General features: G+C 41.5%; 3 protein-coding genes across 10 annotated transcripts in view; 2 read left to right on the forward strand and 1 right to left on the reverse strand.

Moving 5' to 3' along the window:
* The first annotated feature begins 14,684 nt into the window (after positions 1–14,684).
* Positions 14,685–31,632, forward strand: Plac8 (placenta associated 8). The gene is made up of 5 exons (XM_051198343.1): positions 14,685–14,884; positions 24,347–24,469; positions 26,772–26,896; positions 29,722–29,837; positions 31,403–31,632. Exons 2-4 carry the CDS (start codon positions 24,361–24,363, stop codon positions 29,824–29,826), a joined length of 339 nt encoding a protein of 112 aa, XP_051054300.1. The 5' UTR covers positions 14,685–14,884; positions 24,347–24,360; the 3' UTR covers positions 29,827–29,837; positions 31,403–31,632.
* Positions 31,633–37,744: 6,112 nt separating this feature from the next.
* Cops4 (COP9 signalosome subunit 4) lies at positions 37,745–72,835 on the reverse strand. The gene is made up of 10 exons (XM_051198078.1): positions 72,700–72,835; positions 60,024–60,103; positions 59,443–59,594; positions 57,923–58,026; positions 54,826–54,979; positions 54,146–54,296; positions 47,819–47,989; positions 45,545–45,660; positions 42,667–42,751; positions 37,745–38,269 (listed from the first exon to the last, which is right to left on the reverse strand). The coding sequence occupies exons 1-10, from the start codon at positions 72,771–72,773 to the stop codon at positions 38,136–38,138; spliced, it is 1,221 nt and encodes a 406-aa protein (XP_051054035.1). The 5' UTR covers positions 72,774–72,835; the 3' UTR covers positions 37,745–38,135.
* Positions 72,836–81,612: 8,777 nt separating this feature from the next.
* Positions 81,613–144,179, forward strand: part of Lin54 (lin-54 DREAM MuvB core complex component) — a 63,523-nt gene continuing 956 nt past the window's right edge. Inside the window, exons 1-13 of one of the 8 annotated variants that reach the window (XM_051198630.1) lie at positions 81,613–81,758; positions 100,340–101,049; positions 105,595–105,718; positions 115,615–115,757; positions 124,344–124,560; positions 130,522–130,595; positions 130,709–130,906; positions 134,784–134,875; positions 135,478–135,549; positions 136,820–136,922; positions 137,063–137,200; positions 140,693–140,895; positions 142,866–144,179. The exon at positions 142,866–144,179 is cut by the window's right edge and continues 956 nt beyond it. In XM_051198630.1, the coding sequence (XP_051054587.1) occupies positions 100,372–101,049; positions 105,595–105,718; positions 115,615–115,757; positions 124,344–124,560; positions 130,522–130,595; positions 130,709–130,906; positions 134,784–134,875; positions 135,478–135,549; positions 136,820–136,922; positions 137,063–137,200; positions 140,693–140,895; positions 142,866–143,067 (2,244 nt within the window). In that variant the 5' untranslated portion in view covers positions 81,613–81,758; positions 100,340–100,371 and the 3' untranslated portion in view covers positions 143,068–144,179. Of the gene's footprint in view, positions 81,759–82,015; positions 82,133–82,190; positions 82,434–83,538; positions 83,867–100,339; positions 101,050–105,594; positions 105,719–115,614; positions 115,758–124,343; positions 124,561–130,521; positions 130,596–130,708; positions 130,907–134,783; positions 134,876–135,477; positions 135,550–136,819; positions 136,923–137,062; positions 137,201–140,692; positions 140,896–142,865 lie in introns of those variants that run through there. The other 7 variants (XM_051198634.1, XM_051198632.1, XM_051198629.1 and 4 more) reach the window with 7 other exon arrangements.

Consider the following 144,179-nt stretch of genomic DNA (forward strand, 5'->3'; position numbering starts at 1 on the left):
TAAGAGTCTATTAATACAGTGCCCTCTTACCAAATAGATACCAAACCCAGAGTATGAAAAGGTGAAGGGCTAGAGAGATGATTCCTCTTCCAAAGGACTAGGGTCGACTCCCAGCACCTACATGGTGCCTCGAAACCATCTGTAACTACAATTCCAGGGTATTAAGTTTCTTCTAGCCTCCACAGGCACCAGGCATACACATGGCACACAGGCATACAGGCAGCCTGTAGTGGCTGTTTTTGTGTCAATTAGTGATCAGTGGGGGAGGACCCAGCCCATGGTAGCTAATGCCATCCCTGGGCTGTGATCCTGGGTTCTATAAGAAAGCAGGTTGAGCAAGCCAAGGGAAGCAAGCCAGTAAGCAGCTCCCTCCTTGGCCTCTGCATCAGCTCCTGCCTCTAGGTTCCTGCCTTGAGTTCCTGGATGATGGACTTTTAAGTTGTAAGATGAAATAAACTTCTTCTCCAAGTTACTTTTGGTCATTGTATTTTGATGCAGCAATAGAAATCCTAATAAGACATAACCAAAACACAAATATACATGAAAGAAAGTCAGGAAGCAAGGAAGAAAGGGAAAGAAAGGAAGGAAGGAAGGAGGAAGAAAGAAGAAACGAAGGAAGTTAAAAAAAAAAGAAGGAAGGGGGAAGGGGAAAAGATGAACTATAATAATGACAATGTAAAAATGTTTTCTGTGAATATAAATTGTAGATTAAGGATGATGGGAAAAAATGTATCACTGCTTCTTCAGAAGTGAGTGGATTATTCGAAAAGGCACCTTTCCCTTAACAAATTTCATGTCATTTCTTAAGACTGTTATTCAGAAACACTGTGCAGAGGCATACACACAATACTCAGAAGGCATTTGGTTCTACGTGAGTTTGAGGCTAGCAAGGTCTACATAGAAAATTCCAGGCCAGCCAAAGCTACAGGTGAGACTCTGTTTCAAATAATAAAAGACACCCCCCATGAATTTGAGTCAGAAAGACATTCAAATTCAAATGTCAGGTTCCTCTCTTACAATGAAAATTTAAAAACTATGTCCACTTTATATTGTTTTCCCTTATCTCATACAAATCACTCCAAGATTTAATGGCTAAGCATAGAAACCATTTATTTTACCCACAGAGTTGTAACTTATACAGAGGTCAGAGGAGACTGGTCTGATTTGCCTTTGTTCTGTTTACCATATGGTTTCTGTGTAAAATGCTTTCAATATGACTGACAAGTTGGTTCATAATGTTGCCTGGTCTGGTTTATGGTCATGATCTGTGTTTCCACTCCTATCCACATGGGTCTTTCAATGAGCTATTGGGTTCCAAAAACAAGCATTTCAAGTAAAGGGACCGGTTTCATAAAACCTGGCCTGGAAAGTGACACAGAATCATTGTTGCCATACACTATGGTCAAGAAGTCACTGAGTCTAAATTCAATAGATGGGATTTAGATATTCCTTTACACAAAAAAGGAAGGCATGTTTTCAAGCCAAAATACCAGTCCCTTCTCTGTCTGTCTATCTATCTATCTGCCCCTCTCTCTCTCTCTCTCTCTCACACACACACACACACACACACATACACACACACACACACACACACACACTTTGCATATACACTGAAGTCATGTAGTCTGTTCAGAAAATCTAATACAAAGTACACACACACATTCATGATGTATCCAATTTCAATCTGATTTTAGATTTAAGAGTCAAAATGAGCAGTTAGCAGGAAGAATGCTAATGGGGCAAAAGAAAGAAATAAGGAGTAGAAAATAAAAAATAAAAGAGAAGTTAAGCCTTACTGTTGGGAGATGTCATTCTGTAAATATGTTTCTCTTATTGGTTAATGAATAAAGCACTGTTGCCAAATAGGAAGGCAAGATAGACGGGGACTGGGAGACAAGGAGGATTCTGGGAGATGTAGTCGAGGGGAATCAAGATGTAGGATGTGAGAGAAGAGGTCTGGATCCTCTCTCCACTTAGATTGATAGAAATGGGCTAATATTTAAGACAGAGCTAGCCAATAAGAAGCTCTAGCCATTGGCCAACAGCTTTATAATTAATAGAGTCTCTGTGTGTTATTTGGGGAATGATGAGACTCTGGGACCAGGCAGGCAGGAAAGTGCTTGTAACATCTTACTCTTAAACATTGGGTTCAAAATAAAAAAGCTGATAAAAAAAAAATGTTATCAGGACTGAGCAGAGGTAGCACATACCTATAACCCCAGCACTCAGGGATCTCTGAGTTCGAGGCCAACCTTGACTACAGAGAAAGTTTCATTCAGGACAGCCAGGGCCACACAGAGAAACCTTGTTTTGAAGAAAAAAAAAAAAAAGGAAGAAAGAAAGAAAGAAGAAATCACCATCAGGACTTATTTAGCTTGTACTATTCCAGTATGTTCTTATCAAATTTAGGCACTTGGCATATATAGAAATTTAATACATTCCATAAAAGCATAGTATAGTATATGCCAATCTTAAATCCTCCATCAAAACTAGACTTTTCAAAAACATTGCCAAAATAGTCAAATCTGATAATCAATTTAAAAAAAAAAAAATCTGTACTAAAGACTTGTCTTTTTGCTACAACAAAACATCCCACAAAAACAACTTGAGGAAGTTATTTGTCTTCCATCTCTGAGGGATACAGAGATACAGAGATAGCAGGGAAGGTATTGGGGTAGGAGATAATGGCTGACCACACTGGGTTTATAGGACCCAGAGGAATGGATACTTATGTTCAGCTGGCTGTCTCCTTTCTATTTGGTCCCATAGTTTGTGTTGGCTTTGGAGGTGCTGGCATGAAGACATGACCTGAGAAGATAGGTAGATATATGTGTATCCATGAAAATACCTATGTAAGTATGCATGTGTTCATATATATATGGGACCATGTTTCCTAGCTATACTAAAGGGGCCTAAAAGTAATGCTAACCCAACAGTAATGAGTGGTCCCTAGAAACCTTATCTTGGTTTCTAAATATCCTTCTTCTAAAAAGATGTGCTGGTGTCTCAGAGAAGAGCCCATTCTGGGGTGAGAACAGGAAAACACAGAATGAACTTGGGATATCATGTAACACTAGAAAACAAACAAACAAACAAAATGTTTGCAAATAGTTTGTGTATAAAGGAGCCAGCTTGAAGGTCCCAGCCTCTCTAAGGCCAAAGCTGGACAAACTGGGACAAGAAAGTAAATGATTTCAATAAATGATAAGTTGATAGGGGACAAGAGAATTCTAAATAATGAATGAACAAAGATCAAAGAAATGAAAAATCACCATCAGAGGTAAGATCTACCAATGGATGCTAATTTAATTGGAGAGGAGAGCCAGTATACTTTCCTGGTCTGAAGTGTCTCCTGTCAGATCCCTAGTGACTATAGGGGAACAATCATTCATGGAGGCAGCACACACCACTTCATCAAGGGGTCAAGATCAACATTAGCAATGATAAGACATTCTCACATCATCACCTCTCTGATAGGATCTCCGAGAAGAAGTCAAAGGAAACCAAACTGAAAGATGTTCTGCAGAATAACAGGTCAACATTTTCCAAACATGTCAGCCACAAGATAGAAGTGAAAACCACACATCTCTCAGTCGGGAGAGGTTGGAGAAGGCAATGAAATGCAGGGCGCATCCAAGGTCAGCTACTCAAATACAGAAAAGGTCAACTCTTGAGAATCAACTAATGTTTGTACTCTAGTTTATGTTATTGACCAATGCTAATTTCTGAGATTCTTTTGTTGGAAACTCAGTAGAGTTGTCTGGGGAAAGAAAAAATAACCAAAAACTACAAAGAACATGTAACACCTGAGCTTATTTCCTGGGCCATAAAAACTTAAATGTCAAAACTTTAGTCTGGCTAGGCCATAGTGGCGCACGCCTTTGATCTCAACACTCAGGAGGCAGAGGCAGGCAGATCTCTGTGAGTTCGAGGCCAGCCTGGTCTAAACAAAAGATAGTTCCAGGACAGCTTCCAAAGCCATAAAGAAACCCTGTCTTGAAAAAAAAAAAAAAAACTTTGGTCTGGATGGAGTTCTCATGATATCAACTGTTAATAGACAATTTTTGGAAACTGCTTATCTTCACAACTGTTTATAAATAATCACTGAACACAAATAATTTCTTTCCTTGGGGGGAAAAAATCTGTCTACCATTCTGCATGTTTCTGGTGGATTAGTGAGTGAGCTGTGGTATTGCAGAAGGCTGTAGTCCCACGATTGTTCTCAGGGAAAGACAGTGAGATCAAGCTGAGCTGGTGAACATTCATTGGTGGGTACTACCTGTAAGAAGAAAAGAATGAAGGGTTGGCAGGAGCCACGGGAACACCAGCACTAAAACCCAGCTGTGGGCTGCAGAGATGACTCAGTGGTAAAAAGTACTGCTTGAGATTCCCAGCACCCACATGGCAGCTACAATGCCAAACTGTCTATACCTCTAGCTCCATGGAGTCCAATGTCCTATTCTGTTCTTCTTGGACATTAGGCTCCCAAGGGGGTACACAGTCATACATACAGGCAAACTATCCAAACACATAAAATAAAAATAAAACTATTTTTTTTTTTTTTTTGAGACAGGGCTTCTTGGTAGCTTTGGAGCCTGTCCTGCAACTCACTCAGTAGACCAGGCTGGCCTCAAACTCACAGGGATCTGCCTGTGAGATTGCAAGTGCTGGGATTAAAGGTGTAAGCCACCATTGCCTGGCAAAAATGAATAATTTTTAAAACAACAAAAATTAGCTGTTAACCACAGCCATCACATGGTCAGCTAGTCATTTCTTGAGGAGGGAAAGGCCTTGCAGTGCTATCAACATTATATGACCAAGGTTTAGCCAGAGTTCTCCCTCTCTGAAGCCTGACTGAGATGGGCTGGAGCATGTGACCTGAATCAAGCCAATGCAAATGATTTCTGATAGTTATGGTGGCTGAAAGGAACAGCCCTTCTCTATGGTATCTTTCATCTGGAGCAAGAACCTGGTAGTGCTGGGGTGTCCTCTATGAAGACTTCTGGGATAAAGTCTTGACTGTCAACAGGCAGCAAATGAGAGGGGAGGGAGAGGAGGGGAGGGGAGGGGAGGAGAGGATAGGAGGGGAGGAGAGGAGGGGAGAGGAGAGGAAATAAGGGGAGTGGAGGGGAGAGGAGAGGGGAGGGGAGAAGGGGAGGGAAGGTGAGGGGAGGGGAGAGGAGAGGAGAGGGGAGGGGAGAAGGGGAGGGAAGGGGAGAGGAGAGGAGAGACCCTGGTCAGGGCGGTAAGGTTCCACTGCTTACCCCAAGACCCTGGCTCTCCTTGGGCAGCGCTCCTGTGAGTAGAAGTCTGTGAGCAACCTGCAAGTGCACACAGCTGGCTATGTCAACAGTTACTCACCCAGAAAACTCTTTCTCCTTTGTTTAGAGAAGCTTAAATCAAATGGAACTCCTGTCGTTTGGCAGCTTACATTCATTTGTAAGCAACAGTATACTCAAGATTATACTGTCCTGGCAGCAGAAAACTACTCCTTGAGAGAAGATTGGTTTGTTATCTGATTTTGAACTTTCAAGTAAACAATACAAAGCTGCTATTTTCCACATCCTGCATTCAAGATCATTATGACCAAAGAACATATTGGAGGGTTCAAATGTTTAAATAGGTGGTGGGGGTTTACTGAGGGTTTAACTGAAAGACTTGGTCTCAGTAGGCAAGAGTTCCATCCCCAAGGTACACTTCTGGCCCTTCAATATTTCTTCATTTATTTCTTTTTATATTTTGATTTTTTTTAATGCGTGTGTGACTGTTTTGCTTGTGTGTATGACTGTGTCCGTGTGCATGCCTTCAGAAGCCAAAAGACACTGTCAAACCCCCTGAAAGTGGTGTTAGGGACAATTGAGAGCCACCATGTGGCTGCTGGGAATTGAACCTGTGTCTTTGCAAGAAGAACAAGTGCTCTTAACTGCTGAGCCTCGATCCCTTAAATGCTTCTTAAAACTTGGAACAGCTGTAGATACAATAGAAAAGCTGCAAAGTTTCTGGGTGTCCTTCAACAAGTTTCCTCTGAAGTTAACTTCACATGTGGCCATAGAGATGATTAAAAACAGAAGTCTATAATAAGAGAGGTACCATGCATCAACCAGGAAAAAATAAACTGTTGATATGTGGTGTTGATGTAACTGTAATGTCTTGGGATAAACATAGGATTGTCTCTCTTCTTCTTACTGCACAAAAAAAAAATAAATAAATTCCAATCCAGGAGATGGTGGCGCACACCTTGAATCCCAGCATGAGGGAGGCAGAGTTCCAGTCCAGCCCGGTCTACAGAGTGAGTTCCAGGACAGCTGAAGTTACACAGAGAAATCTTGTCTCAAAAAGACAAAGAATAGATTCCAAATAGAATTTAAATATAAACAATAAATATAAGCACCGGTCATTGAGAGTGCTGGTAGACCACATAGTCCATAATGGAAAAGTAACAGAAGTTTCCTGTGATTCAAATTTTTGATGAATAAGAGGAAAAACTAATAAAACGGTTACAAAGAACTTGAATTTCCAAATACATGCCTGAGGTAGTTTGATCTTAAGCACCTCCCAAAGGCCCATGATGAGTCTTGGTCCCTAGCTGAATACCGTTGGGAGCTGGTGGGAAGTTTTAGTGGAGAGTGTGCCCTGGAAGGACATGGAAGACAGTCTCTTCTCTCCCTCTCTGGGCCTCGAGGTGAGCTATGATAGATAGCTTGCTGCATCGTGGGCTCAAGAGCATCACGGCCAGCCACTCGTGGGCGGATACTGAGCTGGAACAAACTATTCTCATTTGTTTATTTACTTATTATTTCACTATTTTTTTCAGACGAAGTCTCGTGTAGCTAAGGCTGGCTTTGGACTCCCTGTAGCTGAGGATGACCTCAAAGTCCTGGTCTTCCCCCCTCCCTCCTTTAGAGTGCTGGCAGGTGCAAGCACTCTGACTTCTTTTAAGCTGGCCCTCTCAGGTGCAGTGCAGGTGCTGTGTTTAAACAATTGAGCTAGGTGTCACCTTAAATATATATATGTATATGTATACATATATATAATTTATTTATTTTTATTTTATGTGCATTGGTGTTTTGCCTGCATGTATATCTGTGTGAAGGTGTCAAATCACTTGGCACTAGATCACAGATCACAGTTAGTTGTGAGCTGGCATGTGGGTGTTGAGAATTGAACCCTGGTCCTCTATAAGAGCAGACACTGCTCTTAGCTGCTGAGCCATCTCGTGTGTGTGTGTGTGTGTGTGTGTGTGTGTGTGTGTGTGTGTGTATTTTTGACGGGCCTTCTCTGTGTAACAGCTCTGGCTGTCCTGGAACTCACTGTATAAACCAGGCTGGCTTTGAACTCACAGAGTTCCGCCTGCCTATGCCTCCCCAGTGCTGAGATTAAAGTGCACACCACCACCACCCAGCCATCTCATATATTTTTAAACACCATCTCTACTATACATCTTATGCTAGCCTTTCTTTTGCCTCAGCCTCCTAAATTGGAGGCCTAACAATTGTGCATCAACATACCAGTTGAATTTTATTTTAAAATACATATTTATTTGTTAACTTACTCCTACCCCTCAAAACCCCCATAGCAATAAGTACCCCGGTAACAAACAGTGGTCTCTAAATGACGCTTCCCACTCACAGAAACCTGGCGTCCTTCAGGGAATGACCAACTTCAGGAAAGAGGCTGAAATATATAAAAGACCTGGAAGAATGAAATGGCTCTGCTAGTAAAGGCTGAGTTTAATCCCAACACTCACACAATGGAAGGAGTGACTGTTGCTCCTCTGACCTCCACACATGTGCATGTACACACACACGTGTGTGTGTGTGTGTGTGTGTGTGGGTGTCACATACACACACAATGAACAAATGAAGGAGTGTGAAAAAGATGTGGGAACACAAGAAAGCAAATAATATATTAAAAACACACAGCTGTAGCACCAATAACAATAAGAGAGATGGGAGTCTTTCCTTCCAAATTTGTGAGGATGACTACTAAACAGACTAGAAACAAACAAAAAACATCCAGATGAGAATAAGTCCTTTCCCACACCCATCAAAATACACCACGGCTAAGTGGGGAGCTCCTTCGAGCTGGGTTGTAATAGCTCTGTGTGAGCTGGAACATGAACTTGAGGGAAGAACACTGAGGAGATGCTAGTGCAAAGCCCTGAGGATGAGTGAGTCTTGCCTCAACCGCAGAAAGCCTGCATAAATGAGTAGCAAGCATGACAGAATTTGAATTGTATTCCAAGGGCCTTGAAAAGCAGCGAGAGTGGTTTTGCCAGGAAATAATGGAATAGGATTTGCATTTCTGGCTGCTCTGAAGAGATATTGACTTAGAAAATGTGAAGGCAAATAAGGAGGTGTTGGTATCAGTCCCCAGAGTAACAGTACAGCAGTGGCGGTGGGCGAGACAGCCACGTCCGAGATAAAAGCAGCAACCCTTGCAATGGAGGAGATGACCCGTAAGGGATAGCCTGGGCTTTTCCTGAAGCAGTGGGGTTATTTGGGGCCAGGCACACGGTGAGAAGGAATCCGTGAGAGAGGAAGCAAATCAAAGGTTGAAACAGGAACCTTGGTGAGCTCATTTGAATATTTTGCATATTGAAAGATATGCAAAGGAGGAAGGTTTCAGATATCTCAGGACCCTCATAAGTCAAGGTTTTGTGGGTCGTCGATGTGGTCACCTCAGCTTCTGTTGACCTTTATCCCGTCTTCTCAGCTGCTTATAGTCGCAGCTCTGCATTGTCCCCAGTCAAATCCGAGCTCCCAAGGGTAACCTCAGGCGGAAAAATCCATCTACCTCCCCGACCTTAGGTAATCTTACCAAAAATGGTTATTTCCCATTGCAGCATACTCTGTCCACACTTTCCAGCAGTGTGCAACTCATGATCCTGTGCTGTTCTCCAGTTGCTCCTGGTATCCCTCGAGAGGGCAGGGCAGACTAGATAGCGAAGCACTTTTGTGCCTCACTCTGGGTAGCAAGATGCTATACACAAGTTAGAGCTTGGCATGGTCAAGTCTTTCCTCCAGGATTCAGTCATTCCAGGTCAGGGCCAAAGAGTGGCAAAGAAGGAACATACAGGCACAACATGTAACATGTTACTCACCATGAAATCACAGGGTCAAAAAATAAGTATCTTTTTTATTCTTCTATGTTCTCTATAGCCAATATTGCCTTTTTAAAAGACAGGAATAACTTATAATGCTGCCACAAATAAACCAGTCTACACCATGTGAAATTTTGTCAAAATTTGGTATGTATTTTCATGTTTCCTTGTGTGTGTGTGAGAGAGAGAGAGAGAGATCATTATTGTTTCAGGTTACAGTTGAGATTTAAAGCATTCTTTAATGATATTGCTTTACACATTTAGCATTAAAAACAGGCCAATCACATCAGTGTGACATGGGACCTGTAGGACATGCTAAGAACCAATTTAGGCAGGGCATGATGGTGCATACCTTTAGTCCCAGTACCCAGGAGGCAGAGACAGGCAGATCTCTGTGAAATAAAAGCCAGTCTGGTCTACAGATCGAGTTTCAGGACCACATCATGAGACCTGCTTCAGAAGAAAAAAGTCTATCACAGGGGTCAGTCACTTATCCTTAGGCCTTCTAAAACTGGAAAAAAAGCATATTAGGTCTATACAGAACTAAAGAAGCCATTTTTTAAAAGGTGTTTATATGTGTATGGTGTAGGTGTGTGTATATGTGTGTGTGGGGGGGGGGGTGTGCCCATGTAGGATGTGGTGTACAGATGTTCACATCAGATGTCTTATTTAGTCACTCTCCACCTTATTTTCTGAGACAGAGTGTCCCTCCTGAATCTGGAGCTCACTGAGGAGTTAGATTGTTTGCCTGCGAGTCCCTGGGAAACCCCTGTCTCCTCTCAGCACTGGCACAAGTGTGTGTCACCATACCTGGAGATCTGAACTTGGGTCCTCGTGATGTACAGTACCCATTTACCCACTCAGCTACCTCCCTCCCCCACCCCACCCCACACACACACACCAGCCCTAAATCTTCTGAAGATTTAAGTCCTGGCTGTTTGGGCCATGAAAGATTTTTCCGTGAGTAAATACTGAAAGATGTTCACCTTTATTGAGGAATGTAACTATAACTATTCCCCCCCCCTCTCTCTCTCTCTCTCTCTATCTATCATCTATCTATCTATCTATCTATCATCTACCTATTTATATCTATCTATCCATCTACCTATCTATCTTACTGGCCAAAGAACTCAATAAACACACATTCACTCATATCAGAGATGCAACAGAAGATGGCTTCAGGGCTGTCAGAAATGCTTTTGGTGGTGGCTCCATAATTACAGGCATTACAGTCAAAGTGGTCCTGGTAGAAACCCTCTTTGAGTAAGAGCCAGTGCAAAGGGCAGGGTCCAACTTGGAGGTGGCTCCATAGATTTGCTGACATATACTCACTGTCTCCAGAGCTCTTGGTTTGACCATCAGGAGCCATTGGTTAAATTTTAAACAAGAGGCTCTGAAAGGTAGCCGCGGCCAAATGTGAAGGCTGAGTTCCATTCCTGAGACGCACACGGTAGAGGACACTGTAGTGAGTGTAAACTGAGGCAAAGGTGAAGTGTGGCTGAAGAAGGTGTGCATGGGTTAGGATACTGTCAGACTGGACTCTTCAGAACTCTGAACTTCCCAGGCATGCGAAATATCCACCCCCTACCAACTTGGATCTTTTTTTTTTTTTTTTTTCCTAGCCCAAATTATTGTGGTTCCTATGAAATTGCTTTTCCAAATGAGTGGATCCCTGGAATCCATGTTCTAAAGTAGAGAGAGAATGGACTCCAGAAAATTGCCTCTGACCCCCACTCTAGCTCTATGACTTGCACACACACAGACACACAGACACACACACACACACACACAGACACACACACACACACACACCTCATGCACAACACATTAAATAAATAAAAATAAAATTTAAAAAGTAGGTCAGTCAATTCAAAATTACTTTCCCAGTAGGGTCGAACCAAATGTGTGTTAGTTAACTTCTCCATCGTGCTGACTGTCAGGTCTAAGCATTATGAAATAGGGCAGGATTCAAACCTGCCAGAAGGAACCAACCACTTCCCTTGTATACATGAGGTTACATATCAAAGCCCATGCTGGGCTCCAGGCTCCTTTGGTCCTTAATCACAGGTACCTGTTAGGCATTTCAAAGCCCATGCTAGCACCCTGGCCCTTCCCACCTTCCCTTCTACCATAAACACCTTGAGTTCACAGCTATGTGCCCCACCCCCACCCCAGCTACTTATTCTCCTTGTCACCCACTTGATTTCCCATGAGCCCTTCCTTGGACCTGGCCTGCTTCTTTCTCTCTCTGTTCTGGACTCTTGTAGATGCCTCTGGCTGTTCTCTTTGTCTTATCTACAATAAAAACTGTCAATGGACCAGTTTTTTATTTACTGCACTCTCCCTTACAGTGGCAACTGCCAGAGCGAAGCAACTCGGAGGAGGAAGGATTTCTTTCCCCCATTGTTTCAGAAGTCTGAGTCCATGGTTGGCTGGCTCTGCTAAACCATCTGTGGTGACGGAGGACATTTCAGCAGTAGAAGTACTGATGGATGGGAATGGTGAGACCTTGAAAAACGGATGCAAACAGACTGTGATGACCCAGGGATGAACAGCTTTCCAAGGAAAGCTTGCTTCAAGTGGGTGTTACCGCCTCCTTCCCACCACCTTTTAATAATCAAATTATGAATCCATCAGTGAATCAATCCACTGATTAAGTCACAGCTTCAGGAGCCAATCACTCTCCAACAACCCAACTTCTGAACCTTGCTTTGGAGACCAGGCCTTCAGTATGGTGAGCGCTGGAGGCTGGAGGGTGAGAGACACCCCTCACCTTAACAACAGAAGGGTTTTCCTCATGCTGTTGCCTCAGGTTGACTAGAATCTCCCTTGCTGGGGAAACTGGTCTCCTTCAAAGTTCACTTTGGTTATGTGGTGTTTGGCATAGATGGCTGCATTCTGGTTTGGTCTGGTCTACTGGGGAGTCTCCTTGTATAAGAGGCTAGTCAAAAAGAGAGAGAGAGAGAGAGAGAGAGAGAGAGAAGAAGAAAAGATGGTGTCCTATCAATCTTTGAAGTAGATAAGTGGTGTACAGCACAAGATTCGTGGGACTGGCTCAAATATTGATTAATATAATTTTATTTGGGGAGAAGTCACTTACAGGCCATGCAGATGACTGCCTCAAGTCCCTGCTCAGAGGATCCACGGCTGCCCTTCATGACCCAATCGGGAGTCAGAGAACGAGCTGGGGTCCTGGACCCCAGACTTAGCCTCTCCCCACCCTGTCACATCCACACCTGTGCCCATGCCCCAGGGGGCAGGGGTCAATGCAACAGGTGGGCGGGGTGGATATCTCATTACAAATTACTACTTAGTAAAACTTCTCAGAAATGGAAAGTGTCCAACCTACCTGTCACTCACTCCCAGGTTATCTGAAACAAGAATCCATGCTAGGACAAGGCTGTTGCATTTGATTGTATGGTAAGAGTGTGTGCCATATTTGACATGGAGTCCCATTTCAGCCAATTTCTAGCTGCTACCTGCTAGCCACTTAATATTTCTCTGCCCCAGTTTCTTTATCAGTCAGGTAGAGGCAATAGTGAATCAGGATCATAAGGAGAATTTTTAAAAAGTAGATATTGTCAAGGATAAGACCACACCACAATTTTAAGACAAATTTGAATCAAGCTTTCATTTAACACTGGCCAGGATGATGGACTCTGGATTCTGGCCATGTCTATCTGTGGGTTCCCAGAAAATGGCCACGAGTCGTGTTTTCTAGAGGCTAAAAAAGGCAACCTCATTCCAGGATAGTGGTGGGGCACGACTTCACCTCTGAGTTCAAGACCAGCCTGGTCTACAGAGTGAGTTCCAGGACAGTCAAAACTACACAGAGAAACCCTGTCTTGAAAAACCACACACATACACAAAGGCAGTCCCATTGGGTCTGCAACCCCCATGGCAGCATCCATGCCTCACAAAAGAGCTGGTCCTGCCCTGCACGGCCCCCCAGCACCGTGTAGTATGGGCATGGGAGCACTAGCTTCACCCTGCTGTGGCCACAAGCCGTCCTAAACTTGTGCCTAGCACACATGCAGGCAGAGAAAGACTCATCCTCCCTTGGGGGGACTGTTCAATAGGATTTGACTATGCTCCAGTAAGTATATGAACCACAAAAAATGGACTTGGTTCTTGTTGGGTTTTGGTGGGGGGGCAGGGTATGGCTGTAATGGGGGCGTTGGGGAAAGGGTGGGCATGGGAAGACTGGGAGGTAAGCATGATCCAGGGGCATGATGCAATCAATAAATAATCCCAAATAATCAATAAAAAATAATTTTAAAAAGGGCAACCCCACAAGGCCCTTGTATTTCCCATCGGGTCTAATCAGGGACAGGCATATAACTTCCTGCCTTCATACCTCCCATCTACATCTGATCAGAGGCAAGTGTACATCCCGATGTATTTCCTGCCAGAACCTCCAGCCTACATGTAATCAAGCACAACGGTGAAGATGAGGTATACATGACTCAAAAAAACTGTTGAGGGAGTGAGAACACGTGGCTCGTTATCTCCCACGAACAGCAGCCTCCAGCATTTCAGGAAGTATCTGTCCTTGGGCAAGGGGCTTGCAGGTTAGAGGGCTTTTTATTTCATGGATCTCATAGGCACTGCAATTAAAACCTAAAACATAGCTTTGGCTCTCACAATATGCCCTCCCCTCTGCCCCAGCATTAAGAATCATGCCCAGAGGTCCAGTGGGATAGCCCAGCAGTTACGAGCACTGGTTTGGTTCCCAGCACCCACCTAGTGGTCCATAACCATCTGTAGCTTCAGTTCCAAGGGACCCAAGCGAAACACACACACAAATAAATTTACATTTTTTTTAAAGAGTGGGGGGAGCCCTGACAATCTCAGTTTGATCTCTGAAATCCACAAAAACAAAACAAGCAAACAAACCCGAGAAACTTGGCATGGTGGTTCATCACTGTAAGCCCAGCACTCCACAAGGGATGAGAGATAGAAGAATTGCTCGGAATCCCTCGGCTGTGCAGTGCAGCTGGAAGGAGAGGATAGCCTTCCAAAGGCTATCTCCTGACCTCATTTAAAATAAAAAGTAAGAACCCTGCCTAATACATAGCAAGTGCCCAGTCTGTTATGGAAAACAGAGCAACCTAGGCCTAGGCATGGGGGTAGCAGTAGGGCTCTCACCTAGCATGCCCTGGCCCTGGGTTCAGTCCTCCCTAGCACTTCAGGGAGGAAGAGAGGGAAGGAGGGAAGAAGACAGAAAAAGGCAAAGAGAAATGTCTGATCAGAAGCCTGGCGCACATCTTTAATCCCAGCACTCAGGAGGCAGAAGCAATCAGATCCCTGTGAGTTCCAGGCCATCCTACAGTGTGAGTTCCAGGACACAGAGAGACCCCTGTCTCAAGAAACAAACAAATGAAAAACAGTCTGATTGGTGCAATCCCAGGCCACCCAATGCTTCTTTACTCAGTATATTAAAAGAGGAAAATGAGGTGTAGAAACCAGTAACTTTACCAGGCAGGTAACACCAGTCAACCCCTGAGTGACTCAGACCTCTTCCTCCCCTGAAAGGTATGGATTGTTCCGTTTAGTCCATTGTAAGAAAAGCAGCAGGCCCTATTTGGTAAGAGATAGCTTTGGGCAACTTCTGCCTGGATTAACACAGCCAATCAGAATCCAGGACTCTGCTCTTTGGACTAGAGACTGTCCCTAAAGCTGATCACCACCTCTCCCCTCTTCAGAGCTTCTCAGAGCTTCCACTCCAGTAAGATTCAACTCCACACCACAAGACACTTCCTGCTCCAGACCTTTTAAACTGTAAGTACAGTACTTATTAAGAATTTCTTTAAATATGGGGGGGGGGGGAAGAGCTTTAAAAGTTATTTCATTGTTTTGTTTTATTCCTACCATAGCTTGAGATGCTGTTGAAAGATTTGATTTTTCTTCCCTGATTTTAAATTTAGTGAATTTAGAGGAACTTGGCAATTATGAGGCAAGTATTTTGCTAAGTGTCAGGCTTTGGAACATCTCAGCTGGAGTCCTCTGGAAACAGTGGGGAACGCATTCTATGTGTTTTATTTACCAACTCGATCCTTCCTTCCTCTCTTTATTCACTGGAGCTGGTTTAGTTGCTGCCGGCACACACAAAACAACAACAACAACAACAAAATGTTCATCCGTTTAAACTATCTGACAAAACTAGATGGGGTGTTTGAAGGTTTAGTTTATGGAGTTTGAGAATCCTTAGGAATTCTCATGAAAGCAAAAAAAATATAACTACTGTGGAGATTTAGTTCTGGTACTCACTGATGTGCAAAAAGACAAAAGCTACCACTCACATCTCATATTAGATAGCTCATGAGATGAGAGGTCATTGTGTGTTGGGACTGTTCCAGTCAACAAAACAATAGAAAAAAGAAAATCTAAGCATATATTTTTCTGATCCTGGGCTAATCAATATTAAACAGATTTATTAATATAACCAGTGCCACATAACATAATTTTATTAAGCCAGGTAACTGTCCTTCTAAAGAGTGGGGTGTTCTGAGGCAGAATAGAATGTAGGTATAAGAATGAGTCTAACCCTAATTGATAAAATTAAGATGTTCAACATGTGAGCCAAATACTACAAGATTTCCTGGCAGAGACCATTTCCTGCAAAAAAACTTCCTAAGGAAGGTATTGGTCATATCACTTTTCAAGGCTTGTCCTGTTAGATTCGCATTTCAATCTCCTCGTCTCCATTTCTTCTCTTCCTGAGCTTTATCAGTCTTTTTTCTGCTGTCCATTCAAAGACACTGTACACCAAAGCAGAGCTCTGAGCAGGGCTGTCTGCATGGACAGGGAACTACAGATGTCTCCTTGATTCAAGGCAGGCCTATCACAAGACTTTTACACACGCAGCAGGGTCAATGCATGTTCATTAAACGGATGTGTAAGTGTTAGTAATGAGGGAAATGGGCAAACCAAGAGACAAAGGTTATAAGGTCTGAGAGGTAATGGGGTAAGAATCTCCACTCTAGTCAAGGGTCCAGGTCAGGTCACACCCTGAGCTGATTTTGCATGTGCTAGGCATGGGGGTGATGGGAGAGCTCTGCCTGGGGATAGAAATATCTTTTAAAATAATTGTCATCAAAGCAGCCACATGCCCTATGACATAGGGGCTGCAGCCCAGAAGATGCGAATTACAAACTCCCAGACCCTAGACTAGTAAGTTTCTGGGAGTAGTGATCATTGCCAGCAAGCTTCCCAAGGGCTTTGAGACTGAAGAAACTCTCTAAGAGACACCTGCTTTCTCCAGGAATCTCATGCTGGGAGAAGGAAAAGGCTTCCGGCCAGAGGAATGTGTCTCTTAGAAAGGCACACACACACACACACACACACACACACACACACACACACACAGAGTCAGGCCACCTTCCAGGTTGCTGCTTAAGCCCACATGGTACTTAACCTTAATCCATATCCAGAGGACAGATTTGTGGGTGGGGGACAGGTGTTGCTGGATTTCTCTGCCCCCCCCCTTTTTTTCCTGCTTTCCATTATTAATTTGACTCCTAATTGGCTTACTGAAGATGGGTGGTCAAACATGGTTTGAGTGCAGCCTCTAAGGGCTATGGAAAAGGCACAAACATAAGGTCACAGAACACTCAGAAACATGTCATAGATAGCATTAGGGCGTGGATACCTTTAGGGTGTGGATAGCATTAGGGCGATATAATATTAAAGCAGATATTTTTCCCTTACTTCCTGGTGACCTTTCATTAGAGTTGACTAAGGTTAAAGGCAGCCAAATCTTGATTGTTGAAGCCACAGGGCGGGGTGAGGAGGGGCAGGGAGGGGCGATGTCAGGTCTTTGAGATGGTCTGCATTGGATTTTACATTTTGTTGTAACTTCCAAGGGAAGCAGAATTGCGACAGGCTCACAGGACTTCATAAGACTGCACTGAGCGAGTCTGTTTGCTGACTCCTCTTAGCACTTTGTGGTTAGTTCTGCTATTGGGGGGTTTTAGTGGGCAGCACGCTGAGAATCCGGAGCTGGGCAAGGTCGACCCACACATGCATCTTCACTTCCTCTACCTCTGCCTCTTAAAGAACTGTGGACAAGCTGCACAATATAAGCCCCTCTTCAGAGTAAGCCAAAGGTGGCAAACGGCAATCTTGGACTGCCAGTTTCCTCTAGAACTGCTCTTCTAGGCAGTACTGGATAGAACATCCTACCCAACAGCCGTAGGCAACCTTCAAGGGTAGGAAGGTATCTTGGTATTCAAACCCTCTTGCTCCACCGGCAACGCCCTCACACTTGCTTGGCTTCTGTTCCCCACCCCAGTTTCCCACCTTCAAAAGAGGAACTTAGCTGGGCACCAAGTGCACCTGCCTAACACGTAGGAGGCCTTCGGTTCAATCCCCAGTACCACAGGAAGAAAGAGAGAGAAAGAAAAATAAATCCATGAAAGAAACATGCAACATTTTAATTTATTATTTTATTTGTTATTTGATTTTTGTCTGTATTAGAAATAGAAAAAAAGTCACAATACAAAAAAGACTGAAAATAATTTCCATGTTTGTAGGGCACATTACATGTGTTTTCAAATTTCTTCTGGGTTTAAAAAAAAAAAACATGAAAAAGAGGGGCTGGAGAGATGTTTCAGAGATTACGAGCACTGCCTGCTCTTCCAGAGGTCCTGAGTACAATTCCCAGCAACCACATGGTGGCTCACAACCACCTGTAATGGCATCCCATGCCCTCGTATGGTGTGCAGGCAGACATGCAGACAGAACACCCATGCATTAAGAAAATAAATACACAAATACTTTTTTAAAAATAAAAAAGACATGAGGTTTTGTTATGGATATTATCATGTTTATTTATTTAAAATATTACATTCTTTCTCCTGCCTCCACCTCCCAGGTGCTAGGATTAGAGGCACCACCACCTCGGCTGGTAACACACAACTTAGACCCACTGAGGGATGTTTCGGCCACTAGTAGAGAAAAGAACATAGTTTTACCAACGATCTGGCAATGAGCAGATAGACATCTTTGCCTCAGATGCCAATTGCTGTGGACTTTAGAGGCCTGCGTTCAGGTCTCAAGTGGTTGTAAAGTCTATTCAACCCAATGTAAATACACCAATGTCTGCAATCTGCTGGGTGAGAGTTGCCAGGAAACGTACGCTTATAGAGCTAAGGGGCAGCAGTTTTCTCCCGACCCTCCAGATGCCCACTGCTATTTATAATCACAATGCAGGTTTCCTGGAAAAGGAGTGAGTTAAAGGACTATAATTTTCCTCTGAAAAGGAGGGCAGTCAGATGCTCCTTCGCTCACTCTGCTGTCGCTTTCCCAATGCCAGCGGTGTGGTGGACACTGACGAGCCCAGGAGTAAAACTACAGCTGTAGACGATGCCTTACTCCCCTTAAAGATGTTAGTTGCCAATCTGATTTTCCCTGAAGGGTAAAAAAAAGCTATCTCAAGATTTCATTATAAAAGAAATAAATGGAGCTGGGCGGTAGTGGTGCACCCCTTTAATCCCAGCACTCGGGAGGCAGAGACAGATGGATCTCTGTGAGTTTGAGGCCAGCCTGATTTACAGAGCAAGTTCCAGGACAGCCAGGACTGTTACAAGAGAAACCCTTTCTCGAAGAACAAAAATAAATAAATACTGAAGATAAAAGTGAAAAAACATTGTCAGCAGCTCACCCTGAAGTAACCACCCAGCATTATTGGCTAATTCTTTTGTATTCTTTCTGGCACTTGAATACTCAAAGACAATGCAAAATAAATCTGAATATACATGCTTTTCTATTTTCTAAAATGCTTTGCTGTCTAATACATGTGGTAAGTAATCTCTCAGACTATGATTTCTGATGTTATAGTGTTGGAGTTTGGGATGGAGGGAAGCTCTGAAGGACTTTTGTGGGGAGGTCTGGACAGTCCTGGGAAGCTGGGCCTCACCCATTGTGAGGGGCTTAGGGCCTGCCCATTCACCAGCCAGTGAAATGCGCCCTATGAGGACATCGAGCATTTCCCCAGCAGATGGGGAAAGAGACAACTTCATAGCTGGAGTCAGTGAAAACCCTTCCAGGCACCTGCTGCATTTTCCAAGTCTTCCATTAGTAGGCACTGCTCACAAAACATGGGTTCATTAGTTGTGAAAAGGGTCAGCAACAAAATTGAATTATTGTAATATCTTTACTTTCTTTTCCTGAAATAGATGAAATAAATTTAGGGAACAGTTGTGCATTCTGTAAAGACACTTCAGAAAGTTGGAAGATGGACACTCCAGTCAAAAATAAAAACAAAAAGGCTGGTTGTGGTGCTCAGTTGCTATAGACCTTGCCTAGCAAAGCAGGAGACCCTGCATTCAATCCCTGGCATTGGGTGAGGCAAAAGGTCCCGAGTTCAAGATCATCCTTGGCTACAGTTTGAGGGAAGGTTAAACTACATGAGACCCTACTCCAAAAAAGAAAAGAAAAGAGAAAAGCTTTGCTGCATAGGGCTACAGAGGCAAGTCGCATGTAGAGATCGATGGGGCGGTACACTAGGTGTGGCCCATGGTAGTTATTCAGTTATTTCAGATGGGTGTTTTTTTCTGGTCAACCATCTGCTGATAGTTATAGGTCATCAGACCTTCTGAGTTCCACAAATCCAAAGGATGTTTAGATTAGCATGTCTTATGACATGGTATTAGCCCCTTTCCTGGAATAGGTAGTTTTGCAGTTAATCATTAGGTACAAGGGGCATTGTTCAGTTGCTGGGAGACAGAGACATTTTTCTTCACTGGTGTGGTCACTGGCTAGTTGCCCATGCTCCTGTGAGTAGCCCTAATGAAACTCATACACACACACACACACACACACACACACACACACACACACACACACACACGGGATGCAGACAAACATGTGCTAAAGAAATCACACAAGGAAAGAAGGAAGGAAGGAAGGGAAGGGAAGGGAAAGGGAAGGAAAGGAAGTAAAGGAAGAAAACGAAGGAAATCCTTTTAGAAGAAGGTACCCGAAGGCAAAAGTCCCAGGACAAGATAGTAAACCGCAGCCTTTCACCTTCTTGAACCTGTTGGGTGGTTTCAGTCATTCAGAGCTGTCATCAACAGCAAAACTAGTGAGGGACCCACAATACACAGGCCAGCTGTGTGCCCTCCACAATTAGCGAATTTCTAAAATGAACTGAAAGCAAAAGGAAGTTTATTTAACTTTCCTATCAGTAAAGCTGCTGCTCCCCAGTGAACCCTTCTTAACAAATGAGTATGCGTCACCATAAATTGCCCCTCACCTTCTGGTGACATCTCTATTTCCTGGTTCTCTTCCAAACCATTCCATTACAGCCTGTATTCTCTAAGAAGGCTTTCCAATGACTTCCTGACAGGCCACAGTTCCCTACTGTGTGCCTTCTCCCTTGGACAAGCAAATCTACTTATTTCACTGCCAGTAGACTTTTGTGGAGTTACTTATTCTTGTCACTTAGTTGCATTTGCTTTGGATTTGCCTGGCTTCAAAGTCACAATCCTCCTGGCCCAGCCTGGATTTCATGTGTGCACCACCTGTTGAGCTACATTCCAGCCCTCTTCAAAGCCTCTGGGCGATTGTAGGGTTGTCACTGCATGGCCACCAGTGCCTCAGAGACTAGGTGGGGAAGCATCATGCCCGCCTGGCTTCGTCATGGGCCAGATCATCCAATGGGCATGTGTGATTGGATGTCTAATAGAGGAGATAGGAAACCATCTATACAGCCAACTTCAAGACAGAAAGACGGGAAACAGTTTCTTTGACTTTGGGGAGTTGAAATTCCAGTTTCTATGGCTTTCTTTGGAGAAGGAATAGTAAGCTAGGGACCCAGGGTAAAAATGAAAACTAACGTTGGTGATATCACAGACTCCGACCATCAGTCTCAACTTGAGCAATTAGTCCTACGGAGCATGCCAAGTGACTATCTTATATTTCTGTTAACTCCTTCTATACTCACTAATAGGAATTTTTCAAGGAAGAAAGTCCCATCCTTTCGCTTCATTAAAAATCTTGTGTATTTATTTATACTAACATTATGTGGATATGATACAGATAACAGAGAGAGAGAATTATAATTTAACCATAACATTACATTTTGCTCAAATTCTCCTGAATCTGGCCACCAAATTGCTTCAGAAGTCTCCTATACTTGGCAGTGGTTCATTTGATTAGATCTACTCTTGAGGCCTTTTTTCTTGCTGACGTCACACTTCCCAGGATCCTCTTAGGCCTTCCCTTCCCCAGCCCTGGAGTCACCCACTAGTGAGCCCTGTTCTTTTTATTGAACAATGGCATTTGATAATCAAGATTTGGGCACGAGGTGTACCTCTCGATGGAATCATCAGAGCAGTATCTTTATATACCTGTGTGTCTATGTGCTGATAAACCTGCTTACCTAATGGCTTCCTGAGACCTGGCACATGTCCCTATGATTTGTAAATTTGTTTTGTTTTGTTTTGTTTTGTTTTAGACAGGGTCTTGCTACATTGCTCAGGCTGGTCTAGAACTGGGTGCTAGTGATCTTCCTGTTTTGGCTCCCCAGGTGCCTAGGACTACAGGCATGTGCTGCCTGGTTTGAAGTGTTGTTCATCTTTCGGTCTTCCACCATTGTGTTCACAAGCCTCATGGGGATCTCACCATTTGCACTTTCCAAGTTAACCCAGTCACATGCATATTATTTAACAGAGTGCTTCCTGGATGCCACAAGCTATTCTAATCTGAAGCACTTGTCCTCCAGCAAATTTATACAACTGTCCCCCACCCCACTCCAGATTGTCCTGACCAAGCTTGAGTGCTAAAGGTCGGATCTCCTCACTGCCAAACAATACTCAGGTCCCTCAAGTTTTCAGTTTTGCCTAACATAGCATTTTTTCCCCTCACTGTTGGGAGAGTTTGAGCATCTTTTTATATATGTAACTTTTTCTTTTTCTTTTTTTTTTTTTTTTTTTTTTTCATTTCTTTTGTAAACTATTTGATCCTGTCTTTCCGTCATTTTCCTAACCTTGGGACTTTTGAATCTCTCTTGCTTTGGATTATATATATATATATATATATATTTTTTTTTTTTTAACATTCTCAATGTCAAATTTTGCACCCCTTCTAGCTACACTTGCTTTACTAAGTCTTTATGAACTACACAGTATGTAGATACCTCACTCAGTAACGGGAAGAGAAATATTTAGTTATTTACTGATCATGACAATGGTCAACAGATGTAAGCATTTAAAAGATCACTATAAACCTCTCTCTCTCCCTCCCTCCCTCTCCCTCTGCCCCTCCCTCCTTCTCCCTCTCTCTCCCCCTCCCTCCCTCCCTCCCTTTCTTCTCTCTCTCTCTCTCTCTCTCTCTCTCTCTCTCTCTCTCTCTCTCTCTTCTCTGCTTCCCACCCCTTCCTTATAGATAGGATCTCACAATGTAGCCCTCCCAGGTGCCTGGATAGAAGGAATGCTAGGATTAAAGGTGTGCATCACCACACCCAGCCTGCCTCTTTTAAAAATTAAACCAATTTTGTCCTCCTCTGTAATAACTAAATATGTTTGCATACTGTTTGCTAGGATTGAAGGGACCAGGGGTTGCTGACTGGTTTATAATTAACTGTACTGAAGTGTATGAAGATTTAGACATATGTAAAGCATCCTTGAATTTGTAAACATCTGAACAAAGCCATCATTTAAGGCTATTCTTGGCTTCATGTGCTACTTTATTTTTTCATTCAAGGAAAATACTAAACTAGCACATACTGCAAGTGATGAAATCTAGAGAAAACAAAGGTGATTGAAGAAGAAAAAAATTACTAACTGATACTAAAAGACAGAGCCACATGGCCCGTTTTTAAAAGTGTTATTTCTATTTAGGAGATGATATCTCCATGTAACCCTGCCTGTTATGGACTTCATTATATAGACCAGGCTAGCCTTGAACTTACAGAAATCCATCTGCCTGCCTCTGCCTACCAAGTATACACTGTATGTATAACACACACACACACACACACACACACACACTTCTAGATAAGAAATGGGCTTCCTGATTCCCAAGAGACCTTCATAGACCAGTGGCAGTCCTGTGTACAAACAGTCCTATGTGAGGGCATGGCTCCTAGTCAGAGACCAAAAAGGGATTTGAATTCAGTTTACTTAACCCCTCCTTCACATTCCCTATTTTCTTATCAACTCAGTAGAGACACCCATTTCCAGTGTCAGAGCTGAGTAAATGGAAAACAAAGGTCTAATACCATACCTGATGCAGTCGGAATCTTGACAAACTAGAGGGCAGTATTGCCAACAAGTTGTGTGTGGATATCATCAAAAGAAACATCTTTGCCAAATCTGTTTGTGTTATAGTCACTCTCCAACGCATTTGTATTCATTTTTAAAAACTGTCCATTAAGCTTGTCTGTAAACTATATTCAGTGCTCTCAATGCATGTGTGAGGTGGGCAGGCCAGCAGTCACTTAGATTTCACAGATGAATGAATAGAAAATTAAGTGACTCATTAAAAGGCTCATCTGAGGTCATGTGGCTTTAGAGATGAGGGCTTTAGCAAAGACATTATCATTCCAAATCTAAGTCACATCCCTGGACCTCAACCCTCTCTTGTAATGAAGAGAAATTAGGAGTAGCCTAACAAAATATGCTTTATAAAGACTTTGCTGGGCTGGGATGCTGACACACGCCTGTAATTCTAGCATTTGGAAGGCTTGAAGCTAGCCTGGGCTACAAGATGAGAGCCTGGCTCTTATAAACAAAACACAATAGAAAACCAGTTGGGGCAATTATCAGGGCTTGCTGTCCCTGCCAGTGTCAGGGGCTAAGCAGCAGTTCTGGGAACTTTGAAGTGATGGAGCAGCTTGGATTCAGGAGACGCTATCAAAACTGGAAGAGGCAGAGCAAATGGGGGGGGATGGGGAGGGGGCACCGGAAGGGGGGTGATTCAGCTTGAGAAAAGGTTGCTTTCCGTGGTTCCCTGATTGTTTCCCACCTTCTGGACAGCAGGTACCTGTCTAAAAATAGATCTGCCCTCTTTCATTGTGTTTGTCCAATGAGAAGCATCTGTTCACTGTATCAGTTCAGTGAACTCTTTCCCCTGGGGCATCTGTCCCCTCAGAGGAGGAAACTGCAATTCTCTTAGAGATCAACAAGCTGATTCTCCAAGCTAGAGGAGCACAGCAGTTAGTTCCAGCCTAGGAGCAGAGCACAGCGCCTTCCCACAGCAGCTCCAAGCTGCACGCGCCAACATTTTCTTCTTTTTCAGACCTCAAATTGATAATGGCTCAGGGATCAACAGTCATCATGACTCAACCTGGATTTGTTCGTGCTCCCCAGAATTCCAACTGGCACACCAGCCTGTGTGATTGCTTCAGTGACTGCGGAGTCTGTAAGTGCAGGGAAGATACCCCCCATGATTGATACAGTGTCCCCTTCCTCCCTTACTGTGTTGAAAGTTGCTAACTATTTATAGATGCCTGGGCATCCTGGAGTGGTACAGTCAACACCTAGCTGATTCTTCTGTCCACTAAATAAATCCTAGAGTTAAGGTAATATTGGAAGTCTTAAATTTGTCTAAAACTTAATGGGCTTGGCCTAATAATTATGAACAGATTATACATAAATGAAAGGTTTTTACTTAAACCTGATTTTGTTGTTATATTTGAAACAGGGTTTCTCTATGTCTTTGGAGGTTGGTCTGGAACTCACTATGTAGACCAGGCTGGCCTCAAACTCACAGAGATGCCTCTGCCTCAGGAGTGATGGGATTAAAAAAAAAAAAAAAAGCAACATCAAAAAAAATCTCTTCATGGTTACACACATAGGATTAGAATCTTATTTTATAGTTACATTGTGTCCCATCACAGACTACTTTTTAGCCAGTTTCAGCACACCCTCAGAGAACTGTTTTAATATGTGCAGTTAAGTTCTCCTGCATGCAGTAACCTACACACACACACTCTCTCTCCCCCTCCCTTCCTCTCTCTCTCTCTCTCTCTCTCTCTCTCTCTCTCTCTCTCTCTCTCTCTCTCAGTTAACTTGGAAGAAAGAAAGTGAGGTGGGGTGGCAAAGGGGCCAGAGGCTTTTTTCTCAGCAAATCGGGAACAAAGATTTGCTTTGAAGCCTGTTCCTAAGAATGGTAAGGAAACACGCACCCTTTAACTTGCAATGGAATGGAACTTGAAAGTGAATGATGCTGATAACTACACGGATAGCACAGATAGAAGGAATTACATACAAGCCTCTTCACCAGCTCTCCTTGACTTACTAGGTAACATGGCTGCCTGACGAGTCTCATGACGTTGTTCTGACACCTGCAAATCAAAGCAAAAATACTTACAATAGGCAAATTCGTTAAACATTAATGTCTTTTTTTAAAACAGATCTTGCCTCAAGTTTATTTTTTTATGTTTTTTTTTCATTTTTTATTTATATTTTATAACAAAGTCCAATTAAATGAAAACAAACATTTATAGACAATATTTGGGAATTTGGGTGTTGTTCTTTCCAAACTACTTCCTGCTGGTAAGGGGCGCTGCCGTGGGGGATTCGAAGAAGATTCAGAAATCCTGGCTGTAGTCTGTAAGGCTGCTTTGTCCAGCTGTTTTGAATGTAGGATCACCTTGTACTCTGTTTCAGGTGGTCTGGCTTGATCAAACCACATTAGTCTGGAAGGAATCCACAGCTTTTCATTTTCTGTGGGAACAAAAATAGAAATCCTTTTCCCCAGTAACTTGTCCTTGAACTTAAATTTTTGAGTCAGAGCATTTTTTTAAAATTTATTATTTTACATGTTGATCCCAGTTCCCTCTCCCTTGCTCCCTCCCTCCCTTAAACATTAATGTTTAATCCTCCAGCCCCAAGCTACTACTTACTCAATTATTTGAATGTACAATTACCTGGATATTGGAATCTTAATGTAGGACTGTCACGATGACTCAGTGGGAAAGTAACAGCCTGAGTTCCATCCCCAGGCCCCATGTTTTGGAAGGGGAACTCAGAGATCCTCTGACCTCTACTCTACCCCTCCAGTACTGGAATTAAGAGCATGCACCATCACCACCACTGGGTTTATGGGAGGATTTTTCTTAAATGCAGATTTGACCAAATTATTTTTCCCTTACAAAATACTTGGTAGTTCTTCCCGGACTTGATGGCATACATAAACACATCTTAATTTGTACGTACACATACACATACACACACACACACACACGCCTGTCACCTCCTAAGGTCATACCTACCTTGGCCATAGTGAATGAATGAATATGACAAATTATCTCAAAGAGGCTTTGTTCCCTTTGGTTCATTTTAAAATCTTCTAACCATGTATCACCATCCACCTCAGGTGGTACTTCCTACTCAGGACCTTAGCAGCTCCCGTGTGAAGGGAGCCGGGTTCTCCACCAGACCTTCTTTCCAGTCATATCCCTATTAGATCCAGCTGGGAGCATTTTTAGTACCCAGGGTTTTACCTAGAACATGGGTTCCTTTCAGTAATTAACATGAGTGTAAAAAGAGCTAGGTCTTTTCCATGGGCAGTCACTCTTGAAGTGGGGGTGGGCAACGGGGATGTAAACGATGAAGACAGACTTGGCAGCAGAGATGGGAAAGGCCTCATGATGTGACTGCTCTTGGTGGAGCTGATGGGGCAGACTGGAGTAACGTGTACTCGACTTTCATGTTTCCAGGCCTCTGCGGGACGTTTTGCTTTACGTGTCTTGGGTGTCAAGTGGCAGCCGACATGAATGAATGCTGTCTGTGTGGTACAACAGTGGCAATGAGGACTCTCTATCGAACCCGATACGGCATCCCCGTGAGTCACCTTTTATCACTCCAGTCTGTAACCAAATTTGCTGTAGCTGTTGTAGGAGTGGCTGCCAGGCTCTGAATTTGATTGGCCAGAGTTTTGTAGCATGTACAACTTAAATTCAGTTGACACAGTAGTCAACTTATTGTACCCTCTGAATATCCTAGAAAGCAGGTAATTCATATTTACAATATGTATAATATAATAGAGGATTATCTAGAACCTAGTGCACTTTAGGTGCCTAAATGGTCAACCATCCTTGTGATGCCTATGTGTGTTATGGGAAGACTTCAAAGTTTGTAAGAAGCAGAGTCTTTGACGCAGAAGTGTACCCCAGAATCAGCGAGAGACCATATCCAATCCAACTGCTTGTGCATGCACTTCCCATTACTTACTCCTACATCACTGTATGAAATGGGGTAGCATTTTAACCAAAGTTACACGGAGAAACGGTCAATACAGTGATTAGATGTGTGTACATACGTGTATGTACACTTATTTCCGTACATCATATAAGGAATGTGCATTATATACATTTGCCTCCCTCTGTGTGTGTAGAGAGACAGAGACAGAGGTAAAGAAAAAGCAGGATGATGGTGGCTCACGCCTTTAATCCCAGGACTCAGGATGCAGAGGCAGGAGGATCTCTGAGTTCAAGAACAGCCTAATTCAAAGAGCAAGTTCCTGGACAACCAGGGCTACACAGAGAAGCCCTGTCTTAAAACAAAACAAAACAAAAGCAAAAACAAGAAAAGAAAGAAAGACAGAAAGAGAAAGAGAGGCATTTATTTTAAAGTCATTCAATAGTGGAAGCCAGTTAAGTCCAAAACTTGAACAGTAGGCTGTCAAGCTAGATACGTGTGGATGAATTGAAGATCAAGTCTACAGGCAGTTTATGAGGAGGATTCTTCCTTATTCAAGGGAAATCCATCTCTTCTACTTCCTCCAAGGTCTTCAACCAGCAAAGCATGGTAGCACACACACCTGTAATCTTAGGATGTGGGAAGTTGAGGTAGGAAGGTTGGGAGTTTGACACCAACCTGAGCAACACAGTGTGACCCTGTCAGAAGGAAGAGAAGGAAGGAGGAACAGACGGAGCTGAGGAGAGCTAGGTCAGTAGAATGCTTGCCCTGCCAGCCGGAGTCACAGTGGCTCTGTGGTCTAATCAGTTAGTCTCAGGCCCCGATTATAAAAAGGTCTTCACAAATTGTAAGTGAGGTCCAGCTGCATTATGGAAAATGATCCACTGTATTCCAAGACATGTAAAATACTGGTGTAAATGCTGGCATGTGAACTGACAGTCTTGGAGGAATATCTGGCAATGTATATACCCTGTGAGCTGGCAATCATATCTAGGACACTGCCTACTGGGCCTCTCCTGGAGGCCCACATGCGAAGGCCCTGGGATGGTCGCCCCAGGAATGCTTGGATCTGCTTCCCTGCCCCCCTTGCTGCTCAGCTTGGGGTTCTAGTGTCTTGTCCCTACTCTTTCCCCAATGGCTGCCAGATTGCCTGTTCTGCCACTCTGCTCAACTTTCTCCTCCACTGGCCTGCATTCAAATTGCTCAGGATTTCTAGCCTTACTGAAGACCACCAGCCCATTTCCTAGGGTGGCTTTCTTTTTTAATGGATGAAAATCCTGAAGCAAACTGTTCTTGAAATGATCTTGTTTTATAGATCATCAAGAAAGCCATTCCCTAACTTCCTACCCCTATTTGGCCCTTTGTAAACAGTTGTTTTTTCTTCTTTTCATTTGAATATTCGCTTCTCAATGTGGGCTTTACCACATCTCAGAGACCCCGGCTTTAGTCCTGTGTCCCTTCAGGGACACACTCCCTCGTCTCTTCTACAAGGTTCTCTGTACCTTTGGCTAATTTCCTGTCTGGGTTTTATATCTGACCCAAGTTCTTCTTCATTTACAGTCCTTGTCCTATAGTGAATGTGGTTGTGTTTCCCGTCAAACGTTTACTTTTCTATTAGTACTTAGAAGTGCTAATTGTCTGCCACGTCCCTAATTCTCTTACCAAACTGTCACAGTATCAGTGTCCCACATGTTTCATGTGCTCTAACAGCTTTGAGCCATAGCTTCCCGGTTGTGAGATCTGACTTTCTAAGTCTCCTTTTTGTACTCTTGGACTTGGTAGTTTGATTGAATTTTATATTCTCAGAATCATAAAGTACTGGGATGGAGAGGCAAGTGTCCTGTGGAAAAGTCAGCTAGGGTTTTCCTGGAGGTATCAGTCTAAACCAAGTCCAGAGCCAATGAGATGCAGGACCCACATGACGGGAGGAGAGAAATGACTCCTGAAGATTTCCTTCTGATCTCTGTGTGCAAGCACACGCACACCTATACACGCACACACACGTAGACATAAGTACAGACACATGTGTGTGCACACACAGACATACACACAGAGAGACATACATATACAGACATGCTCAGAGACACATGCACACACACACAGACATACACACACAGCTACAGACACATGCACACAGATACATGTGCAAATACACACAGACATACACACGCAGAAACACATGTACACACACATACATACATACATAGAGAGACAGATATACATAGGCACAGGCATGCACACAAACACAGACATACACACAGACATATATATATATATATACACACACACACACACAGGCACAGACACACAGAAACACAAATCATAAAAAGAAATGAAATAAACCTGAATCCAAAGAGTTAGAGCTTTTGGTTTGGTTTTCTTTAAAATGCCTAATTAAAAAAAAAAAAAAAAAAAAAAAAAACAACCAGCAGCAGGCCATACATTCATGTGTCTTGGTTTCTTCCACAGGGATCTATTTGCAATGACTACATAACCACCATCTTCTGTCCTGTTTGCTCTCTGTGCCAAATCAAGAGAGACATTAACCAGAGGAAAGCCATGAATGCTTTCTAAGGAGCTGAATGGTAAGTCTCTGTGGGCTTGGGAAACAGAATTAGGGGCTGGGGAAGTTATTAACTCAAAATGGCAATTCCTTAAGTCTCCCAAAGTGCTATCTCATTATAATAATATAATTGGTTTTGATTTCTTTTTACTTTGAGGCATATTTTAGTAATGTTGAATTTTTATAAACTCACCGGGATTATTTTGTTCTATTAATGAAGCAACTTACTACTTATTAGCTACCAGAGTACAGTAAACAAAAAAAGAAGTTGAAGTTGGTGGTATATACCACATGGTGGTATATCCTGTAACCCCAAAACTCAGGGGGCACCAGAAGGGTTGCCCTCAAACCCAACCTGGTCTCTGTAAGTTCTGGGCTAGTCAGGGCTATGAATGCTATAATGGAATAAGAAGGGTCTCAAAAAATAAAATGAGGGGTGGGGTTATAGTTCACTCTGCCAAGTGCTTGCTGTGTAAGCAAGGGCCAGAGTTTGGATGCCCAAAACTAGTGTTTGTGTGTGTGTGTGTACACGCAAGCATGTGTGTGCTTAGTTCTGTGTGTGTGAGCATGTGTGAAAGCTGGGCATAGCAGTCTATAACCCCAACGTGGCTGTGTAGGGGACAGAAACAGTGGACCTCTGGGGCCCACTGGCTAGCGAGTGTAGCCAAAAGGGCAAGCTTCAGGTTAGCAAGCTCTTCTCTGGAAAACAAGAGTGGAGAAGTGATGGCGGAGAGGTATTTCAGTGTCAACCTGGCCTCTCGCATAGGTGAACTTGCTTGCATGTGTATACATACACAGAGAGAGAGAGAGAGAGAGAGAGAGACAGTGTGTGTGCTTTTAAAACTAAAAAGACAAATAAAAAAGAAGCCAAAGATACATTTCGTACTAAAACAATGTGGTGAAACAGGTAAACAATTATAAGATTAGAATTATATGTGTATATATTTAAATATTTATATAGTTATATATTTAAATATATATAAATATAGTTAAAAATCAAGACTGGCAGACTCTGCAATATTTGGGTTATTTGTGATATAAAAATCCACTTGCTAGTCAGGAGGTTGTGGCTCATGCCTTTGATCCCAGCACTCGGGAGGCAGAGGCAGGCACATCTCTGTGAGTTTGAAGGAATTTGATGCTTTCTCCTGGCCTAGGGCACTAGTCACACATGTACACAGACAGTCACACATGTAAAATAGTCATACACATAGGATAATTTAAAAAACAAATAAGGGAATGCTGATACACTATTGGGTGAGAGGAACCTATGAGATACAAGGACCCAGGGCAGTTCAGTGCTTGGACAGGGTCCCAGAACAGAAAGGGCAGCTTGGAGAAAATGTGAGGGATCTGAATCAAGTCCACTCTGGCTAACAAGGTACCGATGTTGGCTGTCAGCTGTGATAATCCTCTATGTTAACGCCTGATTTAACTCACAGGGAATTGGGGCACTAAGTGTCTGGGAACTCGGCACTATCTGTGTAGCTTCTCAGTGTCTCCAAGATGATTGTGCAAATTAATGTTTATTAAAAAACAAAAACGTGGATTGAGAAATCCCCAAACAATTCTGTGCTTCCCTCACAGGTGAGAGCTCTTGCTGAAGCAGCTGAACTCAGAACACACCTCTCCAGCTCTACAAATCTTTTGCAACTGAGATATTTGATGGATGACATTTTAGAAATTTGACTCTTTGCTTTATTTTAAATGGATGTTGCTCTTTGACTTGGTTGCTCCTTGGTCCTATACCAGCAAATACTCCAACTTATACATTGTTTACACTTTAAACACAAACCAAATAAAAGATTTTACTAAGAGGACTGTTTTGTCTTGTGTGCAGGCGGAAATGGGTTTTAATGTTATGGCCTCATAGGTGCTAAGTAACTGCTACACCCCCAAGCCAGACCTTTAGCCCCTACCTACATCCTTTATGCATATTTGCCTTCACACATATACTCCTGACACCAATTAAGGGTTCAATCTCTTCATACCACCACCACCGTGCCCCCTCTCACCCTCTCAATTGTTAAGTGTCTGGGCTTTCATCAATAGCATTTAGATCCATGAAGCTTGAGGTGGGCTGTGGAAGCCATAGGCTACAGCTAATGAACTATTCTGAGACACTTTCTTTCCCTGTTACTTATCCGCGTGTCAGACTCTCCTTTGGGCCGCCAGTGCACAGAAAATGACAGAGACTTATTAGTTGTGAAAGCTTGGCCTATAGCTTAGGCTGGTCCCACTAGCTCTTATAACTTAAATTAACCCATTTATATTAATCTATGTTTTGCCTCTTGGCTTTTTACCTCTCTTCCATCTTGCACCTCCTGTTTCCTCTCCGTGTCCTCTGGTGTCTCCCACACCTAGATTCATCTCCACTTCCTCTCTCTCTGATCCGAAGTACTCCATATCGTCCCTGTCTATTAGCTATTCAGATCTTCATTAAACCAATCAGAAGGTGCCTTTGCAAAGACATATCCTTAGTGTACGGAAAGATTATTCCGCAACACCCAGGTCTGGCTTCTAGCTGAATGTTTAAGAGGTTTGTAGTATTTTTATATTATATATTTTTAAATATGAGGTAGTGATGTCAGAGAAATTCAAAGTAATAAAATTTATATTATAAAGGATTTACCAATAGGTTTGCTTAGGAGACATTAAATTACACAAAGTAGACTTTAACTAAAAGAGAGGTGTCCCCAAAATACCTCAGAGATAACCAGTATGTTAACCAGGCCTGTTACAGATAAGCAAAATTTGATGCAAGGACATATTTGTTCACCAGGATTTACCTATCAGCGATTAGGCCCAACCCCAATGAACTTGCCTCTAACTCACAGTTCAAGGGGCAAAACAGGGTTCCCCAACCACCATTAAATCCTGATAGCCATTAAGTTCCCTGTACTCTTATCAGGAAAAGATAATTCTGCCAGGTGGCCAACCTGAACCTGGGTGACTTAACTATTCAGAAAGGACCACACTGGTGCATTTAAGCAATAAATAATTCAGGCAACGCCTATGCTATGAAAATCTCCCATCTGCCTAAGCTACCTGATTCACATTCTCCTGTCCCTATTTAAATTATTCAAAGCATAACCCAGGGTGAAGACAAAAAAAAAAAAAAAAAAAAAAAAAAAAAAGACTGAAGGACAAAAGTGCACAAGCCTAAGGTATGTAGCAGTTCAGTGTTCTATTGAGATCAGCTCTTATTAGTGTGTTAGCTGCAGGCAGCCACACACACTTTAACAAAGGGTTTTCTCTTCACTTTCTTGAGAGCATGGAGTGACAGCTAGGGAAAACATACAATTTCTGTAACAATAGCAATAAAATTGTCATTGTTAAATGCAATGATTCAGTTTTGGTTAAATATTGATGGACAAATATATAAAACATTTTTAAAACCATTTTTTATCCTACTTAATTCTGTCCTGAATCTTATTTGTGATTTCCCACAAGTCATTCAAGGCTTAAGTCCATTTCATCTGTCAAGGTCAAGAAGAACGATAAAGCCATCTACCGAAGTAGGTTTATTGTGAAATTTCAGTAAGATAAAAATCAAGGCACTGGCATTCCTTTCTTTCTTTCTTTTTTTAACTAATTTTTTTTTTATGTGAATTTGCCTGCATTTGTATTTGTGTGAGAAAATCAAAACCTTTTGACAGGAGTTACAGACAGTTATGGACTGTCATGTGGTTGCTGGGAACTGAACCTGGGTCCTCTGGAAGAACAGCCAGTGCTCTTAACTGCTGAGCCATCTCTCCAGCTCCCGGCACTGACATTTCATAGACAACAATCATGAGTACTTAGGCCCTTCCTTCCCCACTCTCGGAGCAGAGTGCTTTGTGGGACTCTACTCTCCCCTTTCACATAAAATGTGAAATGTCTCTCCCTGCATAGTCCTCACCCAGCTTTCACTGCCTCCCGTAGTCACAGGGACTCCACCACCACATTTCCTAAAACCCAGGCCCGAGGAGGAAGAACTGCCTCTCTTGAGTTTTCACGACTTCAGCTATTATTGCTGGTGGACTTTCCTTGAATGTCATTGACAGCCACTTGTTTGTGTAAACGAACCTAATTCTGACCAACTGCATCCACAGGCATGACTGACACACAAGGTTTGGTTCATTTCTCTTAAACGGCAGTGAAGAGTGAGCCGATGTGAACAATAAAGTCTGCAGTACTGAACTGGAATGTTCTATGAGTGTGCACTGTTTTGGTAATCCTTTGGAGTTTCTGACCAAATAATCATGTCAACTCCAAAAACATTTTTTTCTTCCTTTACAATCTCTCTGTTTATTTTATATAGCTAAAGATTATGAAATGAATGTTAAACAGGGGTGTTGAGAGTAGGCACAGGACTTCTTTAATCTCAGCATTCTGGAAGCAGAGAAAAGTGGATCTCTGAGTTTAAGGCCAGAACTTTGGTCTACAGAGTGAGTTCCCAAATAGCCAGGGTTACACAGAGAAACCCTGTCTCAAAAAACAACAAAAAGAGTAGACACCTTTGTCTAGTTTCCAGTCATGTGTAAGATGGATAGACTCTTGCTATTAACTGTACAATTAGCTATACACTCTTTTCTGCATCCTTTACCATGTTGATGTGGTCCTCTCTTGCTAACTTCCTGACTTTAAATCATGAATGAGTTCGATTGTATCAGGTGCTTTTTCTGTACCCACTGATGGTGTGGGCCACATTAGTCAGCTTTGAATGCTGGCCTAGCCGTGCATGCCTGGATTAATGTCACTTGTTGTAGTGGCGGTTATTTATCTGGTGTTGGGTTTGACTTAATACTTGGTCTGATAGGTATCGCTGTCCTAAATTAAAATTTTAAGGAAAAACCTTTTTGATACCGGTTTTCATGTAGCCTAACAGGCCTCCTCCTCACTAAGCAGCTGAGGATGATCTTGAACTCTGGTCTTAGGGCTTCAGACGGTAGGAGTTACAGGAGTGTGTCACCATAGGCAGTTTTTCTGTGGTGCTGAGAACCGAACCCAGGGCTTTGAATGAGCTAAGCAAGCATTCCGCTGAGCTCCATCTCCAGTAATATTTGTTTTTGCGTAAGTTTTGATGTACGGTCTACCAAGCTGACCCCAGACTTTTGATCCTCCTGCCTCAGCTCTCCTAGTGCTGCGATTTCAGGCATGTGCCAGCACAACCATTTCAGCAAATGCTTGACTGGTCCTGATCTTATTCCTTACTGTATATAGGGTTTGCTCTTTTTAACCCACATCATTTCTTTCTCATAGAAGAATTTCTTTTGGTATTTCTGGTGTGACAGATCCTCTGCTCACCCCCTCCCTACACCCACCCTCACAAAAGAAAAAAAAATCTGTTTTCATTGCAATAGTCTTTGCTTTCACTCTTAAAGTATAATTTTGTTGTGTAGTCTGTGCTGGGTTTTTATTCAGTACCTTAAATATTTCTTCTCTGTTCTTGAGTGATTTCTGAAGAGAAAGCCAATGTGATTCTTACTCATGTTTCCTCTCTGGGAGAGGTGTTTTGTCTTTTTCAATGTTCCCTGTCTTTGGTTGCTGCAGTTCAAATGTGGTAATATCCCAGTGTTCAAAACAATGAATACTTTCCCCGGTTTGTAATCAGAGCTCTTGCTTTGTTTGATACAGGGTCTTTTTATATATTCTCAATTGTCCTGAAACTCACACAGAAGCCCTGTCTCCAGAGTTCTGGGTTAGAGGTGTCAGCCACCACACAAGGCCATTTTCTGATGTTGTTTTTTCCTACATTTGTTTTGGGAACTGGAGAGTGAACTCAGGCCAAATGCTTATTTTTTGAGGCAAGGTCTTGCTGTGTAACCTGGGCTAGCCTCAAACTTGAGATCCTCCCATGTCAGTCTTCCAAGTGCTGAGGCAGGCATGTGTTTCTGTACCTGATACTACTCAGGTTTCTGAACTTCCTGCATCTGTAACTTGGTAACTGTGGAACACAGATTCTCTTCTGGTATTGTCATTATATGTGAACTTTCATAATTTCCCCACAGTTCTTAGATACCCTTCTATTTCCCTTTGCCGCTTTACACTTGAGTTTGGGAAGTTTTTTTTACTATGGACAGCTTCAGTTTCTGTGGCTTTGGGCTATTTCTCCTCTTGGCCATCTCCAGTGTAAAAACCAACTCAATAGTAGGTATTCATGTCTTTTTCTGTGTTTATTTCTTGCAATTCAATCCTTAGTTTCAACTTTTCCTTACTATGTTAATCACTGTTGCTTTCAATACCTGGTCTGATAATTCCAACACCCCCTCATTATATATTAGTCTTGTTCTGATGCCTGCCATATCTCCTACAATGGCTCTCATCTGTTAGCGAGTTTGGTAATGTTTGGCTAGAAGTTGGACATGATACATGAGGCACCAGGCTATAGGTAATTAGGCTTTTGTTGGGAGGTTTTGTGGTAGTCTGAGCAGGAACTGGACCGACTGTTCCCTATAGCTATAACTGAAAGAGGCTGCAGTTTCCTTGTTTTCCTGTTTGATCTGAGGGGTAGTCCCTCAGAATTCCTTCTTTGGGTGTTTTGCACTCTGATAGTCATAATTCAATGGATCCCTGATCTCAGATAATATCTGAGAAGTACTCAATATTATAGTCAAGTTTGTTTATGTATGATGTATATGTGAACAGGGTCAGAAATGTGCCATGATTCCCATGTGGAGGATAATCTTTAAATTTAGAATTTTTTTTTTTTTTTTTTTTTTTTTTTTTTTTGTGTGTGTGTGTGTATGGGTGTTTGACATTATGTCTAGGTCTCACTTGCACACCTGGTACCTTCAGAAGACAGAAAGGGGGATAGATCCCTATAACTGGAGTTACGATGGTTATGAACCATCAGCAAGGGACTGGGAATTGAACCTAGGTCCTCTGGAAAAGCAGCCAGTAAGTACTCCTAATCATTGAGCCGTCTCTCCATCCCCAGAGACAAATTTTTCAAGTTGGTTCTTGACTTCCACCGTGTTTTTCCACAGGGTCCCCCTTGGGTCTGTCATACTGCATACTCCGGGCTGGATGGCTTTCAGAATTATCTCCTGTCTGGTCTCACAGCTCAGCAAGGTAGTGTTAGACTACAGAAGCACAGCATCATCTCTTCATGTGGGCTTTAAGAGTTGAACTCACATCCCCAGGCTTGCAATGGCAACTGCTTTTACTGGCTGAGCCATCTTTCTGGCCTAATTCTTATTTAGCCTGAGTCCCTGAGCTTGACTGTCAGAAGTATCTATTGTTCCTACAATTGCAGGAAACAAAAGATTTAAAGGAGGGTAGAATTGTGCATCAGTTCTCTAAGGCAGACAAAGCCCTGGCAAAGTAATTTTCCTTACAGGTCAAGTGTGTCTTATGGAAAATAATTTGAGTATTATTTAAAAATGATGAGAGAACTTCAAAAGTCACCGTCCCCCCCCCCCCGTGCACCCCCCCACCCCAGCACACTCCCTCTGGCTGCTGAAAGGCAATGAATTCTGATGGTAATCTGAGAATCCGCCCTGCAGGAAGGTCAGTTCTGTTTAGTTCCTAAGCAAGGACTGACTGCCTCCAGTGGTTTCATCTACAGAATTCCCCACCCCGCCCATAGTTCATGTGACTTCAGTGTTCTGATGGATCTAAGACACTGATTTTCAACAGCCTGGAATTCTTCTGTTCTTAAATGTTATACGGTGGTGGGTTGCTTTCACGCTCTGTAATTGTTGGGGTTAAGTAAATCATCTACACCCTTGTTAAAGAGTCCTTTTTGCATAGTCTACACTCACTCCAGTTGAATGACCCCAGCTCCTCCTGGTGTACAACTCCAAGCACTTAGATTACTCCCTTGGCTTCATATTCGGGAAGCTTGAGGACAGGCACTGTAACTTATTCTTGTATTCGTAGCTTAAGAGATAAGCTAAAATTTTCTAAATTCCAAGGAAAAGGAACAAAACGCCTTTCAACTAATTAAAAACAAAGCGTTCTCTTTATTTGGCTCATTGTCCCATTTATTAGAATAACCACATTTGGAGAGGCACAAAACACTTAAGTTTACATAACTACAAAGTTATCACAAATCCCAAACTTCATCACAGAGCTCTCACTTCTGCCTAAAGAATAAGTTTTCAAATATCTGAGTTGGTTTAATACATGGGAACTACTATGTTTAAACCCTGAACTCCCTGCTCTAGCAGCATCTTCTTTAAATGGGATTCGGCATGAAGGACTGAGTGTATAAGGTCGTGTTGCAATGAAGGACTGAGTGTATAAGGTCATGTTGCAATGCTTTGGAGGGGCAGTGAACCAACCCGCACAATGGGCAACGATGCAGCCAGCGTGCATGGGGCTCTGCCAGGACTCACTGGGCCATCTGGGCCTCCATGGCCTGTGCTGTCCACTCTGGGGCTGTCTGACTAATCTTCTCCAGAAGGTTGTTTACTTGGAAACAAAGTGATTGGATCTGCTTGTCCCATGTTGGCAGGGCTTCTCGGGCTAAAGACAGAGTAACAATGGAGAAAATAGTCATTAATTACAAATAAGTTAAAAGATACATTATAACAGTTCTAATAAAAAAAAGTTTATTCTGAAAATATTGGCTGAAGATACTAATTACGCAATAGTTAAGAACTCAAATCAGGCTGAACACATTGCCCATGCTTTTAATCTGTTGAGTTTTCAGCTAACCTGGTCTACAAAGTGACACTGTCTCAAAACACAAAACAAAATGAAAACAAAGCAAGACAAACAAAAAGCAACAAAACTGAAATCACTAGCAACAAATATAAAACATAATAAAAACAAATATATGTTATTGTTATCAATGCCCTTGAAAATAAAACCCACTACTAAACATGTACAAGACAAAGAGCCACTAACAGTCACAGAACATCACTCAAGGGCTCGGGCCACACCAGTGTTTACTGTGGGGAACACTGCCCTCCACTGGGAAAGTACTGGATTTCCATACAAGAATGTGCCTACCTCACCTAAAAATACAACAGAAAAAGAACATAAAAGTAAAATCTACTCAAAACACTACTACCTTGAATCTACAACTTTTTAAAAATGAGCAATATATAAAATAGCATTTTAAAAGGGTTCAGACCGGGGGCTGAAGAGATGGCTCAGCTGTTAAGAGCACTGGCTGCTCTTCCAGAAACCCTGGGTTCAACTTCCAGCACCCACATGGTGTTTCATAATCATCTATAATTCCAATTCTAGGGGACCCATCACCATCTTCAGGCATGTATACATTCAGGTAAAAGATCCAAACACATAAAAATAATTTTAAAAAGCTGGCATGAGGGGCTGCAGAGATGGTTCAGTGGTTAAGAACACTGGCTGCTCTTCCAGAGGTCCTGAGTTCAATTCCCAGCACCCACATGGTGACTCACAACCACCTATAACAAGATCTGATGCCCTCTTCTGGTGTGCAGGCATACATGCAGGCAGACTGCTGTATACATGATAAATAAATCTTTAAAAAAAAAAAGCTGGCATGAGCCCTTTAAGTTTAAGGCCAGCCTGATCGACATAGTGAGTTCCAAGACAGCTACATAGGAAGACCCTATCTCAAAATAATAACAAAAACAACAATAACTTAAGATGGGTATTAATGGCATACACTTTAATCCCAGCACTCAGAGGCCGGCAGATTTCTGAGAGTTCAAGGCCAGCTTGGTGTACAGAGTAAGTTCCAGGGCAGCCAGGGCCATACAGAGAAACCCTGCCTCAAAAAAGAAAGAAAGCTATGTTCTCTAACTTTGTTGAAATCCTCAACTCTTCTGGAAAACAAACAAACAAACAAACAACAACAAAAAAAAAAACTTTGAAATAAATTACACAGACAGACACACACACACCCTTTTAAGACTGCTGTATGCAAACAGGCATGCTACCATCTAGACATGAACACAACAAAACCATTCAGAAGTGGTGAAAAGTGAACTCCATTTGTTTATTCAGCTATAAACAAATCAGACTGCTGCTTACTGATTTGTAGTATCCACAGTACAATGAATGCAAAGGCGACTGCAATGTAAAATATAGTCCTCCACACACACCTACCTTTAGAAAAGGGTACTTCTTATAGACCTGCTCTAACATCCATGAAGACACACAAGGCTGGCAGAGAGACAAGCAGTTACCTTAGGCTCAGGGGATGGGGTGGGAGTGCAGGGGCTGTGAACTTCCCTTGTCATCCTATGTTTAGGCTGTCCTGAACATGTTCATCCCTTTTTATCTGAACTAAAACAATGCATATTTCATTAGCTTTATCTGGAGTTTTGTTTGAGTGTGATGCATGAGGAAGGCATGCTCACATGTGTGCTCCTGTGTGGACTATACACACTGGGGTATGAGTGGAGGATGTCTTCTATTGCTCTCCACCTTATTTTCTCAATCTTTAAGTTTTATTTGGGGCTACTGGGATGGCTAAGTGGTTAAGAGCATTACCTGCTCTTCCAGAGAGCCTGGCTTTAAATCCTAGTACTCGAATGGAGTCCTGTTTCAAGGGCTGCCCTCTTCTGGCCTCCACTGATGCCAGGCACACAGAGCACACAGACATGCATGTAGCAAAACGTCCATTCACATAAAAATAAATGTCAAGAGATGGGGGGAGGGAGGGAGGAAGGGAAGGAAGAAAGAAGGGAGTCCATAAGAGGGGGAACCTGGAACTGGAGTTACAGGTGGCTCTGAGCCACCTTGTGGGACTGGGAACTGAACCTGGGTCTGCTGCAAGAACAGCAGGTGCTCTTAACTGCCGAGCTCTCTTTCCAGTCTAATTTTCTTTTCTTTTTCCTACTTTAATTTGTTTTTAACTAAAATAGAGCTACATCACTTTCTATCCCTCCCTTTATGTTTTCATTTTCTTAATCACCACAACCACTCTGGCTACACTAGGAAAACTAGATTAGAAAGGAGTTGAAGATGAGAGAAAAAACGCAGAGGCTATGGCAGCAGTGTTCGGGAAAAACCTACAGGGAATATGAAGGAAACCAAGGGCCAGCAAGATGGCTCAGGGTAAAAGCACACCCACGTGAACATGGTTTGAGTTCAGTCCCTAGGACTCAGAGAGGAGTCCTGAAACTGCCCTCTGACCTTCACACGTGTTCCAAGGGACACACGTGCATATGTTTGTGAATGCACTCGAGAGTAAACATGCGGCCTTTAAATAACTAGCTACATTGGACATGTGTTCATTTTAAATGCCTGTTAAGCAGTCTGGTACAGCTACCTTAAGAGTGAACCAGAGCTACGTATGGGGTTGAGAATGAGGAAAGGCTAGTCCAAGTTAAATCCAGCCAATTCCACATAGATATGCTAACTGAACCAAACAGGAGAGATCACCCAGAGGCCCAGTGCTGTTAGTGGGAAATGGACTGGGATTAAGCCATAAGTAGCGCTGTTGAAGTCTAAAGGTATCCACACTGCACAGAAAGGACTGCAGAGACCAGCCACACACAGAAGAAAGAACTCAGGAGTTGTGCTCAAAGGGATATGTGATCAACAATACTCGCTTTATTAAAAAGCTGAGATAAAGCCTAGAGCAGGCAGCACAGCAAACACCTGTGATCTCTGCACTCAGGAAGCTGAGATGGGGAAGCTCCACAAGTCTGAGGCCAGCCTGGGCTACACACTGAGTTTCAGGTCAGTGTGGGCTATGGGGTGGCAAAGACTCTACTTCAGAAGAAAAGGCCTAAAAGATAAAAGCACACTCATCTACATGGAGACCTATGTGTTTAAATACAGTGGGAAGCCGTCAGCAGAAATTAAAAGCTGAAAACAAACAGTGTTAATTCCAGGCTTCTAAAGAGCTCTTTTTGGTGAGAGTTTGAAGAGCTGGGCAAGCAAGGGAACACAGGGACACTTCTTCAGTTTACAGTGGTATTTGTCTGGTTCCTGCCTCTCCACCAGTGACACCGACCAGTAAGAGAAAACATGAATGATAAGAAGGGTTTGCTAAAATAAAAGGTCAGTAAGTTCTAATGGTGTCTGTCCCATGGGCCAACTGAGGAGTGCTGAGGGCTGGAGAACACCAACTGTTTATTCACTACCCAAAGTCAGCCTTGAAAAAATACATTCATACATGCAAGCAACACTATACAGACTGAGCAGGTTAAAACATACATGCATGCATACAGCAACACTATAAAGACTGAGCAGGTTATATTCAGGGATATATATGTATCTGCGTTTCCACATACACAATCACAACAATTAATGAGAAAAAAGAAGTCATGAACTTGAAAGAACAAGGAGGGGGTATATATATGGAAGGACTTAGAGGAAGGAAAAGGAAGGGGCAATGTTGTAATTATGTTATAATCTCAAAAATAAAAGTAATTTTTAAAGAAGGCCAATAGTCAAGTTAAATGTTGTAGGGAACCATGGAAAACAGAACTGAACAAGGGGATCTCAGGATCCCCTAATCAGAAAGGGAAGGAGAAGTGGGCATTGCTCTCATGGGTCAGGAAGAGTTGTACAGAGAGTGCAGTAACACAAGTGTACCTCAACGAGCACAGCCAAGCACAGCCTCTCTGTGCTGAGCAAGCTCTCCCAATTAAAACTTTGCAGATGAACATTGTAAAGTGTCAACAGGAAGTCCAGTGGTCACTTACCTGCCTGCCTACATTAGTTCTCTGAGCTGGATGGAGTTCAACAAAGTCAGGAGACAAGTGAGTGAGCTGATACAATTTCAGTTCATTTTTTTCCCTTAGCTTAGAAGTGTTGAGATAAATGTATTCATAAATATCGCCTTTTTAAAATTATTTTAAATTATTTCTTTTGGAAAATAGCCCATGAGTAATATAATTCAGGCCAACACATTTTAATCATAAATATACAACTCATGCCATTTCACCATGATGAGGATGCACAAAACATCTTACTTTCAAAATGAACTATTCCATCAATCTGGTCAATAAATCCGTTCATACGTCCTTCTGTTATCATTTGAGATGCTATCTTTTCTGCCTATTAAAAACAGAAACAAAACAGTCTCTCAGAAACTGAGATATCATATTTAACAACCATTCACATATAATCAAGCGAAAGCCTTTGGCTTAAGTCCCTGTCACTACTGTGCTTGCCTATCATTTGCTGAGGAACATACATACCTTCTTGTATTTCTAGGTTCTTAGCCCACTGCTTAAGCTGAACGGGACCTATTTCACTTTGTTGGGAGTTGTCTGTTTTGGAAACAAGTCTCACTATATAGTCTGGCTGACCTAGAACTCATGATCCTCTGGCGTCATTCTCTCAAGTGCTGAGACATGCCAGACTTTTGCCAGACAAGAATCTACCCCCCCCCTTTTGTTTTTAGAGACAGGGATTCCCTGTATAGCCCTCGGTGTCCTGGAACTCGCTCTTGTAGACCAGGCTGGCCTTGAACTCACAGAGATCCTCCTGCCTGTGCCTCCCAAGTACTGGGATTAAAGGTGTGTGCCACCACCTGGCCTTTTTTAAAAGTTTCTTCTTTAAATTTATTTATTTATTTATTATGTATACATTGGTCTGTCTGCATTTTGCCTGCAGGCCAGAAGAGGGCACCAGATCTCACTGTTGATGGTTGTGAGTTGCTGTGTGGATGCTTGAACTTGAATTCAGGACCTCTGGAAGAGTAACTAATGCTTTTAACCTCTGAGCCATCTCTCAAACCAACTTTCTTCTGTACTTAAAATCAAATTTTCTTTTCTTCTTTTTTTTTTGTTTTTTGTTTGTTTTTAATGAAGAGTCTATTAAATCCCAGGCTGACCTAAAGTTCCTCTGTAGCTGAAAGTGAACTTGAACTTCTGATAGACCCTCCTGCTTCTACTGCTCAAGTGCTAGGATTGCAGACGTGTGTGCCAGTGACGACGGACCCCAGAATCCTGTGTATGCCAGGCAGACAGTGTACCCACAGAGTACAAAACCAGCTTCAAAATCTCAGAGATGCAAATCTTTAAAAAAAAAAAAAAAAATTAAAGAAGTTGCAGGTCCATAGTTCTGCCACTGCCTTTGCCCACCGCTCCCTTGCAACGCACTACACACCATACTGAGCTCAGCGGCTGAGAGCACTGGCTGCTCTTCCAGAGCACTGGGGTTTGTACAGACAGGAAGGAGATGGCTGGGCAGACAGAGGATATAATTGGGCAGAAACAGGAACTCGAGCTCTTGTCTGCTGAGATACTAAGGAGGTAAGGTTGTGACCATGGCTCTCTGATCTCTCAGCATTTTCTTCAATATCTGACTCTGGGTTTTTATTATTTAGACTAAGTTAAGAATTCTATTGACAAATCTTTGTTCTTTGGTTTCTGAGAAGGTGTCTCCCTAGGTACCTTCTTACCTTCTCCTCCTGAGTCCTTTGATCACAATATGTCCCACACTCAGCCCAAAAATTTAAGGAAATACTATTTAAAAAGCCCAAGAACCAAACAAAGAAACACGTGTTCATATTCAAAAAGGAAATGAAGAAGATTTAAAAAATAGAGGGGCAAAAGCAAAGTATTCTTTGCTTCTGTTGCCACAGTTACTGTTTAGTATACATGAGCAGATTCAAATGTGACTGGTCATTTTGTTTGGTTTGGTTTTCAATGTGTATGGTTGTTTTGCCTGCATGAATAATGTCTGTGTGCCATATGCATGCCTGCTGCAGGAGGCCAGGAGAAGGTACAGGATTCTCTGGAACTGGAGTTACAGATGCTTGTGAGCCACTGTACTCGGTCCTGGGAATCAAACCCAGGTCCTCTGCAAGAACAGAGCTATGTCCTAACTCTGAGCCATGTCTCTAGCCCCTGACTTATCTTTTACACTGGCATACTCATAATCAATACTAACCCTACTGACTGATTATAGTCTATTACTAACAATGTATTCACTCCCTTAGTCTCCATAAGCAACTACACCACCAACCCTGAGAAGAAAGTATCTTTCTTTGTTTGCCTTACTCTGTGGCCATCTTCTTACCTCAGTCTCTGAAGTGCTCAGATTATAGGCGTGAACAAACATCTTTTAAATGGCAACTGTAGTCTCAGTTCACTTTCTTTACTAAACGTGTACATGCAAAAAACTGTTAGAAAATCCTAAACGCAGCCTGGTATACACACACCTGTAATCTCAGTGCTTGGGAGGGGGAGGCAGAAGGACCCAGAGTTTAAGGTCATCTTTGGCTTCAGCCTCCTACTGAGTTAGAGACCAGTCTAGGCTGCATGAAATCCTGTCTCAAAAGCAAAAGAAAATCCTGTATTTCAATTTTACAATCAGATAAACTGCATGACTTTACTCTCATTCTTATTTGAGATTAAGAAAGATGATGTCCCATAAACAATAACACTGTTAATACAATTGGTACGGTGCAGGAATTTGTGTATGACCAATCAAATCCAAAAAATAAAATAAGATCCCCTAGTACATCAGTCAAGTCCTTAAATTAAGCCAAACTCAGAAGTTACAATAGAACATCTTGGGCAGAGAAACAAGGACATACTTATCTCCATATAATGCTTCAGAAACTTAAGATACCAAACTGGGATATCCTTATAAAGAGTATAACTTGGGACTTCTCTAAGATTTCCATTCTAAGGAACCATCATAAAACAGTCCGAAAACTAAAGCCACTCGGTTTAATGACAATGGTACATCACCATTTACACATTCTCTTCCACTTACCCAGGCTTTAAACAAGTAGCTTTTGTTGTGCTGGCGAACATTATCAATTATGTATTTTTCCATTTCGTCAACAGTTTTGGGTTTCTATCCCTGTTATAAAGCACTGAATTAATAAAATACCTTAGCTGCAGGGATCTCTAAAAGAGCTCCAAGTTCTTCAAAGGTGATATTGTTATACAATTTGCTTGCTGACAACAAATTATGCTCAATAACAGCTCTGTCCAAGATACTGGAACCTAAAATAAACATAAATAAACTCATTAAATGTTTGAAACTAATTTTCTATTTTGAAAAGATAAACTATTTTTTTTAAATTTCTAGGCATGTAATAAATCAGTAAAATTAGCATTACTCCTCTGATCAATACACCATTAAATCTTACATTTGATAAATTATTATTATTATTACTACTACCACTATTATAATTGTTTTTCCTAACAGAGGTTCTCTGTGTAGACCTGGCTATCCTGGAGCTCATGCTGAAGACCAGGATGGTTTCAAACTCAAGAGATCTGCTTGCCTCTGCCTCCCAAGTGCTAAGATTAATGGCAAGCACCAATATGAGGGTACATTTACCATTTTAGTTTGCATACAATTAAATACAATACAGTATTTAGAAAATCGGTGTTCAATAGCCAATCACACCACTGGGTGTGTCTGTGAGGGTGTTTCCAGAAAGATTTAACTGGAGAGCAAAGGCCCACCTGAAGGTGAACACAGCACTCCTGGGCTGGGGGCCTGGATTGCATGAAAAGGGGAAAGACAGCACAGCACCTGCATGTAATCCCTACGTCCTCATTGTAGATGCTGTGTGACCAGCCACCTCACACACCTTACACACTGTGAGTAAAAATAAATCTTCCTGTCTGCAGCTGCTTTTGTTAGGTATTATGGTGAGGAACACAAGCATACAGTGAGTGACTTGGGGAGTAATTATCAAGGATGCAGTTAGCCCTTTGCACTGGGGCTTTGCTAACAAATTCAATACCTTTTCTTTTTGTGCTTCAAGCACCTACCTTTATTAGCAATTAGCAGCACAACAATCAGATAACATGCTCTGGGAGCCTCATAAAATCCCTCATCTAATGTTTAAAGGTTCATTCCTATCTTTAATTGTGAGTATTGGAACAGGGCATAATGTTCTCTGTGGCACAGTGAGATGAGGTACACTCTTAAATGTCGAAGCATCTTTCCAACCCTCATCTCGTTCTTCTGATCATCCATGAACACATTACTGTGAGGCGTGTCATGCAGGTAGGATCAGCCACTTTCCCAGAGTTCCCTTTAGGTTAGGGGATCTAGGGCCTTGTGAAGCCCTGACCTCAGCCAACCTGTCTTCCTGGGCTCACCCAGCTTTTACTACAGATCAGAGGCTACACACAGCAGGGGTATTCAGAGACCTCCAGGGGAGGAGTCTACAAAACCTTTTCTTATGACTGCCCACAAACCACCACCCCTGTCTCAATAAGGAGACGGGAGGAGAACGGTGGGGAGGAGGGGAGGGAAGGGAAGAAAGGAAGAAAAAGGATAAAAAAATGATTTAGTCAAGGCTGGGGATGTGGACTGGTACAGTAGTAAAATGTTTGCCATTGAAGGCCATGATCAATCCCAAGCACAAAGAGGAGGAGGAAGGGACAGACAGCGGGAAAGGTTAAGACTGCATGCACATGTATGTACACACACACACACACACACACACCAAAAAACAAAAGAAAAAACTTAAACACAATAGCCCCAAAGCAGAGACAACATTCTTGTCCATCAACCCACCAATAGGTAAAATGGCACATCCACATAATAGAATATCATTTGGCAAAAAAAAAAAAAAGGAATGAAATACTAAATAAGAGAAGCCAATTATGAAACAGACATATCTATGAGGCAAAAAATATATTGGTAGTACACTACATGACTCTGGAGTAGAATAAATGGAAATATGTCTATGAAAGGTAATTAAATGCATCATTTATCTAGAAAATACGAAAGGAAATCTATTCTGATTAGCAAACTCTGATGAACCTTAGGAAAGCTACTGAACTAAAATTTGCTTTTAATCAAGAATGGATAATTATGCTCTATTATAATTTGTTATTAATTTAATGTTACTTACCAGTGGCTTAAGCTTTTTAAAATTCCAGGTGCCATAGGCATTCTCTGTAATTTTTCAGTTTCACAAGTTTCAAAACAAACAAAGATGAAAAGAAAAAGCACTATTTCACACAATGCTTTCTAATAGGGACTATTTTAGAATATTCCACAAACATATGTCTGTGCTTAACATTCATCATTTGTCAAAAGTCCTCTCTTTATTAATCAGGAATTATTATTTGAAAATACTAATCTAACATACTTTCTATTAGTCTGTACCACATACAGGTAAGACATAAACATTACCGTCAGCTGTAGTTGCTTTTTGGTGAGGCATCAGCATAGCAGCGAACTCTTGAAGCTGGTTCCCTCGGATGATTCTATCTAGGTACATTTTCTCTAGGATCCCATATGCAGCAAGTTGCTGGCACCGTTCATCCTTAAAAAGGGTAGCAAGCATCCGAGAACGCTGCTGTCCTAGGGGAAACACAGAAGTGTCAAATATTCTGTTTCTTCAACGACAAAAACAATCACATTCTACAATCCCATTTTTTTCCTACTAAAATACAATCCCCATTAATATATATGTAGTATGATATATAGAATGTTCTAGAAAGTCATTGCACCACTTAGTGTTCAGCTGCCGTTTCTATGGTAGATACAGAATTGGGTTCTTCTAAGCCCCTAGTCAATTTTTTGTCAAATCAATCTGCAACTTTGCTTCATGTTTCTGTTTAGAATCTTAATATATATTGTTATTCATTAGCCTTAAACTCACAATTGACGCTATAATTCTGCTAAAATAAGGTTTACAGGACACTATTATGTCACACAAAATCTCCACATCAGACTGCCTACCCTTATGAAACTAGAAGGCATGGTAGTGCAAGCCAGTAATCCCAGCACAAGGGAGGCTGAGGTAAGAGGATTGCCAGAGGTTTGAGGCCAGTGGCTACAGGTCAGCTAAGACTACACAGCAAGATCTTGTCCACATCTAGTCTCAACAGCAAAATCACCATCAAAGGGCATGGAACTGTAGAAAGTGACCCCCCCAAAAGGATGCTTGCTTTCGGCTGAGAAGCTGAGTTATGAAAAGGCAGAGCACTACAAGCTCACTTTCAACTGGACACAGGAACTGGATAACTTATATTTTGCTACTTAATCTACACATATCTGGGAATGATTTTTAAAAAGCTGAGAATTTGGGTTAGTTAAAATATATGTTAATGAATAGATATGTTCAGTAACAAAGCACAAATAAATGAGGATAACTGAATATTCACATAATAGACGAGGGTAGAGATCAATATGTTCCAGGGGTTGTAAGCCCAGGTGACTTCTATTTTCTCCTTGTACATTAATATTTACATTTAACAAACATGCATTATTTAGTTAATAAAAAATGTATACACTCAGAATGGAACACCCTTCTGTAATCCCAGAACCAGACTGAACCACACATCAAGTTCTAGCCCAACCAACTTGAACACTAAGTTCTTGACTCAGAAACAACAATAGTTCTCTGCTAAGAAACAACATACAGTTTCAATTTATACATTTAAGAACCTTTATACAGTTGATGACAAAAATACCAAGTAAATAGAAATAGTACTGTTAGTACCCCTTTAATTCTTTTAAAATATGACTCTAGGTTTGTAAAATAAGAGTATTAGCCACAGCTGGGCATTGGTGGTGCACTCAGGAGGCAGAGGCAGGCAGATCTCTGTGAGTACAGAGGCCAGTCTGTCTACAAGGCAAGTTCCAGGACAGGCTCCAAAGCAATACAGAGAAACCCAGTCTCAAAACAAACAAAGAGTATAGCCACAAGGACACCTAGTAGCAGTGAGCACATCCAGTGTCTAGATGTTAGTATTTGTCCTGGCTAGTTTTATACCAGTTTGACACAAGCTACTGTCATTTAGGAAGAAGGAACCTCAACTGAGAAAATGCCCCCACTAGACTGATCTGTGGGAAACCCTCTGGAGGCATTTTCTTGATGGTGACTGATGTAGGAGGGCCCAGCTGACTGTGGTTAGAACCACCACTGGGCTGGCCATCATGGACGGTATAAGAAAGCAGGCTGAGGGAGCTTCCCCTGCTTCAGCTCCTGATTGCCAGGATCCTGCCTTGGCTTCCCTCAATGGACTGAGACCTGGGATATACAAGCAAAATAAACCCTCTCCTCCTCAAACTGCCTTTGGTCCTGGTTTCATTACAACAACAGAAATCGAAGGGGCTGGAGAGATGGGCCAGTGGTTAAATACACCAGTTGCTCTTCCAGACGCATTCTCAGCACTTAGACAGCAGCTAACAAAAGCTAACTCCACTCCCACACACCAAGCACACATGGGGTACACAGGCATACATGTAGAAAAAACACTCATACACATTAATTTAAAAAAAAAAAAAAAAAAGCAATCCTAACTAAGTATTCTATTAAAAGGAAAAAAATATAAAATGGATCTTAAAACATGATTTTTAGCATGTTTTTTGTTTTGTTTTCCAATGCTGGGAACTGAATATATTCCTAATATATAGTAAGGTTATCTTTTTATGACAGGATGTAAGGAAATATTGAAAGACTATGGAACTGTGTCCAAATCATACTGGGACAATGGAACATCACAAAGCATAACAATTCAGGAGGCAGAGGCTGGCAGGAGAATCTCTGTTGAGTTCAAGGTCCGTATGGTCTACATAGCAGGCTAGATTTTCTTCATGCACTTCATTTAAAATGTACATCAAACAGTGACTACAGAAGTGAGTACGTAGAACAATTCAGGTGTGTTCTATTAACCTAAACACTTGACAACTGCAGAACAATTGTAAAATAATTCTGGGATGTACTTAGCATGTATGAGGCACTGGATTCCTTCCCAGTGTCTCTCTCTGTGTGTACACACACATATTCAGAAATAATAATGAACTTTATGCCTGGCAAAGTTTCAAAAAGTCCAATATAGGCAATATATTGGGGGAAAAAACTATCAATTTTCTTTTCTTTCTTTTCTTTTATATGTGAAGCATTTTTACAACTCAAAAAGAAAAAAAAGGCCAATGGATATGCAGGGAGACAGGTATGCTGGTGCACACCTTTGACTGGTGGATCACTGACGATTGAGGCCAGCCTGATCTATAAAGTGAGTTCCAAAACAGCTAGAGCTACACAGAAAAATACTGTTTTGAGTTTTTTTGTTTTGTTTTGTTTCTTTTGATGTTGTTTTGTTTGTTTGTTTTAGAGAGAGAGAGAGAGAGAGTAGACAAAGCCTGCCCTTGAATTACAGAGATCCTCCTGCCTCAGCTTCCCAAGTGCTGGGATTAAAGGTGTGCACCACCACTGCCCAGTTCAACAATGACTTCTTAAATACACATGAAAAAATGCTTAATATTCATTATAAGTAAAATATGAATTAAAACCAAATTGTAATGTCATTTTTTATCTACTAGAAAGGAAATAGTAAAAAAAATTGTTTAACACCTGTGAACAATCAGGTACTCATGAACATCTTTGTTAAGAGTATATTATTATATCACAATGTAAACTTTCTATCAAAAGGTTAAAAATATGTATCTTTGGGGAGAAAGAATGCAGGACCATCAGCATGTCCCCATCGACATCCAGACCAGCAAGCTTCTCAACTGGCTAGTGGACAGAAGACACTGCAACCTAAGTTGCAGTGGGCAAAGTCTGGTGCTACCATCCAGGAGAAGATCAACACTGCTATGCAAGACTTGCCAGAGAGCCAAGAGATAGCCCAGCTCCTCTCTGGATCCTACATTCATTACTTCCATTGCACAAGAATAGTGGACCTTCTTAAAGGTACCGAGGCATCCACCAAAAATATTTTTGGCCAGTACTTTTCACAGTGGATGAAGGATTGGCAGGAGATCATAGGCCTGTATGAGAAGGACAACACCTACTTAGTGGAACTTTCTAGCCTCCTGGTTCAGAATGTCAGCTATGAGATCCCCTCGCTGAAGAAGCAGATTGCCAAGTGCCAGCAGCTGCAGCAAGAATACAGCTGCAAGGAGGAAGAGGGCCAGGCTGGGGCTGCTGAGATTCGTGAGCAGTTTTACCACTCATGCAAACAGTACGGCATCAGGGGAGACAATGTCCGAAGAGAGCTCCCGGCCCTGGTGAAGGACCTGCCAAGTAAGCTGGCTGAGATACGAGCAGGAACTCGGCCCTGGGGGAAGTCATCGACCTGTACCAGGCCTGCGTGGAATTTGTGTGTGACAGCTCCACAGAGCAGGTGTTGCCCATGCTGTGGTATGTGCAGAGGCGGGGAAACTCAACAGTGTATGAATAGAGGACAGGGACAGAGCCCTCTGTGGTGGAGCAGCCTCAACTGGAGGAGCCTCCTTAGCAGGTGCAAAAAGATGAGATTGACTGGGGCGACTTTGGAGTGGAGGCCATTTCCGACTCTGCCATCTCTGCGGAGACCCCTGGAATAGACTGGGGGATCTTCCTGAAATCACAGTCAAAGGATGCTGGAGGTGATACGATAGACTGGAGCAATGACACTGCTGCTTCGGAGGTCACCATGCTAGAGACAGGAACTGAGGCTCCAGAGGACGTTGCTAGGGTCTCAGATGCTCTGACTCTTCTTGAATACCCTGAGACCTGGAATCAGTTCATTGATGAGCTGATGGAGCTGGAGATCGTCTTGTCCCAGAGGAGCAGTGGAGATGAGTGAGAAGGCCGACATCCTGTCAGTGAGCCAGTTCCAGCTGGCATCCGTCAACCTTCAGGGCCAGATCAAAGAGAAGACACTCAGCCTGGTGTCCACACTGCAGGATCTGATTGGCCGGCTCACCAGTCTCTAAACGCAACACTTGTTTATGATTCTGGCCTCGCCAAGGTACGTGGACCGAGTGACGGAGTTCTTCAGCAAAAGCTGAAGCAGCCACAGCTGCTGGCTCTGAAGGAAGAACTGATGGTGGAAAAGCAGCAGGAGGCGCTCCAGGAGCAGGCGGCCCTGAAACCCAAGCTGGACCTGCTGCTAGAGAAGACCTGAGAGCTGCAGAAGCTGATTGAAGCTGACATCTCCAAGAGGTACAGTGAACCTGATGGAGGCTTCTCTGTGATGCACCCCCCTCCGTGTCTTCTGCTTCCCAGACTCCAGGTAAAGGTAGGACAGCCCAAGCTGCTGTTACTGGGCCTCACCAGCAAGAAGCCAGGCAGACGTGAGGACAGAGTCATGTGTAGGAAGTGTTACTTGACTGGTGACACTGGCATTCACTATGATCTCAACAAGAAGCTGTGTTGAGTGGTTCTATGGCCTGTGACTCTAGGGCCTGCCAGCCGAAGTCACAGCTTCTCCTTCTGGTTGTCAAGTAGGGCTTAATAAAATAGGAAAAGACTTAAAAAAAAAAAAAAAAAAATGTATCTTTGGACTTCGGATTTAATCTATACATAAACTCATCCCTGTACATAATAGCTGCACACAGGTATATCCAACCTTTTGACACTATGAAATGATGTTATCAACTACAAAGTTCACACTGGAGAACCATGCAATTGAGTTATAAACAAAACAAAAAAACAACAACAAAAAAATCCCTCATATTTTAGGTGAGTTTACAATTTCATCTTGGATCATAATAGCTAACCTTGGCTGCATACAGCTTATGGGCCACAAATTGGATAGGTCTGGATGATAAAGTAAGACAATAAAAAATCAAAATGAATTTATATACTAACATGTAACAATCACTGATACCTAGTTGCAAGAAAAAGTAACTGGTATCTAACCCTTAATCCTAGCACTATGCAAGCAGAAGCAGGTGGATGTCTGTGAGTTTGGGGTTAGCCTGGTCTATTACAGGGAGTTCCAGGATAGGCAGGACTAAATAAAGAGACCTTGTGTCGAAACAAAAAAAGACATTAAATGGGAGTTGTAAGTATGTCATGAGCTCTCAACTTATTATAGTTTGTGGAAGATTCCAGAAATGATTAGAAAATCCATGGCTTAGAATTAACATTTCTTCACAATGGTTTTTTCTATTTAAAAGCTGTGTGCTTTATACACTACAATTTAGTAAAAGTGTTACATGTACTGAGAAAAAGAATGGATGATAGGTCTAAAACTGAAGCTCAAAGGCTAAAAAATTGAAAAGCAGAATACTTTGTATCCTTTTTAAGACTGTATTACATTTGTTTACTTATTTTGCATGCATGAGGAAAAGAACTCACCTGTGGAGACCAGAGGACAACTTTCAGGAGTGAACCCAGCATTTTCATAGTAAACTTTTAGAAAAAAAAAGGCTTTGCCACCTTTTATCTCTCTCTCTCCTTTTTTTTTTTTTTTGCTTTTCGAGATAGTGTTTCTCTATGTAGCTTTAGGAACTCACCCTTTAGACCAGGCTGGCCTCGAACTCACAGAGATCCCCCTGCTTCTGCCTCCGGAGTGCTGGGATTAAAGGCTCTGGTTAACAGGCTGATTACATTCATGTTAACTGTCTAGGGTAAAAATCATCTTATTCCCTTTTTTGCTTCCATGTTTAAATTCACCTTAATTGTACAAAGACATGCCTGGAAAGAGTTCCTTGCTAACTACTCCACAGTTACCTCCAGCGATACTGAGCAGGGACAACCCTTGTCATGTGGGCACATCACAGATCGAAGCTTACCTGCTGATGCTAAGATGGTGCAGTGCAGAGCATGCTTCAAGGCCTCCAGTCTCTCACTTTCATGCACTATGGTCTTGTAAGAGAGCTCATTGTACCTCTGAGCAGCTTCAATAAATTTTCTTCTGTAGTCAAGGACTCGTGCATAGCATACCTGCAGAGGGGAAACAGATGTCACAGAGAGTTTCTATTGCCAGGACAAAACACCATGACCAAAAAGCAAGTTGAGGAGGACAAGATTCTTCTGGCTTACACTTTTTCACATCACTGTTCATCATTGTAGGAAGCCAGGCAGGAACTCAAGCAGGGCAGGGACCTGGAGGCAGGAGCTGATGGGGCTTATGGAAGCGGGGGAGCTGCTTATTGACTTGCTCCCCTGGCTCGCTCAGCCTGCTTTCTATAGAACCCAGGACCACCAGGCCAGGGATGGTCCCACCCACTGTGGGCTGGGTCCTCCCCCACAGATCACTAATTAAGAAAATGCCTCACAGCTGGATCTCATGGAGGTATTTTCTCTCTCTGATGACTCTGGTTTGTGTCAAGTTGACACAAAACCAGCCAGTGCACACAGAGAAAAGCAGCAAAGAGAATTTCCAAAATATATCAACATACATCAGATGTTCTCAAACATCTTAGTATATATTCATCAATACAAAATTAATTCCCAATTAGTCATTTGTTACCTTGTAATGTATTTGTAACTGTTCATTCGTGGACTCATTCTGAAGCAGGGATGCCCGGTTTATATATGCCTCAGCCTGGACAGGGTCATCATCCTCTAGATACAGCCTAGCAATCTTTAGGTAAGTCTCCAACTTATAATCTACATTGTACTGTCTAGGACAAATAAAAACAACAACAAACATAAAATTCTTTATTATGTTATAGAAAAAAAAACCATGATTCTGTGATCTCTTTAAATTTTTATCATTACTGGTCACAGTCTCATAAAACAAAGATTACAAAGACAAAAGTGCCAAGTTTCAGGCTTATCAGACATTACTAATGTAACTACACCTATGCTCACCCTGCCTGGAGAACAGTCCGGCAATTAATTCCTCAATTATCTTTGAAGTTTATATGCCTTTCATCCACTATACTTTATTTCTAGATACCAAATTATAAAAAGACAATAAAGGATGTGCCATGTATTTATTACAAGGAAATTAAACTGTAAAGTTATTCATAATTACTTATGTTTGGAAAAAAATGGAAATCATTGCATAGTAGAGAGAGAGAGAGAGAGAGAGAGAGAGAGAGAGTGTGTGTGTGTGTGTGTGTGTGTGTAAAATGAGCATGGTGGCACACTTCTCATCCCAGCACTCTGAAGGCAGAGGCAGGCAGATATCTGTTGAGTTTGAAGCCAGCCTGGTCTATAGACCAGGGCTTTATAACAAGAGCTTTTATCAAAAATATAAACTGTGAATACAAGTATATATCAAACATCATTAAAATGTATTTCTGCTATCCAAGTAAAATGCATTTTTATATATACAACAAAATGGAATCTCAGTCCCTTCCTTCTTTGGTAATAGTTTTATTCCAAGAATGAAGACCTGGAAACCTTGAATAACTCAAAACTCATAATTCAAGATTAATCATAATAGAGAAGTAATCTTTGCTATTTGCCAACCAAAGCAGTAATACCTTGTGGCAAGAATAAAACAAAACAAAACAAAACAAAAAAACAAACCTTAGACTTCACTTGGCTCTCACTCTGAAATTAGTCCTTTACTTGTTTTGATTTTTGTAGCAGAGGGAAAGATCATGAGAAGGATGTCTATGAATTAAAATTGTTGAGCTTGTTTATTATCAAGTTTGTTTTTCCATTCACAACTCAAATTTATATGAACTGTCATATCATGTTAAACTTCTTTGATTTTTCAATCCTCTATCAGGTAACCTGTTCATTACTTTAGAAATCAAAACAAGTAATTTTTTAAAGAAAGACACTCCCATTTATCCAAAGTTACATTCCTGTATTTGCACACTCACAGCTCCCAACCCTCTGTAACTGCAGCTGACAGTTCTTGCACAGAGTACTTGCACAGATCCCACCCCTTCACTAGTACACACAGCCTGTGTGTACACATCCCTGGGACAAGTCTGGCCACCAGAGAACATCTGGTGTTTCTGCTTGTTTCAATAAGGCATGGCATTGCTGCTGCCCAAGAAAGAAGAGCCAGACACCACTGGCCTTGCCCAGGACAGCCCTAGACAAAGGGTTATGCTTGTCTGAAATGCCCACCCTCCTACTAGATTCCACTCTTCTTACACATCTCTGTGAGAACCCTTTGACAATTACTCAGTAACTTTGTTTTATTTTTTGTTTGTTTGTTTTTTGAGACAAGGTCTCTCTATGTAGCTCTGTGGCTGTCCTGGAACTTGATCTGTAGGTCAGGCCAGACTTGACCTTACAGAGACCCGCCTGCCTCTGCCTCCAGAGTGGTGGGACTAAAGGCGTGTATCACATTCCTGCCATCAATATAAGATCTTTGCTTTCCAATGGATCATAAGATTAAAACCCTCTAACTTTCATTGTGCTGTCCTACAGTAATTCTCTCTCTCCCTCTCTCCCTCTCTCTCTTTCCATCCCTCCCTCCAAAGAGCCATCTGCATTCACTTTTTCCAATCAGGATTCAGCTGTCGTCATCAGTTTGACTAAAATGCCTCTTGTGGAGTCACCCACCTCCACACCTGATGAGTGCTAGCCACCAGCCAACTGTCCAGTCCACTCCTCATCAACATGGACCTCATTCCTGCTCTTTTCCTCATGCGGCTTCTAAGGAGCACTCTCTATCCTGGCATTCTAACCTCAATGAACTTGATACACTCCCTCCAGCCAACTGTCTCTCAAGGTTGGAGTGCTCCAGGCCTCACTATTCCTCTTCTCTAGCTACATCCTTTCCCTCCCTTGGGAAGGTATCAGTCCAGTAGGCAATGGCTCTCAAATGTCTACTTGTAACCGAGCATGCTCTACCACCTCCAGGCTAAAATAATCTACTCACTCACTACTAAGTACCTTCACTTGAACTCCCCTCAAAATCAACTCCATGCTTCCAGCTGTTCAGACCAAAACACCAGGACTTGACTATTTTGTATATTCCACAGGGGAAATTAAGCAAAGCCTCAGGAAATCTCCAGAATACATCTCTTAGAACCCTCTCCTCAGCTATGGCCGTACATAAGCTTCTTAATTAATACTGTTATTTGTACTGTTGCCAACAGTTGTTCTCCACCTAGCAGTCAGTGATTCTTTAAAATAGGTATCGTATTATGTCACTTTCTGACTCAAAATCACCTAATGGCTCACTCTCATTTTCCCTTGTTTTTTGTGTTTTGGAGGGATGATCTTACGATGAAGTCCTGGCTAACCTGTTACTCATTGAGTAAACCAGGCTGGTCTTGAACTCAGAGTTCTGTCTACCTCTGCTTCTGAGTGCTAGGATTAAAGGTGTGCGCCACCATGCATGGTACTCTCATTTTCTTTTAAAGTCCTTACAATGGCTTCAAGAACACATCGGATCCGATCCCCAGTACTGATTTCATTCTCTTGTCTTTCTCCGTGTTCACACTACCCATACTGGTATCCTTATTCTTAAGAAAACACTACAAGTATGAATTTTGTGTGACTTGTTGTTATATTCTGCCCTCAGACAGCTAGCTTATAGTTACTATCATCTAACACACTATACATATTTGTATATGTATATACTTAGGAGTAAGAGAGAGTGTTAGTGAGCATTAGACACGTCCACCCAAACCCACTATTTACTATACTTTTGTCCGGTTTCCAGAGGAATCCCCACCAAAACTTGGGCTGCATTTCTCCAGTCTTCCTCCTTCTCATAAATAGATGCAAGATGCTGTCTTATGGAAGCAACCTAGAATGACAGACACAGACATCACTTAACAGTGCTCTCTCATCCAATATAGTAAGCTGATAAGTGATTCACAGGTTTATATAGATCATCCAGTTTTTTCTATCAAGTTTGCATTCAAAGAATATCAAAACAGTGAACTGAAACAACAATTTCTACAATGCACACTCTGGCTATACTTTGTTTCCAGTATTAAATTTTGCTTTTGTGTCGCTATATACATGATGTTGGTTTTAATCTTAATTTATAAATAATCTTACTAGGGCTACTGAGATTGTGAAGGTACAATGCAACCAAAGTCTCTAATTCAAGTTTGATCCCCAGAATCCACATGCAGGCTAAAGAACAGGGCTAATTCTACAGAACTGACCTGTGACCTCTACCAGGGCAAGGGTGCACATGTTTACATAACCACGTGTCATATAACAACAATAAATAAATAAATAAATAAATAAATAAATAAAATCTTTGCTAATGCTCCAGTTGGAACTGCAATATCCTAATATTTATTGGATTTTACATTGTAAATGCTGTTTGACACAGTTTTACACAAAATATGAAACTGAGGAATTATCTCCTTCACGGAGTTAATAACATCAGATCATAAACATTATCCTTATCTTTGGCTCAAAATTTACTGTTGTAACACATATGAACTCACAAAGACTGAGGCAGCTAGCACAGGGCCTGCAGAGGTTCAAGCTAGACAGGACTCCAGCCCTGAGAGGTGGAGGAGAGATCTGGTCCTACACCTCACCAAGAAGCCGTTTACAACTGATATCCTCTGGCAAAGGGAAATCAGTCTCTTTGGGTCTATTAGGCCCCACACCTAACTCAATGGTATTTCTGTGGACTTTTGGTTTCATTTTTCTTTGTTGGGCATTTCATTTACTTTTATTTTATGTGCATTGGTATTTTGCCTGCATGTATGTCTACGTGAGGGTATTGGATCCTGGAGTTACAGACAATTGTGAGTTACCATGTGGGTGCTGGGAACTGAATCCAAGCCCTGTGGAAGAATAGTTAGATCTTAACCACTAAGCCATCTCTCTAGCACCTGGCACTTTTTTGTCTTTTTAGTCTTTTGTTCGTTTGATTTTTGTTTCTGTGGCTTTGTAGATTTTTTTGTTTGTTGTTGGTTTCTTGAAGGTATTTATGTTTTGTTTTGCTTTGTTTTAAAAGAAAAAAAAAAAAGAAAGAACAGAGTTGAGTGGGTAGGGAGGTGGGAAGCATCCGGGAGCAATTGGGAAAGGAAAAAAAACAGTCAAAATATGTATGAAAGTTTTTTTTCAAGAAAAAAAAAAAAGAAAGAAAGAAAAAGAATGAAAGAAATTAAATTAATTACTGGAAAGTAGAAACTTCAGTCTCCTGATTCATTAAAACAAAACAACAACAAAACCCACAACTCTAGCCTTTTACCTGTTCCTCAAAGGAAATGACTCGGGGCTGGACCTTCTCCAAGGTGAAGTGATAGATCTCTTTGGCTGTACTATCCGGCAGGTTAGGGAGATGTGTGCAGAAATCTGTCAGTAGTTGCCGGGAAATCACAAGACTAACATTCTCATTCACCACTTGTTAAAAAGTAAGATGAGAAATATGAAACATGAATAATTGTAAGTTTCCATTAAGAAATCTAAATTTTACTTAAAATTACCATATAAAACTCCACAAGAGCAGCTTTCAATGTATTACTCAGAGACTTATCATCTCATACTACTCAATCAGTTTCTTCATGTTGGATTTTACTGATCTACTACAACAAGGCAGGGACAATACAGTAAATTTTCTAAGAAATGGAAAAGACTGGGGAAAATTTTACACTTTTCCTTTTTCCTCCTAAGACAATTCAATTGAGAAACAACCCAACTGTAAGTGGTTAAAAGTGTGGAATAAAACAATGTCAAAGCACATGAAATACTGACGGTTGTAAATCAGGCTGGTGAAGCTTGAGAGAGCTACTCAGTAAAACAAGGCAAACATGACACCTCCATTCTACTCACTCGCTTCCACAAAAGCTTTCAAAGCTTCTAGTTGTTCTGTCCCAGATAACTGAATGGCTTTTTCCAGAATCTGACGATATCTAAAACAGTATCAAATACAAATAATGAATGTTTAGTTCTAATTGTCAACCTGAAACCATCACTGAGGAAGACTCTCAAGGAGGAACTGTCTTGGACTGGCCTTTGGACACTCCTACCGGAGATATTGACTACATCAACTAAAGGATGAAGACCCACCCATGGTTGGCAACTATTCCCTAAGCAGGGGATCCTGAACTACGAGAACTGAGAGAGCAAGTGGAGCCCAATCACTATGCACTTGATCTCTCTCTCTGCTCTGACAATGATGTGGTAGCAGCTTCAAGCTCCTGGGCCTTCACTTCCAACAGTGATGGACAGTCACCTGGAACTGTGAGCTGAAATACATCCTTTCTCCTAAGTTGCTATCATGGTGTTTTACAGCAGCAGCCGAAATGAAACTGAGATACATATTGTCTAATAAATAAATTCCTAAGTTTATTTATTCCTTATTGTATATCTGTTTCTGGCTTTTCAGTCAGAGTTTCACAGTGATATAGGTTCAAGCTGGCCTTGAACTCTCTATGTAGCCCAGCTAACTTGGAATCCTTGATCCTCCTGTTTCTGCCTCCCAAATTCCAGGATTCTGGGTGTACCATCATACTCTGGCGTATTAATTCATTTCTACCACTAATTTTGGCATTTACCCTACTTCCTTCCACTAATCTCTAGTTGGCCGTTTTCTTTACAGCACACTGAAAAAATACCTATTTTTGTTTAATTTCCAGTCCATCACAAACACCACTAAGCCTCAGGATTGGTGAAATAGCTCAACAGATACCTGAGTTCCATCCCTGGGACCCACACACTGGAAGAAGAGAGCTGATTTTCCAGAATTTGTTCTCAGACCATACACAAATAAATAAGCAAGCAAATAAATAAATAAATGTGATTTTAACAATTTGGGAAGGTGGGGTTCAAGGAAGGGTTAGTTGTGTAGCCCTGGCTGTCCTGGAACTCGCTCTGTAGATCAAGCTGGCCTCAAAGATCTGCCTGTTTCTGCCTCCCAGAGTTGGGATTAAAGGTGTACACTGCCACCACAACCTGGCTGCAATCTTAACAGTTTTTAAAATAAACACTAAACCTGTAATTCTAAGGTGCTACCTCTAGTTTTTAATATTGGGTACCAGGTTTTTGTGTGTGTGTGTTTTAATTTTCAAACCCATCAGAAGAGGAATAAATTCCTAACTCTATGTTACTAACTCTATATAACTGAAACTAACCTGCCTTTTTCTTGAAAACTCCCTAATTTGAAAATGAACTAAAATGCTAACTTGGGGGCTGGAGAGATGATTCAGCTCACAACCAAAAAGTGTATCTTTTGTTTGTTTGGAGACAAGGTTTCTCTGTGTAGTCCTGGAAATCTCTTTGTAGACCAGGTTGCCCTTGAACTCAGAGATCTGGCTGCCTCTGCCTCTCAAGAGTTGGGATTAAAGGCATGAGGCCACCAAGCTGGCTCATTCAAGTGTCTTTAAGATGAACTACATGTTTCTTCAACTGGATGTTATACAGACACACAGACCATTATTTGAGGTGACCAGTTTGTCAACTTCATGAATCCAGGATCACCAACAATAAGATAATATTGCCTAGACGAAACCAATACTTGAGACTGAGTGTCCCAATATGTACAAAACAAACTTCACCAAACCAAAAGCACTAAAAGAATGTTCTTTATGCTGTCAAAAGTCTGCATTCAGTTCTGGCAGTATTCGGCTTATTATCCATTACCACATACCATTCAAATCCACACTACAACAAGAATAAAAGAAATGCAAAAAGTAAACAGTGACAATTACCAGGCAATGTAAGTTCCTTTCTAAAGCACAAGTTCCAAGAAGACAGGAAGCTTCCTTCATTCCCTGAAGTGTACAATGTCTTGAAGGGTAAGGCACAAAACTGATACTGATTTAGCATTTTACTTCTTAAACTGAGTCAGTATAAGAGGGCTAAATTTTATTATTTTTATCTTCCTGTCTTTTTATTAATTTTTAAGATTTATCTTTTAAATTTATGTATCTGTTGGTGAGAGCTTCTGTCACATGAATTGGGGTGTCCACTGAGGCCAGGAAAAGATATTAGATCACTGGCGCCAGAGTTATGACTGGTTGTGAGCCATCCACAGCAGTTCTCCAGAGGAGTAAGAGACCAGTACTCTAACCACTAACCCATCTCTCCAGCCCTCTTTTGTCTTTTTCAAAACACTTACTGCCAGGCTGTGGTGGGCAATGCCTTTAATCCCAGTACTTGGGAGGCAGAGACAGGTGAGTTCCAAGGCCAGCCTAGTCTCCAGAGCAGTTCCAGGGCAGCCAGGGCTACAGAGAAACCCTGTCTCGGGAACAAACAAACAAATAAACCATTATTGGGCCCAGAGAGATGGCTCAGCAATTAAGAGCATCAGCTACTCTTCCAGAGGACCAAGGTTCAATTCCCAAAACCCACAAGGTGCACAACCATCTGTAACTTTAGTCCTAGGGATCTGACAACCTTTCTTGGCCTCTGTAGATACGAGGCACATGCACAATGCAGACATGCATGCAAGCAAAACATCCACACACATAAAATAATGGTGTACATGTATGTACAAGTCAGAGGACCACTTTGTTGAGCTGGTTTTCTCCTTCACCTGGGCTCTGGGGATCCAACCCAGGTGTCCAGGCTTTCCTAGCAAACATCTTTACCCACAATGCAGCTTGCCTATACAACTCTTCATCTTATGCTTTTTGTTTTGTTTTTTTGAGACAGGGTTTCTCTGTGTAGCCCTGGCTGTACTGGAACTCACTCTGTAGACCAGGCTGGCCTGGAACTCACAGACATCCACCTGCCTCTGCCTCTTGAGGGCTGGGGTTAAAGGCGTGCACCATCACTGCCCAGCACCTTATTTTTAAAAAGCATTTATTTATTTATTTATTTATTTATTTTTGTTTTCTGAGCTAGGATCTGATCTCCCTTTGTAGTTCAAATTGGTCAGGAACTCAGCTTCACCCTGGCTAACCTCAGAGAAATCCTCCTGTCTCCCTGGTGTTTGAACTACAGGCATGAGTCATCATACCTGGCTAGTTAAATGTGATTACAAACCTCACAATGTTTCAGTTATTCAGAAAGTGGTTCAGAATGAAGCCTGAAAAAAAAAATTGCACAAATAGAACCCCAACTCATTCAGACTGGTGACATATTTTGTAGGGCCCACTTTTAAAGCTACCATCCAGTTTTGTTCCCAACTCATCCAAAATCCCCAGCCCTGGTTATAGAATGTGGTAAAACCACAATGGAAGGTGTGCGGACAGGTATAAGAAGGAAAGGCAACAGTAAGTCTTTACAGACAAGAGTGTTACTTTACGTTACTAAGCCTGACTCCTTAAGGGTCAGGACTGTGTTAGAAAACTACTTCCTACATACAAAGTATCTCATTCTTACAGTTTGCACATACACACACTTTCATGTACATACCTCACTTACAGTATGCACACACACACACATTCGTGTACATACCTCATAGAAGGCATACACACTTTCATGTATATACCTAACTTACAGTATGCACACACAAATTCATATACATACAAATTAAAATTTTTCTTATACCTATATTTACATATCTATTGATCTGGACACATTTTCAGATAGGATATGTTTTATGATGTGTCATTTATTTTTGACTGATTTATTTTCAAATTCAATATATCCTATCAAATCAAGGTTATAGCTAAGTCTTATATTTATTTACTTCTAGAGTATTTTATACAAACTAATATTCAAAGCAAGTACTTAGATAAATTTGATGCCTAACCTAAAGTTAATTTTTTTTTTTTATATCATGTGTGGTGGCCTTTAGTCCCAAGCACTTGGGAGGCAAAGCCAGGTGGATCTACATGACTTCGAGGCCAGCTTGGTCTATAGAGTAAGTTCCAGGACAGCCAGGACTACCCAGTGAAACCCTGTCCCAACAACAACAAAGACTGAGATTTATTTACTTTCTTTTTTTTTTTTTTTTTTTTTTTTTTTTTTCCTTTTGGTTTTTCGAGACAGGGTTTCTCTGTATTGCTTTGGAACCTGCCCTAGAACTCAATCTTTTGACCAGGCTAGCCTCGAACTCACAGAGATCCAACTGCCCCTGCCTCCCAAGTGCTGGAACTAAAGGCAGAGATTTATTTCCTTTTACTTTGTGTGTGGGTGTTTTCCCTCACAAATGTCTGTGTGCAAGGATTATGCAGTACCTACAGAAGCCACAAGAGGTCTTCTGATCTGGAATTGGAGTTTCAGATGATTGTTAGCCACCATGTAGACAGGTACTGGGAAATGAACCTGGGTCTTCAGGAAGAGCAACCAGTGTTCTTAACCACTGAGCTATCTCTCCAACCTAATTAACCTAAATTTTAACACATATTTTCAAATATTATCAATCTGGGAAGCAATCTAGATGCCCCTCAACTGTGGTACATTTACAAAATGGAGTACTACTCATAGGGAAAAAATACCAATGGAATCTTGAAATTCCCAGGCAAATGGATGGAACTAGAAGAAACCACACTGAGTGAGGTAACCTAGTCACAAAAAGACAAACATGGTATGTACTCACTCACATATGGATTTTAGACATAGAGCAAAGAATCACCAGCCTACATACAATCCACACTGCCAGAGAAGCTAGAAAACGAGGACCCTATGAGAGACTTACATGATCTTATGGAGAAGGGGAAAGGGACAAGATCTCGTGAACAAATTGGGATCATGGAGAGAGGGGAGAGGGAGTTAGGAGAAAGAGAAGGGGAGAAAAGGAGGGGAGAGAAGAACATAAGGGAATAGGAAGATTGATTCAGGGGAAGAACAGAGGAGAGCAAGAAAAGAGATACCATAATAGAGGGAGCCATTATAGGTTTAAAGAAAAATCTGACACTAGGGAAATATCCAGAAACCTATAAGGATGACCCCAACTAACAATCTAAGCAATAGTGGAAAGGCTACCTTATATGCCCTTCCCTGATAACGAGATTGGTAACTACTTAATATGTCATCATAGAGCCTTCATCCAGTAGCTGATGGAAGCTAAACACTGAGCCAAACTCCTGGAATCCAGTTGCAGAGAGGGAGGAGTGATAAGAAAAGGGGTCAAGACCAGGCTTGAGAAATCCACAGAAACAGCTGACCTGAACAAGGGGAACCTCATGAACCCCAGACTGATAGCTGAAGAACCAACATAGGACTGACCCAGACCCTTTGAAAATGGGTCTCAGTTAGAAGGCCTGGGCAGTCTAAGGGACCTCTGGCAATGGAACCAGGATGTATCCCTGGTGCACGAACAGACTTCGGGAGCACATTCCAAATGGAGAGAGACTCCCTTAGCCTAGAGACAGGAGGTAGGGCCTAGGCCCAGCCCCAAATGACTTGACAGATTTTGATGATCCCTCATGGAAGGCATCATCCTCCCTGGGGAGTGGATGGGGGATGGGGGGTGTTAGTTGGGGGAATGGAAGGATGGGAGGGAGAGGGAACTGGGATCTATATTAAAATATGAAAAAAAAAAACTTTTTAGTCTGTAGTAGTAATAGGAGGAACATCCAATAGCAATAAAAGTTTTAAACGGACCCAATTATGTTAGAAATGGCCTGCTTAAACTAGATGTGGTGATGTGCCTATAACCCCAGCACTTGGAGGCATAGGCAGCAGCTGGTCATAAATCTAAGGCTAACCTTGGCTACAAAAGGAAACCCTGTCTCAAAAAACCCAAAGATAACATGTAAGATTTTATGTATGATACTAAAAAATTTACAAGAAACTTTAGTCTGTGACAGTCTTGTAGCAGCGAAGGTAACAGTAAACAGCTAAGCAGTATGTGGCAACACGTGGCCTATAATCCAGTTATTGCAAGGTCAGGCAAGAGGGTTAAGAGTTTAAGGCCAGGGGTCTAGACAAGGTGCAGCAGTTAGGAGCACTTACTGCTCTTCCAGAGGACCCAGTTCCCTGTAACTCTAGCCCCAGGAGATCTGACCTTCCTGGGCACCTGCATACACGTGGTATAGTCACACTCAGACACATAAATACATGCATATACATTAAAATAATTCATTTTTAAAATGATTAGTACAAATATGTACTATTAGATTTCCATTTACAGTAATGAATATGTGACTCGACCAACTCTCCCTTAAAAAAACAAATGGCTGGGCTGGAGTGATGACTCAGTGGTTGAGAGCACTTGCTGCTCTTGCAGAAGATCCAGGTTCAGTTCCCAGCCCAACACCCACATGGCAGCTCACTACTACCTGTCAGTCTATTGCTATGGGTCCTGATACCTTCTCTGGCCTCTGAGGGCACAAGTCACACACACACACACACACACACACACACACACGTATACACAGATATAAGCTAACACTAATACACATAAAATTAAAATAAGCAACCATTTAAAAATACACAAAACACAGCCAGAAAGGCTCCTAAACCCCCTGTGGTATTTCAAAAGAAAATGTCCCCCAAAGGGAGTGGTACTATTAGGAGATGTGGCCTTGTTCAAGTAGGTATGGTCTTGCTGGAGGAAGTATGTCACTCTGGAGGCAGGCTTTGAGGTTTCATATAAACTCAGGCCAAGTGGCAGTCTATTTCCTGTTGCCTGCATATCAACATGTAGCAGCTCTTTCTCCAGCACCATGCCTGTCTGCATGCCACATGTTGCATCATGATGATAATGGACTGAACCTCTGAAAATGTAAGCCAGTTCAATTAAATGTTTTCCTTTATTGAGTTGCCTTGCTCATGGTATCTCTACACAGCAATAAAAACTCCAACTAATACACACCCCAAACAACACAGGCAGCCACCGTTGCTGTGGTTTGCTCACTAGAATTAGATGGGAAGGCACTATGCTGAAGATCACATATGCTCTGTTTATAAGACATATAAGAGATATCAAGCTGGGCTGGGCTTCCTCCTTACTGGTTAACCCTCACAGAAAGTAATGTGAAGAAAGAATTGTCAACAATTATTAGCTATGGACCTTGTGTTCAACACTATTGACTGGCCAGACAAGGAATGTCCACTGGCATAATGCCAAGTTGATAACAGAGATACCAACCACTTTCTGATTGGATTTGACTTCTGTGGAGGAGGGAATTCATATATGATATTGTAGACTGAGTCAAAAGCCCATGGCTGGGTTATAGGGTTATAGACCCTAGTAGGGATGCTGCTATAGGCATTTTACAGACATATGCCCACCAAATGGCCTTCAAAATAATTATGTCTATGTCTGTAGATAGTACTATCATCTTTGGTCAGAACAACTTCTTTTTCAGTGGGCAGTGGTAACATAAAGACTCACAACTGGTTAGAGTGATCGGAATAAACGATTATTAAATATTCATCAATAAATGGGATTTCTACACCACCCTCTCCAAGGCTCAGGGAACATGACAGAAAAGGGCACAGAAACTCTAAGAGGGCCAGTCACATAGCTCAGTGGAAAAAACACCTACTGTGCAAGCCTAATGTCTTGAGTTCTATCCCTGCAATCATGATGGAAGGAAGAGACCTGACAACTTGTAAAATTTGTTCTCTGACTTCACATGCATCTGTACACATGCACATGCACACACATGCGTGCACACAGTATAAATAAGTAAATGGGAAAGGCATGGGAAGCAGGGAAGAGTAAGAGGGCACTTTCTAGCCCTGAAGGCAGCGGAAGGGGAAGTGGGGTGGTGAAGACACTTCTAAGACAGAGAAAAGGGGGGGGGGGGCTCCACTTTGGAGCTATCTATAAATCTGCTGGAAAGAATGAAAAGCAAGTTGCTGTTTTTGAGAGACTAACAGAGCTGGAGGGATATGAGTCAAGTTCTTTGCCTGCCAAACCAAGCAATAAACACAAGCACCTTGAAATAAGATTGCAAATTCTATACCAAGGATTATCTAGGGAAAAAAATCTGAAGCCTTAGACTGTTAACAGGTGCTGACAGAAGGAAATGAACATTCTGACACACAGAATCCTGGGTCCAAATTGTCTGTAAAAACAGCTCAGAAAATAATTTGCCAAAAAACAAAGATCAGTAAGGCACATGATAGTATTAGCTAGCATCAACAAAAGCGACAATCAATTACAACAACTAGGAACTTATTTGGAAGCCAGAAAAACTGTAATTGCACCCAGGGAGGTAAGGTAAGCTTTGGAGTTCAACAAGAATATAGGAACTGGTGTTGTCTCATTGGAAAACAAACCATCAAAAATTTCAGAACTGAAAAACAATATAACCAACTCAAATACTCAACACCAGATGAGACAGCTGAAGAACAGCGAAAGCAGGTTAAAGAACCTGTCTAGAATAAAGCATAGTAATGAAAATGACGCGAGAGGGAAGATATAGATGTTCCAGTATGTTGTTCTAAACAGAGGTTTCGCTGGAGTCTAGAGAAGAAATAAGACAGAAAAGAGGTAATGAAGAAGTATTATTTAGAACAGAAATGGTGGTTCATGCCTATAATCACAATACTCGTAGACTGAGGCAGGAGAATTACAGTGAGTTCAAAGCCAGTCTGAGCTAGAGTGAGATGCCATCAAGAGAGGCAGACAGGTAAACAGATATTCCAGCAAACATTTCCAAACTGCTCAAAGCATCTTAACTCATGAACTTCGCAGTGAAGCTCAGCCAAGTGAGGCTGAGTAACTGACTATCTTCAAAAAGCGGCCATAATTCTTTCACACCCTGTACCTATGCCCTTTTTCAATATGACTCTGTAGCTCTTCACATTAAAAAAAGTTTATTTTCCCACTCCATTCTAAACATGTTGACCAAAAGAATGTAGCAGAAATGAAATGCCAGGTTTTGAATGTGTCATTACCTTTGGAACCCTGTTGTCACATATTAGCCAACCAACTCACAAAAGCAACGCAGTGCACCTGGCCAGCAGCTCCCAGTAGGTAGATGGGGTACACCTGGCCTGCAGTTCACTGTAGATGGGGTGCACCTGGCCTACAGCTCCCTGTAGGTAGATGGGCTACACCTGGCCTGCAGTTCACTGTAGATGGGGTGCACCTGGCCGGCAGCTCCTTGTAGGTAGATGGGATGCACCTGGCCTGCAGTTCACTGTAGATACATGCAAATGACTACTGTTTTAAGTCACTAGGTGATTATATTTAGAGTGAGGAGTTCATCTACTAGGTACCTTCAAAGTTTCTTTTTGTGTTTGTGAGTATTCCTCCCCTTGCAGTCCCTTCCATTCTCAGAAGTTCTCGATTTTCATAAATAAAAAGCTATTTACTTTGAAAAAATAAAAAATATTTCTTCTGGTCAGGGAAGTGGGCAGATGTACAAACAGCCTAATCCATGTCCAAATTAAAGTAAGCTATTGCTGGGCACAGGCAGACCAATTAACCAGGCCTAATGTGGGCATGAGAATGTGAGCAAGCTTGCCAGAAGCCACACCTTAACCAAATGCTGAAGACCAAGTAGGTTAGCCAATTGAGTTAAGACAGGCTATCACAAGAATTACCCCCACATGCTCCCTCTCCAGTCCTTCTTTCTCTTCTAAAGGGTTTTTAGAGATAGGGTCTCTTTATGTAGCCCTGACTATCCTGAACTCACAGAGATCGGCCTGCTCCAACCCCCAAGTGCTGGACTCAAAGGTGTGCACCACTGCCCCAGCTTCTAAGCTTTTCTTGAAAAGAGATTAATTTACTTTTATGTGTTTTGCCTGCATGTATGCCTGTGAACCACATGTGTATCTGGTGCCCTTAGAAGTCAGAAAAGTGTCCCCTGGAACTGCAGTTATAAAGGGTTATCAGCTACCCTGTGAGTGCTGGGAACTGAACCCAGGTCCTCTGCAAGAACAGTAAGCACTCTTAACAGCTGAGCCACTGTTCCATCTCCTCTTCTAAAGCTTTGTAATAAGTAAAAAATATGCATGTTATATGAAAAGAAATAGCAACCTGCGCCTGTAACAACAAAAAAAGCTTTCTATATGGCCAATTTCTTATACTAAAATTTGACAACTGTTAATTCAATGATCAAAAAGCACTTCTAATTGAGTTTTTAACAAGAAAAGCATCATAGTCTGGTGGTTTAAAGTGAGTTTTTGAGACAAACCTGGGTTTAAATAGAAGTTATGTCCCCTTCTGAATATTTACTGATTTAACCAACATTTCTTGAACACACTGTACAGGAACAGAGGGATTCGGTATTAGAAATCTTTTGTTTCTCAGTTTCCAATATAAAAATCTTAAATGAACAGATGACAGGTGCATCATAAAGTTATGTGGCCCGCAGAAGTGTTTTGTTATGGGGGTAAACATCCTAACATTCTTACCCAGACAGTACTGGGCAAATACCCAGAGGCAAGGCCAGGAAGCGGCATGGAGGGAGGGCTGGAGAGATGGCTCAGTGGTCAAGAGTGCTGCTCTTCCAGGGACCTGAATCCAATTCCCAGAACCCAGGTCAGGGGGCTCCGGGGTGACCCCTCTTCTGGCACCCATGGGCACCTGCACACAGATGGTACACTCACACATACATAAAAATAATCAACTAAATCTTAAGAAAGAAAGTGATACTGAGGGAGGAGATAGCTAGTACTGTGTGGGCTACCATTTATCAAGCTAATCATTTCACTTGCTCTGAATAATAAATTCACATGGTCAACTGCCACAGGAATAGTTTCCAATGACTCCTTTGCAATGTCAACTTTGCTACTAAACAGTTGGTGGTACCGTTCATTTCTTTTCCCCCTGAATCACTTGTTTCCACCAGTATTACAGTTGATGGGAGACTTCTCAGGCTAGCCTTTCTGCTTTCACTCTCACCCAGGTAACACTGATGGAATAGGCCAGAAGAAAGCCAAACCTAAACTATTGAATGAGAATAAAAGACCCAGCCAACAGCCAGATACCAACATGATACTAACTGAACTGCCAGCCAAATTAATCTGCATAATTGAACTAGGCAAGACCAGGAAGACAGCCCAGGCGACACACAGAATCCTGGGAGGGAAAGTACACTTACACCACTAAACTGTTCATTTATTTATTAAGCAGCAACAGACATAAGAAACAACCCATTGGAGACATACTACTGTTCCTCTCCAATTCAGAGCTAAAGAGGTAAGGAGTAAGTCGAAGTTCCAGAATGCTTTCCTGTTCAAAAAGCTATAGCTTATCTGACAACTAATGGCCACACATTTTCTGAAATACAAGAGAATACATAAGCTAGTTTTACTTTCATCTAAATTGATAAAAAAAATACTAATACATGCAAAAAAAAAAAAAAAAGAAAAAAAAAAGACTAAACAATGAAGACAACTATTTCCAAACTCCTGGAATAATTCGGTATGTATTTACCAACGATTCTATGAGGTGTTTTTTTTTTTTTTTTTTTTTAATATTCAGGGACCGAACTCATTTAAGTGTGATAAGTACACAGACACTCATTTTGAAATCAGGTAAGACTAAGTCTCACAATTATACTGCCATTTTTTTTAAAGCAGAAAAATGAAGCATAAAGTAGTTAAGTAGTTAAACCCAGGGTATAACTAAATTTACTAGAGAAAAAGCAACGGAGCTGCCACACAACAGCTATACCATTTCAACGTGCAGGCTTGAACAAGAGTATTCAATAATTAGATCAACATGCTCTCTGCCAGCATGAAAACATTAAGATCAATCGGAGGCCTACTTTTAGAAGAAAGAGCTGGGGGTGGGGTTGGACGCTGTTAGTCCCAAGACTCCGGAGGCAGAGGCAGCGGCAGGTGGATCTCTTTGAGTTGAGGCAAGTGGATCTCTGTGAGTTTGAGGTCAGACCGACTGGTCTACAGAGTGAGTTCCAGGACAGGCAGGGCTACACAGAGAAACCCTGTCTCGAAAAACTAACATCTCAAATTGTGACTTGGATCGGTCCTAAGCATTCTGAGGTTATACAAAGCAGCCTATGGAAACATCAGTGTTCTAGACATCCTAGTCAGTGTTCTAGACATCCTAGTCAGTGTTCTAGACATCCTAGGCCGAGGGTATTGTGCTTGAGTACCCAGAACATAAGGACGGACACACACGCACACGCACACGCGCACACACACACACACACACACACACACACACACACACCACATAGGCACAACACACGCGCGCGCGCCATGAACTCGCTAAGTTCTGGGCGACATGACAGCGGCTATACCTCCTCGGCCCCTGTCATCCTGGAAAGCATTCTCTTAAAACGAACAAAAGTCTGCATGAAAGTTCAGAATATAAATTTATCTCCACCAGGGCGGGGGCGGTAGCAAACAAGTCAAACTCGGTGTGTTGGGCTCGGCCAGAGCCATCTCCGAGGGAGCCGTCATCTTCCGAGCCACGCTTCCAAAAACCGAAGGAACCCGTGGGGGACGTTACCAAGGACTTCGGACGCTGGCAGTGGGCCTAGGCCGGGTCTCGGGCGGTCCGGACCCCAGCACACGGTCCCTGGCGTCTTCTGCGGCTCCCAGCATTTACCGCCACAGCCCGAACCAGGCCCGCCCCCCTGCGCCCTCGGGCCTACCACCTGGGCCCACACCGGAGAGCCCCCGTCACCTCTAGGAAGGGAAATGTGTCTCCCCTCCCACCTCTGGACCCCTAGGAAATACTCACTTGCCCGCCAGATCTTTATGAGAGCCGCTCAAATTCATGAGCTGGGCCAAATCCTGTCGCACGGCAGCCGCCATCTTCCTTCCAGCTCAGCCACGGCTGCGGGACCGCTCGCTCGGGGCCAAAAAGGAAACGAGTGTGGTCCTCCAGAACGCAGGCAGAGGGAACCAGAGATGCCATGGAGTTGCGTCTTTACGGGCTAGAGCGCCGGGTGTGGAAAGCCGTAATTAGCTCCGCCCTCAGGGTTGAGTGACAAGCCAACTCCTCTCCTCCCGTTTGAGACCCGCCCAGGCCTCTCGAGAGACGCTGGCTCTCACGCTCCGACCTGGGATTGGCTGAAGCCCTTGAAGGCGTGTACCTTGTGCAACCTAAGTAAGGGCCCGGCGTGTTAAAACTACAGCGTTTCCACTAAGTTCCGGGTCTGAGGCTCGTCGTTCTCCTTTCCTTTCTTAAGACATCTCTTACCTACCCGTGGTAAAGAATGAGCTGTTTTAGTTTTTATTCCCAGTTCACTATAGTCCAACATTGAAACAAAACAAAACAAACAAAAACTCCAACACCGCCCCTCCAACACACACACACACACACGGAGGAAGGGAGAGAGAGAGACAGAGGGAGGAGAGACAGAGGGGGAGGGAGGGAGGGAGGGAGAGAGAGAGAGAGAGAATTTACTTGGGAGGGAATACAGCGCGAATAAGAAAATGATCCTCCCAGGATAAGGCTCCACCATTTAGGGGTGCTGATGTCTGTGCTTCCCTACATGTGGGAAACTCAACCTACATGCTTTATAATAATAATAGTGGACTGCTTTCGGTGCGTCCCCCTCCCCCAAAAAAAGGCCAGACTGCAGTACCAGCCCTCCAGAGGTGAATACAGGAGGATCAGAAGTTCATGACAATGTTCCTGAATTTAGAGACTTGGAGGCCCTGTCCCACATACGTCTAAAAGATAGTATAGATTTAATGTACATACACATCCCCGTGGACTGGCTATGTTTGTGCATTCCCTTTCTCTGTTACACCCTATATCTTTTTAAAGTATTGGTCATACATCCCATTTTGTTCAAAACAATGTTATGTTTCATCTGTTTTCCTGAAGTAATTATTAGTAATACTGCCTTCGCTTTAGAAACAGTTATTTGAATGACAAGTTATATGGTCATCTTACTTTTAGATGAGATTGCATTCATTATCCATGTATTCTTACAAAACTTTCCAAAACTACAACCAAATAGGTGTGAGACTTTACATTCTCTTCTTTTCTCAGTGAATAACACACCTTGCTGTTCCACCTTTGGGGTTTTCACTTTCAGGCGATCTAGCCATAGAAATCCAGTCCTTTGTTATCATTATCCTTTTTTAAAAATTAAATTAAATTTTTTTATTTTACATATCGATTCCAGTTCCCTCTCCCTCCTTCCCTCCCTCCCTGTTATCATTATTCTTAAAAGTAGTGATGGTACATCAGTAGTTTTTAATAGAACAACCAGTGGTGCAGTGAATAACCTTATACATGTATGATAAGATATATGCAAGTAAAATACACTCCCAAAAGTGAATCAAGGTACACAAAATTTTTGGCATATATTGCCAAATTGCACTTTACAGGAAAATTCTAGTATTTTGCCCTTCAGTCAGATGTATTTAGGATTGCTTTCTTTATTTCTATCTGGTTTTCTTTCTTTCTTCCTTTCTTCTTTTGGCTTTTCTGAGATAGGGTTTCTGTGTTCCGCTGGCTGTCCTGGAACTCCCTTTGTATATCAGGCTGGCCTTGAACTCACTGAGACAGGATTGCAATGTCTTACAGACTTACTTACCTACAACAAATACCAAACTCAAAGCATTTTTACCTTCTTGGTATGTTATAAATGTCATGTTCTATCTTTTGGGAAGGGTACAGAACAAGGGAAACAAAGTAGAGGTCATCCACACCAATTCAATCATGTTCCTTTGTCAAGAATGCCTAGCATCACCAAGACTGGAGGGGCTTATGCACCTGAATGGTGGATCGGGTCTGTTGCCACAGGCCTCTTAAGGCCTGCCTGGTGAACTTGGTGGGAACTTGTCTGAAAATGGGAAGCAAAACGAAGGCTAGGACTATATCATATACCTCAGTGGTAGGGCATTTGCCTACCACTAAACTAGTGGCCCTAGACTAAATTCTCAGGATAAAAAGTGAGGGTGAGGGAAGAGTGAAGGAAGGAGAGAGAGAGATGGATCCAGGGGATGAGGGATGGAGGAAATCAGCAACCTCTACTACAACATGTCCACCTGACTATCCTTTTTTTTGCAGTAGAATTACTTTCTTTCCTGAAGAAGAGAGTTCAACTTCCAACTCAATATAGACAAATAAATAAATAAATCTACAATTTAAAGATCTTGGGTTGGATATATTTTTTATTTTAGAATCAAGCACTTTTCAAAATAGAGTAAATGTTCCAAGGAGAGGGACATAGATACACAGACTGAGAAACAAAGGGAAGAAACAGAAAAGTGAACCCAGCATAATGGCTCATGCCTGTAACCCCAGCACACAGGCAGCCAAGTTAGGGCCATCCCAGACTACCATAGTGAATTCTAGATTACTCTGCACCACAGACTGAGATCCTGTCTCAAAAGTGAAAGGAAAATTGGTGTGGCTATTTCAGGGTTATTTTCTTTGTAAGACAAGATGAAAATGTAATTTGAAAAGTCCTAGGTTACTTTAGGTTAACTTAGTTTAGTTTAGTTTTGTTTTGTTTTTGAGGTTTGGGGTTTTTTTTAAATTTGTTTTGGTTTGTGAAAGTATAAAATGTTGAAGGAGTTTCACCAATATGCTAATTGAAAGAGTTTGTTTGAAAAAAAATCTCTTTAATCTTGACTTCTCTGAGGTGAAATAAATAGCTTGATGATATATGTTGCTGTGAGTCATTCTGTTTTTTTAATTATAGGGGCAGGAGTGGGAGCTTGGTCTGAAGCAACAACATTCTGCGATTTCAGGTGACATGTTTATATCAGCTCAAAATACAGGATGTTAAACAAAACAAAACACCTTTTGAGGGGCTGGAGAGATGGCTCAGTAGTTAAGAGCACTTGCTTCTTTTGCAGAGAATCTGGGTTCTATTCCCAGCATCCATATGACGGCTCACAACTGCTGGTAACTCCAGTTCTAAGGGATCTAATACCATTTTCTGCCCTTCTGGAGCTCCTACACAGAGGCAATACCCATAAACTCACACAAGCAAACACACATATGTGAAATAAAAATAAGAAATCTTTCAAAGTAATTTTAAAAATACAGGCTGAGCAGATGACTTAGCATCTGCAAGTTGGGCAGATGACTTAGCGTGTAAAGAGTTTAATGGTCAAGGAGGGTTGAATCCCTAGCACATGTATAAAAAGTTAGTCTATGACAGGCAGGTCCCAAGGGCTTACTGACCAGCCAGTCTGGTTGAAAGAGCAGGCTTCCAGCTTTGTGAAAGTCAGGCTGGAGATGGGGAGACGGCCGGCCTCCACATGTGCATGCATGGGTAAGTGCACATTCACACGCCAATATAAAAGAACAATTATAACAGTCTTGCTCGCAGAGTTTCTAATTTACTACAGAGATTAGCAATCTCCACATGATCAATTTTTGTTCCTTACTGAGAACTCTTAATTTTTACCTAACCAAGCCCTCTTTGGCATATCAGATTTGCCTGTACCATTGATCTTTGCACTCTGGAGGCATTATTAAGCAAAATAAAGATTACTTGAATGCAGGGACAGCAATAGCAGAGCTGATAAACCAGGACAGCTACTAAGTAACCAGCATACACATTGCCGATTCACTGAGCAAAGCAATGATTCATTCCCTGAGCAACACTGAAAAGAATGTCTGGGGAATTTATCACAATATGCAAAACAGTGCTCAGTTTAAAACTTAGGGACTGTTTGCTTCTGGAATATTCCATGTAACATTTTCAGACTGTAACTAACTGCAGGTAATTGCAATCTCTGAAGGTAGAATCAGGAAGGCATGGCACAAACCTCGACACTGTTGTACCTCAAATCTGCCTCCTTGGTCTTTGGGGTCAAGTATATGTGGTGTTTGGGTGTATATGGTGTTGGATGAAAATAAGAATTACTATGATTAAGTGGGTGTTGAAGTTCTTTGGGGCTTGAATAATCGAGGGCTTTTCTGTGTTTGTTTTATTATAATTTCTTTGAATATTCAGAAAGCTCTATTAGTTTGCTGCCAGACAGTCCCTGATGTCCAGTGTTCTTTCTAGAAGCAATTGTTAAACCTGCCCTAATTGGTTCCTTCAATATTCACAATCCTTTCTTCTCCCTCCCTCTCTCCTTCCCTCCCTCCCTCCCTCCCTTCCTCCTTCCCTCCCTTCTAACCTCCTCCCTCTCTCTTCCCTATCCCCATCATCCTTTAACAGTTTCCTTTGTAGTTAACCACTTGGATGTCCCATTGCAGTATTCTGGATCTCCTTTACAATACCACAAAGGGTAGCAAACATCAACATTAAAACCCACAGATTCAGGGATCTCCAAAATCTTTTGGTTTCTGAGAGTTCTCTGGCTAAGGGTAAGTGTCACATCTGTCAAACCATGTTGACAATCTTATCAAAAGTGACAGTTCTGCCCTGCTGAGTGTCTTCTGTTTATTTCCTGGAGGGATCTGAAGTAGAGGGTATAACTTCAGTCAGGTCGTATTAGAAAGGTCAGTCCCACTGTGCTTTTCAGACCCATCCAGTCACTGTTGGCCTTGGTGATGCTATCCCCAGGATTTTTTTTTTTTTAAAGCATATCCATGGAGCTCACAACTGTCTGTAGCTCCATTTCTGAGGGATCTAACACCCTCTTCTGGTCTCTGTGGGCACCACCACTTTCATGCACACAGCCACACACATAGGCACATACTTAAAATTAAGTATTTTTAAAAAAAGAGTTGAGAAGTTGAGAAGCATCCAGCATATCCTGACACCACTGGTATATGAACTTAATAATGCAGTTCCTCTGGCAGGAATCTACCATTATGACAACTAGACAGGTTCTAGCTTCTTGACACTTCCCTACAGATATGGAAAAGGAGTCTCCCCTTCCTGGTGTACTGGAACATGCCTCATTACAGGAGAAAAAAATGTGGTGTGTGTGTGCTACTGAATGGGTGTGTTGTTGTCTTCCAAACTATCCACACTTATACCCTCTTGTTTGGGGTGGTACTGTGAGACCATCGGTTTTAGAATCATGTGTTTTGTAATTAGAGTGCCTTTCCTTTAGGAGGATTGATGGTTATAATTGATACAACTGGAGTACTAGGAATGCTCTTACTATTGTATCAGTATTTTGTCCTTTTCATGGGACATAGAAAATATGTATTTTAAAGAAGAAATAATGCATGAGTTCATACAGATACTCCCAATCCTAAGCTTGTCTGGGCTACATCTGTATCTTCTAATTTTCACATCCAGAGTCACAGGTATCAAGTATATTAGGAGACCCAGACTCAGGATATTCCATAACCACTCATTATATTTGCCTCACACTAGACTTCCAACAGTGTCAGAGTAAATACTAATACTACTACAGAAATATGATTAAGAAAAACAGTTGAGGAGGCAGTGGGATGCATCAGCAGGTAAGGAAGCTTGCTGCTAAGCCTGAGGACCTGAGTTCAATTTCAGGGACACAAATGGTGGAAACCAAGAACCATGGCAAATGCATGTTCTCACACATACACATATAAAATAAATAAATAAATGGGGCTGGGGATTTGGCTGAGTGGTTCATAGCACTTGCTCTTGAAGAGGACCGAGGTTTAGGTCCTAGCATCCATATGGCAGCTAACAAATGCCAATAACTCCAGTCCCAGAAGATCTGAAGCCCTCTTCTAATCTCCACAGTCACGGTATGGTACACAAATATACATGCATACAAACACCCAAATACATAAGATAAAAATGAATAACTACAAAAAGAAACTGAAAGTTGTTACATTCAACTAAGTAAAGATGTGTTACATTTGTTTGTGTTGCACAATATTTGTTTAACTATGTAAAGATGTGTTACTGTGTCTGCCTAAGGCACCTGAGTGCTCTAATAAAAAGCTGAGGGATAGTATCTACAATATTTATATTTCTTAATTTTTTTAGTTTAGTTACTATGGAAAATATTTTAAAAAATAGTTGTTTTATCTCTACATTTTAAATTTTTACATTAATTCATTTGTGTGGGTGGCACATGTATGCCACAAATCGTGTGTATATGTCTGAGGACAACTTGTAGGTTCTGGGGGTTGAGCTTAGGTTGTCATGCTTGGTAGTAAGCATTCCTCCTATTGAGCCATTCCACCAGCCACTACATCTCTACATATTTATCAAATACTTTTTGTTGTTGTTTGAGACAGGGTCTCACCATGTACCGTACCTCTGATTGTCCAGGTTGGCTTTAGATGATCTGCCTGCCCCTGCCTCCCAAGAGTTCTGGCATTAAAGTGCATCACCAGGCCAGGCTTAATTAAGTTATTGATACAAGTACTCTTGTCATAATGAGGGTGCTGCAGCCATTTTGTTGCAGTACATGATATTGCTGCTTTTACCTGTAGTTTTGATCCAAAGACGGAAACTCTGCGCGCGCGTGCGCGCGCGCGTGTGTGTGTGTGTGTGTGTGTGTGTGTGTGTGTGTGTGTGTGAGAGAGAGAGAGAGAGATGCCTCACTAATTAATTCAGGCCAAGTGTTGGGTCCAAACCCTCAATGTTCTTGCCTCTAAGAAGCTAGGATATGAATATGTGCCACCCTTCCTAACTAAAAGCTTTATTTAATTCTTGGTCTTACATTTAATTTCATTTATTTATTCTTAAGATTTTATTTTTAAATTATGTATATGTTTGCATGTGTTTGTGGTTTGTGCACATGAGAATAGGTGCCCTTGGAGGCTAGAAGAGGATAGTGTATTCTCTAGAGCTGGAGTTGCAGGCAATTGTAAGCCACCTAATATGGAAGATGGGAACTGAACTTTGGTCCTGTGCACGAAAGGTACCTGGTCCTAAGCATGGTCCTCACTATGGAGAGATCTCTCCAGCTCCTTCGAGAACTGTAATATTCAGTGTAGTTGTTGAGTGTTATACGATGCATCTCTAGATACCATGTTTTTTCCCTTTAATAAATTACACCAGGATACTACTGACTATCATTCTCCACATAGACTAAATCCTTTGTTTTGGTATGAGCTCTTTTGACTACCAGATTGCTAACATTGATAAAATTATAATAGTCACTTTAGTCTTTGTAACAAAGTCACAGTAAAACCAGAAATGTTTCCCTTAGTCTTTAGGTGCTGCTTTGTAGTAGCAATATCAGAATTGTGCTAGCCTGGAAGGAACTCAGAACTTTTTGATCAGGGTGTGTGTGTGTAGGGGGGGGGTATTATCTCTTTAAACCCAGCCAAATTTGGGAACTCCATCTTTGCCCTCTTCTTCCAGAGATGTTCCACACTAGTCATGTGATCAGGATTTCTGACTAGTTCTCAAGGTTTATCATAAACTAAGTTCACAATATTGATCCCCAATGAAACCCATGTATAGTCTCCAACATTCTCACTGTGCTAATTTCATGCAGTTGGGCTTGCTAACGTGCGGTTATAGCCTAACATTTCAGGCCAATATCTTGTAGCTGCTCAACACCTCTCTCTTTTAGTTAGCTGTCTGAATCTTGGGAATTTATTTTTATTTTGCAGGTGGAAAAAATAAACATGTTATATAGGAATTAACAGAGATACCAGATTTTAAAATCAGGACTACTTGATTGTAAAGTGATAGTTTCAGCATAACTCTGTCCTCCTCCATGCTGTTCCCAGGTACTCTCAAGTTAGCTGTGTGGCTTCCATAGTCCTTTAGCGATGCACCTCACAGCTGTACATACACACTTAGGTTTTCCGTTATTTCATTTGTGTAGTTCTTGTCTGGCAAAGTAGTTTACAGGATACTCTCAAGGCCTTTTTTTTTTTTTTTTTTTTTTTTTTCCCGTGGATCTGTTTAAATATCCCAGGAAATGAAGGAAAAGATAATTTGTACTTTTTTTTTTTTTTAAACTCTCTGCTCATGGGGTCCTGTCACTCAGCTCCTGAATAAATACACAGAGACTTATTCGTACCTATGAATACCCAGCCTTACCTTGGTTTGTTTCTAGCTAGCTATTCTTAACTTATCCTGCCTATATTTTGCCTCTGGGATTTACCTTTCTCTATTCTATATACAGTTCTTTACTTCTTACTCCTTAGCGGGCTGGGTGGCTGGCCCCTAGGGTCCTCTTCCTGTCCTTTTGTTCACTCCTCTTATCTCCTTCTCTCTCATTTATCTCTGCCTGCCAGCCCCGCGTATTGGCCGCTCAGCTCTTTATTAGACCAATCAGGGTGTTTTCGACAGGCATAGAGCCAAATAAATGCAATACAAAAGACGACTGCAACACATCTTTGCACCGTTAAACAAACATCCCGCTTCGTATCAGTGTAAGGTGTGTGCTGTACTGCAAACCAAAATACCAAAAAAAAAAAAAAAAAAAAAGAACCTCCCTCTCAAGGTAAGCTTAACTCTGGGTGCTCATGTCAGGAGCTTTTCTGGCGCCCCTTGCAAAATTCAGGTCTGTGCAAACCCCGAAGAGCTTGTTAGCCATGTCGACTCCCCCCTCGCTCAAGCGCACCAGCAAGCGTGGGCGCGCTGGGAACAGCACCTACTGTGGTCTTGCCGGCCTTCCCTTTGACAGAGGCTCCGGGGGAGGGGAGGGACTCACAAGAGAGCCTGAGAGGGCCCCCCCCAGCCTTGCGCAGTGACGCGCGTCGGGTTGCCAGGGGGCGGGGCTGCGCGCGGAAGGGGCGGGGCGGAGGCCGGCGGCGGCGCAGGGGCGGGCGGGGCGGCGCAGGGGCGGGCAGGGCGGGGCGGGGCGCCCGGCGTATTATGGGATGCGGCGGTGGAATGGCGCTGGGCGCGTGATTTTGAACAAACCCGGGTCTGTGTTTCGGAGGCGCCGCCGCCGCCGCGGCTGCTGGGAGCCCCGGGAGCGCGGCGCGAGGAGGAGGCGGCGGCGCCGCCGGCTCGGGTGAGTGTCAGCCCGGGACACCCGGGCTGAGCTGCGGGGACCGGCGCCGGGCCGGGCCCGCGGGGCGGTCGCGCGGCCGGAGAGCGCCGGCCGGCTCCCGGGCAGCTGGGCCGGTGGGCCGCGGCGGGCGGAGGGGTCGTCGGGGCGCGGCCACGAGCCGCCGGCGCCCGAGAGCGTGGCTGTCACTCGGCGGGGCGGCTCGGGAGGAAGGGCCTGGCGGCTGTTGACAGGCTCTCTGCGCGGCTCGGGAAGCCGCCGGCGGCCCCGGGCTTCTGGGAACCGGTTTTGCTGCTGTGTCATTTCGTACCAGCGCCTCCTCTCGCTGCTGCCCGCCGCCGCGTTCTTCCTACGCCCCTTTGTATGGGCTTCTCTGGGTGCGTGTCCGTTTCCCTCGCGAAGCCCACCAGCCAAATGTCACAATGTTCCCGCGGTGCACGGGGGAAGGGAGCGGGCTGGGACTTAGCCTGGCCAAGCAACGGTAAACAACCATCCGAGTGCCGGTGGACCCGGCTGTTGGCAGGAGAATAAAGTTGGAAGATGAAGGAGCTGGGGACCCCTTACTTCCACCCTCAGCCTTTAGCGGGCTGTATGTAAAAACGCACCGGGAGTGGGTGGGACAGCTCTTGATTAAGCCCGAGGCTGCTGACTTATATATGGAGTTGACATCCACACAAGGTAGGGGAATGAAATGGCTTCTGCTTCTACCTCATTCTTAGGTAAACTTAAGACAGTTGAGTGGCCCTGCTCGCAACCCCGAGATTCTGTTTGCTCGTTTCAAGTAGGCCTTTTAGAACGTATATTGGGACTGAATGATAAATAATACAGCTTGAACTGGCAATAAGGCTTTCTGAAACTAAACCGCTGTGTTTTGGAGCATACTGGTCCCATTAAGAAGCCTTGCAGCGTATGTGTTCTTGTTCCTTAGATGATTAAGCATTACTTGTATCCTCTTTTGGCTACTTATTAAACTAAACGATGAGAGGAACTGGGAGGGGTGGATAGGTAATTCCGGAATCTTGTTCTCAAGCAAGCTGTTTCACTGCATCGAACAAGTGTATCAGCAGCAGACGGGTTTTAATTTGGAAACTTAGATCCTAAAACCACTTGGCAAGGTGTTGTAGCGAAGAGCTGTGTGTCTTCTATATGTTAGAAGTTCAATCACTTTAAATCAGTACACTTTAAATTTAGTGGCACTTGTACAACTTAAGCCAACGACAAATTGACATAATGGTGTTCGTGAACCGAAGTGGCCAAAGTGAAGAGGAAAATAGTTAAGAACGTTATTCAAAAAAAAAAAAAAAAAAAAAAAGCTCCGATCGGCGCCAGTAATTAAGGGGTGCCCGAGAATCAGGCATGCATACGGAAATAGCTATACTGTCAAAGTAGTTCTGTGGGTGGAGTAGAATGCCAAAGTTGCTGAGTGACGTTGAAGGTGTCCAATGACTCTGAAATGTGCACGAAACACTGTCTACCATCTCAAGTGATTTTCTGGAAATGAAAGAGTTCGGGTTCTTTACTGTTCTTGTGTCAGATTCCGTATGGCTTGCCCTTCTACCAAATGCCTGGGGCTTGGAATCCCGCAGGTATGACGGCTCCCCTTGGCGTTCCCGCGGAGTCGCGGGAACTGGGTGTCCGGTCCTGGGGTGATAGGGCTGGCAAGGCTAGCCGGTGTGCATTTGAAGGTTGGCGGGGCGGGCGGGAGGTTTCCCCGGATATGTGGGTGTGTGCTGCTCGGGAAGGCGGGCCGGGGCGGGAGCAGGAGGAAGGGGGAGGTGACTGGCGGCAGCGGCGGCAGCCGGGGCTCGGCTGTCGGGGGAAGCTACTGAGCTGTGATGGTGATGACGAGGTGAAAATGGCGGATCTTTCGAAATACAATCCCGGCCCCTGACATACCAGAGGCGGTGGCCGCGGCGACATCGCTTCCCCGGCTCCCTCCTGGCTGCCCGGGTATTCTGTAGAGCTCCTTTTCGGGCAAACTGGGAAAGGAAGCAGCTGGACAGAGCTCCGTGCACAGGCAAAACAAGCACTGCCCGGACTCGGAATTGCCCGGGACCTTCTGGAGCCCGCTCCTCAGAGCCGGAGGGTGGAGAAAGCGGCAGCCTCTGGAGGTAGAGGAGAAGGGGGGGGGGGGGTGCCCAGGGGCTCTCGGTCTACAGAGCTCTTTATTTGGAAGCTGGGGGAGGAAATGCGTCTCGGATCAAGAATGACTTGTCCGGAGTGCAAAGAATCAGTAGCCTCATAATGACATCAACATTATTATTATTATTATTTTTAGTACCTAAGGCTGCTGCCGAGGCCTAGAGGAACCGCTAGTACTTATCATGATTTCCTGATAGAATACTGAAAATACCCACTCAGTGGGGGTTGGCAGGTGGTGGTCAGCAGTTTAGAGACTTGTTTGTTTGGGGAGGAGAGCATTGGCATTTTCTTCCACATTTAATGTTGGTGACAGAGCATAGTCTAACTTGTTGGGGTGTGGATCCTTACCTATTTTTAAACATATGGACCAGTGTTGTAGCAATCAGGAAAATTTTATATGGTGCTGTCATCCTTGGGGTGGCACCTTTGAACCCGACACTAGGCAAATAACAATTTGATACTGTAAATCATATTTTCTGCCTAGTTTTAAATGGAATTTCTCCTCTGTCCCCATCTGATTTGATGAATTCGGAGAGCAAAGTTATGGAAGATTTTATAATAGGCTGTATAGTACAAGTGAGATTCCATTGGGAGCTCTATTCTGCTGAGTTTACGTTCACTGTCAGAGGAATGATGGCTGGATGCAAGCTTTGGGCACATTGAAGTGATAAAGATATTGAAGCCTGTTATGGTGCAAATGCAGTGTCTTTGTTCAGGTAACCGGAGCACTGTTACCTTGGTTATAAGGCTTGATTGACCTTATAATGCCTGGCTTACTTTTGTCAACCTGATGGTCTTTGCCATCTTAGGCAGTGCTATGTGGTTCTTAGGCAGTCTTTTTGAATAAAACAGGAATGATACTGAAAGGTTACATGTTATACAAAATTTTATGCAATGGTTTGGTTTTTTTCTTCAACTTAAGTGGTAGAAAGTTGTTGGGTTAATGGCCTTAAATTATGAGAGTAAACAAGTTAATATTTAAGAAATGCCTGCTAGTAATATTTATGAGTAGCAATAGATTTTCTTTCTTAGGTTGTCTACAGAGTAATATGACAGAACTTTCTATATTAGCATATGGTATATTATGTATATACAGAGCAAGTATTTTGTCTGAATGTGTATTTATAGTTTAGACTTTGGCTTTCACTCACTACAAGAATGAGAAGCCAAAGAATGTTTTACAGTAAATGTCTGAAAGGTACTTAGAAGATTTAATGGTTGTTTTTCATTAAAAGTATAATTTGAGGGGTCAGCCAAATAGATGGCTCAACAGATAAAGTCATTGGCCATGTCAGCAATCCTAAACCTGAGTTCAGTCCCCTGGGCCACACATGGTGATAGGAGAATACCACTGTCACAAGTTGTTCTCTGACTTCCTCATGGCAAGTGTGCTCCCCCAACAAATAAATGGAAAAAAATAACAAAATTGTGGCTGAAGAGATAGCTCATCCATTAAGACTGTGACTATCCAGAGTTCCCAGCACCCATGTGCCACAGCCTCACAACTCCTTTTAACTCCAGCTCCAGGGAATCTGATGCCCTCTTCTGACCTCCTTGAGGACCTGCACATATGTGGCATATGTACACATACATAAAAAAAAAAAATCTTTTTTTTTAAAAAGAAGAAAACATTACATGTGTATATACACACACACACATACATACACACACACAAAATTTTATCTTGCATTACCCGGTAGGAATTTGATTCTTTAAAAAATTTAAAATTGAATTATTCTGTGATTTTTTTTTTTTTTGTTCTTCATTAACTAGCATACTTAGTAAGAATAAGAATTTTTAAAACTTAAAATGCTTTGTCATTGATTTTCTGTTTTGTGATGGAATCTTGCTGTGTATCTCAGGCTAGCTTTGTGTGTGTGTGTGTGTGTGTGTGTGTGTGTGTGTGTGTGTATGTGTGTAACTCTCTGGAGCAAGGGATGCAGGTGATTGTGGGCTGCTGCCGTGTGGGTACTGGGTCCCTTGGAAGAGTAGTTACTGCCCTTGACTGCTGAGCCCATGCTCAGGCTAATTTTAACTACCAACTCTGTTGTCTTTTTGTTGATTCTTAGTGATTACCCCTCTCTTCCCATTTTTAGATAGTCTTTTTCTGTAGCTACATTGGTCTGAAATTCGTGGTGGCACAGACTGGCCTCTAACTCAGAATAGTCCTTCTGGCTCCCAAGTGCTGGAATTACAGGTATGAGCCACCATGCCTGGTTTGTGATACCTTTATAAACTGCCGCTCTCCCCCTCCCCCTTTTTCCTTGTTTTTGAGACAGGATGTAGCCCTGACTGTCCTGGAACTCACTATGCAGAACAAGCTGGCTTTGAACTCACAGAGGTCCATCAGCTTCAGAGTACTGGAATTAAAGGCATATGCCACTGTACCCATCTATGATTACCTTTAAAATTTTTTTGAAATTATAACATTTCCTCTTTCTCTTTTTCCTCTCTCTAAAACCTCCAAAATACTCCTTGCTCATTTTCAAATTTGTGACCTCCTTTTTTTCATTAATTGTTGTTACATAGGGGTATGTGTGTGTATTCCTAAATACACAAATACAACCCACTAAGTCTATAGAATTACAGGTATTTGTATGTGTGTATTTTCAGGGCTGACCTTTTGTTGTTGGCTAACTGATGAGCTCTTCTCTAGAGAAAACTATTATCTCAATCCCAACATTCCTTGCATTATTACCTTTTTTTAATTTTAAGTTTTTTGGAGACAGCTTTTCTGTTATAGCAGCCCTGGCTGCCCTGTCCTACTCTCTTTGTAGACCAGGGGGTAATTACCTTTTAAAACTCAGTGTGTATGTGTGGTTTTCTTTTTTGTTTTGTTTTGTTTTGTTATTTTTCAAGACAGGGTTTCTCTGTGTAGCCTGGCTGTCCAGGAACTACTGGAGCAGGCTGGTCTCTAACTCACAAAGGCTCATCTGCTTCTCTCCAGAGTGCTGGAATTAAGGCATGTGCCACCACTGCCCAGCACTAAAATTCAGTCTTTAGATCACTTTAGATAATTTAAGTGTATTAGAATGACTGAAAGAAGAATTCGCCTCTGGAGAAAGTCAGGTGTCTCTCTTGTTTGAGAAGAACAATACAGATGTTTTGCTTGTTTTGGTTGGTGGTGGTTTTGTTTTGAGACAGGGTTTCACTATAGCTCAAGCCAGTCTGGAACTCTGGAAATGGAGAGTCTTCTTGCCTCAGTTTCCCCAGTGCTAAGATTACAGATGTTTGGTATCACACCTACTTTAGAGTTCCATCATAATTTGTCAAACAGGTTGAACACCCTTAATCTGATCCAAAATGTTCACTCAAAAACTTTTCGGTTTTAGAGCATTTTTGATATTGATGTAGGATAGCAGTAGAAGGAAAAGCTTTACTTATAACACCCCCCCCCCCCCCAGTGTGAGACTTGAGAATTTGAAACACTTATGGCTCCAAGCATTTTGGATAAGGAATAGTCAGCCTGTATTGGGGGTTATCGGTGAGCCCTGTACTATGCTAGGGATGGGAAAACTAATTTAAATATGATTGCCCCAGAGGGCTTTCGGTTTAAGAATCTTTGGAGGTAAAACTGAAACCAGAGACTAAAGGGGCCTTACTGCAATAGGCTTGGTTGTGTACAACTTTTGAATAAAAGAATGGCAGCCTCACAAATTTACCTAGGGACATAAATCCAGTAATGTTTATGTAAGATGTACTGTAGTAAAAACACCATAGTGTACTCCAAGCTGGAGCTTTGGATACTGTTGATGGCAAAGGGATGGAGTAATTCATTCATGATCTGCATGTTATATGCAGGTTAGTATTTCTATGGAGGTACATCAAAGACTGAAGGTCTATTTTTTAAAAGTAATTTACTGTTTTATGTGTGAGTTCACATGCCATGGCCCACATGTGGAGGTCAGAGGCCAACTTTACAGAGTTGGTTCTCTCCTTCATTGTGTGGACCCATGGATCAAACTCAGGTCATCAGGCATGGCATCGAGCTCCTTCACCAGCCAGCTGAGCCTCCTCGTCAGGCCCAGGTTAAAAGAGCTTATTAAGCCTTTTCCTTTTAACATCACATTTTGGCATGCTTTATTGAGAAATATAGAAAACTAAGGGGCAAAAGAAGAAAAACATGCAAATAAAGAGGAAAATGAGAAAAGATGTACAACAAATGGCTGAAGAAATGAATATAATTTAAAGGAGATGGTACTTAGGTGGGTGTGATGGCACTTACCTTTAAATTCTGCACCTAGGAGATAAGTGGATTTCTGTGAGTTTTGAGACAGTTTGGTCTGTATAATACGCTGTAGGCCGGCCTGGGCGACACAGCGCAACCCTATCTAAAATAACAATTTTAAAGAGACATTTGAAGAAGAATTATATGGAAAGTATTGACCAGTGTTAGTTTCCTTTTTATTTATTTAGGACACACAGTGATGACCTTACTGGGTGTCAGTCAGGATATGAATATGGGAATCCAAGAGGCTTGGGTTTAGCGTGTAAAGAAACCATGAATTGTAACTCACAGCTCTAGGCTCCAGTCTGTCACTGCAGGGAGCTTAGGTGGTTGGAGACTGAAGCAGCTGCTGGAACCCTCCAGCATTTGGGGAAGGCTTCTCCAATTGCTTACATTAAGAATCCTGTTTACAGAAGGGAAAGTGTCCACCGTGGTGAGAGAAGAGGGTCAGCAGGAGCAGGGATGAGGATGGCTCTAACATGGTATCAGTAGTCTGGAGGCAGAGGCAAGCTTTGATGAAATATTAGATGCACGCACACAGAGTCTAAAGGGAAAAGCAAGAAAGGAATGAGTTACAGTGTGCCTTGTCTCCATAGTGACCTTGTGAGTGAGTGTGAGGGCACATGTGTACTAGTTTGTTTGGTGTCAACTTGACAGAACTAGAATCATCAGAGAGGACAGAGCCTCAGTTGAGGAAATGCCTCCATGAGATCCAGCTGTAAGTCATTTTCTCAATTAGTGATCAGTGAAGGAGAGCCCAGCCCACGGTGGGTGGGACCATCCCTGGGCTGCTGGTCCTGGGTTCTATAAGAAAGCAGGCTGAGCAAGCCACGAGGAGCAAGTCAGTAAGCAGCACCCTCCATGACCTCTGCATCAGCTCCTGCCTTTAGGTTGCTATCCTGCTTGAGATCTTGTCCTGACTTCCTTCAGTGATGGACTTGATGCAGAAGTGTGAGCCAAGTTAACCCTTTCCTCTCCCACTGGCTTTATGGTCATGGTGTTTTCTCATAGCAACAGAAATCCTAACTAAGACAACGTGATAAGCATCAAGTGGAGCTAAGATTGGAAAGTAGGTCTCGTGTGTGAAGTCCTAATAAGTAGTTTGTTGTCTGAGATAAGGTCTTCCTACATAATCCGTGCTGGTGGTGAACTTAGGGTACTCTTGCCTCACCATTCTGGTGTGTGTGTTTATTCTGTGATAACACTCTACAATAAAGTATTTAAAACTGTAAAAATGTAGCCTTTTATTTCCATCTATATTATTTAAAATTTTCAGATAATTACTTCATTTTTCATTGTCACTGTGCTCAATCAAGTTTGTTTATCTCTGCTGTGGACCTTTTACTGTAATAACCTTTAACTGTCCAGTATAATGTTGAGGTGAGAGTGCCTCTTCTCCCAGGGTACAGCTATGGTGGTTCTTTTTGTCTGTTGAGTTTTATGCTCTTCAGGGCTTAGTTTCCTAAACTTTCTCAAAGTCAGAAAGCAGTAAGTACCCATTAGTTAAACTACTGATAAGTTAGTTAAAGTTAAGGGTGTTTAGGTAGAAAGTATTTTCAGAAGATAGTGTTGAAAAGTTTGCTTGAAAATAGTTTCTCATCTTGTTTAACATGTGGATTTCTTTAGAGTGCTGTAAAGTCCCAGAGTGTTATATAAACCCACCTGGCAAAGTTCAGTATAAGTAATGGTAGAATTTTTTTTATGGTACCCTTACTCTGTGGTTATTTTGTTCATTCTTCAAATTTCTACCAAGAGGCTCTTGTTTGCCAGCTCTGTTAGGCCCTAGGATGGGAAGGGATTGTCAATGGGTCCCGTTCCCCCTGAGACTCACATTCTAAAGAAATGGGAGGGTAATCAATCAAGTTATAGACAAACCGACAACTTTCTGATGGCAGTAGCTGCTATGATGAAAGTCAGGGTGTAGGATGAAGTGCCTGGTGGCAATGAAGGTTGCATTTAACGAAGGACATTGAGACAGAGTTAGAAATTAGACTTTTTGAATTGAATGACTAATTGAACTTAAAGCATTCAAGCATTTTCAACAGTGACAGAGTAAAATATTGATTGACTTCCAGGTGTGTATTTTTGCCTTTAGACGCTTAGAACATTTGAGCTATGAACTGTGAAGCTACTGGAGGTGTGGGGATTGCATTTTATGCTCTGGTTTCTTCCACTCCATACACTCACTGTAGTAACTCTTGTGCAGGTGAGCAAACTGAAGCTCCTTAACCTCCTTGGCCTGTGAAGATCCTCTTTCCTTGGAATAGACTTCAACAGTGATGAAGACATATGTTAGCACATAGCTTCCATTCCTAAGGGATAAAATTAGGGTGATGAATCATGTAACTGAAGGGCCAAACCCTTTTCCTGCCATGCTCACAAGCTTTGGGTAATTTGTTTTATTGACGGTTAGTATGCCCTGAGTGTGACCCTAATTGAAGTATATAAGGATAGAAGGCGCTCTATAGTCTTATGAATGACTCTAGAACTTTTCACAGTCCATATTATTTATAGACTGGCCAAATCAGTTAGACTGTTTCTTATTAGGAGTTTGAACTCTCAGTTCAAAAAGGCATACACAGGCTTCTAGTCCTACAACTAATTATTGCATGTGTTTCTTCTGCCTTGTTTCTCTCTCCTCTTTCCTCCTCTGTCTCCCTTCCTCCTCCTCTGCTTATCCCACTCTGAAGCAGTCTTGCTATGTGACTCAGGCTGGCTTTGGAATTGTCTCAAAAATAAAAATGCTCTTGCCTCCCAAGATTTGGGATTTCTTCACCACCATTCTGTGCTACTCCAGGTCTCTTAACAGGATGAATGTGGACTTAGGTTTTTTAATAGCAGAGTAAAGGATCGGCTACAATCATATTTAGGAACAATCATATTAGGAACTCAGTGGTTGTTAAAGCAATAGAACAGTTGGTTTTTGTTTGCTTTTTATTCAGTAAGTTGCTTTTCTTTTTTCCTTGCTATACATACAATTGGGGGTGTCCTGAGGCCCAGCAGTCTCATGAGTTCTGGGGTTACAGGAGTAAGTGAGCCACTACGCCTGACTAGACATGAATTAAGGATGTGGACTATGCAAATAATATTCAAAATCAACTTGACCCAACATTTTAGAACACCTTCAGTCTGTAGAACATGTGTTAAAGTATACAAGGTGACACATTCACCAAGATAAATCATAACTGACTCACAAATCTCTTACTTCAAATTGTGGAAATGCTAGACTGTCTTTAGACAATAGAAGAATTAAGCTAGACATTGATATAAGATACACAGAAAATCTCCAACTGTTTAGCTATTAAATGCTATCTATTACCTGTGTGTCAAAGATGAATTCACAAGCAAATATTTTGAAGTAAATAAGTGATAGATAGTAAGAATTGACCTTAATGGAATGTATTTAAAGTAGCATTGGTATTCTTTGGTTTGTTTTCGTAGTTTGTTTTTTATGTCTTAATGCCTTATTGTAGATATAGAAGGCTTGGAAATCAATCATCCTGCCCTTGAGAACTGTAGCTCTGGGATCCAGTATGGTCTTTGCACTGTCTCTTTGCTTTTAGTAATGTTTTCTTGCCGCTCTGGGGGAGAAACAAAACAAAGCCATGTCAGTGATCTGAGCCACAACTTGAAACATTACGTTTTTCTGGGAGAAGAACAGATAGCAAACATTTAACGTTTTGCAGGCATAAAATTGCTCATATATGTTCTCTCCCACATCTAGAACTGTTACAGAGAATAACAAAACACCCTTAGGGTGAAAGCAATGTAGACTAGTATGTGGGCCTCCAGGCTGGGCTCACCTAGCCCTTACCCTTATTGCCATTTTAAGATTCTGGAAAAAGAGAGTCACATTATACCTAAAGCACCCAGAAGGAAGAAGGTAAACATTTAAGATAGAATTTAACTATGTTAAAAATGACAATTGAAATCTCCAACCAGATTAATCATGAAAAAGGGGAGAGAAAACAAAATACCAGTATGAGGAATGAAGAGAGGATATTTCTTCAGAGCCTACAGATGTTGAAAGGAAAGAATATTATATATGACTTTAATTATATATAATTATGTAGTGCTAATAAATTGAGCAACTTAGAGGAAATAGACAAATTCCTTGAAGACACAAACTGTCAGTTATCAAAGTACACATAGAGTTTATGGAAGATATTAAATTTGTAGGTTTAACAAGACCCCCTTTCGTGAGCTAGGTGCAGTGGTTCCTTTCTGTAGATCTTTGCAGATTGAACAAGATCACCTGAAGCCAGCCTGTGTGCATGTTAGCTCTCGTCTCTAAAAGAAAAGCAGGAGAGAGCTTCCTGTAAGCTAGGCATCTCCACTGATGAGTTCTGAGTACCATGTAAGAAGGAAATAGACAATGGTGTGCAGCTCCATTGCATTTTGTCAGTATTCCCAGGCTGATGCTATAAGAAAATTACAAACCAATATCTATCATGAATATAGACAAAAATGCTTAGCAAAATATTAACAGAATAGAATTCAGCAGTTTATGCAAAATGTGATACATGATGAAGTGGTGTTTGAGAATGTAAAACTGGATTGTTAGTAAAAATCAGTTTAGCTTGCAGGCTAAAGTAGAAAACCATCTGATTTTTTTTTTTGGATAGTTGTAGGAAAAGCATATGGGGAATTAAATTGTGTGTGTTGTGTTGCTGGAAATTGAAACATTGGGTCTTATATATACCAGGTCAGTGTTGTCATTGAGTTCTGTTTTCACCCCTCAACTGGCTGCAGTATACTAGTTACTTTTCTGTCCTGTGATACAATACCATGACCAAAGAGCAACATTCGAGAGTCCATTGTGACAGGAAAGGTATGACATAGGAACAGGAAGCTGGTTGAACACATTCCCCTTCATATACAAGAGCCAACAGGAAGTAGATGAGGTTGTTAACTCCCAGAGTCCTCTCAGTGATGTACTCCTCCCAGCAGGGCTGTACTTATAAAAGTTTCTATAACTTCCCCCACACAGCCCAACATCTGGGCACTTATTGTTCATACGTGAGTCTGTGGAGGCTGTTGCTCATTCAAGACACTACCCAGGTTAGCCCTGAACTCAGTCTTCTGCCTCACCCTCCTAAGTCCTTGGTTTATATACCAGAACCACCATTCTTGACTCCATTTACACTTTTTTTTTTAATCCATTTATTACTTTTACTTCATATATGTGGGTGTCTTGCCTGTATGAACGTTTATGTACCACATATGTACCATGCCTTCAGCCCAGAAGAGGGTACGGGATCCCCTGGAACTAGAGTTACAAATGGTTGTGAGCTGCCAAGTGGTGCTGGGAGTCCAGCCCCGGTGTTCAGCAAGAGCAGCCAGTGCTTCTAACTGCTGAGCCTTTTCTCTAGGCCAAGGGTTGCTTGCTTGTTTGTTTGTTTAATTAAAGGATAGGGAAGGTGGCTTAGCAGATAATGGTACTTTTGCCAAGCCTAATAACCTCATCCAGTCCTAGGTTTTCACATGGTGGAAGGAGAGGATCAGCGCCCCCCCCCCCTTGTCCTCTGATCTCCACACTTGCACTATGGTACTTATGTGCTCACATCACCACCACACAAATACATATAATAATAATGATGATGATGGTGGATCTTTTGAAAAAGTTAGAAAACAATGGAAGCTAACTTTTTTTAACTTGATAAAGGAAATCTGAGAAAGCAGAGTTTGGAAAGCAGGCAAGAATGTCTGTTTTCATTCCCTTAAGCCATCATTTTGTGTGATGTTACAGCAAGTATTTTATGGCAAAAAGAATAAAAGGTGTGTAAACAGGAAAGGAAGAATTACAGTTACTCAAGACAAGTATTGAAAATTTTAAGTAATTACATTGAAAAGCTACTACAGTGAATAAGTGGTCTTGGGATGCAGGATACATGGACAGCATACAAAAACAATTGTATCTCTATAGTAATGACAAACATTTGGAAAAACGGGAAAACCTTGTACAGTACCTTAAAAGTGTAGAATACTTAGGGCTAGAGTAAACAGTATGTAAAGATGTATACACTTGTTGTACAGAGGGTTGCTGAGATAGATGTTGAGAGATGACTCTATGGGTCTTTGGTTCTGTACAAACTACAAGGAGATCAGCAGCAGCTGTTGTTGTTTTCTTTTTAATTATTTGATTTTTGTATTTAAAAATTTTATTTTTTATTTTATGTACCAACCCCCGTCCCTCCCCCATCCACTCCTTCTTTGGGGAATCACCAAAAGTGTGGTAAATTTGAGGCAGGATCAAGACCTTCCCCCCTGTATCAAGGCCGAGCAAGGTACCCCACCATAGGGAATGGGTTCCAAAAAGCAGCTGGTGCCATGCCAGGCACCCTGCCCCCAACAGATTAAGTCTCATAACAGTCATCCACATTCAGAGGGTCTAGTTCGGTCTAGTGTTGGTCCCCCAGCTGTCAGTCCATAGTCTGCTAGCTTCGACTAGCTCCAGTCAGCTGTCTCTGTGGTTTTCCCAATCATGCTTTTTTGACCTGGGTTGTTCATATGACCTCTCCATCCTCATATGACCTCTCCACCCTCTCTTCAACTGAACTCCAGGAGCTCAGCCCAGTGCTGCTGTTTGATTTTTTTTTTTTTTTTTTTTTTTTTTTTTTTTTTGGAGACAAGGTTTCTCTGTATAATAGTCCTGGCTGTCCTGGAACTTGCTTTGTAGACCAGCCTGGCCTTGAACTCACAGAGATCTGCCTGCCTCTGCTTCCTGATGGGCTATCACCACCAGTGTCAGCTCTTGTTTTAAAAGATCTTTTTATGGTGGTGCATGACTGATCCTAGCCATTGGGTGACTGTGATCCCTGCTATTGGGTGACTGTGATCCTAGCCATTGGGTGGCTTTAGCAGAAGGATTCCAACTTTCAGGTTAGCTTGAGCAACTTAATCAAACCCCATCCAAAATAAAATAGAGCTGTAAATGTAGCTCAGAGGCAGAGCATTTCCCTGTCATGCACATGAGTCTGGGCTGTGTCCACCAAAACCAAAAGGGGGTTGTATAGCAAATGGCCATGGATGGAAGAGTAACCCTTGCGGTAGTGAAGGGTAGCTTTGCTTCTTGTCCAATCTAAGAAAAGCACTATCTCCCTGGTTAGGATTCCAACTCCTCTGCATGTTGGGTATCAGCCTGGACAACCTCTTGATCTTCTCTGTAGGACTTGGGGTCTAGAAGAAGTGGCATAATGGATTCCCATGCTTTTCCAGTTACTAGTAACACAAACAAACACACTTAGTCTTAGACTCAGGACTTTGTGCTTTCTGCCTCTAGATCAGTAGCTGGTTACTTTGTTTCCTTGCTTGAAAATAGTCTATTAAAAAAAAAAAAAATCTCCCACCTCAGTTTGGACTCTGACTCCTGGAAAGGAAGGGGACATGGGTCCTTGTGAGCTAAGCTAAAGGATGTCTGGTAGTGAATGACATCATCTGTGAGTTAGATGAGAGCAGGTTGCACCTCCCGAGAGGGTTTTACCTCTTAAGTAGTAATTAGAGGTTCAGCTGAGGAGTGGAAGCCCACTAGATGATGCTTAGTTACTGTGCCCTCAACTCATGTCCTTAGCTGAGCAACGGGAATCACAGGATGACGCTTTAGTTTTACATACTCAAGTCCATGTAGTTAAGGAACCCTCAAATCATTGTACGGGGACGTGGCATCGAGGACATGGAGCTTTTTGTTAATTGAAAATTACAGGAGTGAGTTCTTAGGATTGAAAGAGATGCCAAACTTTGCTTTTTTAAATGTGGAGAGGCACTGGCTCTATCTGTGTTGATCTTAAGGAAAAAGGTGAGTGAAGGTTGGGATGAGGTGTCCCTGTCCTTTAGAAAGACCAAAGTCCATACCTATGTGTCTGTGCCATTTTACGCATTGTAAAGAAGGGAAACAATCACAGTTGAACTACTTGCTGTAAGTTGGGGACCATCTGTGCTATGCACCTGTGGCATACACAGAATTGTAAACTATGCCCTTCCTCACAGCAGGATTTTGAGATTGAGCTATAGTGTTGCACCCTATACTAGTTGTCCTCCTTTTGACTGTTAAATAGTACTCTACTGCACAGACCTCCCACTTTGTATATCCATCCACTTAAGATTGGGCATTTGAACTTTCTCAGTTTGAAACTGTTATGGATAACTCTGCTGTAAACATCAGGTTTAAGGTTTTATGGCCATGTCTTTCCATTTCTTTTGCATAAAAACTGTTATGGCTCTGCTGGATGCAAGACTCAGATTACCTCATTTAATAGGGGCAGAGCAGCCAGGGCATGGGCATGATTTGTAGTGGGATGTTGAAGAGCCTGTGTGGCTATGGGTGGGGCCCTTTGTTGTGTGTGGTAGAGCCTGTGTGGCTGTGGGTGGGGCTCTTTGTTGTGCACGGTTAGGCTTTTCACTGAAACATGTGTTTGTGGCTCTGGCTGTGTTCAGTACCCAGTTCATGTGCCATGCCTTGCTTCTCTTCTTTCCCCAAAGTCTGCAAACCCTAGTAAGTACTTTCAGCTACAAATTATTGTGACTGATGATTTGCCAGCGTGTGTAAAGAACTCATTCAGTGCAATAAGAATCCTAAAAGCTAGCATTCCCCACAAAAAGGTCTTAAGGCTGGCCTTGCTGAAATTACAGGCATGTGCCCCCATGTCCCAGCTACTAATAGGCACTCAAGTTCAAGTACACACACACACACACACACACACACACACAATTTGCACGTGTAAAGATGGTCAGCATTATTATTGTAGTTGTCAGTGGTAGAGTATACACTAAACAAGCACAGAAAAACTTAGAGTCCTCATTTGCAAGAAATATTTTTTTTTCTGATTGACTTATTTCATTTAACATGGTGATTTCCAATTACTGGATTCTCACTTATTGAACAGGAAACAACACTTTAGAAAAACATGCGGAAGGGACTGGAGATTTAATTCTGTGGTAATAGTTCTTTATAGCATGTGCAAGTTGCTGTGGCCAACTCCTGGTTCTATTTTTAAAAAGAAGATAGAACAGTCTCAGTACGTTGCTTAAAAATATGGAGATTAGAACTGGGTGTGGTGACATATGGCTTTATCCCAGCACTCAGGAGGCAGAGGCAGGTGGATTTCTGAATTTGAGGCCAGCCTGGTCCATAGAGCAAGTTTCACGACAGCCAGGGATACACAGAGAAACCCTGTCTCAAACAACAGCAATAACAACAAAAAAATATGGAGGTTGGCCCGATGTGCTAGCCCACACCTGACGCCCGGCATTTGGGAGGGTACTGGGTATCTAAATGATAGAGCCAAGTCTCTTGCATAATTATTATACCACAGGTGCTGGGCTGGGGAAGTAGCTCAGACAACAGAGTGCTTGCCCTGGATTCAGTCCCTAGAGCCACGTCAATCCAGGCGGAGAGGCATGTAATCCCAGTATTTGGAAAGTAGAGGCCATTGTATATAAAGGCAATTCAAGACCACCCTTGCCTATATTCAAGCCTTTCTCAAAAAACAAAAACAAACAAAAAATTCTACCTTTTTAAACAATACAGGCTTTTAATATAACCAATGGGAGTACTTTCCTAGCTTCACAAAGCCCTGCTTTGATGCCCAGCACCTCACAAACCAACATGGTGGGACAAACCTGTAATTTTAAAATTTAGGAGATGGAGGCAGGAGGATTAGAAGTTCAAAGTAGTCCTTGGCTTCAGAATGAAGCTATCCTGAACTGAATTATCATGTCTCAAAAAAAAAAAAAAAAAAAAAAAAAAAAAAAAACAAGCTCCTCACCCCTGCCTCAGTGTGGCTGGAGAGATAGCTCAGTAGTTAAAAGCCACTGGCTGCTCTTTCAAAGGAGGTGGATTTAGTTCCTAGCACCCATATGTTTCTTGCAAGATTGTCTTCTGGCCTTCACAGGCACTGTATGTACATGATGCAATTACATACATGTAGGCACAATACTCATACACATGTAAATACATCTTTAAAATTAAAAAAAAAAACCCTAGCAATCCTATATCTAGGTATTTATTCAAAAGAAATGGAAAGTCATGGCCATAAAACCTTAACCTAATGTTTACAGCAGAGTTATCCATAACAGTTTCAAACTGAGAAAGTTCAAATGCCCAGTCTTAAGTGGATGGATATACAAAGTTGGAGGTCTGTGCAGTAGAGTACTATTTAACAGTCAAAAGGAGGACAACTAGTATAGGGTGCAACACTATAGCTCAATCTCAAAATCCTGCTGTGAGGAAGGGCATAGTTTACAATTCTGTGTATGCCACAGTGCATAGCACAGATGGTCCCTGACTTACAGCAGTTCAACTGTGTTAGTTTTTTCCCTTTACATTAGTGTCTTCAACCTTCCTAATGCTGTGCCCCTTTTAACACAGTTCCTCATGTTGTGTGGTAATCCCAACTATAAAATTATCTCCATTGCCACTTCATAACTGTAATTTTGCTTCTGTTCTGAATATTAATGAGATAACTGATATGCAGGATATCTGATGTTAGACAACTGTAAGGGGCCTTTGGACTCGCTAAGGGGTTGAGCCCTACAGGTTGAGAAGCAGTGCTTTACAATGTGCTAAGGTAGAGCAGGAAGGAGGCTCAGCCGTCAAGGTTAAGAGTACCTGTTGTTCTAGAGAACTGTAGTCCATTCCAGCACCCATGTTGGGTGGCCCACAACAGCCCGTGCTTCCTTCCAAAGGGTCTGACACTCAGCCATCTAGTTGTTTGGTAGGCGTAGTATGTATTTGAGTTAGGCATTTTATGACTGATTTCTGGGTCAGCATCTTACGCCAAGGGAGGAGCCTTTGTCCATGATTCCCTGCACATGAAGTAGTATAAACAGAAATGCAGAGCCATTCTGATAGACAGCACTTATGGAGTAGGGGCCTGCAGGACAGGGAGTTGACTCTGAAAGGATTAGGCTTATTTTAGTCTTCACTTAAAAACACCAGTGGTACAATGTTTACGATAGTGTATGTTTGCATTTAAAATGACTAACTTTGGAACCATACGAATCAGAGTTTGAATCCTGTCTCTACCATTCATTGTCTTGGGAAATTATTTAAGCTTTCTACATTTTTATATGTAAAATAGGGGCGGTAATACAACACACATCAGAGGTTTGGCGAGGAAAATTATGCCATCTTTACCATAGTAAGTTCTCTATACTGATGGCTTATTTTGGCAGCAGCGATATTTGCCATGGCTACTAAGTACAATTTGCTGTTTGTATGTGTTCCTTTTGTGTGATACAGGCTGCTGTGGTCCTTCTACCTCAGCTTCTCAGGGCTGAGATCACAGGCATTGTCCACACCAGCTAAGTGTGCTCCCCATAAGTTTTCAATGTTTCTTATATTAAAGAAAATGAAGTGGGTGTGGCGATCATCTGCAATGCTAGCAGCCAGGATTAAATGACAGCCTGATCCAGGCGGTGAGGGGACATCATGCCTCCAAGAAGAGCAAGAGTTGCCGATTGGGTTCTAAAGAGTTTTGAAGTTCTCTGAACAAACACTTGGCTGCTGTCTTTAATACATGTTGATACCGGAATTCACTGGCTTATTAGAAGTTCTAAATGACTTTTAGCTGAAGTCATTGCAGCTGATTTGTCTGGACCTACTTTTTTTTCCTTGATGGGGACTAGCTGTATATTCTTTTTTGTTTATTTATTTTTATTTTATGTGTATGTATTGCTTGCATGTATACATGTGTACCATGTGCGTGCCTGGTGCCTGTTGAAGTTAGAAAAGGGCATTGGTGTTCCAGAACGTTGTGAGCTACCATGTCAGTGCTGGAAACTGAGCACGGTTCTCTGCAAGAGCAGCAGTTGCTCTTGCTTGCTGAGTCAGCTTTCTAGACTTGTAAATGGCAGAGGATTTGAAGATCTTTCCAAAGAGAAATTCCCTTAGTATAAATTTAATTGATTAGACTTGGGTCACAGTCCATTTGATCTCCATTCATGAAGTGGATACATTTAGAAACTCCTTTAACATTTAGTGAATGTTTATAAACAGGGTAGTGCCGTATGTAGGACCTAGGTAGATCATTGAAGACTTAAATATATTTCTGTATCTTAGATTCTTAAAAGCTACATACAGTTTGTGAAAATCCGGAATGTCCTTCATTTATTACTTACCAATTTTAACACTATTGGTTTTGTCATTTACATTTTTCTTGAATGTATTCTTAAAATCTGCTTAAAAACCTGGTAATGGGTTTCCCTTTTCTTCCAGCACCCAGGCATCTTCCTAGAAGCAGAGCGATCATGGAGGTGGTGCCGGCTGAGGTGAATAGTTTGCTTCCAGAGGAGATAATGGACACTGCTATAACTTTAGTGGATGAGGATAGTATTGAGGCTGTAATTGTGTCATCCCCAATTCCCATGGAGACAGAACTGGAAGAAATTGTCAACATAAATTCTACTGGTGACTCTGCAGCCATCTCCACGGAACCAATCACAGTGTACAATACCCACACTAACCAAGTTGCAGTGAATACCACAGTTACTAAAGCAGAGTCTAATACCACAGTGAAACCAGCATTTCCGAGTGGCCTTCAAAAGCTTGGTGCTCAGACTCCTGTGACTATATCAGCCAATCAGATTATTTTAAACAAAGTCTCACAGACATCTGATCTTAAACTTGGCAATCAGACCCTTAAACCAGATGGACAGAAGTTAATTTTAACAACTTTGGGCAAGTCTGGCTCACCAATTGTTTTAGCACTACCCCATAGCCAACTACCCCAGGCTCAGAAAGTTACAAATCAGGCTCAGCCAGGAGATGCTAAGTTACCACCGCAGCAAATTAAAGTAGTTACCATTGGAGGGAGGCCAGAGGTGAAACCTGTCATTGGTGTCTCAGCATTGACCCCAGGAAGTCAACTGATTAATACTACAACTCAGCCCTCTGTGTTACAGACCCAACAGTTAAAAACAGTACAGGTAAAAACAAAAAAGGGGGCATATTACTTAAAGTGCATGTTAAAAAAAAATTAAACTGACAAAGCTGTGTTAATAGGGTTGTTAATTGCATAACTTTTAATGAATTCTGAATGTTTGAAAGTAACTGTGTGGATTTGTTTTTGTTTTTAAATTGGTAAGTCTAATGTCAGAAAACTTATAGCAAACTAAGTTTTGGTTAAATTCACCAGTTGTTTATTTATAAACTTTTAAGCATTTTATACATAATGGTAGTTAGCTACAAGGATATTATTTTGCTGGCATAAAGATGTCCAAAAAGTCTAGGAAAACTCTGCTGTTCTGAGAACTCTTGGAGGCAGCAATAGCAGATGCTCACCGGCATTTGTCTATTACTTGGAACTTAAAGTCCGTCACCATCGTTCATGTTTGCAGTGTGAAGAAGACAGTGAATATAATGGAACAGAGCATAGGATTGATTACCCCCATGCTGTCCTACTGCCTGTAGATAGCTTGCTCTCTGAAGTTTTTACTTTAGCTTAAGAGGGCTACTTGATCATTTAACAAAACAAAGCAACGTATTACTGCATAGTTCTCAAAACAGTGAGGATCCTTCAGAATAGCACTTAATAGTGCCCTAAATAGTAGATGACCAAGACATCCACTAAACATACATACCATACATGCACAACATGTTTTTAAGGTTTTTATGGCCAGAAAAGCCTCTTTAGGCTACCAGAATGCGTAGAAATACAGTGATTGTCTTAGGAGAAGGAAATCGCAGTATATTCCATGTTTGAAAGAATTGTCTTTTAAAAGAAACCAGAAGGCAGTCAGTTGTTGTGACTCCCACCTTTAATCATAGCACTTGGGAGGCAGAGGCAGGTGGATCTCTGAGTTTGAGGACAGCCTGATCTACAGAGCAAGTTCCAGGACAGCCAGGATTACACAGGGAAACCATAAAAATAAATAAACAAACAAACAAACAAATAAATAAGAAGAAGAAAAGAAGGAAGAAAAAAAGGAAGGAAGAAAGAAACAAGAAACCAGAAGGCATGAGAGGAAGTAGCAAAGGAAGTTGTGTAAGGAATAGGAAAGTTTGGGAGAGGTATTGACTCTAGCTGCTATTTACATTTAAGTTTTGGTTACTCTGCTGGGAACTCTATTGTCAGGAGCTTTGCATTAAGAAGTTGTCTCAGGCCTTATAACTTGCTGTATCCTTCCTGCTCCTGTTCACAGTTCATGCTTCTTGCTTCTTCATCTTTGCTGAGGGGCTCTTGAGTGAGAGAGCCTAGCCCACTACTGTGACGTATCCATCTGGTCTTAGTATTGAAGCCTGTTTTGATTGGCTGTGGCAGTGTGGATCATTATCATGGTTTCAAAGAACTAATGATAGAAATCAAAGTGTCATTCTTTCCATTCATGACAGCAGTGTATGAAAACTGTTTGAATAAGTGATTGATTTTTGTCCACTAATTTCTTACTTTAATTTTCTAAGTATTGACAATAAAAGAATCCGACCTAATACTCACTTGTTTTATTGTTGTTGGTTTTATAAAACCTGATTCCATTTGTTTTAAGTGTGTTTTTAAAAGAATGTGTAACAGAGCCAGGTGTGGTGAAGTATGTCTTCATCCCTGCACTCAGCATGTAGAGACAGGTGGATCTCTGTGAGTTTGAGGACAGCCTGGTCTACATAATGAGTTCCAGGACAGCCAGGAGGACTATAAAATGAGACCCTGACTCAAAAAAAAAAAAAAAATCAATAAATAAGTAAATTAGTAAACAACAGAAAATCAAGGAAACCTAGTATACAGTTGATTTTTAGGTAGCTCAAATCTTTCTAACTCAGAAGCAAACACTTGGGAAAATAAGTAAGTACACATTTATAGTTGTCTGCATTAGACTCCATACTAATGAGACTATTTTGAGGCATATGTGCATACAAATCTGATTTTCCCCCCAGATAGCCCACAGCATCATTTTAACTTTAATCAGAGTGGTGAGGTTGTTGAATATGGACAGCAGGCAAGAATGATGGAGACACATGTTCAGAAGTTAGGAAGGTAGCAACTGTGGCACAGTTGCTGATAGGTGTATAGTCATAGTTAATTCCAGAGAGCTAACTGTTGTCCCATATTTGCGGTGCCTAGTGTGTGAGAGCAATAAGCAGCTAACAGTGTGGGACAGCATAGCCCCTTAGGGCTTCTGTCCGTCATGATGCTGAAGGTTATTTGCATGAGTTATTGACTTCCTTTTCTATCTTATTTGTAAGTAATTTTTCATTTTATCTTAAACTGCTAATTTCATAAACCTATTGAAAGTAATTCTTTAAAAAATTTTAAAGTTTTTAAAGATGTTTTATGTGAATGAATTGCTTGAATGTGTGCATGCTTGTATGCATGCATGCATGTACGTATGTATGTATGTATACTATGTGTGTGCCTAGTTCCTGCAAATTCCAAAAGGCATCAGATCTTTTGAAATTGGAGTTAAGTTGTGAGCCTTCATGAGGGTGCTGGAAATGGAACCTAGGTCCTCTGCAAAAGTAGTGAGTTCTCTTAACCACTGATGAGCTTTGAGCATGCCAGGCAAGCACTGTAGCAAATGAACCCAGGCCAGGAATAAGCCCTTTTCACCCTGATTCCTAAACTACTCTGGAACAAAAGTTTAAGTAAAATAGAGCATAAAGATTCATTTTCAAGAACATACATGAAGCCCTGAGTTCCATATACATAGGGTAAAGCCAGGTGTGCTGACTCTTGTCTGTGATCCCCATGCCTGGGAGGTAGAGGCAAAGATAATCTGAGTTCAAGGCCAGCCTAGGCAATGTGAGAGCTGGTTTCAAAACTAAGTATGGTTCCTTAAGGATCTAGAGATTGTTATCTTGAGCAGTGCTCCACTAAAGGAGCATATCGCATATAACTGTGAAAAATCAGGAAAGTGTGGGTGGGGGGGATTGCTTTCAAGTCTTACTTTTAATGGCTAAGGTTATGCATTTCTAAGGGGTATTCTGTGGTCACTGATACTATGTATTTATGTGGGCCTCCATTGCTTTAGCACAAGTGGGAAGGGCTTTCCTTCATGTCTCTTGATGGCATTAGGTTTCCAAAGTACAAATAATTTATTTACTCAGATATCTATGTCATGTTGCAAGCTGGGGATATTGTTATAGACTAAATACTTTCCTTTTTTGAAAATATGATTTTTCTCCCCGAGGTATTTGTGTCACTGATATGATCTGAGTACAAGAAGGTAAACATTGTGAGTGTAAGCATGCTGTTTGTGATTTGAGCACACAGAACTGATATTTATCTGTGATCCATACCATTTCTGACGTATTGCTATTATTCATATTGGTCACGTGTATTCATTTGAGTCATCTCCAGTAATAAATAATACTTTAGGGTCTCAGTATACACATTTGCCAAAAGATAAACCATTTAGTGTTCTTCACACACTGAACTTTGAATGTTATGCCAGGTAAGTTCTGTTCCTTCCTTTAGCAGCTGTGTCTTTGCATTTTATGACAATTTCAACATAAAAACTTTGATCGTGGGTATGGTGGCTCACACCTATAATCTCAGCATTTGGGAGTTTGAGGCCAGCCTGGTCTCCTTAGTTAGCTTCACAAGAATGACCTTGTCTTAGAAAATAACTGTACCACACTGGTGCCTCTGTCTTCTTTGACTTGTGGCAAATTTTAGTTCAGGTCAACATTGTGCTCATATTTTAACTTTATATTGGAGATGAATTAAATAATGTATGGCTAGTCCCTTAGAAGGAGTTTAAAGTACAATAGATATTATTTCAGTAAATATGTTTTAGAGCCTTTTACAAACCCTTATTCTAGTAAACAGGTCTCTTTTTAATTGGGTTGCTCAACTGGTTCAGCTCTTCCTGTACTCTGGCGTGCGTGCGTGCGTGCGTGCGTGCGTGCGTGCGTGGTGTGTACTTGAAAGTCTGCTGGATGTGGCGGCTTATGCCTATTAACTCAGTACTTGGGAGGGTGAGGCAGGGAGATTGCCATGAGTTCAAGGTCAACCTGGGCAGCATAGGGAGCTCCAGGTCAGCCCATCTCAAAAACAAAACAAGTGAAAAAGAGAAAGAAAGAAATGTAGTTGTAATATGTAATATTTTACATCTTGGATCATAGGCAAATGTGGTCATGTGTATGTGTTCAGCAATGCTTCATTGTATTGTATGTTTTGAACTCTGTCTTTTTGTTGCAGAATAGCTTATTTGGAAAACTAACATTATGCATAGTGTTTTACTGTTAGTTATTATGATTACTATTATTAAACTTTACTATTGTTTCTCATCATCTGCATATTTCAGAGAGACTAGGGATTTGTCATGAAATTAGAGGCATTAGGATACATGTATTTATAGATAGGATCATAATAATATTTTGGTGAATAGATTTATTTTAAATGTCTTACATATTAATACATAGATTTGTTAAATGACCTGGCTTTATATGTACTACAGCTGTATGAATCTTGTCAAACTTTTGTTGCATAGATTTTTATGGAAACAGATGTCTTCATAGTTATTTATATGTTTCAGATTGCTAAGAAGCCTCGAACACCAACCTCTGGTCCAGTGATCACGAAGCTCATTTTTGCAAAACCAATTAATAGTAAAGCAGTCACCGGACAGACAACTCAAGTGTCACCACCAGTCATCACAGGTTATATTCCTTTATAGTCTATCAAGCTATATGTATGTCTTTTTTTTTAAGATTTAGAAAAGGCTGCCCTGCTGCCTTAAAATGTCTTCAGTGCACCAGTCATAGCTTATGTTAGTTATGTTAGTATTTTTTGCACTTTTATTAAAAAATAAATTTTTATATGATATATTCTGAGTATGGTTCCCCTCCCTCAACTCCTCCTGCATCCTCACTTCCCCAGAACTCCCCCCCCCAGGTCATCCCCACTCCCCCAGGTCATCCCCACTCCCCCCAGATCATCCCCAATCCCCCAGGTCATCCCCACTCCCCCAGATCATCCCCATTTTCTTTCTGACTCTTTAGAAAATAAGTAGGTTAACAAAAAAAAGCAAATAAACAGAATAAAAAAACAAAACAAAATAACAAAGTACATGAAAACACACCAAGAGATACATAGACACAAAATCCAAAATCTATAAAAACACAAGATGGGAAATTATAACCCAGTTCTAGCTGAGCCACTTCCCACATACAATTCTTTAGTAACTGAAAATTGTCATGTTATCAAGTAATAGTTACTTAAATAATAGCAGAACTTAAGCTGTGTTGCATTTACCACTACTCACCTTAATGTGGCCATTTCTTTTTATTATATTCTTCAAAATGTGTCATCACCAGTAACTGTGTCATTTTGAGTAGTTAAACTTCAAGTGTTCTGTTAGGAATGTAGGTCTGTTAGTAGAAAGGTTGACTATGCCGAAAACCTTGGTATCAATTCACAGTAATATAAAAGATCCCAAACAATATAGCTCTCCCTGGTTAACATGAATACCTCCATGGATGCCATTGTTCAGTCTTTGGGTCATTTATAGTATGTTTCAAGTTAATCACAGGTTTGCCTTATTAATTGCAGACAGAATGCATAGAGATAGATATCTGTTGTTTCACTAGAATTATTGGTGCTAAATTTAGTTTGCAAAGATAATTTCATCTTTTGATCTTGCTCTATAGCCCTGGCTGGCTTTTCAATTCATAGTAATCTTCCTCTCTAGGGCTGGGGTTAAGGATATCCATACCATGCCCATCTTAATTCTTTCTTTTGACTAGTTTCTGTATAGTCTTTACATTTTTATATATGTCACATTTTAATCTGCCAAAGTAGATGTCCTGTATTCAAGTAGTAGGTCATATAATTTTTATATTGTAGCTAATGCTGTTCAAAATATGCTAAGATTGTTTTTAAATGGTAGGTGGGGGTTCTCATTGAAGATGGATTTACCTATGTATAGCTGGTTTCTCTAAAATACATATTTGATCTTGCCACATCCATGCTTAAAATATTCTTTGCTTTATTCATTTCTTGGTCTTGACCTGTTCAAATGCCAGTGTTGTTATAGCTGTTAGGATCTCCTATTAACCCAAACCTGTTAACTTATAAGAGATAGCAACTAGATCGTGCTTTCTCGGCACTAAGGGTCTTAGCAGTATTCCTCTTGCCTCTCATCTCTTCTCTTGGCCTCTACTCCTGGACGTCTCCTGGGGTCTAATGAGGCACCTTCATGGCACTGTCTTCATGTGTGTTCTTATCAAGTCTGGTTATTTCTATCATGTATTTACCTTTCTGCTGTAGTTTGTTTTGAAGGGTCTCACTATGTAGCCCTGGCTGACCTGGACCTCACTAGACCAAGCTGACCTCCAGCTTACCTCCCAAGTGCTGGGATTAAAGGCAAATGCCACCACTGCTTGGAGATAGTGATTCTTTGTTTCTTTACCATTTAGTTCTTTTAAGAATTACTTTACTTAAAAAAAAAAAAAAACATTTCCCATTAAGGGCCCAGTGAGATGGCTTAGCAGGTAAAGGCACTTGCTGCCAAGCCCAGCAACCTGAGATCAGCATCACTGAAGGAGAGAATCAATTCTAAAAGCTGTTTACTGGCTTCCAGATGCTCCGTAGCACATACATACAGGCTTGTGTGCATATGCTTGATAAGTAAATACTAAACATAACCCACAGGAGTGACTAGCTCAGTGCCATTCAATATCTTCACATCATTGTGCTGTCACCCCCCCTTTTTTTTTTAATCTCCAGAACTTTTCAACTTTCAAAACTTTAAACTCATTAAACTGCTGCTATTCTTCATTCTTCCCTGTCTCCATCTCTGGCATGCACTGTCCTGCCTCAAGGGATTCTGAGTATCCTATCTGTCTATCCAGGTAAAGTCATACAACACTGATCTTTTGTCACTGGCTGCTTTCACCTCCCGTAACCTTCAAGTCCACCCATATTCCAGCATGTTTAAGTTATTTCCTTTTAAAAGGCATAATAGTTCTGTTGTGTGTATGTACAAGATTGATGGAATTCTTTTATGTTTGTCATTTTGGCTCTGAAGCTATTTAGGCTAGTGGGTGTTATTGAACGAGTATGTTTATCTTAAAGACAGTATAATAATTTAATGTAAAAGCTGTTGGAAGATTGGGCTTTTATTCATGGCTCTCGAATTGATTTTCTCCATGATCGTGGGTAAATGCATCATTTGTTCATCTTGTGGGAGAGGGTTGTTCACACATAAGCTTTTACCCAGCTGGGGCTCAAAGCTTGTTGTGTAGCTGAGGCTACCCTTGAACTCATGATTCTTGTGACTCCTGTCTTCCATGTGCTGGGATTACAGGTGTATGATACCATACCTAATTTTGTTTGTCTTCTTTAAAATATGAATACCATCACCTCACATGACTATTGAGATGGTTAAATGAGATTAGAGATTCATATTATGAGAGCTTCTAAGATGCAGGGTTACTTCATGATCCCAAACTTTGTTGTTGTGTGAAAATATTCACTAATGAGTTGATCTCTCTTAGAATTTGGCCTTAGCTGGGCATGGTGCCATATGCTTATGTTCTCATTTGGAATGCTGAGATAGGATTACTGTGGGTTTGAGACCAGTGGGTTCCAGGGCAACCTGGGTTACAGATAGACCATGTCTCAAAAAAACCAAACAAACAACATACAAAACATACAAAAAGTCTTATAATTTAATTTCAAGGCAAAATTACATTGTGTACATATTTTCTTGATTTGCAGTTTAAGATGAATAGGATTAAGGGTTAGGTTAGAAAATTATAAATGCCCTTAATGTGATGGCTCATGTCTCTAATGACAACATTTGGAGACACCACAGGATGGTTGCTGTGGATTCTAGGCCAGCCAGAACACAACGCATAATCCTGTCTCAAAGGAAAAGAAAATGGAAGCAGTGGGCATGATGCCCAGTGGGCTAAGGCTCCTGTCACCAAGTCTGTCCACCTGGGATGGATCCCTGAGACCCACATGGGGAAGGAGAGAGCCAACACACTCAGGGTGTCTTCCGACTCTCACCACTAAATGAATACATTTTTTTAAAGAAGAGGAAAATCATAAATGCAAACTGGAGGAGAATCTATGGATTTCTCAAAAAGAGTAACTTGAATTTTAAAATATATCATGAAATACTCAAATATTTGGACAAAGTTATGTGTAAACTGAATTTGTTCTTGTGCTGTATCATACAGGGTTTCAGAGGGACCTCTCCCTAACCACAGCGTTAGCAGCTCATTTGTCTTGTTTATCCTAAGAGGGTGGAACTTACCCCTTCTCCCCCAAGAGAATATCAAGGCTTTATTGGCCAGTTATGTGGCAATTCAAAACTGCCACCTAGGCACCAGGATTTAAGCAGCCTGTGATCTCTGCTTGAGACTCAAGGACCAGAGTCATTCTTGGGTGTAAGTTTGATGTTCATGGCCTATGGGAGCCAGTATGAGCACCTGGGGAATAGCTAGGCAAACCTGCATTTTTGCACCTGGTGGAGAAGGTCATCCTTGAGCTATACTGTGTGATGGTCTAAGCCAGCCTCTATCCAAGATCCTGTCTTGAACTCAAACCCCAAACTGGAAAGCTGAAGTTCCCTTTGTAGCTCAGGGTCTTTGTATGAGTTATTATGCATTTAATGTCTGTTCAGGAATTGCACAAGAGTAGGAGGGATGGATTCCCTCCTATCTCATCTTGCCCCACACAAGGGCAAGGTACACTAGGACCCACACTGTAGCACATGTACTGACTTTTACCTTGACTTGCCTTTGAGACCAAGCTCCTGGAAGGCTTGTTGGGAGGGAAGTGTACTTCTCCCTCAGAGAGATATGAGAACACAGATCTTCACACTCACATTGTGCATGTGCATAATACAATAATAAGTCTTATTATAAAAATAAAATCATACACTTTATTTGAGCATGCAAGCTGAGTTCAAGCCCTTGTGTGCCTTAGAGTATGTGTGGAGATCACAGGGCAACTTGAGGCAGTCCCTTCTCTTCTACCATGTGGGGGTCAGGGTCTGTATTCAAGTGCTCCCCCAGGCTCAGTGGCAGGTGCCTCACTCACTGAGCCATCTCAATAGTCATAATAAACCCAAGACCAAAAGTGAAGGAATTACAGATGGAAACTTAGTTGGGGTATCCAAAATCCAGATAGGGCTCTCAGGGACTTATCCAGAAAATGGAGTCACTTTCCACAGAGGCAGAAGTGGATTCACCCCTTTCTCAAGCATGTGAGATCCTCACACTCATATCTTACATTAATATTGTAAGTAGTAGCCAATTAATACAGTGTTTGTAGGTTGGGATGCTACTTGGTTGTAGAACATTTGTCTCAAGTGTTAGACCCCAGGTTTGCTCTCTAGTAACCCATGCCTCTACCCCAGAGGGTGAAGTCTGTGAGCAGAATCACTGAGTGGCTGCTTGTTCTTGATTCCTACCCTGAGACGATGTTACTGCTGCTGAGGAAGTCTGAGTTCAGGGAGCTTCAGCACCTTAGCTGGCACATCTGCCCGAGCTGCCTCCTGGGTACCTCACTGTGCCCCGATGCTGTCAGAACTCCGCTCTTACTTCCTGAGTACTAGGGGACAACATCCAGTTGGTGTGAAGAGGTCCAACATTACTCTCAACAGCTGTATTTCTCAGGGGACCCTGGCCCCCAGCAGGCCCAGCAGAATACTGGAGTAGATGTCTTAAGGGATCTGTGAATGGCACAGTGGACTTCAGAGGGAAAAAAAAATAAACTTTTGCTTTTGATTTTCTTCCTTTTCTACAATTTGCTTTAAATCTTAAATTATTATTGTGTCTGTAGTGTGAGTATATGGAAATCAAGAACAACTTTCAGGATGTAATTTTCTGGTTCTTCCCAAAATAAAATGAGGATTAAATTCAGATCTTCAGGTTTGTGTGGGAAGTGCCTTTACCCACTGAGCCATCTTGCCAGCCCCTTACAGCATAATTTTTGCCCTCTTTGAAATGAGTTCACTTTAAGTGAGCTTTCTCTCCTCAAGTATTATGTATCTTCAAGCATAGGACTTTTCTGTAAGAGTGTTTTCTGAGGGGCTGGAGCGGTGGCTCTGGACACTCTGTTCCAGTCTGGCTTCTAGCATTCACATGTAATGCCCACACTTGGCTGTACTCTAGCTCTTCTGGCCTCTAGGGGCATTCATTCACTCACATGCATAGACACATACTTAGACAAACACAAGGCTGGAAATGCCTAGTATCAGGCAGCAAATCTGCCTGCACACACACATGCATATAGGTTTTTGTTTGTTTGTTTGTTTTTTTTTTTTAGAGAAATTAGCTTGGTGAAATTTGATTACACTCTTCAATCAGTTTAAGCAATCATTAGATCTTGACCAGTCTTATTTCTATCCATGTATTGTTTTAAAGCAATTTGAGATAGTAAATTTTTTTACTTGTAACTATTTCAGCTTTAATCTATAACATAAATGCAAATGTTTATAAAATCCACCTTAACGGTTTTAATACTCATAAAAAAACCAGTGACCTTAATGGTACTTTGTAAATATCATAAAATACTACTGTCAATTTCAATTTAACTGAAATCACTTTAATGCCAATATTTTAAAATACTTAAAGAAATTGTGTTTTATTATTGACTATGCTAGTTTCAATTTTTTTAAGTTTTAAAAAGATTTTTACTACATTCTTCATCATGCATATTAAAACTCAAGCTGAACAGTGAGTTCTGTATCACAAAGGAGGGTTTATTTTTATACTCAACTTTAAAGCTATGGTTAACAAGTTAAACAAAAGCTGGGTGGTGGTGGCACACACCTTTAATCTCAGCACTCAGGAGGCAGAGACAGGCAGATCTGAGGTTGAGGCCAGCCTAGTCTACAGAGTGAGTTCCAGGGCAGCCAGTGCTAAATAGAGAAATCCCAAAACTACACAAATGCAACAATGCATACAATTGTTAAAAAAATTAATAAAAATAAAGTCCTTTAAACAATGAATGTTTCCTGGAAGATAATACCCATTAATATAAAATATAAATACCTAAAGCAGTGAGCATTTTTATGAAACTGTTGCTTACAATAACTTCATAATGATGGTTATTGGAACTTTATGCTTGTTCCTCAGGCATTTGCTTTGCAAAGCACATACACATAAAAAACATTTAAAACTTAAACTTTAGTTTTTAAATTTTTTAAATCACATTGGTTGATTGACTGATTGATTGATGGGGTGGATATGTGGGGGTCAGAGGACAACTTGTGGGAATTGGTTTTCTTCTCCCCATGTGGGTCCCAGGAGTCAAACTCAGTGTCTTGTCATTGAGCCATTTCAAAGGTCCTGAAATGTTTTTAAGTTAATGAATTAAGATAAAAGTTGATTCCCCTTTAAAACTCTTTCTACTTTGGCATTGTTACTAAAGGAGGCGGGTCACTGCTCTGTGCTAGTGGTTACCCTTTGGGTAAAGGAACTATCCCTCTGTGGCTTCTTTCTGAGGTTTGACCCTAGCAACCGTGTTACTGTCTCCACTTCTTAAATACTTAGGCCTTTGCTCTTTCTGGGAAACTTTTGTCAGAAGGTCTTTCATAGAGCTGGGCTTGATGTTTTTCTCTTTCTTTCCTACTTTTGTATATTTGATGTGGCCAGTTGGTTTTGATTCTTCAACCTGGCAGCCAAGGTCAATCAGAATAATCTTGGTTTTCCTGTCAAAATAATCTCCAAGTTATTGCAAAGAAGAGTTTTTTGTTTACTATTTATACTTCAGAATTATGTGAATGTCCATTTGCACTACAGAAGATTCTTCTTGTGGTTGCTACCACCTCAGACACAGCAGAGGAAAGGGCTCTAGAAGGGCTTTTGTCAGGCCATTCTGGCCCAGAAATGACATTCTGAGTTTATTCATAACTCAGTTGTCCTAATTCATAACTCACATGACCCTAATTAACATCGAGACTGGGAAGGACATCAGATCAGAGGTACAAATACAGTGCTACCCTGTGCCCCAAACAGGGAAAATCAGAATTCTTGGTGAACAGCAATAATGACAGTTCTATATACGCCTTCAAGAATTTAGATGTGGGGCTGGAGCTGACTGTAGGTAATGGTAGGTGAAGGAAAGAGGACCAGGCCTTTGGAATTAATGGTCTAGAATGGCTTTGTATTTTTTTTTCCTCACCCAGGATAAAACTTCCTGAATATTTTACCTATTGAAATATGGTTTCCAGTTCCCTAAGTTGTGCAGGTGCCCTGCATTTCTCCAGGGTTGTTTCAAAGGCATTATTTATTGTCCAAGGCAGAGTGAAGTGTGGGCTCTGGCCAGGGCAGCTAGGTGAAGTCTTTCCTTCCCTTTTGGTGCTCTAAAATCAGTGTTCAGGTATGTCCATTCAGTTACAGCTTTTATTTTTACTCATGTGTATGTGTATTGTCATATTTGTGTTGATACTTTCAGAGGCCACAAGAGGCCCTTAGAACTGGTTACATGGAGTTGTGAGCCACCTGATGTGGGTATTGGGCTCTGACTCTGGTTCTCTGGAAGAGTAGCAAGTGCTCTTAACTACTGGGCCATCTCTCTGGCTCCAGTAGCTGTTTTTTATAAGTGTATGAGCTTTGATTTCTGTTTTTTGAGTTGAAGCCTGATGTATTATTCCTGGCTAGCTTATTGCTATGTAGCTGAGAATGACCTTGGAGTCTCAGGTCTCTACCTTCCCAGCGCTGTCCCATCTTATGACATTCTAGGGAGAGATCCATGGTTCCCTGCATGCTGGGCAAGTACTCTGCCAACCAAGCTGTGTCCCAACAGAACTGTGGGTTTTCATTCTGCCCTGCATGGTTTAAGTTCAAATAGGAAGACAGGACAGGTAAAGTACAAATAGGAAGACAGCCACAGGACAGGTAAAGTGCAGAGGCTGAAGCAGACTTGGGGCAAAAGTCCTGGGGTGTCCCAAACTCGCTTTTTGATGGACATAGCTTAACTATGTTTGGGAGCATATTTTTAGGTAATCCTTAGGCCCACTATAGTTCATTAGGGTCTTACTAATGTCTCTATATCTGTGTATATATAGGCCATTATCATGTAAGCTTTTAAAAGTGTTACTAAAAACAGTCACCTGCTGTAAGGAGTTTGGTTTTTCCACCTGACGCCTGGTCTTGTCCCGCCGCCGCGCCAGCCCCAAATAATACACAGAGACTCTGTATTAGATATTATACTGTTGGCCAGTTACTACTTTCTTATCGGCTAGCTCTGTCTTAAGTATTAACCCATTTTTGTTGATCTATGTATTTCTCTTACCGGGGAGCCGGCGGCATACAGCTTTCTCCAGACTCTCCATCTTGACTCCTCCTCACTACTTCCTATTTCCTCCTTGTCTCCTAGTCCCTCCTATCTTCCTTTCCTATTGGCCAACAGTGCTTTATTATTAACCAGTATGAGAAACATATACAGAATGACATCTCCCATCATCTCCTCTTTTCTGTCTAAATAAAAACAAGGGTTTTAACCTTAACATAGCAAAATATATCACATAACAGTTATCAAATAAGAATCACAGTTAACACTATTTAGTCCATTAACATTTAGCAAGATTTGAAGAAAATATTTCATCATCTATCCTATCTTTGTGTGTCTAAAGTCTATGTAACTTATCTTTAATACTAAGGAAAACTGTAACCATAACTATCTGTCTTCAACTCCTTCAAAGACTACAGAAGGATAATATATAAACTCTACAAATGACAGAGACATCTTGCCTTTGTCACCTGAAGTTCTTTTGTAATCTTCCATCTTCAGCCCATAGGCCATAGTGTGTCTGGCAGACTCTTCAGCAAAGCAGGAAACTTTAAACTGTCTTTTTGTATTGGCAGTTTGTCAGTCACTTTTCTCTGTGTCCTGCAGACTGTCTGGCAGACTCTTCCATGAAGCAGGAACTCTATAGCAATGTCCATCTTGAATCAGCAATCACTTTTCTATGGGTCCTGCATGTCCAGTTTATATAGCACATAGTCAAACAGTCCAGACAAGAGCAGTATCTTGTCCATATGGCTAATCTTGCCATATTGAAAGTAAACTCCATAAAGAGTTTCTTCAATGTCCATCTTTCTTTCTGTTGCAGGTGGTATTGCCAAGAGCAATTATGTCTCACTGTCACGAAAACCCTAAACCATTTTAAATGCCATATTCTGTAGGTCTTTGAAAGGTTTGAAGAATGCCTATCTATCTCAAATACATCTCTGTTTATCTTGAAAACCTAACTAACTTAACTCTAAGCTTTGACTATCATAGGTAATTATCTATAATCTGTACTACATTATACATTACATTTCTAAATGAGCTATATAAACACAATACCTAAACAAGAAGAGAAATATACATATCACAACATTGACCTTAAATTGTATCAGTAAATGAAAATCCATTCCAATACAAAGTATCCATATCTATATGGGCGCCATTTGTAAGGAGTTTGGTTTTTCCGCCTGACGCCTGGTCTTGTCCCGCCACCGCGCCAGCCCCAAATAATACACAGAGACTCTGTATTAGATATTATACTGTTGGCCAGTTACTACTTTCTTAACCTGCCTCTTGTTTGCAGGTAGGGTTCTTTCCCAGTCTACTCCTGGAACTCCATCAAAGACCATGACAATATCAGAAAGTGGTGTTATTGGATCAACTTTAAATTCTACAACACAGACACCAAATAAGATAGCCATCTCACCTTTGAAGTCACCAAATAAGGTAAAAAAAAAAAAAAGAAAAGAAAATCAGCCACAAATGCCAAATATTGTGGTTGCTTGCCTTTATTGTCTTACAAGTAACTTCAAATACTTTTTTAGTTTTCATAATTTCCCAAGCAGATAATAGGCACTCAGTGAATACAGAATTAATTTAGTAATCAAACTGTTTTCCTTCTTTGTTTTTTTTTTGTTGTTGTTTTTTGTTTTGCTTGTTGTTTGTTTAAGACTGGGTCTACTTTGCAGCTTGGGTGGCTGGCCTAGGACTCAAAACCCTCCTGCTTCTGCCTCCCAGGTGGGATTATAGGTGTGCTGATCAAGGACTCATTCTCCCTCTGCTCTCTCACCTCTCTCTTTGCTGTACTCTCAATCACAAGCAAGAAGTTTTTGCTAGTAAAGATTTTACTTTAAGCAGAATAACACAATAAACAGTGATAACAGAGTAACCACTGGTGATTTTTATGACCACACAGATACAAGTCTTTTTTAATGAAGTATATGATATGGAACTATTCAGCTAGTATTTAGCAAAATTTCTCTTGGGTAGTAATAAACACATGTAGGGAATTTGTAGTTATAAGATGCTAAAGTAACCTCTGCTTTATGGAGAGTGAGTTTTTGCAGGGTAACATTCAGTCCTAGAAAAGGACATTGGTGTTGCTAGCATATTATCAAACATTTGGAGTGTAACTGCATTTTAGTGTTTGAGAGCTTTACATGATTTGTTTTCCTCCTGAGGTGGCAAGTATCTAGCCTACCCTCCTAAGACATACTGGTGTCATACCAATGTGAAGAGACAGACAAGGCAGGTATATTTTAAAAGTCACTTGGGTGGAAAATATTTTTTTTTTCCTGTGAGTTGCCACCTTACAATTCTGGAAATACATTTTCTTTTGTCCCTGACTTCTTCCTTGATTTGCAGCTATTCATAAATTAAATAACATTGAATGTTTGGTCTATACAATATGTAAATATGACCTCATACAGCTAATTATAGTAGGCATCCCCATATAAATTAATATAGTGCAACAAAATTTTCTGTAATAAAATGGAGTCAGCCTATGGTTTCATGCATAATGATAAGCACTGGGCTAAAACATAAATAAGGGCTTTAATTTCAAGGAATTCAGTAAGACCATTAGATGGAAACATTAAAAGTTGTCTACAAAGCCTTGCAGAAGGCAGAGGCAGGACAGGCTCTAAAGCTACACAGGGTAGACTGATGTGTGTGCCCGTGTGTGTGTGTGTGTGTGTGTGTGTGTGTGTGTGTGTGTGTGTGTGTTCATGACTGAGATTTATACAGAGAAGGCTATTCTTGTTTTGACTTTAGAGTCTTTCTGTGTAGCACAGGCTGGCCTCGAACGCAAGGCAATCCTTTTGCCTCAGCCTTCTGAGTGCTGGGATTACTGGCCTGTGCCACTACACCTGTCTTTGAAGGTTATTCTTTGAGATTCTTAAACTGAAAGATAGGTGGAACTGAGCTGTGACTGAGAAGAGGTGCTCCTGAGTTTGTACCTGTGTGGTGCATTCCAGGAGCTACATGGTATTGTAGTGTGAGACCCTGAGGTGCTGTGCTTGCATGGAAGAATTACTGTTCTCAAAAACTAACTTGTTCACAGTGCACATGCATCAGTGGTTCTCACCCTTGTCTGCATGCTGGAATCACATGGGGAGTCTTAATTACCAGTGCCTAATTCTCATTCCACACTGTCTGAGTCAATCTCTCTGGAGTTTGAAGTCAAGATTTTGAATCTGTCCCTGAGAGATTCAAAAGGGCACTTAGACTGAGAGCCAGTATTCTGAATAATAAAAGATTTGCGTATTTATAAAGGAGACCTGCTGAGTTGTAAAAGACAGTTTGGGAGAAGATAATGTAGACCCTGAGAGAAATCAGCCAGAGTCAGTTTGGCTATCTGTATGTACTTGAGAAGCACCTGGGCCTCTTTAAAACAAAACAAAACAAATGTCTGAAGTCCTGCCATCCCCCATTTAAATCAGAATCTGTAGGCAGGTTACATTTTAGTTTTAATATTTTCATTCCACACTGTGGGTGAGAATAAAGAATCACTAAGTTAGATACTGAAAAGTAGCTAAATAAGTAGCTAACTGGCTTCCAGCAGAATAGTCCATATCTGCTGCTGCTACCAGCCCAGGCCAGTTGTCACTTGTCAGAATGAGATTCTTTTGCCTTCCTTCCTTCCTTCCTTCCTTCCTTCCTTCCTTCCTTCCTTCCTTCCTTCCTGCCTGCCTGCCTTCCTGTCTTCTTCCTGCCTTCATTCCTTCCTGCCTTCCCTCTCTCCTGCCTTCCCTCCCTCCCTTCTTTCCTTTCCTCCCTCCCTCTTCCTTTTTTGTGACAAGTTCTCATCATGTAGCCAAAATCCTGCTGCCTCGGTCTCCTAAGTGTTTATATTACAAGTATGTACCCAAAATGTCCAGTCTTTGGGCTTTTATTAATATAAACATTTTTATATGTATGAGGATTTTGCCTGCATATATATATATATATATATATATATATATATATATATCTGTGCACCATGAGTATGCCTAGTTCCCTCAGAAAAAGGTATTGGATCCTCTGGAACTGCAGTTTCAGGCAGTTGTGAGCTGCCATGTGGGCTCTGAGAACCAAATCTGGTCCATCTGGAAGAGCATTCCATGCCCTTGGCTGATGCACCATTTTCCAGCATCCTCACCCCCTTTTTTTAGGTAGACAAGAGGTAATTGGCCACATCCGTTTTAGACTGTGTGGAGTTGATCAACATGTAGCTCACACCTTGGGCAAGTGACTAACATACATTGGGCTGATAGAAAACACTCCATATGGCTCTTTTGTATTAGAGAGTCGTGGTAGAAATTGTTGATTTGAGTGAAGGGGTATTTAGTTCTTAATTATGTTTGTTGTTGATGTCCTCACTAGTTACCTAGAGGCAGATACAATTGGGAAGTTTAACAGAGGCATTAACTAAAGCCACAGGCCTCTTCTGGAACATTAGGCTGTATAGAGAGTGGGGAAATCAGGACTGACCCAAGGACAAGACTCCATGGGAGAAAATGAGTAAGAGTTAGCATGAAAACCAGAGTGTGGCAAGAATCTATTTCAGGAATATTCCTGGGGAAATCAATTAAGAAAAAAACTAAAAAAGAATTTTAGCTGGGTATGGTAGTATACATGTGTTATGAGCAGGTTTTCCTGCCGGTCTGGTCCCATCGCTGCGCCAGCCCCAAATAACCCATAGAGACGCTGTATTAGATATAAAGTTGTTGGCCTGTTACTAGCATATCTTATTGGCTAGCTCTGTCTTAAATATTAACCCATTTCTATCAATCCAAGTATTTCCACGTGATCTTATCTTACTGGAGAGAGGGCCTGGAATTCCACCTTGTTGGTCCTACATCTTGAAACTCCTCCCTACTACTTCCTACATCCTCTCTCCTTGAGCATCTACCATCAAGTCTGGCACAGGGACGACCTTGCTAACATTTCAGACAGCTCCCCCACTCTTCTCTGTCTCTCACTGGACAGCACAAAGACGCCAGTGCTTTCCCAACCCCCCTGAAAGCTGCACCTGTTTCTCACTGCATGGCAGGTTTCTGTTGTATAGTCGAAGTAATCATGAAATTTCATAGACATTTCTTAGACACACAAACATCGAATTAATGAAATGTTGTGTTTTATTCATTTCTCCTTGCTTTAAGTCACTGGGTCTCAACCTGTGGGCCTCGAACCCCCTCACAAGGGTCTCACAACAGATATCTTGCATATCAGATATTTCCATTATGATCCAGTTATGAAATAGTAGTGAAATACTTTTGGGGGGGATGGTCATCACAATATGAGGAGCTGTGTTAAAGGGTTGAAGCATTAGGAAGGTTGGGAACCACTGCTTTTTAAGTTTTACTAATTTTTTTTTGATATTTCAAGACAGGGTTCTCTGTGTAAACAGTCCTGGCTGTCCTACAACTCACTTTGTAGACAAGTTTTACCAATTTTGTTGTCTGTTTTCTGACCTCAGTGTATCTTTTGTTCTGAAATCATAGTATTTCTTTTTAGAGTTGTGTGTTTCTTGAATCCAGGGCTTTAATATGCAAAACTAATTGGAAGAAGAGAGTAATTACCAAAATTCCAGTGAATGCATAGAATCCCTAATATCCAACTTTTACTGTGGTAAAAAGAAATTTGAAAATACAAAAATAGGATACTCGAGTGTCAGTAGTGTTGAGTAATAACACCTACTTTTGATACTTGTTCGGTTCTGCAGATCTGAATTAATGTCCAGCCAGAAAAGGAAATAAGGGATTAAGATGGCTATGAAAGCTTCCCACAGTTCACTCACTTACATTCATATGCACAGATAAAGACCACAGCTCAGCTATTAAGGTTTAAATTTAGCAAGATGGCTGGACATCTGGCAGGTGTTGTTTCTTTCAGGATTTGGGATATATCTCGGCTGATGCAGTGTTTGCCAGCATACATGAAGTCCTGAGTTCAGTCTCCAGAAGTGAATAGAAGTGGGTGTGGTCATATACAGCTGTTATCTCAGTACTTGTGGGGGTGGAGGGTGGTAGCCCAGAAGTTAGAGGTCAACTCAAGCCTCAGTTTGACACCAGCTTGAGATCATATCTTTAAAAAAAAGTGTGTGTGTGTGTGTGTGTGTGTGTGTGTGTGTGTGTGTGTGTGTGTACACCCCATGTACATACACACAACATTTGTTTGTTTTGGTTTTTCAAGACAGAGTTTCTCTGTGTAACAGTCCTGTCCTGGAACTCTGTAGCCCATGCTGACCTCAAACTCACAGCGATCTGTTTGCCTGTGCCTCCCAAGTGCTGGGATTAAAGGTGTGCGCCCCCACTTCCTGGTACATAACATAAATTTAATGTAGTGTTAAATAATTGTTTTGGGAATTGAACCAAAGGAATCATACATTCTGAGCCTGTGCTTACACTGAACTGTCTTCAGCTTCATTTAACAGGATGCTTTATAGTTTTTACTGTAGAATGTCTCACTTTTCTGATTAAATATATGCACCAATGCTGTGGGGTTTGTTTTGGTGACTATTGTAAATGTCATGACTTTCCTGACTTCAGACTCAGGCAGTTTGCTGCTGTTGGCCTCTAGAAGTACTGGTGGGTTTATCTGTTAATGGCATGTCCTGAAACTGTTGAATTTGTCACTTACTATTAGTTAGGTTTTCAGGTGTTCTGGCAGAGCCATTGGGGTTTTCTGTGTTTAAGAGTGTGTCATCTGACAGTGAAAATTTGACTTCCTCTTTTCTGGTGTGAATCGTGTTTCTTTCTCTTCCTTGGTTCTCTATAGTGCTTCTAGCTCTTTACTGAGTAAAAATAGTGAAAGTGAGCTCTTTTATTTTTTTCTTGTTTGAGGTTTTTAGAGAGAAGGCTCTCAGTTTTTCACCCACAACTGGCTGTTGGACATTAGGATGTGGCCTCATATGTTTAAGTATGTTCCTTTTGTCCTTGAAAGCTCTATCTCAAAGGGTTGCTAAGTCTCAAAAATTTTTTGGGTCTGTTGAAATGATCACATGGTTGGTTGTGTTACATTTATTGATTCCTTTGTTGCTGTTGCTGTTTCTGTTTTACCTTGTAATCCAGGCTGTCCTAGAGCTCTCTGTGTAGCCTAGATTAGCCTTCAACACTTGGCAGTCCTCTCTTCCTGAGTGCTGTATGTTGTAGTTATTGTTTCATGGTATTGGGGGGCCTAACTTAGAGCTTCACACTTGCTAGGCAAGCACTTAATAACCTATACCCCTTGCTCAGTCGGCTAGTAGTTTGTTGAGGAATTTTGCATATTTGTTTTTCAAAGATACTTGCCTGTAGTTCTTTTTTTGGTTGTATTCTTGTTTGCTTTTGGTGGTGGAATAATAATGGCCACATTGAATACCTTTGGAAAAATTCTTTTATTTATTTATTTATTTTTAGTAATGTAAGCAAAATTGGTGTGTGCTGTAAATGTTTTAGTGGAATTCAGCAGGGAAGCTATTTGCCTTGGCCTTGTCTTTGGGAGAAAAAAGGAACAATTCAGTACTGATGGGAAAACTGATTTAGTCTCCTTGCTTGTTATTAGTCTTTTCAGGTTTTCTGTTTCTTCAGGACCGATCCACTCATAGTAATCTATCTGTGCTCAGGGCTTTGTTTTTTTCTTTTGTCTTTTTTTTTTTTTTTTTTTTTTTCTTTCTTTCTTTCTTTCTTTTTTGGTATTTTTGAGACAGGGTTTCTCTATGTAGCTTTGGAGCCTGTCCTGGAACCAGCTCTGTAGACCAGGCTGGCCTCATCACAGAGATCCACCAGCCTCTGCCTTTCTAGTGCTGGGATTAAAGGCATGCACCACCAAAGCCCAGCTCAAATCTCATTCTGTAGTCCAGGCTAGCCTGGAACTCTTTCCAAATGTTGGAATTACAGGTATGAGGCACTTTGCCCAAAAGAACCTTTCTTTTTCTTTTCAGACTGGGTCCCTCTATTATGTAACCCTGGCTGTCTCACAAGTTGATATGAAGACCAGGCTGGTCTAAGTCTGTCTGTTTCTGCCTCTCAAGTGCCGCATTAAAGGTGTGTGCCACCACACCCCAAGTTGCTTTTGGTTATAGTATTTCATCACAGCAGTAGAAACCCTAACTAAGATAGATCCCCTGGAATTGGAGTTCCGGATGGAGCTGCTGTGAGTTCAGGGAACAGAACTCAGGTTCTCTTTAAGGACAGACAAGTGTTTTTAGCCACTGAGCCATCTCTTTAGCACCTGCAACTAGTTTTCCAGTAAGAGGAAAGAATGTGTGAATAAGGAAAAAAAAAAAAAAAAAAAAAAAAAAAAGAGATAGCTGAATCCTAGTATTTCTTCATTCACCACTTAGAAATATACATTGAATGCTTACTATATGTTGGGGCAGTACTCTTTTTGGGGAAACATGGACATATAGGACTTAGAGTTCTATGTAGGATAGGGAAAACATTATTTTAAAAGTTAGCCAAGTAATTGTACAAACATAAAATTTCAAAATGAATATAAAGAACAGTGAGATGCCTCAGCAGGTAACAGTTCTTGCTGTCAAGCCTGAGGACCCACACGGGGGAACAAGAGCGCCAGTTCCAGTTGTGTCTTTGGAGAGTCAGCCCTGACTGAGCTGTTTTCATGTAGATGTGCGTTTGGGTGGACATTAGCCACGAGAGCACAGGACTGGAGAGGATGAACACATGTGCTAGCCACATAGTGTCTGACAGGCAGACTCGGGTGTCGGCTCATGAAACCACTTCTGAATGTTGTGCAAACATGTGGCAAGAAGTGATGTGAACATGAACACAGAGGCCTCAAAGTTGGTTATGTAAATGAGTGATGGTAATGATTGTAGTAAGACTTAAAACACAAAACAAAATTAAAATTCAGACAGCAGACTCACTGGATCTCACTTCAGTCCACTCTTACTAGTCATATAGCAGTTAATCCTTGCCTAGTGGCAGTTGTCTCTGTGAGGACTTTCCATAGGCTAAGTGGGGGTATATGTAATCTTTTATGAAATAATATGCCTTTATTTTATTTAGTTAAGGTTTTAAGTAGGGTTCACTGTGTCACCCGCAGCATCCTTGACAAACTCACCATCTGGCCTCAGCTTCCACATGGCTGAGATTGCCAAGTGTCCACCACCCACACCCAGTTGATCTTTGCTTGTGTTGACAGTGTGTTAAACATGAGTCATATGTAAATTAGGGGCATCTCATCGAGACTCCTTGCTTTCTGGGCTGCTTCTGAAGCTTCATTAGTTTCCTAGGAAGTCTCAGCGTACTATCTGATGGAGAAAATTATTGAAATGGTGTTTAAAATGTAACACAGATTTTTTACACCCAAAATTGGTTGATTTCTCTAGACAGCCATTAATTGGAATAATTTTGAACAGTATTTGGCATCATGTCCATAGATTTGTACAGCAGGGTGGTATATGTTGTAGCCTTTCAAAATCAAGTAAACTTGGTACAGGAACAGAATGGTCCTTCTTTAGAACATGTTCAACAAAACAATAGTTTATTTGGTGAAAACATCTATATTCTCTTTTTAATTCTGAGAGTCAAAATATGATACCTTTCTCATAAATTTTACCTAATAGACACAAAATTGTGTACATTCTTGGGTTTTTTTTAGTTTTTAAATTTTTTTATTTTTGAGATTATAATTACAATATTTTCCTCCTTTTTTCTTTCCTCCAAGTCCTCCCATATCCTCATATATCTTCATCCCTGCTCTTCAAATTCTCCTGAGTTTTTCAAGGTTAATTTTTATTTGTGTGTGTGTGTGGTTTTGTGCATATGAGTGCAGGTGTCTGTGGAGGCTAGAAGAGTAGTACATTGGGTCCCAGAAATTGGGTTGCAGATGGTTGTGAGCTGCTTCACATTGATGTTGGGGACCAAACTCTGGGTTCTCTGGATAGTGCTTCCCTCTGAGCCATCAACTCTCCAGCTCCAGCTGAATTTTTGATTTCATTTCCTTCTGAACAAGTTGTTGATGAGACTTAAGAGCACACTCTGTTACTGTAGTGACTGTCCTGAATTAACAGATTAATGGTGGCATGTTGTCTGTATTATTTGACAGGCAGTGAAATCAGCTGTGCAGACCATCACTGTTGGAGGGATGAGCACATCACAGTTTAAGACCATCATTCCTCTGGCAACTGCTCCCAATGTTCAGCAGATCCAAGTGCCTGGAAGCAAGTTTCATTATGTCCGACTTGTTACCGCCACAACAGCCAGTAACTCAGCCCAGCCAGCGAGTCAGAGTCCCAGTGTAAACACTCAGCCTCTTCAGCAAGGTTTGTGACCATATTTCTTTTAACAGCAGTGAATGCTTTTAACATTGTTAAAGGACATTGTTAAATCTGGCATTTCCTGTGACAGTATGAATGAGCACTGATTGCTACAGCAGACTGTGAAGTGAGAGCATAGCTGTATGTAACTACTATTTCATTCTTTGAGAAGTTAGTTGTTATAAAACCACATGAGTATTAGTTAATTGAGTAGCTATTTTGCTGCTAGCTTAAACCCTCTACTATTTATGTCAGTGGGATAGTTTTATTTATTTTCTGAAATATGCAGCTCTTTGCTAAAGCTTGGGTCAATTGAAATGACAGGTGGTCAGTGTATAAATAAGAATGTAACAATTTAATCTTTTTTTGAATAATACTTGCTTTATAATTGGCCCTGTACTGATCAGTTGGTAGAGTGCTTGCCTTGCATGCCCAGAGCCATAGGTCTGCTTAGCACCACAGACTGGGTGTGGTTGTACTCACATTGTAAACCCAGTGCATGGGAGGTGGACGAAGAAGGAACAGAAGTTCAAGGTCCTCATTTATCTTGAAGTTTCAGGGCCAGTGAGCAATGAGACTCTGCCAGCAAGCAAGCCTTCCAGTTATCTGAGACATGTGTACACACATGGAACTGTTCTCATACTGGCTGCCTTTTAAAAGTGGAGCAGAATGACAGGTTCAGAAAGCTTAGTGCTTAGAGCCTGTTTTTGCGTGGTAAACTGCTTCATGTTCCAACATGTCAGACTGAAGACATGAGTGTGTGGTTAAGTGGTGGGTTGCTTGCCTGCTGTGTGTAAGGAAGGCCTGAGGCTTGATCCCCAATACCACAAAGCCAAGTGCAGAAATGCTTGGAAGAATCAATTACCAGACAGTTATTTGGTTTTAGTTCCCTTTGAGGGTGGGTCAAGTGTCATGCACTTGTCCAGAGTTCTCTTGTGGAAGCTGATTCTCTCCTTCCATTATGTGCGTCTTGGGGATCAAACTCAGGTCTTTAAGCTTAGTGGCAGGTGCTCTACCCACTGAGCCATCTCCTTGGCCCCATCATAGCACTTCTCTTCGTCTGTCTGCCTGCCTGCCTGCTGTCCGTCCATCCATCTATCAATCTGTCATGTGCAAGTGTTTTGCCTGCATGTGTGCCTGCATGACAGAAGAGGACATCAGAACCCATTATAGATGGCTGTGAGCCACCATGTGGTTGCTGGGAACTCAGATCCTTCTGGAAGAACAGCCAGGACTCTTAACCGATGAGCCATCTCTCCAGCCCCTATCATAAGGTTCTTAATGAAAGGAAAGTAAAATTTACATATCATGAACTAAAAGAGTCAAATTTTGTTTTCTCCATACTGTAGGGACTGATCCAATCTACTTATATATTGTGTGATATAAAGCACTTGCTAGTTATTGTCAGTTGTATTTTGTGGGTGTTTGTGTGTGTGTGTAGTATGCCACGACTCCGTTCCCAGGGTAACACTAGCATTGTTTTATTCATTGGTAGAGTAAAAACAGTGAAGCGAAGATGCAGGAAGTGGGAGGAGTGGACTTATAGTCCCTTTGTGCATTTTCCTCCTCAGTTTCTTTTCCTTCTGTCCTCTACAGTCTCTGGACTGACTCCTGCTTCCAAACTCCTTTGCCTCCTGCTTGCCTCTTCTGTCTCTTTGTCTCCTTCACCTTACTCCACCCTCTTCCAACCTGCTCACATACATACACTGTGTATGGAGTTTCTTTCATAGGCACCTAACATTTTTCTGTCTGTCCTCTCCATAAAAGAATCTACATATTTATTTATACTATGTATCATTTTATAGGAATAGCAAGTTGAAGTTACAGTTTTAACAGATGAGCAAAAGAGGTGCTCTAGTCCATTAGGTACATTACTGTAAATGGGTGCCAAAGTTTCCTGGGGTGTGTGCAACTCACATTTGTGCATGCATGAGGGGAGAAGATGAAGACAACCCCATATTGATATGACTGAGCAGGTCACAATCCTTTGGTGTTTTTTCCTGAGCACCAGAGCACCAGAGATTTCTCCTATATGTGCTGCTTGCTGTGTATGTTCTCACAGCTGGTGACCATCCTTTCCCCTCTCCAAAGAGCAGGTGCTAGGGGTCAAGTGTCAGTTTGAACTTTGTTCTTAAATCCAGTGTTCTAGCACTAGTCTGTAATGGTGTTTTATAACATTATTCATCCTTTGGTGTAACAGGAAAATCAAACTCAATGTCATTGCACTGTGTCTTAGTCACTGTTCTAGTGCTGTGAAGAGACACCATGACCATGGCAACTCTTGTAAAAGAAAATACTTAATTGGAGCTAGGTTACAGTTTCGTTCCATGATCATCATGGCAATGAGCATGGCTGCAGGTATGGTAGGCAGAGTTCTGGAGAAGTAGTCGAGGGCAATTCCTTTCAAAGAGTTCCACCCTCTGGTGCCTAAGCATTCAAATATATGAGCCTGTGGGGTCATTTCTTATTCAAACAACTACATACTGCTTATGCATTATTTGTATCATAACTTTATTGAAATATTTTATATGCACCTTCAAATGCACTTTTATTTTGTTTTTGTGCATGCACACAAATGTGAGTTCAGGTATACACTTGTCGTAGCACATCTGGATGTCAGAAGACAGCCTTGTCATTTCTCACCTTGTTGAGAGCGCCTGTTGTCTGCTGCTTGGTACACCATTCTAGCCAGCTCCTTGAGCTTCAGGATTCCCCTGCCTCAGCTCCCATCTCACTATAGGAATGCCAGGATGAGGCACTCTACAGTGTCTGGCTTTTTGTGGGTCCACGGTGCTCATGCTTATGAGGCAAGTGCTTTCCCCACGGAGCCAGCCATCTCCAGCCCCATGAGAGCTGTGCTGTCACCCTCACTGACCTCACTGACAGTACTCTGTGCTTCCTTCCACCGCTGTGGCCTCCCCAGTTTGTACCTTGTTAGCAGCCGGCTCCCCTGGAAATCAGGGTACCCTCTCTGTAGAGCAGTCATCTAGGGCCATCTGCAGCCTGCTGGACTCCATCAAAAGTTTAAGAAGAAAGAAGTCCATCGATATCATGATGGCCTTTTTATACAAAGACCCTTTCATTTATTGTGTATAACACCCTTTTTTTCCAGTACTGGCTTTGAGACCAGGCTCTGAGCTTTACTCTTGAACAAATGAAACCCCAGGTGATACCTTTCCTATCTTCTTACTACCACCCCTTTCAAAGCTATGGAAATGGCAGTAGAGTTTTCATAATTACATTTAATTGGCTCTAGACCAAGTACTTTAGTCTGTTGTCAACCTGTTTCCTGAGTTTATCCTTCATTTCCCTACATCATGTTGTGTCCTCTGAAGCTCAGTTCACCTGAAGTTTTTAGTTCTAATAGCCATCATCTAACAGTTTGGATGACTCTGCAATGGCTGGTCCTTTCTCCCTTATACCCACTGTTCCTAGCACTGGCAGTGCGGTGGGGGCATTTCCTTTCACTTCTGCCAGATCTTTGACATGCATGCTCTACCTAACCCTGTGCTGGCACCCACTCCTTCGTGCTTACACTCACCTATGTTGTCTTGTTTCTTGCAGCTTGACTTGGATTGTTTTGTTTTTACACACTGCCACCAAATAAAATTTGCTTTGTGCTGTTTTCATAATATTTAGGTACCCCAGATTCCCTAAAAACTTCTTTGTGTGTAGAATTAAAAATACAGAGTAAGAATGGGCATTATGGCACACGCCTGCAATCCCAGCACTGGGGTAGGCAGAGGTAGGCAGATTTCTGTGAGTTCAAGGCCAGCCTGGTCTATATACGAAGTTCCAGGCCAGCCAGTGCTACATAGTGAGAAAACAAATGTCTCAAAATTTAAAATTAAAATAAAGAATACAATTTCTTTCCAAGTGGTGGTGGTATGTTCCTTAAATCCTAGCACTTGGAAAGCAGAGACCAATGGGTGGATCTCTGTGAGTTCAGTACCAGCCTGATATACATAGGAAAGTCCAGGACAGCCAGGGCTTTATAGGTAGACCCTCTCTTAAAACAAACAAAAACAGATAAGTATACACATTTCTACCTTAACATTCCAGGTTCCTCAGCAACCTCCCTTGTGTTCCGTTGTCTACATCCACCCTAAGGTCCACCTAGACCGATGTGTGTTCAGAAATGTGAGTGCTTACAGCCTCTGCTTCTCATTTTCTGTCTGCAGAGAAGTCCGGCCACAGTCTGGCTGCCTACACCACTCCCTCATGTCTGGGCCTCTCATGCTACCTTCTCTGCATTCTTTCTACATTCCATTTTCTGCCAACAAATGTATATTTCCTTTTCTTTCTTTCTTCCTTTCTTTAATCTCAAAGCAGTTTATCTTATTTTTTTCATTTCTTGAAATTTAAAAATAGTTACATCATTTTACTTTTTCCTTTTCCTCACTCCATCCCTTCGCATGCTTTCCCTGCTTTGCTTTCTCTCAAATTCATTGGCTCTGTTTAATTGTTCATACACACAACATACTCATAAGTATAACCTGCCCAGTGCCTGTAAAGTCACTTCTATGATTATGATTCAGTTTCCCTGTGGGTCTGGAAAGATGGCCCAGCAGTACACACAGTACATGCTGCTCTTGCAGAGGACCTGGTTCAGTTCCCGGCACCTAGATGGCAACTCAGCAATACTTCTAACCTAACTCCATTTTCATAGGATTTGACACACTATTTGAACCTCCACAGGTACCAGACATAAATGCAGGCAGGCAAAGCACTGATACATCTAAAATAAATCTTAAAAATATTTAATTTTTTTAAAATTTGGGTGCTTGCCTAATCTGTTCAACAATATAATCTTAAGAACAAATGCTTTATATCTTGGTTTCCTTGTGAGCAGGAAACTAAATATCATTTATATGGAATATCATTTATATTTATATAGTAGCAGTGGTTACAGTAATAGCAGTAGTAATGATAACTGATGTTTATTGAGCACTTGCTATTTGGTGGAAATGATTCTAGTTCACTTTAATGAATTAACATCTTTAATCCTTATACCCTGTCTGGGTATTTACTATGCAAATTGCAAGCAAAGAGACTGCACAGTTAAAAGTGGCAGACCTGGGGTTTCAACCACTGGGTCCTCTGACTTTAGAACTTATTTTTTAATTAGTGTGTGTTTGCACATTCATGTGAGTGGGTGTGCATATATTTGAGTGTGCGTGTCTGTGTGTGTATGTATGTGGGTATGTGTGTGTACATGTGTGTATGTTCATGTATGTTATGTATGCATATATGCTTTTTTGTGCATGAGTGTGTGCATATGAGTGTATGTGTGTGAGTGCATGGCATGTGCACATGTGTATGTGTCAGAGTTGTAGGAGTTGGCTCTTCCCCTCCATTATACAGGTTTCAGGGACTGAATCCAGTCTTTACTTACTCAACCATCTAGCTAGCTCAAAAACTCAGATTCTTAACCTTATTGCCCTGTTGTATATTTCAAATATGGAGCTCTACAGCACAATCTTATCTGTAGCTTGAATTAAAAGTCAGGAATTAGAAATAGTAGCACAGGATGGTGTAGGTAGCTGATTTGTACAGAGTTGTGGAGGGTTTCTGAGCAGAGGCTGAGGGGATTTCAGTGGAGGCCGTGAACCTGCAGATAGTCCTCAGCTGGGTTGCTTACTCACCTCAGACTTAGATTTGCTGGGTGGAGTAAGCAACTTTTCTTGTTTTTGTTTTTGTTTGAGACAAGCTCTCTCTATGTGGCAGTGGCTGTCCTGGAATTAACTGTGTAGACCAGGTTGGCCTCCATCTCCCAGAAATCCACCTGCCCCTGTCTCCCAAGAAAGGTAACTATCTTGATTAAAGATTGCTCAAAATGAGAAGCAGGAGGAAAGCCTTAAATGTCTCTTAAGTATGTCTCAAAGCATGAGTATTCCCAAGGGTTTTGAGTACTGTTTTCTGTAAATAAACTTTCTTTCTTTCTTTTTTTCTTTTCCTTTGAAAAAGCAAAACCAGTGGTTGTTAATACAACCCCCGTACGGATGTCCGTTCCATTTGTCCCAACGCAGGCCGTTAAACAAGTGAGTTTTATGTATAAGACATTTATACTGAGTTAAACAGCTTAATTGATGTTTCTTTTTTTATGATTTAGTCACTAATGTTCCTTTAAAAAAATTTTTTTTTTTTTTTTTAGGTTGTTCCAAAACCAATGAATTCAACTTCACAAATAGTAACTACTAGCCAGCCACAGCAACGGCTCATCATGCCTGCCACACCACTGCCTCAGATCCAGCCCAACCTCACTAACCTTCCTCCAGGTACCGTGCTGGCCCCAGCTCCAGGAACAGGGAATGTGGGCTACGCAGTACTTCCTGCTCAGTACGTCACTCAGGTACGTGGGGGTGAAGGGCTAAGGCAGCGGAACTGCTATTTGGCGTTAGTATGTCTAGCTCTACTGTGTAAGCTCTATATTAAAATAGCTCTTTTGAAAAGTTGATATAGTTATTGAACATTTGGGTTTCTTTGTTTAGAATTTAGAAATATACAGCACAAATAAGATTTAAAAGTTGGGCAATTTTGAATAGATTGGTGATAAGGCAAGACTATACATAAGACTTTTTAAAAAATTGACATTAAGCTGGGCGGTGGTGGTGCATGCCTTGAGTCCTAACAGGCAGAGGCAGGTGGACTTGTGAGTTCAAGGCCAGCCTGGTCTATAGAGCACTTTCCAGTATAGCCAGTGATGTTAACAGCGAAACCCTGTCTAGAAACCTGCCTTCCCCCCAAAAGTTGACATTAAAGTCAAAATCTCAGTGAATTTAGGAAAACCTATGCCCACACTAATGTTCATCTGTACATACAAATATGACACCACTTGAAAATAAACTGTAAGTTACATTTTTTAGGGACTTTTTTTTTCAGACAGGATCTCATTCTAGCCTAGACTGGCCTGGAATTCACCATGCCTCCACCTTCAAAGTGCTGGGAGAATAGGCATGAACCACCGCTTTCAGCCAAGGTGTCATGTCTCACACAGAGAGAGTTTGTGTTCGTGTATGGTGTCATGTATGTGTGCATGCATGAGGGGCACGTGTCTGCAGGTGAGTATGCACCACATCACACGTGTGTGCTCACTTATTCAACCAGAGGCCAGTGTCTTCCTCCATTCTCTCTATTTGAACTTAGAACGAGGCGAATTAGCTAATAGCCATCTTTCCTTGTGATCCCTCCTCCACCTTCCAAGCACTAGGGCTTTGGTGGAATCACCAAGACTACTGGGCATTTACAAGGGTGCTGGGGACCCAAACCTTGTTCTCTTTTCTTGTTTGGTTTTTTGTTTTGTTTTGTTTTTGAGACAGGATTTGTCTTAGTTAGGGTTTCTATTGCTGTGAAGAGACACCATGACCATGGCAACTCTTTTTTTTTCTTTAAATTTGAAACAAGCTTGTTTTACATGTCAATCCCAGTTCCCGAACCCTCCCATTCTCCCCTACCCACCCCACCAACCCCCCATCCCACCCTATTTCTGCTCCCCAGGGAGGGTGAGGCCTTCCATGGGAATCTTCGAAGTCTGTCATATCACTTGGAGCAGGGCCTAGGCCCTCCCCCATGTGTCTAGGCTGAGGGAGTATCCCTCTTATGTGGAATGGGCTCCCAAAGTCCATTCAGTATTCTAGGGAACTCTTATAAAGGAAACATTTAATTGGACTGGCTTAAAAGTTCATGGTTTAGTCCATTTTGGTCATGGTGGGACATGGCAGCATGGAGACATCCATGATGATGGAGAAGGAGCCAGGAGTTCTATATCTTCATCCAGAGGCAACAGAAAGTATACTGAGCAAAGCCCACCCCCACAGTGATACACTTCCTGAAACAAGGCCATCCCTCCTAATATGCCACCCCCTATGACCTGATGGGGGCCAATTACATTCAAACTACCAGTGTTTCTCTGTATATCTCTGGAACTCTGTAGAGATGTTACAGGCACTTTCCCAACAGCCTGGGCCCACAGCTGCATCAGCCCCAAATAACACACAGAGACTCTGTATAAATTAGGAAACTGTTTGCCATTGGCTATGGTTTGTTATTGGCTAGCTCTAGCTTAATTATTAACACATTAATAATTAATCTTAGTGTTTCCATGTAGTCTTGGCTTACCTGGAATGCCAGACCTGTATCTCCTTTGCCTGATGCATCTCTGTAGAGAATAAAGCAATTTCCTGTTTGTCCCTGCTTATATTCTGATTCTGCCCAGCTACGTCACTCCTTTCCTGTCTGTACAGACCTCCAGGCCTCTGTGGTTAGCTAGTGGCAATATCTGTCATGCTACATCACTTCCTGCCTGGCCAATTAGTATTTTATTCATCAACCAGTAAGACAAGCATAACAGAACATTCCCCATCATCTCCTCTTTTCTGTCTAAATAAAAAGAAGGGTTTTAACTTTTTTTTTCAAGACAGGGTTTCTCTGTGGCTTTGGAGGCTGTCTTGGAACTAGCTCTTGTAGACCAGGCTGGTCTCGAATTCACAGAGATCTGCCTGCCTCTGCCTCCTGAGTGCTGGGACTAAAGGATGTGTTCCACCAATACCCAGCAAAAGGTTTTAATTTTAATATAGTAAAATTACATATAACAAAACCGTTATTAAGCAAGAACTGTAATTACAATATTTAGTTCATTAACATTATCAAGAATTAAAAAAAATATTTTATCATCTATCCTATCTTTGTGAGTCTAAAGTCTTATATGTCACTTATCTTTAACCCAGCTAAGGAAAAGTATAACCATAACTATCTGTATTCAATTCCATCAAAGACCACAGAAGGATAATATATAAACTCTAGAAATGACAGAGATATTCGCTACCTGGACAGTCATCCAAAGTTTTTCTGTAATGTTCCATCTTTGGCCCATAGGCCACAGTGTGTCTGACAGACTTCTCAGTGAAGCAGGGAATTTTTAAACTGTCAGTTACTTTTCTCTGTGTCCTGCAGACTCCTCCACGAAGCAGGAAACTTTTAGGACTGTCCATCTTGTTTTGAGTTCAGCAGTCATTTTCCTGTGGGTCCTGCATGTCTAGTTTATACAGCAACAGTCAAACAGTCTAGGCAAGGTTTGCAGTCACTCTTTAGCAGTTTCTTGCCCAAATGGCTAGACTTGCTATATCAAAAGCAAACTCCATAACAAGTTTCTTTGATTTGTATAAACAGTACCTAAACAAGAAGAGAAATTTACATATCACAAATTTGACCTTAAATTTGTATCAATAAATGAAAATCTATACCAGTGCAAAGTATTCATTCCTATATCATTTCTTTTTTTTCCTTTAAAAAGAGATTGACTGTGATCATTACCATTTATAATCAACCCTATATAAATGAAAATAAACATTTATAAACAATATTTGGGAATGTGGGTGTCGTTTTCTCCAAACTGTTTCCTGATGGTTGGGGATGCTGTAATACCATGGGGATCCCAAAAAGACCCTAGAACTCAACAGAGATTTGCCTGCCTCTGCCTCCTGAGTGCTGAGATTAAAGTCGTGCGCCACTCACTGTGCCTGGCTTGATCCTCTCTCCTGTTTGCCATCTCTACCCCCTAACATGTCATATTTTTAGTGAGTTGTTCCTGCTTTCTGGCTTCCCTTTAGAAGGGAAGGTACATATACCTCCTGTCAAGTTGGGTTGGGAGTGCTTGCTGTTAACATGAAGCAGATGAAGATAGAAGTTTCCTTTGTTGTAAGTGCTGAGCAAATGAGCACTATGTTCCAAGTTGCTGAATTAATGAGCTCTGATAACAAGAGAATGAAAACCCACATGTGTTGTTTGCTATGTGCAGTATCTTATGTGGCTGTGTGTGATTTTTTTTTTAAAAGTTCCATATTTTTACTGGAACATTTCATATTCTTATACAGCAATGCAGAATAGAATCTGTGTGTGGAGTGCCCTTTTTTTATTGTTTGTAATTGTAATACAGTGCCTGTCTTACAAGTGGGCACATTCATTTACTAGTTAAGAGATGCTATTTCAGTACTTGCAGGATGTTTTCCTAGAAGATCCTATAATCCTGACAGTTCTTTGTTAAGTATTTTTTTCTCTATCTGTAACAGTCAATGCTGTTTTACTAGTGTCTTTGGAAACATATCATGAGGTTTATGTGAAATTCCCATTGTTTTTCACTTTTTGGGTAGACACACTTCTTACTCATTGTTATGTCTGAGAGTGCTATCCATTTTTGCAAATATTATATGAATTTATTTCTTTGCCAACAGTTGCAGCAGTCTTCATATGTATCTATAGCAAGCAACTCTAATTTTACTGGAACATCTGGTATCCAGACACAGGCAAGGCTTCCATTCAATGGGTGAGTATTTTTAAAATATGTAAATTAAATTATTAAGTCAGTTCAAGTACAGCATTAAATAGATATTATAGATGTATTGCATTTGGTTTTCTCTTTAAAACTGTGTATTTGTCTAAAGTGCTCTGTTTTGAAATATTTCCAATGGACAAGTCTAGAGGCCATCAGTGAGGCGCCCTTGTGTCCTTTGACAGTTTTGCCACATTTGCTCACTCACTGAAGGTTGTAAAATTGTAACCATTGTGGCTCACTGTGTCGGGCTTTGGCTTTTTGTCGTTATTTAGTTGTTAGTTGCTGCCTTTGCTCTACTGGCTTGTGAGCAGCATGGAGTTAGTTAGAGGCTGCCAGTCTGTCCCTGCTATCCCATCCTCCACACAGCAGACTCTCCTTCTGCCTTCTTTTCATAAGTAAACCCAAGGAGTTTTGAAGCTATTCTCAACTTGTGTTCTTTTAAAGGGAAGAGTGTGTGTTGATAATATTTTTAAACTTTGCTAGAAAGGGATGCATCTATTGGTTTTCCTTTAGGAAAAATTTATAGATTGAAGTTGTTTCTTGTTTAATTATTTTAATTAATTGAAATTATTTTTTTGTATGTGTCTGAATAGCATAATCCCATCAGAGTCTGCCAGTCGGCCCAGAAAGCCCTGCAATTGTACAAAGTCACTGTGCTTGAAATTGTGAGTAGTTTATTATCCTTTGCTCATTTGATACACCTAGAAATGTTCTTAAAATTAAATGAAACTAGTTTTGAATGGTTGAGCTCATGCAGTAGCATAAAAACTATCTTTCCTTGGTGGCTCATCATGCCTATGATCCTGGCACTGAGGAGATTGAGACCAGAGAACTAACAAGAGCTCAGGATCATTCTGGACTGTCTATGATAAAGAGTTTGGGACAGTGTAAGGACAGTATACACCATAATGTAAGACCCTGTCTGTAAAAACAACAACAAAAACAGAAGAAAATAATTTTAGAGTCAGTCCTCCATACACTAGTAGGGCCTAGGGACCCAGCAAAATGAGCTGTAGGTTATGTCTCATTATTAACATGTTTGCTCTTGTTTAAGACCTTATGTGGTCCCCAAGCCTGGAAATACTGGTAGTTTTGATTTTTTTTTTTTTTTTTTTTTTTTTTTTCCAGTACAGTAGCTTTGGAACTTGTCCTGGAACTCTTGTCTGTAGACCAGTCTGGTCTCAAACTCACAGAGCTCCATCTGCCTCTGCCTCCCGAGTTCTGGTATTAAAGGAGTGTGCCACCAGCACCGAACCTACTTGTAGTTTTAGCCATTGAATGAGGGCTGGAGAGTTGGCTCAATAATTAAGAGCACTAGTTGCTCTTGCTGAGGACCAGGGTTCAATTCCCAACACCCAATGGTTGCTCACCATCATCTGTAACTTTAATCTCAGGGCATCTGACACCCTCTTCTGACACCCATGGGCACCAGACACATACATACATGCAGACAAACAGTCACACACATTAAATAAATAAATAAATCCAAGTTAATTAGATGACTAATTTTCTCATTAGGATTAAACTAAAAGACTTAACATGAAAAGTTTCAGTGAAAAGTACTTGTCCTATAGGAGGTTTGAGATCCCAGGCAGCACTGTTCCAGCCTCTGGAAGTCTGTAGTTAGAATGAACCAGTCCCCTTTTCTCAAGATTTTGAAATAACTCACTCAAGGGCACATCAAGTCACATAGCTCCTGTGTTGGCATCTGCTAGTTTAACTAAGTTTGAAATTCCAGGAGGTAGTGGCTCAGATTTTGAGCTCTCATATGTGATTGACAATCTATATGTGCTGTGTTAACTCTGTCTTAGGAGCTCTGAGCACATTTCTAAAATGTGCTACATTTATCACAGGTGTAGAAGGTGTATGTGTATAATCAGGTAATTGCTATTTCATTTAAACTGACTATAATCTTTTATTGATTTTTATCTTCAGGTACTGTGATTGCTTTGCAAATGGTGAGTTTTGCAACAACTGTAATTGTACCAATTGTTACAACAATTTGGAACATGAAAATGAAAGACAAAAAGCAATAAAGGTGATTCTTTTCATTTAATTTACAAAAATATTTTTAAAGAACTCAGTTGCTTTACAAAGATAAATGCTAATTTTTTACCTTTGAAGTATTTAAGTTGAATCTATGATGTAACCTCGCTGGTATCTGATTTGTTCCAAAAGGCATGCCTTGATAGGAATCCGGAAGCCTTTAAACCGAAGATAGGGAAAGGAAAAGAGGGAGAGTCTGACCGGCGGCATAGCAAAGGGTGTAATTGCAAGCGATCAGGGTGTCTGAAGAACTACTGTGAGTGCTATGAGGTAAGATGCTGGCTATGGACATAATCTTGCCACCTCTGGAAACATCACTTCAGAACTGGCCCATCACTTTCAGTTACAACTGAAAGTATGCAGTTAGTGCAGGATCCTTGCATGAGGCAAGCCGGGGACCCTCCAAGCAGGGCTTGAGAAGAGCATTCCTCAGGCTCCTCATTCCTCATGGGTTCATTTGCTTTCATTAGCTGAGCTACAAGTCTATGCTTAATGGACCTTACGCAAAAGCATGTAAATCAGAACACCAGTCTACTATGTTTTCACTTATAATAGTCACATAGCCACAGAGCAGGGCTTCTAGGCCAAGACGCAGTCTTACCCACCTAGTCTAGATATGTATGGACACCAGTAACCTTCATTCTTGGGTAACCCTGAAATAAAGGGTGTCTTTACTAAACTGCCAGTAGTCTCTTGGGGAGGACTACTCTGCAGGAGGGAACGTGTGGACTGCTGCTCACCAAATCCCGCTCCCTGCTTCCCTGATGCTTGGCCAGCTGGTCTTGTTCCTGTGCCTGCTATTTCCTCTGGAGAATGGACTTACTGCACTGTCTTTACAGATTACGTGTAAAATCATCTGCTTGCTTCAGACAACATCTTAAACTTGTTCATTTTTATTTTCTTATTTTGTTTGTTTTTTGAGACAGGGTTTCTCTGTAGCTTTGGAGCTTGTCCTGGAACTCGCTCTATAGACCAGGCTGGCCTCCAACTCACAGAGAGATCCACCTGCCTCTGTCTCTGCCTCCCAAGAGCTGAAATTAAAGGAGTATGACACCAACGCCTGGCATTATTTTTTTATTTCCAAAGCTGCCAGTGCCTGATATTAACCCTTTTTGGGTTGAATCATTTCTATAGTCAGCTCGTCTGTATTTTCATTCTTTCAGATGTCATTTTCAGAGGGGAATACCCCACCACCAATTTTGACAGAAAACCTCTCCTTTCACTAGGCAAAGTAACACTGCTGATGGGTGTGCTCTTCCTGGAAACTATCTCCTGTTTCCATTACCTTCTCCCATATGGAACCAAGCATAGTAAGGGTTTGTGATTTTACTGTTTAAAAAGTCAAGTGCTGGTTGATGCAGCGCAGAGGTCAAGCACGTGCCCAGAATGTACAATCCTAGCTTGTATGTATTTATCTGAAAATAAGTAATGTAGTTGAAAAATCAGCTTCTCATAGAAAATATATGAACTTTTTAATTCTGTAACTTCTGGAAATCTATCAAGCCAGTTTTTCAGCCAATGCTAGAATACTTTTGCTTTTTCGTTGGAATAACTCAAAACACTCGGCTTATATTTATAGCCATGTCATAGAAACTTGGGAGTGAATATGTAAGAAACAAGTATACAGTTTGGATCTGGAAGCCATTGGAGCACTTCTATAGAAGAGGAGAAGACAGGCTCTGCTGTGTCAAAAGCTAAGTCAGAGGGCACAGGCAGTTAGTGTGTGGCTCAGAGCAGAGCAGCCAGGATCTCACACATATGTGAACCTGATCATTAAATTGAGCTGTTAACAGTCTACAGGTTAGTAGAAGTAGAAAAGATAGTGGGTGGTTAGAATGTGTTAGAAGCTATATCCAAATATCCACACTGACTAACAACTGACTTGACATTGTAAAACTCATCTACAGAAAGGAAAGAAAAGTAAAAAACTAGGCCTAAGTCAGCCATGAATAGTGGTGGTTAATTGACCAATTACTTTGATGATGTTTCCTAACAGTTGGATGTTTCTGTTGCTACCTTGACATGCAGTTGAATTGGCTTTTGGTCCTGTTGCTGTACCTCTGGACAACACATTCAAGTTTGTTTCACCTATCCTCAAGGATTATTTGATTATACTGTTTAAAGGCTTCTGCTCTTTTTTGTGTTTCCGTAGCTCCAATTTGACTTTTGGAGCGGGTGAATTAGCAAAGCTAAGTAGATAACATAGTTTCTCCATGTTTTTCCATCACACAGTGGCTGCCCCTGAATCTACTGCTGTTTCAACCAGCACTTGTTATCTCTCAGTTACTGGTCTGCTTTGGAAGCAGTGGCCTGGTGGATCTGCCTCCTGCCACTGCCACCAAATGTAGCTTTTAACTAAATCTCTATCGTTGTATTTATCAGTAAGACTCCGGAGTCAGAGGCTGGGGTGAGGAACAACTAGCTGACCTTCCCTCTTCACCAGTGTCTCAGAGAGAACCAAACCTGTGTATCTTTTGTCTCACAGACACTTTTCCTCATCACCTTGGAAGCCCAGCATGTGTTGCACACCTTAACTCCAGTGCTTGGGAGGCAGAGGCTGGTAGATCTCTGTGGATTCAAGTACATCCTGGTCTATATAGTGAGTTCCAGGACACTCAGAGCTATGTAGAGAGACCCTGTCTCAAAAATAATTTTAAAAAATTATTCAGGAAAATAGTAAAAATTGTTATAGTACCCATGTTGGTGGAAATATAGGCAAGCCTTAAAGGACACGTTGGTGAGGTATGTGGTTCTAGGGCTGTAAAATCAACCAAACCACATCATTTAAAATACACATATGCTTTGACCAAGAGTCCATTCTTAAAGAATCTAGGTCAGAGACTTGGAAGTTGTATTTTGACACTCCTTCCTCTAAAACAAACAAACAAACAAACAAACAAACAAAGAAACACACATTTCTTATGAATGACTTTGTTTCCCAAGAACTGTAAACAAAATAAACACCCATTATTAGGGTAATGAATGACCCACAAACATGGCAGGTCATGCCAGGGGCCCAGCTCCACTGGGTGGCTGGGAGTTGTGAAGTGTAAGGAAAGGAGGTGCTCCAAAGCCATCAGGAGATTTTTTATAAAACAAGCTCATGCAGCATAGGCTGGCCTGGAACCACTAACCTTTCTGCTTCCGTTTTCCAATGGCTATCATACCTAGCTTCAGTCTGTGTTTTCATGTAAATACACTTTCTATTTTTACATAGGAGACCATGCTGGCTTAGGGATTTGATTACTGAAGGACTTGGTAATCTGCTCCAGTGAAGGAGGAAAAAGCAATGCTTGAAATCCTTTTTCCCCTTTGTCCTTTTGACATAAGGCTCACACTTGTAGCCTAGGCTGGCTTCAAATTTATGACAGCCGGTCTTTCTACCTCATCTGACCAAGCTGAGGCATGAAATCCCTTTAATGTGAAATTGTGAGTTTGCCTGCATAAGGGTGAGGTCACTGGTTTGTTAATCAGGTGATTTGATTGGGGTTGGAGTCTTAGTGGCCTTTTACAAATATTCTCATGTTTTATTTATATTTATTCTGAAGAAAATGTTAGTCCTGTCTGGGTGAGACGCTGACATGAGAGTGGGAGAGAGATGGAAGGCCTTGAGTGAAACCCCACTCTCAAGTACTCCTTCTTCTACCCACAGGCAGAGCCTGCTTCTGTCTAAGCTTACCTTGGTTGACAAGAAAATGCTATTACTTTTCTGTTGTGGAACCTACTTTTGATTTGGTAACTTCCCTTTTGTAAATCTTTCAGGCAAAAATAATGTGTTCCTCAATCTGCAAATGCATCGGCTGTAAGAATTTTGAAGAAAGCCCAGAACGGAAGACCTTGATGCACTTAGCAGATGCAGCTGAAGTGAGGGTCCAGCAACAGACAGCAGCCAAGACCAAGCTGTCCTCTCAGATCTCAGACTTGCTGACGAGGCCAAGCCCAGCCCTGAACAGTGGAGGAGGAAAGTGAGTCAACACTTCTTAAAGCCTTTTTATCTGTGCCTCAGATGCTCATTTTTAGTAAGTTTTCTTTTTAAGGAGACAAGGTTAAATCCAGACTCTGTTGCCAACCTGAGTTTTCCATTTCCCTCCGCTTTACTTGCCTTTTAAGTGAGTTGAAGAAAAACCACTGTCAGATTCTGTGCTGTTCTACAACGCACAGAATTTATGTAGTTTGCTATGGAAGTTAACGGGCTTTCTCTCTGCTAACTTGGGGTAAGTATGTAATGCGAGGAACTCTTAAGAAAGCCCAGGGTTATTGTGCTTTCAGTGTTGCTCCTCATTTCCTTAGTGCTCTTGACGATGACTAGTCCTTTTCATGGGTTCCACATTGCACTGTGGTAGTGTTTCCTGCCTCACTAGACTGTGGAGCCCTGGAGTGCAGAAGCTTGACTTAAGTCATGAAGTCAGCACAGTGGTGGCTGCCTTTAGCTGCTCAGGAGCTGAGGCAGGAGTCATTTGGAATTACAGGCCAGCCTGTGCAATAAAGCACTACTCTGTCTAAAAACAAAATAAAAAATAAACAGGTGAGTGTGGTGGTGAATGCCTTTAATCCCAGCAATCAGGAGGCAGAGATAGGTGCATTCAAGGTTGAGTTTGAGACCAGCCTGGCCTACAGAGAAAGTTCCTGGACAGCAAGGGCTACAACAAGTCAGTAAATATAATCAAATTAATTATTAAATGAAAATAAACAAAGGTATTATATTTAAATATTTCTGTATAAGGTAAACATAAATACATAACATAATTACCTGAAAAAAAAAATATGCCTACAAAAGTAGGTAGCTAGTGTTTTCTGTCTAAGTTACTCCCTAGTCTGGGAAAAGCAAACTGTCACTGGTATCAGCTTTCTGGGAACTGAATGAAGCATTTCTGTTGCCAGTATTTTTCAAGGTCTGCTGTTAACATGGTAATTTGGACTTGGATTTATATTACACAGTATATTACAGGTTAATTTGAGAAATTATTAAGAGACTGAACCTTTCAAATGATCTATTACAGCAGTTCTCAACAAGTAGATTGTGTCCCCTTTGAGGGTTGAAAGACCTTTTCACAGGGTCACCTAAGACCATCCTGGATATCATATTTACATTAAGATTCATAACAGTAGAAAAATTAGAGTTAGGAAGTAACAACAAAAATAATGTTATGGTTGGGCTCACTTACAGCATGAGGAACTGTGTTAAAAGTCAAAACATTAAGAAGGTTAAGAATCACTGCTTACAGGGTGTCCTTAGTCCTTAGGTGGTTAGTTGCCTCTGTTAATCTCTCTCATGCTTTGAAACTACTTGGCTACTACCTTCATAGAACATGTCTGTTTTCCTCCTTTGTTATTTATTGTGATGTAATAAGGTGGGGATTTGGTGGGGTTTTTGTTGTTTTGTTTTTTGTTTTTTGAGACAGGGTCTCTCCACGTAGCCATGGTTCTCCTGGAACTCATTATGTAGACCCAGCTGGCCTCAAACTCAAAGAAATCTGCCTGTCTCTGCCTCCTGAGTGCTGGGATTTAAGGTGTGAGCCACACATCCATCAGGCTTGTGTGTTCTTTTAACAACTCATATGAGGGAGTGTGGTAGAACTTTGTTTTCGGTAGGTCTTTTGGTTTCCAGTAGTGTTGATGGAATTCCTCTGTGTGTCAGAAAAGAGGCCATCAAGCCAGGACAGCACTCAACGGAGCATTTACACACTGGGGAGATTGGTGTGGAAGAACACACTATATAGGTGTAAAGTTACACATGTTATTGAGCCAGATAACATTGTCTGGGAAGTAAATCATGTGTTTTATGTTAAATGTATTTTCTGGTGACTACTTTTAGATATGCTCACTGAGACCAAACCTGTGTCTTAGAGCTCTTGAGGCTGTGTTTTCATTCAAACTGATGTCCCTTATGCTGTACACATGATCACCCGTGTTTCTCTCTCAAACATCATTTCAGATTGCCATTTACATTTGTAACTAAGGAAGTAGCTGAAGCCACGTGTAACTGCCTCCTTGCCCAGGCAGAGCAGGCAGACAAGAAGGGGAAGTCAAAGGCAGCGGCAGAGCGGATGATACTGGAGGAGTTTGGACGGTGTCTGATGAGCGTCATCAGCTCTGCAGGGAAAGCCAAAAGTGACCCTTGTGCCATGCACTGCTAGCCCTGCACAAAAGACGCACATGGACTGTACAGAAACTTAAGGTGCCGGAACACTTGATTTTCTAGAAGATAGTTTAATAATTACTGTATTTTAATTCAGCCCTTGTTTTAAGAGACCTGAAGCTATAATATTGAATGAGAAGAAATTTTAAGTGAAGAAATTAGTACATTTTAAATCTTAGTTAATTCTGCCTATGTCCCTTCTAAATTTTTTTCTTTAAATATTTTTCCTTTATTGTATTACATATTTTTTTAATTTGCTTGGGTTTCTTAACAATTAGATGTTCTGTCCTTCTGATTCCATTGACAAAGTACATTCATAAATTATTGTAATATCATTTATAATGTATGTTGTATGACTTTGTTCAGTAGAAAAGGCCAAAGCAGCTGCCCATTCTCTGGCTCCAGACCCATAGTATTCACAGTAGAATGTCCACACCATAGTACTCACAGGTAGAATGTCCACATACCCAGATTCTTAATGAAACAGAACATTTTGTCTAGAAAAACACCATCCTTTTAAAGAAAGAAAAAAAATCAGCTTTTTTTGGGTGAATTCTGGAATGCAACTGTCTATTGTCTCTGGGAAATCAGAAGGGGAAACAATCCCAATCACACTTTTCCGATACACAAGTTGTATTTTCTTTAAAGAAAACACAATATGAAGGGACAGATGGATGGGCAGTGTGTCTCTGTGATGAGGAGTGGCTAACAGGTTCTGGGATGTCTTCACTTTCTTTGAAGGAGGTCGTGTGTTTTATAATAATTGTCAAAGTCATTATGGATAAGTACTAAAAGGAGAGATCGTGTGAATTGAAGAAAACATTTTATGCCAAGATAATGTAGGACTCATAATCATCAAGTACAGAATTTGACTTGGATGGAGAAGCAAGGATACAAAGCTGTGAGATTATGTATGAAGCTTTTATCCACACAGTTCTCTGTATCTAGACTTTTGGAACTAAGTTTGAATCAATATGTTACCTGATTTAATGAACGGGCATCCTAGCAGCTTTCACAGTTGTCGTGAGCTCTTTTTATAAAGGCAGTTTAATACAGCATTGTTTTAGCCAGTGATTTGGTAGGCTGAAGTATGTGTGTTCTCATAATTGC

This window comes from Phodopus roborovskii, unplaced genomic scaffold, assembly GCF_943737965.1.
Source record: "Phodopus roborovskii unplaced genomic scaffold, PHOROB, whole genome shotgun sequence".
NCBI classification, from domain to species: Eukaryota; Metazoa; Chordata; class Mammalia; order Rodentia; family Cricetidae; genus Phodopus; species Phodopus roborovskii.

Bases quoted from the DNA above. Each gene is read 5' to 3' on its own strand.
- Plac8 (XM_051198343.1), top strand. From the start codon at position 24,361: ATGGCTCAGGGATCAACAGTCATCATGACTCAACCTGGATTTGTTCGT. The intron at 24,470-26,771 runs GTAAGTGCAGGG...TCATGTTTCCAG, and splicing joins CTTCAGTGACTGCGGAGTCT to GCCTCTGCGGGACGTTTTGC. The intron at 26,897-29,721 runs GTGAGTCACCTT...TTTCTTCCACAG, and splicing joins GAACCCGATACGGCATCCCC to GGATCTATTTGCAATGACTA.
- Cops4 (XM_051198078.1), bottom strand. From the start codon at position 72,773: ATGGCGGCTGCCGTGCGACAGGATTTGGCCCAGCTCATGAATTTGAGC. The intron at 45,661-47,818 runs GTAATGTTTATG...TGTTTATTTTAG, and splicing joins AAAAGCAACTACAGCTGACG to GTTCCAGTATCTTGGACAGA. The intron at 38,270-42,666 runs GTAAGATGTTTT...CTCTGTCTTTAG, and splicing joins TGGAATAGTTCATTTTGAAA to CCCGAGAAGCCCTGCCAACA.